Source organism: Amphiprion ocellaris, chromosome 14 (assembly GCF_022539595.1).
Source record: "Amphiprion ocellaris isolate individual 3 ecotype Okinawa chromosome 14, ASM2253959v1, whole genome shotgun sequence".
Taxonomy (NCBI): Eukaryota; Metazoa; Chordata; class Actinopteri; family Pomacentridae; genus Amphiprion; species Amphiprion ocellaris.
This window is the reverse complement of record NC_072779.1, coordinates 34,779,516-34,882,319: the sequence shown is the minus strand read 5'-3', so window position 1 is coordinate 34,882,319 and position 102,804 is coordinate 34,779,516. Positions and strand designations below refer to the sequence as shown.

At 39.0% G+C, this 102,804-nt stretch overlaps 8 protein-coding genes and 1 pseudogene across 9 annotated transcripts in view; 2 read left to right on the top strand and 7 right to left on the bottom strand.

Annotated features, from left to right (window-relative positions):
• Positions 1-2,250, bottom strand: part of LOC111586251 (hepatitis A virus cellular receptor 1 homolog) — a 5,133-nt gene extending 2,883 nt beyond the window's left edge. Inside the window, exons 1-2 of the mRNA XM_023295951.3 lie at positions 796-2,250; positions 1-150 (exon numbers count right to left, since the gene is read on the bottom strand). The exon at positions 1-150 is cut by the window's left edge and continues 43 nt beyond it. Coding sequence (XP_023151719.1) covers positions 1-150; positions 796-838 — 193 coding nt within the window. The 5' untranslated portion in view covers positions 839-2,250. The remainder of the gene's footprint in view (positions 151-795) is intronic.
• Positions 2,251-27,796: 25,546 nt separating this feature from the next.
• Positions 27,797-49,723, top strand: LOC111586250 (alpha-1A adrenergic receptor-like). Its single transcript, XM_055016970.1, has 5 exons — positions 27,797-28,417; positions 33,438-33,689; positions 35,921-36,314; positions 45,150-45,271; positions 46,992-49,723. The coding sequence occupies exons 1-5, from the start codon at positions 28,109-28,111 to the stop codon at positions 47,262-47,264; spliced, it is 1,350 nt and encodes a 449-aa protein (XP_054872945.1). The 5' UTR covers positions 27,797-28,108; the 3' UTR covers positions 47,265-49,723.
• A 710-nt stretch (positions 49,724-50,433) lies between these two features.
• LOC111580791 (histone H4-like) lies at positions 50,434-51,490 on the bottom strand (the record flags this gene model as incomplete). Its single annotated transcript, XM_023288689.3, has 1 exon — positions 50,434-51,490. A coding segment is annotated over one exon (210 nt), but the record flags the coding sequence as incomplete, so codon positions are not given.
• A 330-nt stretch (positions 51,491-51,820) lies between these two features.
• On the bottom strand, positions 51,821-53,274 carry LOC111580800 (histone H2B 1/2-like). Its single transcript, XM_023288701.3, has one exon. The coding sequence runs from the start codon at positions 53,227-53,229 to the stop codon at positions 52,858-52,860; it is 372 nt and encodes a 123-aa protein (XP_023144469.1). The 5' UTR covers positions 53,230-53,274; the 3' UTR covers positions 51,821-52,857.
• A 2,007-nt stretch (positions 53,275-55,281) lies between these two features.
• On the bottom strand, positions 55,282-57,092 carry LOC129350545 (histone H2B 1/2-like). 2 transcript variants are annotated; one of them, XM_055017417.1, is made up of 2 exons: positions 56,679-57,091; positions 55,282-55,450 (listed from the first exon to the last, which is right to left on the bottom strand). In XM_055017417.1, the coding sequence occupies exons 1-2, from the start codon at positions 57,044-57,046 to the stop codon at positions 55,435-55,437; spliced, it is 384 nt and encodes a 127-aa protein (XP_054873392.1). In that variant the 5' UTR covers positions 57,047-57,091; the 3' UTR covers positions 55,282-55,434. The 2 variants fall into 2 exon arrangements, with proteins under 2 accessions (XP_054873392.1, XP_054873391.1); XM_055017416.1 differs by lacking the exon at positions 55,282-55,450 and adding an exon at positions 55,732-56,089 and having other exon boundaries at positions 56,679-57,092.
• A 3,738-nt stretch (positions 57,093-60,830) lies between these two features.
• On the bottom strand, positions 60,831-61,777 carry LOC111586235 (histone H2B-like). Its single transcript, XM_023295933.3, has one exon. The coding sequence runs from the start codon at positions 61,609-61,611 to the stop codon at positions 61,237-61,239; it is 375 nt and encodes a 124-aa protein (XP_023151701.1). The 5' UTR covers positions 61,612-61,777; the 3' UTR covers positions 60,831-61,236.
• Positions 61,778-62,586: 809 nt separating this feature from the next.
• LOC111586233 (histone H2A-like) lies at positions 62,587-64,305 on the bottom strand. The gene has a single exon (XM_023295931.3). The coding sequence runs from the start codon at positions 64,149-64,151 to the stop codon at positions 63,759-63,761; it is 393 nt and encodes a 130-aa protein (XP_023151699.1). The 5' UTR covers positions 64,152-64,305; the 3' UTR covers positions 62,587-63,758.
• A 467-nt stretch (positions 64,306-64,772) lies between these two features.
• Positions 64,773-65,781, bottom strand: LOC111586234 (histone H3-like; annotated as a pseudogene).
• A 10,519-nt stretch (positions 65,782-76,300) lies between these two features.
• On the top strand, positions 76,301-88,529 carry LOC111586236 (homeobox protein CHOX-CAD-like). The gene is made up of 3 exons (XM_023295934.3): positions 76,301-76,933; positions 85,018-85,166; positions 85,803-88,529. The coding sequence occupies exons 1-3, from the start codon at positions 76,309-76,311 to the stop codon at positions 86,028-86,030; spliced, it is 1,002 nt and encodes a 333-aa protein (XP_023151702.3). The 5' UTR covers positions 76,301-76,308; the 3' UTR covers positions 86,031-88,529.
• Positions 88,530-102,804: the final 14,275 nt, after the last annotated feature.

Genomic DNA, 102,804 nt, shown 5'->3' with positions numbered 1-102,804 from the left:
TCACAGCATTGTGGCAATTGAACAGTGACGGCTCACCCCGCCCCCAGCACACCTCCACTCCTTTCTGATTGGCTGCCTCAGAGCGACATGGCAGCATCACCGTCTGCCCTGCCACGCCCACGACCGTCTCCGTGGTAACCGCAAACACACCTGTAAAACAAGAGGGTTAATGGCAACATCCGTTTCTGTGGAGCTACTTCCTGCCATCTGGAGAAGAAACAATAAAGAGGATCAGTTTAACTCATCGACCAAGATTTTTTCATGCTAAACTCTGTATCTGTCACATTTTAGACTGAAATATTTAGAAACTCTGCCGGTCGACCCACTTCCAGCAGGTTTATTCTCTGTTTGAACAACAAGATCTGAGGAACTATTAAAGATAAAAACCTGAAAGTTTCTCTGTTATTTCTCATCATTGATCCAGAATCTGTAATATTAAACAGTCAATCAATAATCTATTTCAATAAACAACATTATGATTAATTGAATATTACAGTATTTGACCCACTTTGAGCTCAGATACACAGCAAACGAAAACAAACAAATCAACAAACAAAACCTATAAACCAATGAGCTGACAAACAAAAATAAGAAAACAATAAACAAACAGACAAAAACAAAATAATAAGTAAATAATCTGAAAACGGCAAAACAAACAAACTACACAGGCTGGGTGAACAGGTGGATGTCAACAAACAAACAGACTAACAGAACATGAATAAACTAACAAAAACCCCAAAACAAATCAATTTCATTTGGTCTGGTCTAACGACTACATGCCCAGGTGAGACTCACCTGAGAGGAGGCAGAGGCAGGTGAAGGCATGGAGCAGCAGCATGTTGGTGTGTCTCCTGCTGATGGATGGACGGACAGACGACGAATCAGACGGACAGACAGTGAATCAGATGGACAAATGGACAAATGCTGACTCAATGCTCAGACTTCCCTTTTCCATCCAGCCTGATATTTTTAGCCTCCTGCTGCTGGTTAATCAGATGTTTCTCCATAAACCTCCACTGGTTAAAGCCAGCTGAGGCTGAATCCTCCAGATGTTCTGATTCATCTGATCCCATCAAACTCTGGATCAGAAACACAAACTTCTGCTGCCTTCCAGAACGTCTCATTTATTCAAAGTTTCCTCATCAAACAAACACCAGGAGACAGAAAGTTACAGCGTGACATCTGTTGGTTCCTCTTTATGTTTCCTCGAGTCGTTTTTCTGTCTGATCGTCTACATGATCAGATTTTAGCTCTGACGCCACCAAGAGACCTGATGGAGGAAGTTCAGCAGAACATCCTGGACTCTCCACCTGCCTGTGAAGATCATCCAGTCCAGCATCTCCTCAGTCGGACTGAACACATGCTGCTGTAGTTCTGGAGGATGGAAGCAGCTTTCCCTACTAGAATCACACAATATGGACTCGCCTGAGAGCTTTCTGCAGACCTCAAGGTTCTCCAGAACACGCTGAGGAGGTATTTGAGGTTCTTCTCATTCTTCATCAGCGTTATTCACCTCAGACACTGTAGTCAGTCTGAGGCGTCAGAACACCAGCAGGAGAAAACATCTGGAGAGGCTGGAGACATGGAAGCAGTTAAACATCTACAGGATGAGGAGAAACAACCACCATGAAGACAATGAAACAACACAAACAAGACAACCAACCACCTGCTAACCAGTCAACCAACCAACCAACCAACCAACCAACCACTTAGCAGCTCCTGGCCTGCTAATTCTAATGGTTTGTGTCCACTGGATCTGTCACTTCAACACTTTCCATTTGCTGTCTTTTTGTTGCCCTCTTGTTACCCACTTGTTGCCCTCTTGTTACCCACTTGTTGACGTCTTGTTACCCTCTTGTTGCCCACTCGCCCTCTTATTGCCCACTCGTTGCCCTCTTGTTGCCCTGTGTTTGCCCTCTTGTTGCCCTCTTGTTACCTTGTTGTTGCCCTCTTGTTACCCTCTTATTGCCCACTCGTTGCCCTCTTGTTGCCCTGTCTTTGCCCTCTTGTTCCCCTTTTGTTGGCCTCTTGTTGCCCTGTTTGCCCTCTTGTTGCCCTCTTGTTACCCTGTTGTTGCCCTCTTGTTGCCCTCTTGTTGCCCTGTCTTTGCCCTCTTGTTCCCCTTTTGTTGGCCTCTTGTTGCCCTGTTTGCCCTCTTGTTGCCCTATGTTTGCCCTCTTGTTGCCTCCTCCTCCTGTATCTGGAAATAAAAACTGCATGTCTGTTAAAGATGACGTCATTAGCAGGACGAGCATCTCCCAGCATGCATCAGTTTGTAGTTTTTCAGACTCAGACTCAGACACCATTTTCTAGAGAGGATTGAACAGACGGTGGATGTGTTGATGCAGTTGGAGGATGGTGTGACTATCAGAGTATTGATCGATCAGACTATTGATCGATCAGAGTATTGATCGATCAGAGTATTGATCGATCAGAGTATTGATCGATCAGAGTATTGATCAGGAGTAATCTAGTGTGACTGTTTTTATTGGTTGAACAGATGCAGTGTCAGCTGATTATCTAATGAAGCTGTGAAGAGGATTCATCAGCTGCAGCCTGTTCTCACTGTCTGATACAAGACAGACACACAACTAGACACACAACACAGACACACAACGGGACACACAACACAGACACACAACTGGACACACAACACAGACACACAACTAGACACAACACAGACCCACAACAAAACAGACACACAACACAGACACACACCTAGACACACAACAACACAGACACACAACTAGACACACAACACAGACACACAACTAGACACACAACAACACAGACACACAACTAGACACACAACACAGACACACAACTAGACACACAACAACACAGACACACAACTAGACACACAACTAGACACACAACACAGACACACAACAACACAGACATACAACTAGACACAGAACAACATAGACACACAACTAGACACAACACAGACACGCAACAACACTGACACACAACTAGACACACAAGACACACAACACAACACAGACACACAGCACAAACACACAACACAGACACACAACACAGACACACAACAACACAGACACAACACAGACACACAACACAAACACACAACACAGACACACAACACAAACACACAACACAGACACACAACACAGACACACAACACAAACACACAACACAAACACACAACACAGACACACAACAGAGCAGTAGATGGCTGCAGGTGGTAAACGGAGAGAAACGAGGCCGACCTCCAGTTTGCGTCCTGCTGGTGTCATCTGATTGCCCGTTGCCGTGACGACCCGGATGCTGCAGACAGTAAGTGGGAGGAAACAACATGAACCTGTAGCTTCCATCCAGAGACAACCAGCAGGAGGCGCTGTTCCTGCTGCCGTGAAACCAGAGAAGAGCTGCAGGAGAACATGGAACTATTCTCTCATTTATTCAGTGTTTTCTGGTGCGTAACTGTCACATCAGATTTATAGGAGGTTATTTTATTAGTTTAAATCAGATAAATGATGACAAAAATACATTTTAAATATTTAATCCACATCTTCAGGTTACAGGTGTAGATGTGTCTGCAGACCAGGAGGCTTAGATGGAAAGTAGTCAGAGTGAGAGGACAGAGAAGGAATCAAGGTTTATTCTGAATCTGTAGGCCCTAGGTCGTATTTTGGGTGGAACAAACCTTTAAAATTAGAAGTACTTGGAGAGAATGTAGTATTGTGGGTGGAACAAAAATTTTAAACTTTAACAATTTGACAAAAAGTAACATTTTAATTGCAAATCATTAAAAAAAATAAAAGAACTTGGACAGAATGTAGTATTTTCGGTGAAATAAACTTTTAAAACTTTAACTGCCTGGACAAAAAAAGAATATCTTAGGACGAAAAAAACTTTAAAAATATGAGTACTTGGACAGAATGTCATTTTTCAGGTGAATTAAATCTTTAGAGCTCCATTTATTTTAGGTGGAACAAACCTTTAGAGCCATTTTGAGAGGAGTAAATCTTTAGAACTCCATTTTTTAGTGGAGTAAACCTTTAGAACTCTATTTATTTTGGATGGAGTTAACCTTTAGAACTCCATTTATTTTGGGTGGAACAAACCTTTAGAACTCCCTTTATTTTTGAGTGGAGTAAACCTTTAGAACTCTATTTATTTTGAGTGGATTAAACCTTTAGAACTCAATTTATTTTGAGTAGATTAAACCTTTGAAACTCCATTTATTTTGAGTGGAACAAACCTTTAGTACTCCCTTTATTTTGAGTGGTTTAAACCTTTAGAACTCAATTTATTTTGGGTGGAGTAAACCTTTAGAACTCTGTGTTGGGTGGAACTAACCTTTAGAACTCCATTTTGGGTAGATTAAACCTTTAGAACTCGATTTATTTTAGGTGGAACAAACCTTTAGAACTCCATTTTGGGTGGAACAAATATTTAGAACTCCATTTATTTTGAGTGGATTAAACCTTTGGAACTCCATTTATTTTGGGTGTATTAAACCTTTAGAACTCCATTTTGGGTGTATTAAACCTTTAGAACTCCATTTTGAGTGGATTAAACCTTTAGAACTCCATTCTGGATAGATTAAACCTTTAGCACGCTATTTGTTTTGGATGGATTAAACCTTTAGAACTCCATTTAGAGTGTATCAGCCCTTTAGAACTCTGTTTATTTTGGGTGGATTAAAGCTTTAAATTGAGGCTGCTAGCTGTTAGCATGCTGCTAATTAGCTGCCAGCAGGATCCTCATTCATGTGGATGCTGGTTTCCACATTAGCATAGTGAGCAGCACTTCCAGCCTGACTGCTGTTAGCTGGACGCTAATGTGAGGATGGAGTGGACGGGACACGCTCAGCAGGATGTTTCTATGGCAACAGGCGTGAGGTGAAGAGTGTGTTCTTTATTACTGTAAGACCTGATCACTGTTTAGACCACCGGACCTGTGGACCCTGAAGCTGAACAAACAACTTAATATACAGACCAGAGCAGCTCTGAACGCCACCTCATAGTAATCAGATTACTTCTCCATGGAGCAGCAGAAACACTTTACAAAAATATACATTTAAAATCCAGGATCCAAAGCACAGAGTCAACACTAATCAGGAGTTCTAGAAGGAGTCATACTACCACTAATCAGGAGGTCTAGAAGGAGTCATAGTACCACTAATCAGGAGTTCTAGAAGGAGTCATAGTACCACTAATCAGGAGGTCTAGAAGGAGTCATACTACCACTAATCAGGAGGTATAGAAGGAGTCATAGTACCACTAATCAGGAGGTATAGAAGGAGCCATACTACCACTAATCAGGAGGTATAGAAGGAGTCATAGTACCACTAATCAGGAGTTCTAGAAGGAGTCATAGCACCACTAATCAGGAGGTCTAGAAGGAGTCATACTACTACTAATCAGGAGGTATAGAAGGAGCCATACTACCACTAATCAGGAGGTATAGAAGGAGTCATAGTACCACTAATCAGGAGGTCTAGAAGGAGTCATACTACTACTAATCAGGAGGTATAGAAGGAGTCATAGTACCACTAATCAAGAGGTCTAGAAGGAGTCATAGTACCACTAATCAGAGCTCCTAAAATGACTCCACAGACAGTGGACTACTTTCTCCATCCAGCTGTAAAAACAGACGGCAGCTGCTTCAGACTTGGCTCAGGGGTTCTCCATGGAAACCAGAGTTAGTGTGAAGCTCAGACAGTGTGAAGGAACCTTCAGAACATCAACCTCTATGGATGGAGGACCAGAACTAAACCTGGTTGGTGCTCAGAACTAAACTTCCAGATGACGAACATGAGAAGAAGCCTGATGGATGCTGGAGAACATTCTTTGGTCAGCTGAAGATCAGTGAGTTGGGCTCAGATGGAGTCCAGATGTTTGGTGAGAACCTGACCAGGACTACCACACTGGATGCATAGTCCCGACAGTGAAGCATGGAGGTGGAAGTATGATGATATGAGGTTACATGAGGTCTAAAGGTGTTGGGGAGATAACATTTATAAAAACAAATGGCCTGATATTTGTCCAGAATCACATAAAATTGTCCAAAACAACAAAAATGTCCAAAATGACATAAAAGTTGCCGAATGAGCTCCAAGAAGTGTTGGTTTCAGATGAGACAGAGCAGGGTGTACTCCAGAGTTCCTGCTGGTGGTTGAGGGTTTAATGAAGTAAAGTCTGACAGCAGAATGAGACTGACGGCTGTGACGGTTTTAAAGCTGCAGCTCTTTGATGTGGAGAGCTGCTCAGTATTCATGAATTCGGCTCTCAGGCTTCCTGCTGCCGAGCACTCCGAGTGTTTACGAGTCGGACAGCAGATCAAATGCCTGAATCCTTTTAGACGGGGCTCAGGATTAAACACTGGAGCTGCTCCTCATGTTGTTTTACCTCTCCAGGCTCTTAAAGGGCACAAATGGAAAGACTCAGGAGGCTTTAAATGCTGCCTTCAAGTGCATTCTGGACTTTAGAAACTCTTATTCTGGTGTTTCACAGGTTTAGTGTCTACGGCAGGAAATGAGATGCTGGTCATTCAAGCACACTTCATTTAAATATAGCTATTAGTGCTGTCATGTGTCTGTCTTTGTGGTTGTTTTGTGTCTCTTTGTGATCATTTTGTGTGTATTTGTGGTTTTTTTGTGTATTTTTTGGTAGCTTTGTGAGTCCTTCTCATTGCATTGTGTCTTTGTGGTTGTTTTGTGTTGCTTTGTTGTTGTTTTGAGTCTTTGTGGTCGATTCGTGTCTCGTTGTGGTTGTTTTGTGTGTCTTTGTGTTTGTTTTGTGAGTATTTGTGGTTGTTTTGTGTCTATTTGTGGTTGTTTTTGAGTCTTTGTGGTGTTTCTGTGTGTCTTTGTGATTGTTTTGTGTGTATTTGTGGTTGTTTTGTGAGTCTTTGTGTTTGTTTTGTGAGTCTTTGTGGTTGTTTTGTTGGTCAGAACCTCTCAGACCTTCATGTTCTTCCTGCTTCCAGCTGACCTGCTATGACAGGAACCAGATAATTGATGTTCTTCACTGTTAATCTTCTTTGTGTTGATGGTTCTCTGTTGGTGAGCTGTTGTAAAACCATAAAAACACTCAGCAGCAGCTCAGGTTCCTCGTAATGTTTTACAGATTCAGGTTCTGTTCTAACTCAACATGTAGAAATGTGAGATGAAGCTTCATTCTGACAGACACAGATAAAAGAGATTTATTCCTCCACTTTGCTGTGTGATGGAGACGTTCAACATGTCCACTGCTTTTCCTTTAGAACGATGACTTGTAGATTAGACCTCCACATCGGTTCTCCTGCAGAACTTTAAAGAAACAGATCGACACTCAACGCTTTGATGGATCAAACTCAGGTCTGAACGGTAGAAGATCAACCCTGTGAGCTCTCAAGGTCTCAGATACGAGGATGGTCTTGTTGGAACATGAGAAAGGTCTCTTTAAAACTAAAAATGATCTCATCACAACAGTGAAAACATCAGGGCCTCGATCAAAAGGTTCCTGTTGAATGTAAGGAATGTAAGGCAGAGCCTACAGAATGTGAAGCAGAACTCAGGAGAATGAGAAATGGATCTGAAAGAACGTGAAAATTATCTCAGTAGAACACGATGAGAATCTTTATAAGACATAAGACATCTTTTCTTCAAGCATAGACAGGATCCGGATAGAACGTGAAAACGATGTAAGAACGTGAGAAGGATTCTGATAGAACACTAAATGGACTTCAATGAAACATGAAACGGTTCCTGTTGAAATGTTTCAGTTATCTTGTTAGAATGTGAAACTGATCTAATTAGAACGAGAAATGGAAAATGATCTTGTTAGAACATGAAAAATGTCTTATTAGAACAGAAAAAGGGTCTTCTTAGAGTATAAAAGAATCTTGTTAGAACACAAAAAGATCTCATTAGAAAATAAAAGGATGTTGTTAAAACATAAAATGATCTCATTAGAACATTAAATGATCTGTTAGAATATAAAATGATCTTGTTAGAACATTAAAAGATCTTGTTAGAACATAAAAAGATCTCGTTAGAACACAAAAGGATCTTATTAGAACATTAAAGGATCTTGATAGAGCACAAAAGAATCTTATTAGAATATTAAAGGATCTTGTTAGTAGAACATTAAAGGATCTTGTTACAACATTTAAGGACTTTGTTAGAACACAAAGGGATCTTGTTAGAACATTAAAGGATTTTGTTAGAACATTAAAGGATCTCTTTAGAACAGAACCACCAGAACAGGACAGAACCGGACAGAACCTGACAGAACCAGACAGAACCGGACAGAACCGGACAGACCCACCAGAACCGGACAGAACCAAACAGAACCAGACAGAATCAGACAGAACCAGACAGAACCAGACGGAACCAACAGAACTGGACAGAACTACCAGAACAGGACAGAATCACCAAAACCAGAGAGAACCGCCAGAACCAGACAGACCCACCAGAACCGGACAGAACCAGACAAACCGACCAGAACCGGACAGAACCTGACATAACCAGACAGAACAGGACAGAACCAGACAGAACCAGACAAAACCACCAGAACCAGACAGAACCACCAGAAAAGGACAGAACCGGACAGAACCTGACAGAACCAGACAGAAGTGGACAAAACCTGACAGAACCAGACAGAACCAACAGAATTGGACAGAACTACCTGAACCGGACAGAACCACCAGAACCAGAGAGAACCGCCAGAACCAGACAGACCCACCAGAACCGGACAGAACCAGACAAACCGACCAGAACCGGACAGAACCTGACATAACCAGACAGAACCGGACAGAACCAGACAGAACCAGACAAAACCACCAGAACCAGACAGAACCACCAGAAAAGGACAGAACCGGACAGAACCTGACAGAACCAGACGGAACCAACAGAACTGGACAGAACTACCAGAACCGGACAGAATCACCAAAACCAGAGAGAACCGCCAGAACCAGACAGACCCACCAGAACCGGACAGAACCAGACAAACCGACCAGAACCGGACAGAACCTGACATAACCAGACAGAACCGGACAGAACCAGACAGAACCAGACAAAACCACCAGAACCAGACAGAACCACCAGAAAAGGACAGAACCGGACAGAACCAGACAGAACCAGACAGAAGTGGACAAAACCTGACAGAACCAGACAGAACCAACAGAATTGGACAGAACTACCTGAACCAGACAGAACCACCAGAACCAGATAGAACCGGACAGAACCTGACAGAACCTGACAGAACTGGACAGAACCACCTGAACCCGGTTCTGAAGGAGTGTGTGTGAGACGTGGAGCTCCACCTCTGTGAGGACCAGACACCAGTAAACACTGGTCCTCACAGAGACACAAAGACCCACAGCGTCTCTTTTTAAGTAGAAAAGAGTTTGACAAAGAATTCAGACTCCAGCTGGACCTCATCTTCATCATCTCCATCATCCTCCTCTTCCTCCTCCTCTTCATCCTGACCTCCACCTGCTGCTCAGCTCCATCCTCATCCTCACTGAGCTGCTCTTCCTCTGAATCACACTCTTATATAAGCACACAATCTGCTGCTATCTATCTATCTATCTATCTATCTATCTATCTATCTATCTATCTATCTATCTATCTATCTATCTATCTATCTATCTATCTATCTACCTACCTATCTATCTATCTATCTATCTATCTATCTATCTATCTATCTATCTATCTATCTATCTATCTATCTATCTATCTATCTATCTATCTATCTATCTATCTATCTATCTGCATGGTGAAAAGTCTTTCTACAGCAGAGTAGACAGGAAGTCTGGAGAGGAAACATAGAGATGAGGATTTAGGATGAGGAGACATCAGTTCTGGAGTTTAACATCTGAGTAAACATGAAGGTTCCAGGATTTTAACAATACTGTAAAATAAACCTAAAGATGTAAAACAACCAAATGTAACAAGATCACCACAAAAAGATATAAAATGGCCAAATTGTGACACAAAATGACCAGAAAACCACAGAAAAAAGTCAAAATATGACAGAAAACCATCAATGAAAGATATGATGTGGCCAAAATGTGACACAAACCAACACAGAAACACATGAAATCATCAAACTGTGATGTAAAATGACCTCAAAACATGTTAAACAGCAAAAATGTGACATAAAAAATGCCACAAAAAGATATGAAATCCCCCAGAAGTGATGCAATGTGATCAAGATTGTAGAAAATGGTTTGCTTTTATGTTTGTTTTTGTTGGTTGATGTTGGTTGACTTTGGTTGTTGTTGATTGATGTTGGTTGTTGTTGGTTGATGCTCGTTGTTGTTGATTGTTGTTGTTAGTTGTTGGTTGTTTTTTGGTTGCTGTTGGCCCATGTTGGTTGTTGCTGGTTGTCGTTTGTTTTTGTTGATTGTTGTTGGTTGATGTTGCTAGTTGCTGTTGGTTGTTGTTGGTTGCTGTATGTTGTTGTTGGTTGTCGATTGTTGTTGGTTGTTGGGATTTTTGTTGGTTGTTGGCTGCTATTGGCTGTTTTTGGTTGTTGCTGATTCTTGTTAGTTGCTTTTGGTTGATGTTGATCATTTTTTGTTGTTGATTGATATTGTTTGTTGTTGATGTTGTTGGTTGTTTTTATTGTTTGTCTTTTCTTGTTGTTGATATTGTTGGTTGTTGTTATTGTTTGTTTGTTGTTGGCTGATGGCTGTTGCTCGCTGTTGTTGGTTGTTTTTGCTTAATGTTGGTTGTTGCTGGTTTTTGTTGGTTGTAGATGGTTGTTGTTTGATATTTGTTGTTGATGTTTTTGTTGTTGTTATTATTTATTGTTGGTTGATGTTGCTTGTTGTTGATGTTGTTTGTTATTGTTGTTGGTTGTTGTTATTGTTTGTTGGTTGGTTGTTTTTATTGTTTGCTTGTTGTTGGTTGTTGTTCTTGTTTGCAGTTGTTTGTTGTGTTTCCGTAGAGCTTCATCCTGCAGTCAACTATGAACCTCAGTGAAGACAGGTGAGACTGAAGCAGAAAACCTCCAGGACTGTTGCTGTTTTATGAAACTACCTGCAGGAACAACCATGAAGTTTTGAATTTCTCTAAAAGCTGCAGTTTTGCTGCAGATAAATTCTATTTTTGTTCGTCCCGATTCTTCCTCCCACCAGCCGAGCCGAGCTGCCAGATCTGAGGAGGAGGAGGAAAACGACAAACTGAATCCTGAAGCTTCTTCATGAGAACACCTCAAACCAAACAGCTGATTTTAATCCAGCAGAACCAAAGTTCTGATTTCTGAAGATCAATAAAAACGTACAGCTCAGAGACAGAAGATAGAAGATGTAAATATGCAGCAGCTGAAACAGAGAAATCTTTGAGAGAATCTGTGGAAGTCTCCAGTCGTCTGCTGAAAGCTGTTTGGCTGCTGTAAGTGAAAAACAGCGACTGGACGGAAAACAAAAAAATACCATAAATATCCCTAAAATAAGCGCAGCACTGAAACATGCTATTTAAAAGCTGCTGCTGAGGGAGACGAAGAGGAATAAAAGCTCATATTTCAGGTTTTACCAGCAACAAACACTTTTATTTCCAACCAGTAAAACTGTTCAACCGTTAGAAAAAGTTTCATTAGTTTGTTTAGAAACAGCAAACAAATAAAAGTTTAGAGAGTTCATGTTTCAATTAAACACAAAGAAATTTAAAAACTGAAAGTAAACAACTGGAGTAGAAACAAAACAACTCAGGAAGTAGAAGAACACAAATGTATGGGGTTGTGTTGTTGTGTGTAGTTGTCGTTGTTTTGTGTTATTGTGTGTATTCTTGCTGTTGTATTGTTGTTATTCTGTTGTTGGTATGTGTTGTTCTTGTTGTCTTGTGCTGTTGTGTGTATTGTTGTATTACTGTTGTTGCATACTGTTGTGTTGTTATATATTTGTGATGTTGTTGTTGTGTTGTTCTGCTGTTGTGTTATACTGTTGTTTCTGCGTTGTTGTATTGTTGTATTATTGTTGTTGTATTGTTGTATTATTGTTGTATTGTTGTGGTGTTGTATAACTTTTGTATATTTTCTTGTTGTTGCATTGTTGTATCGTGTATTTTTTTATTGTGGTACTGTTGTGTATTGTTGTATTGTCTTGTGTTGTACTGTTGTGCTGATGTTGTGTATTGTGTTGTTGTTTTTGCATTGTTTTGGTGCTGTTTTGTTGTGTTGTAATTGTATTGTTGCTGTGTATTATGTTGTTGCATTGTTGTATTATGTTGTTGTCTATTGTTGTACTGTTCTGTATTTTTGTATTGTGTTGTGTTTTTGCTGTATTATTGTCGTTGTATTGTGTTGTGTTATCTTTGTGTTGTGCTGCTGTATTTGTCCGGTAATCTGCTGCCGATCTCAAATTGTTGTTATATTATTGTGTTATGGTTGTGTTGTTATATTGTTGTGTTATTGTGTTGTTGTTGTGTTATTGTTGTGTTTTTATATTATTGTGTTATTGTGTTGTGTTGCTGTATCTGACCGTCCGTCTGCTGCTGATCTCAGATTATTATTGTTGTGTAGTTGTTTTGTAGTTGTGTTGCTGTATCTGACCGTCCGTCTGCTGCTGATCTCAGATTATTATTGTTGTGTAGTTGTTTTGTAGTTGTGTTGCTGTATCTGACCGTCCGTCTGCTGCTGATCTCAGATTATTATTGTTGTGTAGTTGTGTTGTAGTTGTGTTGCTGTATCTGACTGTCCGTCTGCTGCAGATCTCAGATTGTTGTTGTATTTTTATATTGTTGTTGTATTATTGTTATATTGTTATTATATTGTTGTGTTATTGTTGTATTGGTTGTGGTGCTGTGTTATTGTTTTGTTGTAGTTGTGTAGTTGTGTTGCTGTATCTGACCGTCCCTCTGCTGCTGATCTCAGATTGTTGTATTATTGTGTTGTAGTTGTGTAGTTGTTTGGTAGTTGTGTTGCTGTATCTGACCGTCCCTCTGCTGCTGATCTCAGGTTGTTGTTGTATTATTGTGTTGTAGTTGTGTAGTTGTGTGGTAGTTGTGTTGCTGTATCTGACCGTCCCTCTGCTGCTGATCTCAGGTTGTTGTTGTTGTAGTATTATTGTGTTGTAGTTGTGTAGTTGTTTTGTAGTTGTGTTGCTGTATCTGACCGTCCCTCTGCTGCTGATCTCAGATTATTATTGTTGTGTAGTTGTGTTGTAGTTGTGTTGCTGTATCTGACTGTCCGTCTGCTGCAGATCTCAGATTGTTGTTGTATTTTTATATTGTTGTTGTATTATTGTTATATTGTTATTATATTGTTGTGTTTTTGTTGTATTGGTTGTGGTGCTGTGTTATTGTTTTGTTGTAGTTGTGTAGTGGTGTAGTTGTGTTGCTGTATCTGACCGTCCCTCTGCTGCTGATCTCAGGTTGTTGTTGTATTATTGTGTTGTAGTTGTGTAGTTGTGTGGTAGTTGTGTTGCTGTATCTGACCGTCCCTCTGCTGCTGATCTCAGATTGTTGTATTATTGTGTTGTAGTTGTGTGGTAGTTGTGTTGCTGTATCTGACCGTCCCTCTGCTGCTGATCTCAGATTGTTGTATTATTGTGTTGTAGTTGTGTAGTTGTGTGGTAGTTGTGTTGCTGTATCTGACCGTCCCTCCGCTGCTGATCTCAGGTTGTTGTTGTATTATTGTGTTGTAGTTGTGTAGTTGTGTGGTAGTTGTGTTGCTGTATCTGACCGTCCCTCCGCTGCTGATCTCAGGTTGTTGTTGTATTATTGTGTTGTAGTTGTGTAGTTGTGTGGTAGTTGTGTTGCTGTATCTGACCGTCCCTCCGCTGCTGATCTCAGGTTGTTGTTGTATTATTGTGTTGTAGTTGTGTAGTTGTGTGGTAGTTGTGTTGCTGTATCTGACCGTCCCTCTGCTGCTGATCTCAGGTTGTTGTTGTTGTAGTATTATTGTGTTGTAGTTGTGTAGTTGTGTGGTAGTTGTGTTGCTGTATCTGACCGTCCCTCTGCTGCTGATCTCAGGAATGTTCTCTTAAAGGGACGTTCTGCTGTTTTTAGGTCTGCAGTCGATAATTCAGCTGCTGACGGCTGAAGGTTTAAATCAGACGTGATCTTCCTCACAGCTGCTCCTTCTATGGAAACATCTGCTGCTTCATTTAAAGTCCTGCTGAGGAACCAGGAGGAGGAGATTCTCAGATACGAAACCACCGAAAAAACTCTTTTCACACAAATATTGAAACAGCTCGAAGCAACATTTTTAACACTTCACAGTTTGATGCTTTTATGTTTCTGTGGAGGTTTCGTTTCACGTTCTGGTAGTTTTCTGTGATTCCTGTGGTTGTTTGTCACACATTTGGATCATTTTACATTTTTACGTCTATTTTACAGGAATATAAACAACCTGGAACCATCATGTTCCCTCACATGTTGAACTCTGAACTGATGTCGTCTCCTCATCCTGTAGATGTTCTTCTATCTTCTATCTGCATGATTCACCAGGCTGGAGGGATCTCCAACCACTAAATCCTCTACTACAAACCAACCACAAGGAGACACAAAATGACCACAAAGAGACACAAAACGACCACAAAGACACAAAACAACCACAAAGAATGATACAAAATAACCATAAAGACACAAAACAACTACAAAGAGACACAAAATGACCACAAAGAGACACAAAACGACCACAAAGACACAAAACAACTACAAAGACAGACACAAAACAACCATAAAGACACAAAACAACTACAAAGAGACACAAAACAACCACAAAGAGACACAAAACGACCACAGAGACACAACGACCACAGAGACACAAAACGACCACAAAGAGACACAAAACAACCACAAAGACACAAAACAACCACAAATAGACACAAAACAACCACAAAGAGACACAAAACAACCACAATGACACAAAACAACTACAAAGAGACACAAAACTACCACAGAGACACAAAACGACCACAAAGAGACACAAAACAACACAAAACAGTCACAAAGAGACACAAAACAACACAAAACAATCACAAAGAGACACAAAACAACCACAAAGAGATACAAAACGACCACAAAGAGACGCAAAACGAAAGCAAAGTGGCACAAAACAACCACAAAGAGACACAAAACGACCACAGAGACACAAAACGACCACAAAGAGACGGAAAATGATCACAAACAGACATAAAGCGGTCACAAAGAGACACAAAACGACCACAAAGAGACACAAAACGACCACAAAGACACAAAACAACCACAAAGACACAAACCAACCACAAAGAGACACAAAACGACCACAAAGAGACACAAAGCAACCACAAAGACACAAAACAACTACAAAGACAGACACAAAACAACCATAAAGACACAAAGCAACTACAGAGACACAAAACTACCACAGAGACACAAAACGACCACAGAGACACAATGACCACAGAGACACAAAACAACCACAAAGACACAAAACAACCAAAAAGAGACACAAAACAACCACAAAGAGACACAAAACGACCACAAAGAGACACAAAATGACCACAAAGACACAAAACAACCACAAAGACACAAACCAACCACAAAGAGGCAAAAAACAACCACAAAGAGACACAAAACAACCACAAAGACACAAACCAACTACAAAGACAGACACAAAACAACCATAAAGACACAAAACGACCACAAAGAGACACAAAACAACCACAAAGACACAAAACAACCACAAAGAGACACAAAACAACCACAATGACACAAAACAACTACAAAGAGACACAAAACTACCACAGAGACACAAAATGACCACAAAGAGACACAAAACAACACAAAACAGTCACAAAGAGACACAAAACAACACAAAGCAATCACAAAGAGACACAAAACAACCACAAAGAGACACAAAACGACCACAAAGAGACGCAAAACGAAAGCAAAGAGGCACAAAACAACCACAAAGAGACACAAAACGACCACAGAGACACAAAATGACCACAAAGAGACGGAAAATGACCACAAAGAGACGTAAAGCGGTCACAAAGAGACACAAAACGATCACAAAGAGACACAAAATGACCACAGACTCAAAACGACCACAAAGAGACACAAAACGATCAAAGAGAGACACAAAACAACCACAGAGACACAAAACGACCACAAAGAGATGCAAAACAACACAAAACAGTCACAAAGAGACAGAAAACAACACAAAACAATCACAAAGAGACACAAAACCACCACAAATAGACACAAAACAACCAGAATTCTGGAAATATTTTCATTTCGATTTTTGTAAATTGAAAAACAAATAAAGAAGTTGTGTGTTTGTTTACTTTGGTCTCTTTTACCACAGTGTGACTTTAAAGTCAGACTCATGGAGTCTAGTTTCAGTCAGTGATGTCAGAATGATGTCATTTCTGATCATTTTTACATCATATAACTGATAAATGTTGTGTTTCTCTTCTTATATTTAGTTTCCATTGAGGTTAAAGCTGTGACTTTGTGCAGATCAGACCAGATAAAGAGCAGCTGACTGATGCTTCCTGCACCTCTGAATCAACACAATCACACAAAGAAAACACAACCACACAAAGAAAACACAACTCAGCAGCACCAACGGACTGCCCTACATTTCCCACGAGCCTCTGCTGCTGATTCACGACTCAGGTTTTATGATCAGTGTCAGAAAAAAATGGAAAAACAGGCTTTTAGAGGCTGAAAGAGTCAGAAATAACACAAGTTCAGCAGCAAAATATCACAGAGACACACAAAGAGACACACAAAGAGACATACAAAGAAACACACAAAGACACACACAAAGAGACACACAAAGACACACACACATTGTCTCTGCAAACAACACAACACCTGCACTGTTTGGATCCAGAGACACAAAACTACCACAAAGCAAACACAAAGAGACACAAAACAACACAAAACAACCACAAAGAGACAAAACAACCACAAAGACACACAAAACAACCACAAAGAGACACAAAACCACCACAAAGAGACCTCACTGTTTTATGTTATGTAGTGTGTAATGTTGTCTAGTGTTATGTAGTGTAGTGTTGTGTTGTGTTGTGTGTTGTAGTGTTGTGTTGTGTAGTGTTGTGTTGTGTTGTGTTGTGTGTTGTAGTGTTGTGAGGTGTAGTGTTGTGTTGTGTTGTGTAGTGTTGTGTTGTGTTGTGTTGTGTAGTGTCGTGTTGTGTTGCTGTGAGGATGAGTTGTGTCTGGTCCCCTCCCTCCATGTATACATTCCTGTGTTCTGAGCATGCTCAGTGGAGCCTCTGCTGGGAGTTGAGATATTCTGGTTTACAAGACGAAGAGTTCTCACAGAACCAGGACCAGGACCAAGATCAGGACCAGGACCAGGACCAAGATCAGGACCAGGACCAGGACCAAGATCAGGACCAGGACCAGGACCAAGATCAGGACCAGGACCAGGACCAGGACCAGGACCAGGACCAGGACCAAGATCAGGACCAGGACCAGGACCAAGATCAGGACCAGGACCAGGACCAGGACCAGGACCAGGACCAAGATCAGGACCAGGACCAGGACCAAGATCAGGACCAGGACCAGGACCAAGATCAGGACCAGGACCAGGACCAGGACCAGGACCAGGACCAGGACCAGGACCAGGACCAAGATCAGGACCAGGACCAGGACCAAGACCAGGACCAAGATCAGGACCAGGACCAGGACCAAGATCAGGACCAGGACCAGGACCAGGACCAGGACCAGGACCAGGACCAGGACCAGGACCAGGACCAGGACCAGGACCAAGATCAGGACCAGGACCAGGACCAGGACCAAGATCAGGACCAGGACCAGGACCAAGATCAGGACCAGGACCAGGACCAGGAACAGACGATCAGCTGAGTCCAAAAATACAACAGAACATTTTACTGCAGAGAATTTATTAATAAAAACACTGAGATCCTCTGGATACACACAGACACACAACCTACACACAGACACACAAACTACACACAGACACACAATCTACACACAGACACACAACCTACACACAGACACACAACCTACACACAGACACACAACCTGCACACAGACACACAATCTACACACAACCAACACAACCTACACACAGACACACAACCTACACACAGGCACACAATCTGCACAAAAAGACACCAAAATTGTCAATGACACACAAAAGCTACATCAGTGCCAATAAAGACACAACTCTCAATAAGGAGACACAAAATCATCATAAAAAGACAGACAAAATACCAGAAAGATACAAAACCACCTGGAAAAAACACAAATAAATCCCCCGACAATGCGTAACAAAACACACAAACACACAAACCGGCAGAAAGAAAGACATGTAGTGATATGTAATGTTGTCTAGTGTTATGTAGTGTAGTGTTGTGTTGTGTTGTGTGTTGTAGTGTTGTGTTGTGTAGTGTTGTGTTGTGTTGTGTGTTGTAGTGTTGTGAGGTGTAGTGTTGTGTTGTGTTGTGTAGTGTTGTGTTGTGTTGTGTTGTGTAGTGTCGTGTTGTGTTGCTGTGAGGATGAGTTGTGTCTGGTCCCCTCCCTCCATGTATACATTCCTGTGTTCTGAGCATGCTCAGTGGAGCCTCTGCTGGGAGTTGAGATATTCTGGTTTACAAGACGAAGAGTTCTCACAGAACCAGGACCAGGACCAAGATCAGGACCAGGACCAGGACCAAGATCAGGACCAGGACCAGGACCAAGATCAGGACCAGGACCAGGACCAAGATCAGGACCAGGACCAGGACCAGGACCAGGACCAGGACCAAGATCAGGACCAGGACCAGGACCAAGATCAGGACCAGGACCAGGACCAGGACCAGGACCAGGACCAAGATCAGGACCAGGACCAGGACCAAGATCAGGACCAGGACCAGGACCAAGATCAGGACCAGGACCAGGACCAAGATCAGGACCAGGACCAGGACCAGGACCAGGACCAGGACCAGGACCAGGACCAAGATCAGGACCAGGACCAGGACCAAGACCAGGACCAAGATCAGGACCAGGACCAGGACCAAGATCAGGACCAGGACCAGGACCAGGACCAGGACCAGGACCAGGACCAGGACCAGGACCAGGACCAAGATCAGGACCAGGACCAGGACCAGGACCAAGATCAGGACCAGGACCAGGACCAAGATCAGGACCAGGACCAGGACCAGGAACAGACGATCAGCTGAGTCCAAAAATACAACAGAACATTTTACTGCAGAGAATTTATTAATAAAAACACTGAGATCCTCTGGATACACACAGACACACAACCTACACACAGACACACAAACTACACACAGACACACAATCTACACACAGACACACAACCTACACACAGACACACAACCTACACACAGACACACAACCTGCACACAGACACACAATCTACACACAACCAACACAACCTACACACAGACACACAACCTACACACAGGCACACAATCTGCACAAAAAGACACCAAAATTGTCAATGACACACAAAAGCTACATCAGTGCCAATAAAGACACAACTCTCAATAAGGAGACACAAAATCATCATAAAAAGACAGACAAAATACCAGAAAGATACAAAACCACCTGGAAAAAACACAAATAAATCCCCCGACAATGCGTAACAAAACACACAAACACACAAACCGGCAGAAAGAAAGACATGTAGTGATATGTAATGTTGTCTAGTGTTATGTAGTGTAGTGTTGTGTTGTGTTGTGTGTTGTAGTGTTGTGTTGTGTAGTGTTGTGTTGTGTTGTGTGTTGTAGTGTTGTGAGGTGTAGTGTTGTGTTGTGTTGTGTAGTGTTGTGTTGTGTTGTGTTGTGTAGTGTCGTGTTGTGTTGCTGTGAGGATGAGTTGTGTCTGGTCCCCTCCCTCCATGTATACATTCCTGTGTTCTGAGCATGCTCAGTGGAGCCTCTGCTGGGAGTTGAGATATTCTGGTTTACAAGACGAAGAGTTCTCACAGAACCAGGACCAGGACCAAGATCAGGACCAGGACCAGGACCAAGATCAGGACCAGGACCAGGACCAAGATCAGGACCAGGACCAGGACCAAGATCAGGACCAGGACCAGGACCAGGACCAGGACCAGGACCAAGATCAGGACCAGGACCAGGACCAAGATCAGGACCAGGACCAGGACCAGGACCAGGACCAGGACCAAGATCAGGACCAGGACCAGGACCAAGATCAGGACCAGGACCAGGACCAAGATCAGGACCAGGACCAGGACCAAGATCAGGACCAGGACCAGGACCAGGACCAGGACCAGGACCAGGACCAGGACCAAGATCAGGACCAGGACCAGGACCAAGACCAGGACCAAGATCAGGACCAGGACCAGGACCAAGATCAGGACCAGGACCAGGACCAGGACCAGGACCAGGACCAGGACCAGGACCAGGACCAGGACCAAGATCAGGACCAGGACCAGGACCAGGACCAAGATCAGGACCAGGACCAGGACCAAGATCAGGACCAGGACCAGGACCAGGAACAGACGATCAGCTGAGTCCAAAAATACAACAGAACATTTTACTGCAGAGAATTTATTAATAAAAACACTGAGATCCTCTGGATACACACAGACACACAACCTACACACAGACACACAAACTACACACAGACACACAATCTACACACAGACACACAACCTACACACAGACACACAACCTACACACAGACACACAACCTGCACACAGACACACAATCTACACACAACCAACACAACCTACACACAGACACACAACCTACACACAGGCACACAATCTGCACAAAAAGACACCAAAATTGTCAATGACACACAAAAGCTACATCAGTGCCAATAAAGACACAACTCTCAATAAGGAGACACAAAATCATCATAAAAAGACAGACAAAATACCAGAAAGATACAAAACCACCTGGAAAAAACACAAATAAATCCCCCGACAATGCGTAACAAAACACACAAACACACAAACCGGCAGAAAGAAAGACATGTAGTGATATGTAATGTTGTCTAGTGTTATGTAGTGTAGTGTTGTGTTGTGTTGTGTGTTGTAGTGTTGTGTTGTGTAGTGTTGTGTTGTGTTGTGTTGTGTGTTGTAGTGTTGTGAGGTGTAGTGTTGTGTTGTGTTGTGTAGTGTTGTGTTGTGTTGTGTTGTGTAGTGTCGTGTTGTGTTGCTGTGAGGATGAGTTGTGTCTGGTCCCCTCCCTCCATGTATACATTCCTGTGTTCTGAGCATGCTCAGTGGAGCCTCTGCTGGGAGTTGAGATATTCTGGTTTACAAGACGAAGAGTTCTCACAGAACCAGGACCAGGACCAAGATCAGGACCAGGACCAGGACCAAGATCAGGACCAGGACCAGGACCAAGATCAGGACCAGGACCAGGACCAAGATCAGGACCAGGACCAGGACCAGGACCAGGACCAGGACCAAGATCAGGACCAGGACCAGGACCAAGATCAGGACCAGGACCAGGACCAGGACCAGGACCAGGACCAAGATCAGGACCAGGACCAGGACCAAGATCAGGACCAGGACCAGGACCAAGATCAGGACCAGGACCAGGACCAAGATCAGGACCAGGACCAGGACCAGGACCAGGACCAGGACCAGGACCAGGACCAAGATCAGGACCAGGACCAGGACCAAGACCAGGACCAAGATCAGGACCAGGACCAGGACCAAGATCAGGACCAGGACCAGGACCAGGACCAGGAACAGACGATCAGCTGAGTCCAAAAATACAACAGAACATTTTACTGCAGAGAATTTATTAATAAAAACACTGAGATCCTCTGGATACACACAGACACACAACCTACACACAGACACACAAACTACACACAGACACACAATCTACACACAGACACACAACCTACACACAGACACACAACCTACACACAGACACACAACCTGCACACAGACACACAATCTACACACAACCAACACAACCTACACACAGACACACAACCTACACACAGGCACACAATCTGCACAAAAAGACACCAAAATTGTCAATGACACACAAAAGCTACATCAGTGCCAATAAAGACACAACTCTCAATAAGGAGACACAAAATCATCATAAAAAGACAGACAAAATACCAGAAAGATACAAAACCACCTGGAAAAAACACAAATAAATCCCCCGACAATGCGTAACAAAACACACAAACACACAAACCGGCAGAAAGAAAGACACAAAACTACCTTTAACAAATAAATAAATGACAAAAGACACAAACACCACAAAAATGCCTAAAATGGACAAAGAAACAAACACAACAACAAAGAGACACACATTGAACACAAAAAGACTCGCAAAAAATGAAATGGCACAGCATCACAAAAGCTGCAAAACAAGCACAAAGACACACTAAACAACAACAAAAAAACACAAAACAACAACAAAGAGACACAAAACTACCACAGAGTCACAAAACAGCCACAAAGACACACTAAACAACAACAAAAAACACAAAACAACCATAAAGAGACACAAAACAACACCAAAAAGACACAAAACAACAATAAAAAAAAGACAAAACAACAACAAAAAGACAAGGAAAAAAAAGCACAAAGAGACCAGAGAATTGTCAGTAGTCAGAACTGTGTAGTTGTGTGTTTGTGGTGAACATACTGACAGGTTTAACGGGGTCGCTACACAGTTGTGTGTCACGCTCTGACAAAACGCTGCAGGTTGTGTGTCTGTGAGAGTAAGTGTGCGACCTCCAGGTCCTGGGAAGAAGCTGCTGCTGGATTCCTCCACAAGCCTCCTAATCTGACGGATTACAGAGAAACAACAACGTGTGTGTGTCTGTGTGCGACGACAGCAGTGTGTGTCTGTGTGCGACGACAGCAGTGTGTGTCTGTGTGCGACGACAGCAGTGTGTGTCTGTGTGCGACGACAGCAGTGTGTGTCTGTGTGCGACGACAGCAGTGCGTGTCTGTGTGCGACGACAGCAGTGCGTGTCTGTGTGCGACGACAGCAGTGTGTTACCGTGTGTGATGACAGTAGTGTGTCGCCTGCGGTTGAGTGATGAGCAGCAACACACATTAATGAAGTATAGTGGAGACACACACAGACACACACAGACACACTGAGTTTCCTCTTTGATGTTTATTCGAGCTGCAGCTTATGAAAACCTCCCAGTGAAAACACTCAGCAAACAGCTCAACAACACAACACAAAGCAACGCAACACAACACAACACAACACAGTGCAAGGCAACACAGTGCAAGGCAACACAACACAACACAATGCAATGCAACGCAACGCAACGAACGCAACACAACGCTACATAATACAATGCAATGCAACACAATACAACACAATGCAACACAATGCAACACAATGCAACACAACACAACACAATTGTGTGTTTGTGAAGATGTTCAGTGTTTGGTGTCCATCAAACATATCATCTAGTCTGATGGACATAAAGCTCCATCCTGGTGTCCTCAGACCAAAGAACCTTCTTCCAGGTGTCTTCAGAGTGTCCACATGTCTTCTGGTGAACTCTAGTCCAGATTTAATTGGAGCTTTTTCCATCAGAGTCTTTCTCTTTGTGTCCATGAAGCTTTGACTGGTGAAGAACAGACAACAGTTGTTGGATGAACAGTCTCTCCAGATGAGTCATAGTTGTCTTGGTGGCCTCCCTGTCTAGTCTCTTTCTCCTTCAGAGGAGTCATAGGAGTCTTGGTGGCCTCCCTCTCTAGTCTCTTTCTCCTTCAGAGGAGTCATAGGAGTCTTGGTGGCCTCCCTCTCTAGTCTCTTTCTCCTTCAGAGGAGTCATAGGAGTCTTGGTGGCCTCCCTCTCTAGTCTCTCAGGTCTTGAGGACGTCCTGCTCTAGTCAGATTTATTCATGTTCCATCTTCCTTCCATTTCTTAATGATGGATTTAACTGGACTCCAGGAGATCTTCAGGAACTTTAAATGTTCTGGTATCATCCTTACTGATTCTTTTCAACAATCTTTTCTCAGAGTTTCTTGGTTCTTCAGTCTTCATGGTGTAGTTCTATCCAGGAGTTCTGATCCACCAGAGACTGGACCTTCAGATCCAGGAGTCTTTATCCTCCAATCACTGACCTCAGATCATCCATGAAGGACTTCTAGAACCAGCTGGCTGCAGCTCAGTTCTATCAGAGTCTTTAAAGAGGTCAATGCTGATGAATCATTTGTTTTATGTTTGATTTTACTGTTTTACTTTTCTGGTAAATTCCATCCAACACCATGATTCCCGATTAGAAAGCTGTAGACCTGCACTATAGGACCTGAATGTGGATCTTCTCCAGATGAGAGGAGGTGAACCTGTGTGGAGGCTGCAGGACTTTATTTTTACTCATCTCTCTGTAAATCTTTCTCCAGGTTTATAGCGTGTAATGACTCAGAGCAGCAGGAGAAGAAGCAGAACATCCATTAGAGCAGCAGAGGAGCTGTAATTTGGGATGTTGGGCTCCATGAGTTGGACTCTGAGGAGACCTGCTGTGTCGCCGTGACTCCGACATCAGTCCAGCGCTCACCTGAGGACCTGCGCTGTGATTGGCTGTCGCTCCTTCACCACCAACTTATTGTTGTTGTGCTGCCAACAGCATGATGCAGGTCCAGGAATAGATGGAAACACACACATAACACACACATAGATACATATATAGACACACACACACACACACACACACACACACACACTCATAGACACACACACATATACATACAATCATGGATAAAATGATCAGTTCATCCTTGTTTTCTTCAGTTTCTTGTTCATTTTAATGCCTGGTGCCACGAAATGTCCATTTGTTTGGGCAAATATAATGATAGAGTTTAATTTCAGAGCTGATATCAGACATTTTCTGTGGTTTTCTGGATAATAAGTTCTTCCGTCAATAGCTATGGCATTGCACTGCCAGAAACAGCTTTTAGGCATTCCATGTTTTCTTTTCTCTGTTTTAGTCAAAAAATTTGAAAAATGAGGCACAAAACAACAAAAACAAGACACAAAATGACAAAAATGAGACAAAAAATAACAAAAATGAGACACAAAACGACAAAAACGAGACACAAAACAACAAAAACGAGACACAAAACAACAAAAATGAGACACAAAATGACAAAAACAAGACACAAATTGACAAAAACATGACACAAAATGACAAAAACGAGACAAAAAATGACAAAAATGAGAAACAAAATTACACACACACACACACATATATATATATATATATATATATATATATATATATATATATATATATATATATATATATATATATATATATATATATATATATATATATATATATATATATATATATATATACATATAATACAATCCATAGAAATTCAGACAAATGTACTTTTCCTCATCTTTTGTTGTTTTAGGTGCTTTTTTAAAAAAAAACATTGTTAAACAGATTCAGTAGATTTCCATTCTGGATCCTAAATATTAAATAAATTCTTATTTTTCTGTTTTTTGTCTGCAGGTCGCTGCTCAACATTTAAAAGAAGGAAATGTGATTTACAGACAGCTACAGCTGATGTTCATTAAAGGTTCAGAAACCAGCCGGCTGACTAATGGAATGATTTCCTGTTTTCATATTTAATGGATTCAGCAGCTTCTTAAACAGCCTGGAGAAAACTATTTAATGAGTAAACCTCCAGGAATAACAATATTGGTGTTTTTCACTCTGAGAAAACGTCTTATTAGACTGTCTGCCTGAAAAATTAATTAACTATGAAAGGAAATAATTTCCACACACACTAATAGTGAAAATAATCGCTGCCTGTAGCCTCTGAGGACACAGGGAGTAATTAAATTAATTTGGTAAAAAAAAAAAACAACTTTACAACAAATTAAATGAAAGAAAACAGGTCTCAAAACTAGTTTAAAAATGAATCCATCATAAAGACTAGATCTAAAATCCAGTATCCAAAGTAGAACCAACCCGAGTCCAGCTGTGATTCCAGTTAGTCTAACTGATGAACATGGTTCTAAATGAGCTGAGAACAGCAGAACGTTCTCAGTCCTGGACCTATGGACTGGGTCTATCTATGTCTGCATCATGGTTCCACATGGAAAACAACTGAACAGAGAAAGAGAAACATCTGACTGAGAGACTCGACAAAGATGGAAAAAGATCCAGGAAGATCAGTGAGACACTAAAAACCAGTGAAGCACAGAGTCAGCAGGAATCAGGAGGTCTAGAATGAGTCATAGTTCCACTAATCAGGAGGTCTAGAAGGAGTCATAGTACCACTAATCAGGAGGTATAGAAGGAGTCATAGAACCACGAATCAGGAGGTCTAGAAGGAGTCATAGAACCACTAATCAGGAGGTCTAGAAGGAGTCATAGTTCCACTAATCAGGAGGTCTAGAAGGAGTCATAGAACCACTAATCAGGAGGTCTAGAAGGAGTCATAGTTCCACTAATCAGGAGGTCTAGAAGGAGTCATAGTACCACTAATCAGGAGGTATAGAAGGAGTCATAGAACCACTAATCAGGAGGTCTAGAAGGAGTCATAGAACCACTAATCAGGAGGTCTAGAAGGAGTCATAGTACCACTAATCAGGAGGTATAGAAGGAGTCATAGAACCACTAATCAGGAGGTCTAGAAGGAGTCATAGTTCCACTAATCAGGAGGTCTAGAAGGAGTCATAGTACCACTAATCAGGAGGTATAGAAGGAGTCATAGAACCACTAATCAGGAGGTCTAGAAGGAGTCATAGAACCACTAATCAGGAGGTCTAGAAGGAGTCATAGTTCCACTAATCAGGAGGTCTAGAAGGAGTCATAGTACCACTAATCAGGAGGTATAGAAGGAGTCATAGAACCACTAATCAGGAGGTCTAGAAGGAGTCATAGAACCACTAATCAGGAGGTCTAGAAGGAGTCATAGTACCACTAATCAGGAGGTATAGAAGGAGTCATACAACCACTAATCAGGAGGTCTAGAAGGAGTCATAGAACCACTAATCAGGAGGTCTAGAAGGAGTCATAGTACCTCTAATCAGGAGGTCTAGAAGGAGTCATAGTACCACTAATCAGGAGGTCTAGAAGGAGTCATAGAACCACTAATCAGGAGGTCTAGAAGGAGTCATAGTACCACTAATCAGGAGGTCTAGAAGGAGTCATAGTACCTCTAATCTGGAGGTCTAGAAGGAGTCATAGTACCTCTAATCAGGAGGTCTAGAAGGAGTCATAGTACCACTAATCAGGAGGTCTAGAAGGAGTCATAGTACCACTAATCAGGAGGTCTAGAAGGAGTCATAGTACCTCTAATCAGGAGGTCTAGAAGGAGTCATAGTACCACTAATCAGGAGGTCTAGGAGGAGTCATAGTACCACTAATCAGGAGGTCTAGAAGGAGTCATAGTACCACTAATCAGGAGGTCTAGAAGGAGTCATAGTACCACTAATCAGGAGGTCTAGAAGGAGTCATAGTACCACTAATCAGGAGGTCTAGAAGGAGTCATAGTACCACTAATCAGGAGGTCTAGAAGGAGTCATAGTACCACTAATCAGGAGGTCTAGAAGGAGTCATAGTACCACTCATGGTTTCAGACTGGTTTTACATTGGTTTCAGATTGTTTTTAAATTGGTGTCAGACTGGTTTTAAACTGGTTTCAGACTGGTTTTAAACTGGTTTTAGACTGGTTTTAAACTGGTTTTAGACTGGTTTCAGACTGGTTTTATACTCTTCTGAAGGACTGAAGGAAGTGAAGAATCTCAGGAATGAAGCTGGATTCACCAGTTTAGTTCCTGCTGTGGATTCTGATTTTGATATAAATCAGTAGAGTAGTTTGTAATCTGATACCAGGGACTGTACTCTGCTGCTAGGAGTAATCTGATTACTGTGAGGTGTGACGTCAGAGCTGAGTGACAGATGAGGGGAGGATGCAGCTCTTCCTGTCTTTTCCTTTTTTTCCGGCTTCACTCGGAACTTTCCCACATGAGACACTTGGACCATAAAAGGACACAGAGACCCGAGAACCAGGAACCCGAGGAGGAGCTCCGGGGAGCCCGAACCGAACCGAACCGAGCCGAGCCGAGCCGAGCGGAGCCGAGCCTCCACCTGCTGCCGCTCCGCGCACCTCTCCGGTGAAACGGAGCCTTATCGGACACTTTGAGCAGTTTCCACCGGCCAGAACCAAACCGCTTCCGAACCAGAACCCTTCAAAGTGAGCGAAAGTCCCGGTCCGTGACCCGCCATGAGTCTGTGGACTAACGGCTCCTCCGCGGATCTCTACGACGGGACCGAGGCACCGCTGCAGGACTCTAACTCCTCTTCCAACCGCTCCGGTGTTCCGGGCGCCCCGCTGAACTTGCGCCGGGCGGTGCCGGTCGGGATGGTCCTGGCGTCCTTCATCAGCTTCGCCATCGTGGGGAACATCCTGGTGATCCTGTCTGTGGTCTGCAACCGGCACCTGAGGATTCCCACCAACTACTTTATCATCAACCTGGCCATAGCAGACCTGCTGCTCAGCACCACCGTGCTGCCGGTGTCCGCCACGCTGGAGGTCCGTACCGCTCACCGATCACCTATCAATCACTTATCATTTATCCATCACCTATCCATCACGTATCACCTATCCATCATCTATCCATCACTTATCATGTATCCATCATCTATCCATCACTTATCATTTATCCATCATCTATCCATCACATCATTTATCCATCACCTATCCATCACTTATAGATCACTCATCAGCTGATCAGGGATGAATAATGAAGGAGATCAGAGAGAAGGAAAGAAACCTTTAATCAGCCAGGAAACGCTTTGTGACAGTTATTAATATATTTAATTTATATTGTTTATTCATACATTTAATTTATATCATTTATTAATATATGTAATATGTATTATTTGTTTGACATTGACATGCATTATTTATTTATTTATTTTATACAATTTATGAATTATTAAATTTACATCAGTTAATATATTTAATTTATATTTATTAACATATTTAATTCATGTTAGTTATTTATATATTTAATTTATATAATTTGTTAATATATTAAATTATATGAGTTATTAATGTATTTAATATTTATGATTTATTAATATATTTAATTTATATTATCTATTAATGTATTTATTTATTTATTCATTTATTATATATTAAATTTATATGATTTATTAATATATTACATTTATGTCAGTTATTAATATATTTAATTTAAATTACCTATAGATTTAATTTATGTAATTCCTTAATATGTTTAATATGTAGTATTTTTTATATATATTTTATTTATGTAAGTTATTAATATATTTAATTTATATCAGTTTTTTTTATATATTTATATTATTTATTTATATATTTCATTTATTCCAGTTATTTATATAATGTAATTCTATCAGTTATTTGTAGAATGTAATTATTTTGGTTATTTATAGAGTTTATTTATATCTTTCTTTTCTCAGGGGATTATGTTGAATATTCCCTGCCTCCAGTTTCTCCTGTGAGTCAGATTCAGTGGTTTTCTTTGTGCGGTCGAAGACAACCTGTTTAAAGATTTAAGTTCTGACCTTACAACAATAATAACATGAATAATAATATTAATAATAATATAAATAATCTGTTAGATGAAAGCAGGAACACAGAGAATATAGGCAGGTTGGAAGAAAAGAGGAGATAATGATGATGTAAAATAGTTCCAACAGGTTTTTTCCAGCTTGCTTCAGTAATTCGGAAGTTTTTTATGGCTTATTCTGCAGATCTGGATGTTTACCAGATCTATCAGAAGCAAAAAAAGATAAAAATAAAGATGAAGGAGGAGATCAGGCAACAGAAAGAGAGAAAGAAATGAAGAACAAATCATTAACAAACTGTTTGTCTCATTTTTCAGGACAGAATGTTGAATATTTATTGTCTCCAGTCGCTTATCTAAGTCACATTTTGGATTTTCTTTCTTTTAAATGACAGTAAACTGAATAAATCTGAACTGAAAACAGTTTAAATTAATACTAATGATGTGACAGATGGACGGTAGAGCTGTTAAACAGGAGCTGTTTCCACTGAGTCATTTCTGGGAGAAAAACAGTCTAAATTCTGTGATTTCAGCTCCTTAGATGTGAATATCTTCTGCTTTCTTTCCTCTGTAACGGTAAACTGAACATCTCTGGACTAAACCAGACATCTGAGGAAACTCTGATCCATATTTTTAAACATTTTCCTGCCTTTCAGAGACTGACCAGCTGAAGGATTCATGCAGAACGTAAATCAATCATGGGAATAGCCGTTAGCTGCAGCTCTGCCTGGAATGAAGGAAACAAATATGGGAGCAAAAAGGAGCTGAAAATAGACAGAAGTCAAGAAAATGAAAGAAATATCCTCTTCAGTTTGTTTAAATAATTTTCAAGCAGCATATCTGTTACCCTCCAGCTAATTCAGTCTGCTAAAAATACATTTTCTCCTTTAGAAGATCCAGATGGAGAAATGTCCTTTAACATGATTTATCTGAAAACATGTTTGTCTGCTGCTGAACGTAACATTACCGTTGGTTTTAGGACTCTGCCATCGATGTTTTCACCATCCTGGGACATTTTAGAGACAAAACAATACTAATTAAAGCTGCAAGCAGTGTTGAACGGGCCTTCGCATCCTGGCTGATCAGAAAATAAATGCATGTCCACCAGGTGGCGCTGCAACTGAGAATGTATTTCGGACTATGGATGTAATGAGGACTGGATTCTTAGCACACATGTAAAGTTTGAGACAGATTGGAGCATGTACAGGCTAGTTATGCGGGACTTCCTGTCCATCCACCAGGTTGCACTATCACTGTGAATGTATATTGGTGTATGGAATCCATCAGGGCAGGACTCTGATCACACATGTAAAGACTGAGGCAGAGTGGAGCATGTATAGGCTAGTTAGACAGCACTTCCTGTTCCACGGGGAGACATCCAGAATACTGGAGGTCCTCGGTTTACAACGTCCTCGACCTATGGTGTTTCATCGTTACGTCAGAACTGGTGACGTGGAACTAGTTTGTGAGTGGAGTGGATGAATACATCGTCACGTGGCGCTATCAGACGGCTTTGTTTCCATTCTCCGGTTGTACGCCACCTTGGTGAAGAGGGAGCTAAACCTCAAGGAGAAGCTCTCAGTTTACCATCCATCTACGTTCCAACCCTCACCTATGGTCATGAGCTCTGGATAGTGAGCCAAAGAATGAGATCGTGGATCCAAGCAGCTGAAATGAGCTTCCTCTGTAGGGTGGCTGGGCTCAGCCTTAGAGATAGGGGGAGAAGCTCAGACATCTGGAGGGAGCTCGGAGTATAGCTGCTGATCCTTCACCTCTAAAGGAACCAGTTGAGGTGGTTTGGACATCTGATTCAGATCCTCCAGGGAGACTTCCTTTGGAGGTTTTCTGAACATGTCCTCCTGGGAGGAGACCCTGGGGTAGACCCAGAATCCTCTGGAGGGATTATATATCTCATCTGGCCTGGGAACACCTCAGGATCCTCCAGGAAGAGCTGGAAAGTGTTGCTGGGAGGAGGAACGTCTGGAATGACCTGCTTCATCTGCTGACTCCACGACCCGACCCCAGATAAGAGGAAGAACATGGATGGATTTTCCTACTGAGTTGTGTTTCAGTGTGAGCTAATGACTGTTTTCATTAACCCTCTACCCCTCCACCTCTCTTTCTCTTCTGTCCCTCTCAACCCGCCCGGCCAGCAGCAGATGGTTCCCCCACATTAGAGCCGGGTGCTGCTCGAGGGTTTTTTCCCTGTTAAAAGGGTGTTTTCTTGCCACTGTCTCCTTAGGGCTGCTCTGGGGGGTCAGGCATATGGGTTCTGTAAAGCGTCTCGAGACAATTTGACTGTAATTGGCGCTATATAAATAAAATTGAATTGAAAATTGAAAAAAATTACTGTAGTTGTACAAAAATGTAAACTGATCAATATCATGATGAACGTAATGGCTTTGTTGACATTTTTGTCGGAGTTCCGACTTACGGCGAAAATGGACTTACATCACACCATAGGAACAGAACTCCGCCATAAGTCAAGGACCTCCTGTATATATCGATCAATGGGGTCACCCTGTTTGAGTTCATAGCTTTTGAAAATGTCCAAAGAAAATCCATCCATCCATCCATTATCTATACACCACTTAATCCTCACTAGGGTCATGGGGGGGCTGGAGTCTATCCCAGCTGACTCAGGTGAAGGCAGGGGACACCCTAGACAGGTCACCAGTCTGTCACAGGGCTACATACAGAGACAAACAATCACTCTCATATTCACACCTACGAGCAATTTAGAATGATCAATTAACCTCAGCATATTTTTGGACTGTGGGAGGAAGCCGGAGTACCCGGAGAGATCCCACGCATGCACAGGGAGAACATGCAAACTCCATGCAGAAAGAAAGCCGGGACGCGAACCAGGGATCTTCTAGCTGCAAGGTGAAAGTGCTAACCACTACGCCACTGTGCAGCCCCCAAAAAAAATCCTAATTCAAATTGGCAGACTTCCTGTTTGGCTTTGGGTATTTGTGCAAGTGGCTTTTTTGTGTGTCCTGATGAGTTACACTTACCGAATTTCATAGTTGTAGGTGAAATGTGGTTCAGGGACTGGATTTTTATAACATCGCAAGAGGCGCTATTGAGCCACACATGGGTGGAATTCCCCTAAAATATCAATTTTTTCACTGGTCCTGGTGTGTATGTAAATTTTCATGTGTTTACGAGTATGTTTAGGGTCTCAGAAATGTGTTTCTTTTGTCATTCTTTCATTCCAACAAGGTTCTAACCACTGTGTGGCGCTCAAACCCTAATGACCAGAGCAATAATCAGAATAATGAAAATGCTGATTAAAATGTTGGTTTTAGTCCTAAAATCAGCCAAAAATAGAGATTTAAATTGTAGTTTCTGTCAAACAATCCACACCTGGACTGATTCATGATTAGTTTTACTGTTTATTATTCTGAATCTGTGGATTATTTTCTGGATTAACCATCAGCAGTTTGATTAATGTGGATCAGAGCTTCATCATGTTTAGTCCAAAGAGCTTCAGTTTACTGTCACAGAGGAAAGAAACCAGAAAATATTCACTGAAGAAGCTGAAATCAGAGAATTTGACTTTTTTTCTTGATCAGTTTGAACAACTGATTATAAAAATGATTGGTTTCTAATTCAGTGGATGGCAGCTAAATACTTCTCTGTAGAAAACCATCAAACTTGCGTCCTTTTTCCTGGTAAGAAACTCTAAAACAGAAATAGTTGACAGATTTTCACCTTTCCGACGATCCCTAAATGCATCACGTGACGTCCAGTTGGTTGGTTTGGTCTCTGGAAGGTCAGAAAATGGTGAAAAGTTTGGATCCGTTTCCTCAAATGTCTTGTTCCATCCAAAGATTTTCAGTTTACTGTCACAGAAACCAGAAAATAATCTACAAGCAGAGAATCTTCACTGAATTTCAACAGTTTTTATTTCTTCTTGTTGAAGTGAAGCGAATTGAGTCGTCGACAAACAGCGGATCACAGTCCGATCAGCTCAGGTGTGCCATGTCTTTTCAGGTGTTGGACTACTGGGTGTTCGGTCGCATCTTCTGCGACATCTGGGCTGCGGTGGACGTCCTGTGCTGCACCGCCTCCATCATGTCGCTGTGCGTCATCTCCATCGACCGCTACATCGGCGTCCGCTACCCGCTGCAGTACCCCATGATCGTCACCGAGAAGAGGGCGCTGCTCGCCATGCTGGGCGTCTGGATCCTCTCCATCGTCATCTCCATCGGCCCGCTGCTGGGCTGGAAGGAGCCGCCGTCACAGGTACCAATACCCAGCATGCACCTGTACCCGGCATGCACCTGTACCCGACATGCACCTGTACCCGGCATGCACCTGTACCCAGCATGCACCTGTACCCCGCAGGTACCAATACCCAGCATGCACCAGTACCCGGCATGCACCTGTACCCGACATGCACCTGTACCCGGCATGCACCTGTACCCAGCAAGCACCTGTACCCCGCAGGTACCAATACCCAGCATGCACCTGTACCCCGCAGGTACCAATACCCAGCATGCACCTGTACCTGGAATGCACCTGTACCCGGCATGCACCTATACCCAGCATGCACCTATACCCAGCATGCACCTGTACCCTGCAGGTGCCAGTACCCAACAGGTACCAGTACCCAGCATGCACCTGTACCCAGCATGCACCAGTACCCGGCATGCACCTATACCCAGCATGCACCTGTACCCAGCATGCACCAGTACCCAGCATGCACCTGTACCCAGCATGCACCAGTACCCAGCAGGCAGCAGTACCCGACATGCCCCTGTACCAAGCATGCACCTGTACCCGGCATGCACCTGTACCCGGCATGCACCTATACCCAGCATGCACCTGTACCCGGCATGCACCTGTACCCGGCATGCACCTATACCCAGCATGCACCTGTACCTGGCATGCACCTGTACCCAGCATGCACCTGTACCCGGCAGGTACCAGTACCCAGCATGCACCTGTACCCGGCAGGTACCAGTACCCGGCATGCACCTGTACCCGGCATGCACCTGTACCAAGCATGCACCTGTACCCGGCATGCACCTGTACCCGGCATGCACCTATACCCAGCATGCACCTGTACCCGGCATGCACCTGTACCCGGCATGCACCTATACCCAGCATGCACCTGTACCTGGCATGCACCTGTACCCAGCATGCACCTGTACCCGGCAGGTACCAGTACCCAGCATGCACCTGTACCCGGCAGGTACCAGTACCCGGCATGCACCTGTACCCGGCATGCACCTGTACCCGACATGCACTTGTACCCGACATGCACCTGTGTCGTTTGTCCATTTTTTTGTCACTTTGTAACTTTTTTGTCAAATTTTTTGTCTCTTCTTTTGTTCTGTTTCTTGCTTTTGTAATATTTTGTCCAGCTTTTGTTGTATTTTTTCTTTTTTTGGTTTTTTTTGGGGTTTGTCTCATGTTTTTGTCGTTTTGTTTCTCATTTTGTTGTTTCGTGCATTTTTTTGTCTTGCATATGTTGTCTATTTTTTGTTGTTTGGTTTCTTGCTTTTGTCATTTTTTGTCTCATTTGTAACGTTTGTCCATTTTTTGTAGCTTTGTAGCTTTCTTGTCAAATTTTCTTGTCTCTTTTTTGCTTTGTTTCTGGCTTTTGTAATATTTTCTCTTGTTTCTGTTGTTTTTTTGTCTTTTTTGTCTGACTGTTGTCTCATGTTTTTGTTGTTTTGTGGTTTTTTTTGTCTCTAGTTGTCTATTTCTTGTTGTTTCATTTCTCACTTTTGCCATTTTTAGTCTAATTTTTGGTCATTTGCCCATTTTTTTTTAGTTTGTAACTTTTCTGTCTAATTTTTTGTCTCTTTTGTTTTGTTTTGAGAGTTGTTTGTCGTTTTGCTTCTCGCTTTTGTAATATTTAGTCTTGTTTTTATTGTTTTTTGCCTTTTTTTGTCTGACTTTTGTCATTTGTCTCATGTTCTTGTCGTTTTGTTTGTCATTTTTGGTTCGTGTTTTTTGTCTCTCTTGTCTGTTTTTTGTTGTTTCGTTTCTCGCTTTTGTCATTTTTTGTCTCATTTGTGTCATTTGTCCATTTTTTTGTTGTTTGTAACTTTTTGTCTAATTTTTTGTCTCTTTTTTGTTTTGTTTCTCGTTTTTTGTCGTTGTTCCTCGCTTTTGTAATATTTAGTCTTGTTTTTGTTGCTTTTTGTCTTTTTTTGTCTGACTTTTGTCATTTGTCTCATGTTCTTGTCGTTTTGTTTCTCGTTTTTGTCATTTTGTGTTTTTTTTGTCTCGCTTGTGTTGTTTGTCTATTTTTTGTTGTCATTTGTCCACTTTTATCAAAATTTTTTGTCTCTTTTTTGTTTAGTTTCAGTTTGACACCGCTGCTGTAGATGTTGATCTGTTTCCATGTTTCAGCCTCGACAGACTTCATGAATTCCCCCTTAAATTCTAAGAGCTGAACAAATGAGTGGATCCTTCCTGACACTGACCGATGGGTTTGGATCTTCTTGTTGATGTTTCTGCAGGATGACACCGTCTGTCTGATCACTGAGGAACCTTTCTACGCCCTCTTCTCGTCACTGGGCTCCTTCTACATCCCCCTGGCCGTCATCCTGGCCATGTACTGCCGGGTCTACGTGGTGGCCAAACGCACCACCAAAAACCTGGAGGCCGGTGTGATGAAGGAGCGGGCCGAGGGCTCCGGAGAGCTGACGCTGAGGATCCACTGCAAGAACCAGCAGGTCCAGGAGCTGTGCCCCGCCTCCAAGGCCGGAGGGGGCGGGGCCTCGGCCGCTCGCAGCACGCTAACCGTCAAGCTGCTCAAGTTCTCCAGGGAGAAGAAGGCGGCCAAGACGCTAGGCGTGGTGGTGGGAATGTTCATCCTGTGCTGGCTGCCCTTCTTCCTGGCTCTGCCCATCGGTAGGTTCACTCCACAGAACAGGAAGCAGCTAACCCACAAACCTCCATCTGAACCACTGAGCTGGTTAATGTGCTAAATGACTATTGTAGCTGGAAACAGCTGATTTTTAACGGAATATCTCCATAGGGGTACAGAGGAACATTTCCAGCAACCATCACTCCTGTGTTCTAATGCTACATTGTGTTAGCTAATGGTGTTGGTCATTGATGATTAATTATGTTAGAACATGGATAAAAGTGGAACTTTTTATGGAAAATTTTTAAATGGTAGTGTATATTTATATCAGGGTCCTTCCAGAGCTGGAGGATGTTTAGGCTTCTAAATTTTTGAAAAACAAACCTTCTGTTTTCCAGTTTTCTGCTCCATATTGATCAGTAATAGGTAATAAGCTATCAAAGGCTTGATTGGGTTAGCTTACACCTCAGTGGTAGCATTTTTATTCCATGTTCTGTTTGTTATACACACAAAATGACAAAAACGAAACACAAAATGACAAATATGAGACAAAAAATGACAAAATGGGGCACTAAATGACAAAATGAGACAAAAAATGACAAAAATGAGGCACAAAACAATGAAAATGCAACACAAAGCAACAGAAATGGGACACAAAATGACCAAATGAGACCTAAAATGACAAAAACGAGACCTAAAATGACAAAAACAAGACACAACATGACAAAAACGAGGCACAAATGAACCAAAATGAGACACAAAGCAACAAAAACGAGATACAAAATTACAAAAATGAGACGCAAAATGACAAAAATGAGACACAAAATGACAAAAATGAGACAAAAAACAAAAACAAGACACAGAATGACAAAAATGAGACACAAAATGACAAAAATGAGACACAAATTAACCAAAACAAGACACAAAATGAGAAAAACGAGACAAAAATAACACAAACAAGAAACAAAATGACGCAAACAAGACCTAAAACGACAAAACTGAGACACAAACTAACAAAAACGTCATCAACAGGTTATGCTAATATGTTGTGGGACACGTTCCCACAATTACAAGAGACATGAATAAAAAATTCAACCAGAAAAAGAAGATTTAGATTTCATTTTAACTGTTTTATTAGAGATTCAGTTTGGTCTTCGGGGGGGTGGGACAACAGAAAAATGGCATTTTAGGGGAACTTTTCATGGAAAACATGAAGTTGTCTTTGGAAGGGTGGTGTAGAAGAGAATGAAGTGAAAGTTACAATCAACAAAATGACCTAAAAGCTCCTAAAATGAGTTTATTATCAACAGAACAGAAGGTCTTTGTTGTCCCCGTAGTTTGTGTTGGATTGGTCCATCTTTGTTCCGTCATGGTAAATAAATAAACCGGATAATTAGTACTAACGAAGTACTACTATCTGTTTGAGGATCGTTCTTCTGATTCCACCATTAAGAAGCAGTTTGGATCTTCTGTGAGCGGTGAGTCGTTGTCCTGTAGATGTTCTGAAGATTCTGCATTAGCTTCCAGATGTTTCTCCTCAGGTTGACTCTATAGGAGCTGCTCCAGACCTGGAGGAGGTGTAGGACCAGGGTTTGATTGGTGGTGATTGGGAAACATCTGGATGTGTTTGTCCACACAATTCTGTCTGAGTCCAGCTGATGTCTCCTCCAAGTCCTGATTCTTAAAGATGTTCCAGCTGTAGGAAGCTTCAGGTCATGTTTTTACCTCTGAGGGCCTCCAGCTGGGGTTACAGGTGTGTTCAGGTGACCATAGTGTGGAGAAACAAGAAAAAAACCATAATAAGACACAAAACAACCATAAAAACACATAAGAGAATCATAATAAGACAAAACAAGGATAGTGTGACATAAAACGACCACAAAAAGACATAAAACAACCACAAAAAGACACAAAACAACCACAAAAAGACATAAAACAACCACAATAAGACACAAAAGTACAATAGAAAGTCATAAAAGGGTTTGATTGGTGGTGATTGGAAACATCTAGATCTTGAAGATGTTCCAGCAGTAGGAAGCTTCAGGTGATGTCTGTACCTGTGAGGGCCTCCTGGTAGCTCCAGGTGTGTCCAGGTGACCCCAGTGTGGAGGTGTTGTTGGTTGAAGCCTCTCCAGAGGAACAGCTGATGTGTTGGTGTAGTTTGGGGTCAAACCGTCCTTAAGTCCACGGCTAACGCTCTGATCTCCTCTGGATATGGAGGTCATGGTGCTGTGCTAGGGCTATGCTAACATTAGCATCCGCTGGAATGGAAACAGCCGTTGCTATAGCAAAAGTAGATGTTCCTGCATTTAACTGGTTCTCCACGTCAGCAGAACAGCGTTTGTCTCCATGACAACGTGAGGGACAAACAGATTACAGCCGTCATGAGAGAGTTTGATCACCGACGTTTGTAGTTTCAGTTTGTTAGTCATGTTGGTGACGGATCCTCCTGATTCTGAGACACCTGATTACAACCAACCTACAGCCTGAAGATGAAGTTTACGTCTTTTTATGGTTGTTTACGTCTTTATGGTTGTTTATCATTTTATGGTTGTTTTATGACTCATTGTTGTTTTGTGTTTTTTCATGGTTGTTTTTCTGTCTTTTTATGGCTGTTTCCTGTCTTTTTATGTTGTTTTCTGTCTTTTTATGGTTGTTTTCTGACTTTATGGTTGTTTTCTGTCTTTTTATGGCTGTTTTCTCTCTTTTTATGGTTGTTTTCTGTCTTTTTATGGCTGTTTTCTGTCTTTTTATGGTTGTTTTCTGTCTTTTTATGGTTGTTTTGTGTCTTTATGGTTGTTTTGTGTCTTTATGGCTGTTTTCTGTCTTTTTATGATTGTTTTCTGTCTTTTTATGACTGTTTTGTGTCTTTTTATGGCTGTTTTCTGTCTTTTTATGTTGTTTTCTGTCTTTTTATGGCTGTTTTCTGTCTTTTTATGTTGTTTTCTGTCTTTTTATGGTTGTTTTCTGTCTTTCTATGGGTGTTTTCTGTCTTTATGGTTGTTTTCTGTCTTTTTATGGCTGTTTTCTGTCTTTTTATGGCTGTTTTCTGTATTTTTATGGTTATTTTCTGTTTTTTTATGGTTGTTTTATGTCTTTATGGTTGTTTTATGTCTTTTTATGGCTGTTTTATGTCTTTTTATGGTTGTTTTCTTTCTTTTTATGGGTGTTTTCTGTCTTTATGGTTGTTTTCTGTCTTTTTATGTTGTTTTCTGTCTTTTAATGGTTGTTTTCTTTCTTTTTATGGGTGTTTTCTGTCTTTATGGTTGTTTTCTGTCTTTTTATGTTGTTTTCTGTCTTTTTATGGTTGTTTTCTGTCTTTTTATGGTTGTTTTCTGTCTTTTTATGTTGTTTTCTGTCTTTTTATGGTTGTTTTCTTTCTTTTTATGGGTGTTTTCTGTCTTTATGGTTGTTTTCTGTCTTTTTAAGGTTGTTTTGTGTCTTTTTATGGTTGTTTTCTGTCTTTTTATGTTGTTTTGTGTCTTTTTATGTTTTTTTCTGTCTTTATGGTGTTTTCTGTCTTTTTAAGGTTGTTTTGTGTCTTTTTTGGTTGCTTTATGTGTTTTTATGGTTGTGTTGTGTATTTTTTGGTTGTTTTATGTGACACTGGGAGTTGATTTCCGTCCTCCAACGAAACGTTCAGGTTTAACCACGAAGTGACCGGCAGGTTAGAAATATTCTCAGATGTTTGAATGGGATCGTCCAAATCAACAGTGGAATCACTGAAAACCAGCAGCAGAGAATCAAATCCAACCCAGAGTCTGGTGGTCATTTAAATAGACGTCTTCACACTTTTATTGTCTCTCCCTGTTTTACATTGAAGTGCTGAACAAATGTTGTTTGTTCAGATGAAACTCTGACACCTAAAATGAGTCATGAATGTGAGGAGAGTTTTCAGATTAATGTCTTTCCACTTTTTTTAAAGCAGCTGAGACCTGAAGCTGCTGAGCAGGACGGAGTTTAAAGCTTTAAAATCTGAACTTCTAACGTCCTTCAGCTGGAGTTCTCATGCAGTTTGGTTTTCATGTGTTTCTGTTGAGTTTTAATCTAATTTTTCCATTCTTTGCACAAACTTTATCTGTCTTTTCTTCTTTATTTCATTTTAATACAGCTTCATTTCTAAACTAAAGTTTGGTAAAGATTTTTCCCAGCAGCAGTCAAACACTTTATCAATCTAACACTGAGCTGTCACTGTTTCTGTGGAATTTTTATTAGCTTCTTCTGCAGCTTTTATGGATATCTTTTAAACTAAACTTCTTTTTTAGTGCTAAGTTACAGTTTTAGTAGTGTAAATCCCAATTACAGCTGACAGCATCTTCAGGCTGTAGGTGGATTTTAATTAATAAGACAAAACAAACTTAAATAAGACACAAAACAACCATAAAAAGACATAAAACAACCATCAAAAGACAGAAAACAATCATAAAAAGACAGAAAACAACCATAAAAAGACAAAACAACCATCAAAAGACAGAAAACAACCATAAAAAGATAATAAAACAACCATCAAAAGACAGAAAACAACCATAAAAAGACATAAAACAACCATAAAAAGACATAAAACAACCATAAAAAGACAAAACAACCATCAAAATACAGAAAACAACCACAAAAAGACATAAAACAACCATAAAAAGACAGAAAACAACCATAAAAAGACAAAATAACCATCAAAAGACAGAAAACAACCACAAAAAGACATAAAACAACCATAAAAAGACAGAAAACAACCATAAAAAGACAAAACAACCATCAAAAGACAGAAAACAACCATAAAAAGACAGAAAACAACCATAAAAAGACAGAAAACAACCATAAAAAGACAAAACAACCATCAAAAGACAGAAAACCATAAAAAGACAGAAAACAACCATAAAAAGACAAAACAACCATCAAAATACAGAAAACAACCATCAAAAGACAGAAAACAACCTCAGCGACCAATCAGCAGCTTCCCGCTCAACGACCAATCAGCAGCTTCCCGCTCAACGACCAGTCAGCAGCTTCCCGCTCAACGACCAGTCAGCAGCTTCCCGCTCAGCGACCAATCAGCAGCTTCCCGCTCAGCGACCAATCAGCAGCTTCCTGTTCTTTCTCTACTTTCTGCTGCGATGGATCAGAGCCCAGAGGAGAACCTGGAGCTGATGGAGCTCACAGGAAGAGAAAAGTGAAGCTGGACGTCCTCTAACTTCACGCTCACTAACTGCTGAGTCGTCCTCCATGCAGCTTAGTGCTGAGTCATGACCTGTCCTCTGAGTCAGCAGAACGACCTGCTGCTGGTCATTCAGTCCATTTAACAAAGTCTGAGAATTTAAGTGGTTTAGGACCGTTTTCAGATCATTTGTACACATTTTAGAGACATTACCATCTCTTTTCTATCATTTTTTTGTCTCGTTTCTCATTTTGTGTCTTTTTCTTGTCATTTTGTGTTGTATTTTTATAATTTTGTGTTTCGTTTTTGTCATTTTGTGTCTCGTTTTTGTCATTTTGTGTCTCGCTTTTGTCGTATTGTGTCTCGGTTTTGTCATTTTGTGTTTCGTTTTTGTTGTTTTGTGTCTTATCTTTGTCATTTTGTGTCTTGTTTTTGTTGTTTTATGTCTCATTTTTGTCATTTTGTGTCTCGTTTTTGTCGTTTTGTGTTTAGTTTTTGTCATTTTGTGTCTCGGTTTTCTTGTTTTGTGTCTCATTTTTAAAATTTTTTGTCTTGCTTTTGTCGTTTTGTGTCTCGTGATTTTCTGTCTTATTTTGGTCATTTTGTGTGTCATTTTTGCTGTTTTGTGTCTCGTTTTTGTCATTTTGTTCCTCGTTTTTGTCATTTTTTTGTCTAGTTGTTGTCGCCTTGTGTCTTGTCCTTATCATTTTGTGTTTCGTTCTTGTCGTTTTGTATCAGTGTTTTACATCTTGTTGGTGTTTTGTGTCATATTTTAGTTGTTCTATGCCTTTATGGGGTTGTTTTATGCAGCATCATGGTCGTTTCATATCTTTTGTAGTCCTTTTGCATCACATTCTGGTCATTTTATGTCTTTTTGCGGTTGTTATTTTGGTACACTTCCTGCAGTTGAACCTGAAAACTCTCTGAATGTTTCCCTGTTGGTCTCAGCTGAGTCGGTCCTGGAGAAGAAACACACAATATTACCAAACGTCTACAAAAAACGACCACACAACCCCTCAAACAACCAGCATGTGACACAAACAACCATAAAAAATGTAAATCAACCACAAGGTGACACCAAACCAGCATTAGAACACATTAAACAACCAGCATGAGACACCAGATCTGTCAGGACTGGTGTTCTCTTTGAGGTTCTTGGGAGGTGAAACTTCCTCTGAAACAGAAACGTGGGTCTTTTTTCCTGAAGCTCTGATGGAAACTGTCCCATTAAAGGAGCAGAAGGTTTTCCTGGTGCTTCAGGTGTTTCTGCTGGTTTCTGGGTGGATTTATGGAGGTTTGTTTCTCTAAATGGAAACTCATGAAGACTCTGAAGACGTGTTCGTCATGTGGACACGAGAGCAGCGTTAATTCCACCAACGAAGAAGAAGAAGAGCACTACTTCATGTCTGACATCCAGAACTCTGGGAGACAAGAATAGCTTCTTCCAAGTTTGGAGCGAGGTGTTCCACCAGGAGGTTCTTCATATATAGTGCTGGTCTGCAGCCTCAGGCCTTACAAGTCCATGTTCAGGGGGAAATAATCCACCTGCTCTGATCCTCCCAAATCCTTAGAAATCCTCTGACATGCTGCAGATGAGCCGAGCAAACAGAACCTGGATCTAATAAAACCACCTGAACCTGGAGATTAACCTCCGTCCACCTCTGAAGGAGTACTCTGAGCCTGTACTGCAGTAGAAGTACCAACATGCAGTAAAAATCCTTCAGCAGCTGAATGTAATTTACAGGAAACGTTCAGTTTGCTCCTGCAGGTGGCGCTCCTTTACTATAGATTTGTGGGACCTTTATTTTTAAAATCATGTCCAGTACTTTGTTATTAAATTACATTTTTTATGAATTTTTTTCTGGCATTTTTCCTCACATTTTATTAAACCATTTGCTTATTTTTTTATTTAATATTTTTGAGATTTTATTTTATTTTATTTTTTTATAATATTGTTCAAACTTGGTGGCACTTTTTTTTTTTTTTTTAACTTTTTCAGAGACGTGAGAAATGGGAGCCGATGCCAAAAATCTGAATGTTTTAATGAATCTAAAAATAGCAAAACTATAGAAAGAAAAATACATATTTCAAAATAAAAAACAACTTTGAAAATGTTTGAAAAACAAAAAAATAGCAAAAACATATTCAAGAAATAAAAAATATATTTAAAATATTTTTGTAAATATAAAAAATACTTAAAAAATATTTTTGAAACTAACAAAAACACAAGAAAGAAAATATTTAAAACACTTTAACAATTCAAAAATATCACATTTTATCAAAATAAATTAAAAAAAACATCTAAAGTATTTTTTTATAACTAGCAAAAACATATTTAAGAAATAAAAAAACATGAAAAATATCTTAACAATTCAAAAACATCAGAATTTCAGAAATGGGAAATTTTAAAATTTCCCATTTCTCAAAACATAAAAGGACATTGAAAAACATTTTTAAAAATTAGCAAAACAAAATGTTAAAAATATTTTAACAATTCAAAAATATCACATTTTATCAAAATAAATTAAAAAAAAACATCTAAAGTATTTTTTTATAACTAGCAAAAACATATTTAAGAAATAAAAAAACATGAAAAATATCTTAACAATTCAAAAACATCAGAATTTCAGAAATGGGAAATTTTAAAATTTCCCATTTCTCAAAACATAAAAGGACATTGAAAAACATTTTTAAAAATTAGCAAAACAAAATGTTAAAAATATTTTAACAGTTCAAAAACATCACATTTTATCAAATTAAAATAAAAAAACACCTTAAAATATTTTTAAAAACAAGCAAAAACTTATAAGAAATAAAATATATCAAAACATTTTAATAATTCAAAAATATTAAATCTTTTTAAAATATAAAAAACAATTGAAAAATATTTTTAAAAACTAACAACAGCATGTTTAAGAAATAAAAAATTATTAAAATATTTTATCAATTCAAAGATGTCCCAGTTTTTCAAAATATGAAAAAAAAATTGAAAATATTTTTTAAAATTTGTCAACAACATATTAAAGAAACACAAAATATTTTAAATATTATAAATATTTAAAAATATTCAATTTTTCAAAATAAAATGAATCATTAAAAATATGTTTAAAAACCAGCAAAAAACAAATTTTGAAAATAAAAATATATGAAAATATTTTAACAATTTAGCACTAGCAGATTTTTCTCAAAACAAACACTTAAAATGTTTTTTAAAAACTAAAAAAAACATAATTACGAAGCACAAAATATTTGAAATATTTTAACAATTCAAAAACATTTAAAAATATTTCTTAAAACTTACAAAATCCTAATTAAAAAACAGAAAATATTTAAAATATATTAACTATTTTGAGGTATTTAGTAACTTAAAAAACATTTAAAGAATAAAAATACATGAGAAATATTTCATTAGTTCAAAAATATCAAAAACATTTAAAAATACTTAAAAAGAATTATAAATGACTTTTTAAAAACACTAATAATGGCATCGTTTTATGGAAATATTTTAAAATATCGAAACATGTTGTACTAATCTGTACCTAAGTACTGCATTTTAAAGATGAATGTAGTAAAGGATGGGAATATAAGTATAAGTACCTCAAACTGTACCTGAGTACACCGGTTTTATGTAGTAGTACATGAAGGATTCCTGTTTGAGTCCTCGTGTTGATTTGATGCCTCAAAGTAAAGCTTTTGTTCTGTTTGTTTGTTTTGTTTGTGTCTGCAGGTTCCTTCAACAGCAGCCTTCGTCCTCCTGAGACTTTCTTTAAAGTTATTTTCTGGTTGGGATACTTCAACAGCTGCCTGAACCCCGTGATCTACCCCTGTTACAGCCGCGAGTTCAAACAGGTACTAGTACTACAAATACTGCTAATAATACTACAACCCCATCATCTACAGCCACAAGTTCAAACAGGTACTAGTACTACAAATACTACTAATAATACTACAACCCCATCATCTACAGCCACAAGTTCAAACAGGTACTAGTACTACAAACAGTACTACTAATAATACTACAACCCCATCATCTACAGCCACAAGTTCAAACAGGTACTAGTACTACAAATACTACTAATAATACTACAACCCCATCATCTACAGCCACAAGTTCAAACAGGTACTAGTACTACAAACAGTACTACTAATAATACTACAACCCCATCATCTACAGCCACAAGTTCAAACAGGTACTAGTACTACAAATACTACTAATAATACTACAACCCCATCATCTACAGCCGCGAGTTCAAACAGGTACTAGTACTACTAACAGTACTACTAATAATACTACAACCCCATCATCTACAGTCACAAGTTCAAACAGGTACTAGTACTACAAATACTACTAATAATACTACAACCCCATCATCTACAGCCACAAGTTCAAACAGGTACTAGTACTACAAACAGTACTACTAATAATACTACAACCCCATCATCTACAGCCACAAGTTCAAACAGGTACTAGTACTACAAATACTACTAATAATACTACAACCCCATCATCTACAGCCACAAGTTCAAACAGGTACTAGTACTACAAACAGTACTACTAATAATACTACAACCCCATCATCTACAGCCACAAGTTCAAACAGGTACTAGTACTACAAATACTACTAATAATACTACAACCCCATCATCTACAGCCACAAGTTCAAACAGGTACTAGTACTACAAACAGTACTACTAATAATACTACAACCCCATCATCTACAGCCACAAGTTCAAACAGGTACTAGTACTACAAACAGTACTACTAATAATACTACAACCCCATCATCTACAGCCACAAGTTCAAACAGGTACTAGTACTACAAATACTACTAATAATACTACAACCCCATCATCTACAGCCACAAGTTCAAACAGGTACTAGTACTACAAACAGTACTACTAATAATACTACAACCCCATCATCTACAGCCACAAGTTCAAACAGGTACTAGTACTACAAATACTGCTAATAATACTACAACCCCATCATCTACAGCCACAAGTTCAAACAGGTACTAGTACTACAAACAGTACTACTAATACTCTAGGTTTTTTGCGATTTTGTGTGTTTTCTGTGTTTGTTTATTTTTATGCTCTTTGTGTATTTTCTCTGTGTACTGCTGACTGTCCTTGTGTATTTTTGTGTATTTTATCTTAATTTTACCTGTGTATTTTATGTGTATTACTTTGTATTTCTGTATTTTCCTGTGTATCCCAGTTTATTTTATCTGTGTATTTTTGTGTATTTTTTCTGTGTATTCCTGTGTGTATTACTATCTATTTCTGTGTATTTTTTCTGTATATTTCTGTGTTTTTATTGTGTTTTCATGTATTTTAGCTGTGTATTTCTGTGTATTCTGTGTATTTGATCTGTGTACTCCTGTGTATTCTCTGTGTGTACTGTGTACTCTCTGTGTGTACTCTCTGTGTGTACTCCTGTGTACTCCTGTGTACTCCCTGTGTGTACTCCTGTGTACCCTCTATGTGTACTCTGTATACTCTCTGTGTTTACTCCTGTGTACTCTGTGTATTCTCTGTGTTTACTCCTGTGTACTCTGTGTACCTCCAGGCCTTCATCCGGATCCTCCGCTGCCGCTGGAGGAGGAGGCGTCCCGGCTTCCAGACCAACTACAACCACCGAAGCCACCAGAGTTCCAACACCTCCTCCTTCCTGAACGGCAGCCAGCAGACGCTGTCCTCCGTCACGCCCAGCCCCCGTTGCGTCACCTCCAAACCCCGCCCCCCGCCCTGGAGCTCCGCCCCTTCCAGCAGTGAGCTCCTCCCCGGTTCGGCGGCGGGAGGACGGCCGAGCATGCGCTCTCCGCCCGCTGGCAGGAACTGACTCAGCTGGAGGTCACGTGACTGTACCTGTCCTCCTCGGCGGCTCCCCGGGAAACAAGGCGGAGCTAGCGAAGGTTCCGGAATGACCTTAAAGAAAAACAACTTTACGGAGCTGAAACCTGAAACACGGTTTAAAAGAGGATTTAATGCAGGAAATGGCTCAAAATTCTAATTAAATGTTATTATTTTTATTAAATGTCTCTAAAATAACAAACATTAAATCAGTCAGGAAAACGTCAAACTAAAACCTGAGATGCAAAATAAACTTAAAGTCACGTTCAGAAATATTTTATTTATCAGCAAATTTTTACGTCTATTTTGGTAAAAAAAAAAAAAAAAAAAGTTGAAGCTCAAACATAAAATGAAATTTAATCCAATAAATCAACAAACTCTCTGATAATAGTTTTTAAAATTTAAACATTTCCAGTCAACAAGAAATTAAACTAAAAAAAAAAAAAAGACTTAACCTACTGTTTTTCTGAACTATGGTGATGATGATTTAGCTTGTTTTGTTTATTTTCTGTTGTATTATTTAATTTTATTTATTTGGCTTCAGAGTTTCAGAGTTTTGTGGCGCCTCCAGCTGATCGCCAGAGGAACTGCAGCTTCAGAGGGTGGAAATATGAAGCAGGTTCAACCAAACCAGACTCTCTTCATGGTAACTGGATCAACAAAACTCCAAACTGCAGTCAGAGAACATTTTAACAATCAGAGAAAAACACGTTTTCAAGAGACGGAATTTCTCTGCTGACGCTGTAGCGCCACCTTCAGTCAGAGAGGAAAGTTGTTCTGATGCAGAATTAAAGGAAGTTTCTGAGAATCAGTCCAGAGAGGGATGCAGCACCGGTTACCATGGTGATCTGGCTACCCAACGTCGGTTACCATGGTGATCTGACTGTGCTACGTTGGTTACCATGGTGATCCGACTACCCGACATCAGTTACCATGGCGATCCGACTACCTGACATCAGTTACCATGGTGATCCGACTACCCAACATCAGTTACCATGGCGACCTGACTGAGCAGCATTGGTTACCATGGTGATCCGGCTACCCAACATTGGTTACCATGGTGATCTGACTGTGTGGCATCAGTTACCACGGTGGTCTGACATCCCAACATCGGCTACCATGGTGATCTAGCTGCGTGGCATCGGTTACCATGGTGATCTGTCTACCCAACATCAGTTACCATGGTGATCCGACTACCCAACATTGGTTACCATGGTGATCGGACTGCGTGGCGTTGGTTACCAATGGTGATCTGACAACCCAACATCGGTTACCATGGTGATCCGTCTGCGCAGCATCGTTACCATGGTGATCTAGCTGCGTGGCATCGGTTACCATGGTGATCTAGCTGCGTGGCATTGGTTACCATGGCGATCTAGCAGGTTAAAACAGAAACATTTGTGACATTGAAAATTCTGATTTTAAGATCAACACACTTGCAAACACTCAGATCTCGCTTCATAACTCAGCCCTCAGATGTGTGTGTGTGTGTGGGTATGTGTGTGTGTGTGTGTGTGTGTGTGTGTGTGTGTGTGTGTGTGTGTGTGTGTGTGTGTGTGTGTGTGTGTGTGTGTGTGTGTGTGTGTGTGTGTGCGCGCACTAACAGTTTCCCTCTGCTTCCAGTGTTTGTGCTAAGCTAGGCTAACCTTGGCCTTGATGAAATGAAGAAATGAAGCAGATTTCACGTCACGTTTCTCTCTGCTGGTTTGAAGTGTTGCACCTGCAGATGATGATTCAACGGGTTTTAATGAAACACTTTTTACAGATTCTGATCCGTGACCGGCATGAAACACGTATGTTCAGATTCAGAGAGGCCAAGGCACGACATCATCGTCTCTGAAACCCACCAGAATTCAGCTTCAGAAATCCAACATTCTGCTGATGTTTTTTCCTTTAGTTCATCTGTAAACATTTTTTTTAAAAGTGGGAAACATTCATCAGGTTCCAGAGTGACATCCTCAGTCTGCTGTGTTTAAACACATTTTAAGTATTTTTACACTATAAAATAAATGTGTAGTTATTTAATCCTGTACAGAATCAGAATTTATCCACAGCTGCCGTGTCTCCAGGTGGATTGTGGTCCAGCTTTTATTTTTTTATTTCCATTAACTTTTATCGCTGTGATGCTGATTTGAGCTCCTTTAAACAGACGTTCTGTACAGATGGAGATTCAGGTGTGGAAGATGAAAGGATTGCTTAATTACATGTAGAAAAAAAAAAGAAAGTGATGTGTAAATGACACAAATATTGCTTGTATACATATTTATGAAAAGTGAAATTATGAAATCTATGAAGAAAGATTTTTGATCACAAAATAGATGAATAAATGTTTTTTTCTCCACAGTTTCTCCTGTTTCAGCTGTTATTTAAATCTGATTTTCTATATTTTTGCTTTTGTCTCCTATTTCTTACAGTAATGAATTAGCTTCACCTCAAATTGAATAAAACTCATTTATCAGAAACGTTTCTGACTAATTACTGGTTTTATTTTGTGCATTTACTCATCATTTTTCTGTTTATATGAGCTTTTATTTATTTTTCATTGCAGAGAGGTTATTTCTTAATGTCACTTTATTCCTCTTTAATCTGATTATTCTTATTTTTGTCGACACAAGAAATATATTCATCCTTAAAAATTTCTGATAGATTTCCTTTAAATAATCCATAAAACCTCAGCTATATAGTAAGATTAATTTAATAAAGAAGTAGTTCGACTTTCATTGTTATTTAAAAGACATTTTAAACTTAATTTTAGGCATTTTAAAATACATCAGTTCCAAATTAATCATATTTCAATCATTTTTTTTAATGTAAACAGGAGGCAGAACGGGGAATGTACAGATATATGTAAATGTATTTCTGCTCAGTCGTAACTTGATGGTCTGATTATTGAACATTTTTTTCTTCCATTACTGAGGCCAAATTAGAATTTGTTTGGATTTTCTTTCCATGTCGTGTTAGGAAGGTCAACAACAGCACATTTTCAAGGCTTCATTGTTATTTCAAACTTGTGAAGCTCTAAACAGAACAACACATGGGTTAATAAGAAATCTGTTTCATTCCAGTCAAGTTAAGAAGCTGCTCAGTGGGAAGAGTGGGAAGGTACAATTTAAACCTAAAAGACTTCAAACAGACAGATCCAACACCAACAGTCCACACAGGATTCAAATTTTATTCACTGCAGATGGAGACTTTTTATAAAACACCAAATATGCATTTATGTTGGAAGACATGAAGATATTTGAAGACATGAACATTTAACTGGTGAATATGAGAAGACAACATTCAAAAGAAAGTTCAGCTTCTAAATCTTCCTTCTACAAAACATAAAAATAAACATTTTATTCATGGACAAATAATCATTTAGTGGAATTTTATGGATGTGAGTTCTAAAACAACCAACCACTGCCCCCCAAAAACTGTAAATATCTGAACACACTAAAGCTCAGTTTACAGCCACAACAAACAACATCAGTCATAAAACACATGAATTAACTGTAATTTATGATCCGGATTATAGAAACTGAAGTCGGAGGTCTCCTGTCTTCTTCCTGCTTCTGCTGATCTACGCGCCAACGGCAGAGCTGCTCAGCCAATCACAGGCGGGGAACTGCGCAGTCATATTTACATGCGGAAATCAGTAACATGTAGATGAATGAACGGAGAAGTCAGTAAATACTACCTTAATGAATAAAAAAATAATATCAATCAAGTGATAAATTACATCATTTGGCAACATCTTGATGGGACTGTTAACAGTCTGCAGGTTTTTATTTTTCTCTACTTCCTGCTGCCACTTTATAGTCAAAATTATTCATATATGTATTGGTGATCAAAGCTTAAGTGAAGACAGAAGCTTTCTAACCATAGACAGTATTTCTTTCAATAACTTTAAAAAATGTAGTCCTAGTCCCTACTGGGTGATTATAAAAACCAGGACTGAGCTCTTTCTCAGAGGTGTGTGGTCCTGAAAAGGACCATTGTTTTGCTGCATCATCGCTGACTTTAACCTCCGAAGCCGTACAGAGTGCGGCCCTGCCTCTTCAGAGCGTACACCACATCCATGGCGGTCACCGCCTTCCTCTTGGCGTGCTCGGTGTAGGTGACGGCATCACGCATCACGTTCTCCGGGAACACCTTCAACACACCGCGGGTCTCCTCGTAGATCAGACCGGAGATCCGCTTCACTCCGCCGCGGCGAGCCAGACGGCGATTTATTTATGCCTTTAATAATAATGTTGACTATTTGAAAGGAGCAGGACTGACTTCTTTATCTGTGGAGGTTGTTCCATATTTATGTGTTCATTTATTGAGTTGGGTTTTAATGTATAATGTGTTTCATAACTTCAAGAAACCTGCTCAATGTTTGGTCTCATCACTGATATTAATACACATTTATTAATGATACAGTGGCACTAATGGAATTAGCAATTTTCCTGTTTGTTAATGAATAACATTATTATTATATATTATTATATTTATCTAATTTTAAACATTTCTTTATAAACAAGGGGCAGTTTACAGTCCAGACATAATTTTCAACTGTTGATTCATGAGACTATTTAATAGCATCAGTTCAGTAACAGAAAACTGACATTCAGAGTGGGCAGTTTCCAACTTTTCCCTCCTTCTTGCTACTGTGTCACTCAACCCTCTTTTCGACCGGGGTGGAGCCCGTTCGGAGTTGGAGCCGGCGCCCGACTTGGCGCCGGTTTTTTGTGTTTCGACCACCGGAGCTGCGGCTCCGGGCTCCAAAAACTGGGGCCGTTTCGGGCACCAACTCGTTGCTGGGCCAGACTTGGCCAGAGTTGAGAGCCGAGCATGTCACGGGCAGAGGGCGGGGTGACATCTAAAAACATCTAAAAAGATAAACATAGATATGATCATCAACTTATTGCGCGTGTTTAACCGCTAAGTAATCAATGCAAGCGTAGTCGAAGCTAAGTAGCTAAGCTAACGCTAGCACGTTTACTGTTAAGTATCCAAACATCTTTGATAATTACCTTTCTTCTCAAACGTGATCGCCGGGCATTGGAACGGCGACGCCGATGGGTAACCCCTAACAGAAGGTTTTGCTGCTCAACGATGGCGAGACACACTAGCAAAGCCATGTACACCACTCCAATGAAGTCCTCCATTGTTGTTGTGTGGGTTTCCGTACAGCGTGAACGCTGTTGAACGGCTACGTACGCAGTACGTACACACGTTTTGTGGTGGCGCAATGACGCAGCTCCAACTTTGCTCCTTCCGAATGGAAACACAAACCCGTTCTGGGGCGGCACGAGATTTGAACCAAAAAAGCACTGGCTCTTAACTTTGAACCAACCTAGCACCTGGTGCTCTTTGGTCGAAAGCCCCTATTAGTCTTTATTTCTCTAACATTATAGTTTTGTCATCTGGTACTAAAATACTCCATTTAGGAACATCTTTACACACCATTAAACATCAGTGTTTTGATGAAGTAATTGTGAGTTAAACTCCATGAACTTGTCACAGCTTAGATGAAACGTGGAGCAGCAGCTCTGCAGAGGAAGTGTGTGGCTCTTAAAAGAGCCGTTGTGTTGCTGTTTGTGAGTGCAGCTTTACTTGGAGCTGGTGTACTTGGTGACGGCCTTGGTGCCCTCGGACACGGCGTGCTTGGCCAGCTCACCGGGCAGCAGCAGCCTGACGGCGGTCTGGATCTCCCTGGAGGTGATGGTGGAGCGCTTGTTGTAGAGAGCCAGGCGGGAGGCCTCGCCGGCGATCCGCTCGAAGATGTCGGTGACGAACGAGTTCATGATGCTCATGGCCTTGGAGGAGATGCCGGTGTCGGGATGGACCTGCTTCAGCACCTTGTACACGTAGATGGCGTAGCTCTGCTTCCTGGTTCTCTTCCTCTTCCTGCCGCTCTTGCTGGCTTTGGACGCCGCCTTCTTCGAGCCCTTCTTGGGCGCTGCCTTGGTTTGTTCCGGCATTCTGCTTTAACTTGGGTTCAAACTCTAACTTCCTGCTGGTCTCAACTCTTCTTATAGGCGGCTCATGCAAACCTCACTGCGCTGTTGCTCGACCATAATTGGCTGATCTGCGGTAGTGGAACTGCGCATGCGCCCTAGAAAGAAGCCGCCCTCAAACGGAAGCGTCTCTGATCAGACTCCTGCGCTGCTGAAGGATTTAACATCTAAACACTGAATAAAAACTGAAATAGTCACCATGAACAGGATTTGAAGAAGCGCTTCAACGTTTAACACAGTTCTTTAAATCACATTCATTTTAAACATGGATTTTTGTCAAAATTCGGATTAATAAATGTCGACAGAAGCTGCACACACAGAATGTGACTCCGTTTTAATGAGGCCGGAATCCGCGTGTGAAGGAGCCGGAGAGGAGCCGCTCAGTGCGGCCTGAGCTCAGCCGGACAGCCGCTGGAGAACCGCTCCGACTGTCGGTGCTCTGGTTCTGTTGTTGGAGGTTCAGGAGCTCCCAGACTGAAGCACATTTATCACCATGATTCCACACGAAGCCCGCTGCTCTTCTGATCCACATCTTTGTTGCAGGATGGAGAAAGGTCTCAGAAAGTTACTTCAGATTAGAAATACTCCATTACAGTGCTGCGTTCAAAGTCTGACGGTTCCGTTGTTCTGATCTCAGATTGTTCTTGTGAAACTCCAGAAGTGGGTTTACTGGACCAGACTATCCACAACTATTTGGGTTTTTATGATACCACTTGGTACTCAGATCTGGAAGTTCAGTTGAAATCATCTTTTTATTGCAGTTTGTTACTGTTGGGATTTATTTTTTAAGGTACTGCTAGCTGAACACTAAAACTGATATTATATATGAGTGTTATAATATTGATAATAACCATTTAATGTACAATGAATTCATGAGTTGTGTTGACCTTTAAAAGGGAAGATGGAGCTAAGCCCTAACTCAAAGCTGTGAAGGACACACACAGGTTAGGTTAGAAAGATACACCTGCTTAAAAAAAAGCTTTTTCTGCACGTACACATTATTAAAGATAGAGCTTTGGCCTTGATACACAAAACATTCCTGCCTTCTTATAATGTAGCAATTCATTTTACTGGAACTGCTAGCTCAAGGTTGTTTATAATGATCCCTGAGGAACACCTGCAACCCCCTACAAGATACCACTAATGGCTGCATCACATCTTAACTAACAATGGAATAATGCAAACTGGTAGAAAGCAGGAAAAAGTTTGCAGGAGGTTTTCTTACAGGGAGCGGCTCCAGGAGACTGGATGAATCATGTGCCAGACATATGGACATGTCTGTGCACCAACTAATGGGAGAACTGAGTCTAAACCATGGTCTATCCCCACCTTTAGCCAATCACATTTCAATATTTGAATTCTATGTTTGTGTTCTATAACCAATCACATTTCACCATGCTGTATAAAATGTTCTGTTCATATCAGACTTTATCTTTTTCTGGGAAGCTGTTCCAGACAGAAAAACGTCCTTGTACAAGATTCTTTTGAGACACTGATATTAGAAAATAAACAGCTTAATTGGAGAGAAGTAGTTTGTCTTCTATCTCAAAAAACAAAAACGTTCAACATGTCTCTGCTGCTCCTTCCATCAGGTTTTAATTAGACTCAGTCCATTTGTTTGTCTTTCACATTAAAAAGGTTGAATGTTGAAATAACGCGTCACAATCAGCCTGTAAAATGTGCTCTTATTGTGAAACTCTACCTGCTGCTTCCTCATAGGTGGAGTCCTGACTGGTTCCAGTAAACAGATCATCTGTCTGAGTGTCCAGGAGTGAACTGGAAACTTTCTTCTTCTTCTTCAGCGCTTTGAATAAAGTGTAAGTTTGCTTTGTTTGCTGCTTTAACTTCAGTAATGTTGCTGTTTGTTTCTGCTCTGTGATGTTTCTACATGTTTACTTCTTATTTCAGCACAAGCTCTGGATCACTGCTGTTTAAACATGGATCAATATGATTATTAGGTTATTGATTGACTGCAATCAGTCAATATTTATATTAGACTATTGATTAACTTCAGTTTGATCTGCTGCTGATGTTTCTTTGTTTCTTCAGAATATAAACTGCTTCATGTCTTTTTTTACTTCCAGTTTCTCGGTGAGTCTCTGCAGCTCCATGACTCCATCTGCTGGACTGATAGTAGAAGTGCAGCAGCTGATCTTTGCTCTTTGTGTCTCAGAGTGACGGCAGCCTGCAGACACAGAGGAGGATTTTCTCTCAGACCTGGTCCAGACAGCAGAGAGCTGCAGAGGGAAGAAGCTGAGGAAGTGGAACTTTGATTCTCTTTAAGATGGAAAATTATTCAACCTGAAGGAAATTCTTGTTCAGAAAACAAAACGACATGACAGTAAAGCTGAAGTTCCCTCCATGAGCTCAGATCCTGCTTGGTAGTCCAGACCTCAGAGCTGTTTTCATGCTTCAGCTTCCATTTGACATCAAGTCTCATAGAAATCAGCATCAGTTTGCTGCTGCTGCGTAGAAATCAGCTGATCAGTTTAATAATGTGCTGGTAGTAAAATTACATACAATATACATACATACAATACATACAAAGTAGCAGCTAACATGTAAACTGATTCATAGTTTCCTGCTATGGTGTATGGCTCTGGCATAAATATACTACATATATAGCTGGTGGTAAATTCAAAAATATGTAGACGAGCAAATCAAGTATAGTGAGGGTGATGCAGAGTAGATTGATGGAAATGGGCAGCTGGAAGCAGTGGGCTGGAGGAAGGTCAGCAGCAGCAGCATGCCACAGATGGAGATTAGGCCAGTTGGTGGGAGAACCACCACAGATCTGAAGCATCCAGCTCTGGGATCAGGGACACTCGGAGAAAGGACTCAGGGAGAAACAGAGTGAGTGTAATGCAATAATGGTATATATATATTAAATATAATGGTAGATAGAGAAGGGCTCAGTGCATCCAGAGAGGTCCTCCAGCAGCCTAGGCCTGTAGCAGCAGAACTAGGGGCAGAACTAAGGGACGTCCAAGAGGAAGACTCCAGCTGACCCCCTCAGGGTCCCCCAGTCAGTCCTAACTATAAGCTTAGTCAAAAAGGAAGGTTTTAAGCCTGGTCTTAAAATTAGAGAAAGTGTCTGCCTCCAGAACCCAAACTGGGAGCTGGTTCCACAGGAGAGGAGCTGATAACTGAAGGCTCTGCCTCACATTCTACTTTTAGAGATTCTAGGAACAACAAGTAAGGCTGCAGTCTGAGTCTTTGTCATCTGGTACTAAAATACTCCATTTAGGAACATCTTTACACACCATTAAACATCAGTGTTTTGATGAAGTAATTGTGAGTTAAACTCCATGAACTTGTCACAGCTTAGATGAAACGTGGAGCAGCAGCTCTGCAGAGGAAGTGTGTGGCTCTTAAAAGAGCCGTTGTGTTGCTGTTTGTGAGTGCAGCTTTACTTGGAGCTGGTGTACTTGGTGACGGCCTTGGTGCCCTCGGACACGGCGTGCTTGGCCAGCTCACCGGGCAGCAGCAGCCTGACGGCGGTCTGGATCTCCCTGGAGGTGATGGTGGAGCGCTTGTTGTAGAGAGCCAGGCGGGAGGCCTCGCCGGCGATCCGCTCGAAGATGTCGGTGACGAACGAGTTCATGATGCTCATGGCCTTGGAGGAGATGCCGGTGTCGGGATGGACCTGCTTCAGCACCTTGTACACGTAGATGGCGTAGCTCTGCTTCCTGGTTCTCTTCCTCTTCCTGCCGCTCTTGCTGGCTTTGGACGCCGCCTTCTTCGAGCCCTTCTTGGGCGCTGCCTTGGTTTGTTCCGGCATTCTGCTTTAACTTGGGTTCAAACTCTAACTTCCTGCTGGTCTCAACTCTTCTTATAGGCGGCTCATGCAAACCTCACTGCGCTGTTGCTCGACCATAATTGGCTGATCTGCGGTAGTGGAACTGCGCATGCGCCCTAGAAAGAAGCCGCCCTCAAACGGAAGCGTCTCTGATCAGACTCCTGCGCTGCTGAAGGATTTAACATCTAAACACTGAATAAAAACTGAAATAGTCACCATGAACAGGATTTGAAGAAGCGCTTCAACGTTTAACACAGTTCTTTAAATCACATTCATTTTAAACATGGATTTTATAAAAACTCGGAATCTGAGATATTGTCAGAGGCTGCACACAAACAATCTGACTCAGGTTGCCAAAGTACTGACAAACATGAATCAATAAACAAACAAAAACAATGAGATTAAGGATGAATGTATTTCTATTATGCCGCTGCCTGTGTGATGTGATTTGCTGACATCAATACAACAAAAATATTGATGCTGAAATTTGGGCTCAGGGAAACAAAATCCAAAAATAAATATGAAATAAATAAATAATTGAAAGTAAGTACAGAGATAAAAAGGTCCACACATACAGAGTTTTTCCAAAATGATTTACTGAGCCATGAAGATAATTATGTCTATTGAATAAGAAATTCCTAAAAATGAAATGAATCCACACCAACAGTCCTGTCCTGATTCCTTGAGTTGTGAATAATTAGTCCGACTGACAAACTTGTTCTGGTGGTTGAATTTCCACCTGGACTAAAGGTTTAATCCGCAGGACTTAGTAAATGAATCAGGATGAAATGAAGTATTACTGCAGAGGGCTTTAAAGTGTGCTGCTAGAATACATCCTCAGTGACAGAACCTGGAGTCATGGGGTGTTTGGGCTCTTCACACGTCCTCGACCAGACCACCCAACCAGGACTGATGGGTTCCCAGTCTGTGTCCAAGAAGCTTCTGTCCTCAGCTTGTCCTTTCTGATTCACAGCCATCTGGAGACTTTATCTGCTGCCTCTGAAGCTCCAGTGGTGGCTTTAGAAGCCTCCTGGATATTCATTAGTGCAGCTAATGTTAACATGGTGACTGGAGGCCTCAGCCGGGATCATTTCTCCTGAATCTCTGAGGGCAGATGGTGTCTGAGCGCTGCGAACACTCACACATTTACTAGCTGTTACTGGTATGGCAAAGGAAATGACTAAAGGGCAGATAAAAACAGCTGTCCCATGGACAGAGAACAACAGACGTAGGTAGTGTGGTCTGTGGAAACCTCCATCCATCCATCCATCCATCCATCCATCCATCCATCCATCCATCCATCCATCCATCCATTATCTATACACCGCTTAATCCTCACTAGGGTCATGGGGGGGCTGGAGTCTATCCCAGCTGACTCAGGTGAAGGCAGGGGACACCCTAGACAGGTCACCAGTCTGTCACAGGGCTACATACAGAGACAAACAATCACTCTCACATTCACACCTACGGGCAATTTAGAATGATCAATTAACCTCAGCATATTTTTGGACTGTGGGAGGAAGCCGGAGTACCCGGAGAAAACCCACGCATGCACAGGGAGAACATGCAAACTCCATGCAGAAAGATCCCGGGAAAGCCGGGACGCGAACCAGGGATCTTCTAGCTGCAAGGCGAAAGTGCTAACCACTACACCACTGTGCAGCCCCTGGGGAAACCTGTTTTTGTAAATATTCTAATATGTTGACATGTCAGATTAGCATGACCTATAGTCATTAAAATGTACACAAAAACAGGCTTGAAATATTTTACTTTCCATCTAATGAAAACAGAATATATTAAAATGTGCCATTTTATAAATCCAGTTAGTAAATTAATGAACTCTTCACAATGCTATTATTTATTGAGATGAACTAGTAGATTTTTAACCCACTTGAGATACAAATATCTTTTGGATCAGTTGGTTCTTTGCATTGAAATCCGTTTTGATGTTTTTGTTGCTTCTTCAGAAGACCTTTGGACCAGAAAAGTTCAACCCAGAAGCTCTGTGTCAACATCAGGTACAGCATTTTCAACCTTTAAGTAAATCCACCAGGTTAGAGGTTAATGCAGAACATGGTTTTTGTGTCAAACTGTAATTTACACACAGATTTAAGGTGTTCGTTTGTCTCCTCACCTCCTTATACTGATGGACAGTCAGGTTTTAAAGCTTCACAGGAAAACACATTCAATCATTGTCAGCATTCTCCTAAACAGTTCCTACACAGTGGGACGTTTGTTCAAACCTACACCCACAGTAATACCTCTCTTTATTTTGTTCTGTGGCAGATGGGATGGCCCTGTAAATTATAGCATGAAGTACACGATGGCCAGAACATTCAGCTCCAGAAGAATGGAAGTGTTTGGAAGGTGGTCGGCCCTCTGGAACATTCCAGGTGAATGCAGTGTTCCTGAAGCCACATTTATTCAGAAACAATAATGATGACTGCATGAAACTCAAAGGCTGTGTTTACATCTCCTGAAAGTCCCAAACACCTGCCGTCTTTCAGATCAATGAGGAGTTTGGGTTCACTGCACTTCCAGTAGAGCCAACGTTGACGTCCAGCTGGATGGGATGGACGGATGTTTGATCAGCTGCAGGTGAGAATTTCTACTCTGTAAATTGTTGAAATGTTCTAAGATGAATCTTAAAATCCAAAAAGTTGTCATCATGTCCTTGGGTGTATTTAAATTTGCTAACAGCACTCAGATGTTCAGTTCAGAGCTTTAAGATCCAGTCACACGTTACTTTGATCTATTTTAGCTTTGAAAAGAAAATTCTATGTAAATGTGACAGGGTTAAAAATTCATTTTTATTAATTATTATTTTCAATTCATGTTAGTTGTTATGTTGAGTATTTTGAATTTTATCTCAATGAGGTATTTTTATTTGCCATTATTTTATTGATTTTGTAAATGTGAATTGCTTTTCTGCACTCTGCTCTGTTTGTGCCTCCTGAGCTTCTGTAGCTCCTCTCGGGCTTCCGTAGCTTCTCCCGTATATCCCACACAGTAGTTGTTTACCTGCTGCAGATAAGTCGTGGGATAATTTGCTGCTGTGATGCCATGTTGTTTTCTTTTTAGATTTAGTGTTTTATGTTGTAGTCTTTGGTGTATATTATTTATCATCGTGCATTATTTTGATGTCGAGCTGTGTTGTGTTGTTTTAACTGTTAATAGAGGTTTTATGGATGTTTTTATGGTTACGCTTTTTGGCGCGAGTTGTCAGTAAAGGCGCGCGCCCTGTGCATATTCACGCAGCTCGGGTGTTCATTGTCCTTGTTTATATGTTTAGGAGCAGAGTGCAGAAGGAGAAGAACATTCAGCAGAAGAATTTATGTGTATTCATTTCTTCTGCAGAATAAAGGCTGAAGGAAATACAACTGGGCTGTCTTCTTTGATGTCCTGATCATACATGTACACGTCCGTTACATAAACAGTTAAGAGTTGTGCAGAAAATGCTTATGACGAATAAAGGTTGGACACAAATACAGATTTTATCAATTATGTCATAGTGATTCAGACTTTCAAAAGATGCAAAAGAATTTTCATTTAAAATCAATAACATTGAGTGCATGAATTCATCCAAATCAATTTCTTAAATATACAGAGAAATTTTACATTAAGTATGATCTGTTAGCTGTTTAAGTTAGTTAAACTTTTTGGGGGGGGCTTTTTCTTCAAGGCTATTCTCAAATTTGTAACACAGTAAAAGACATTTTTGAGTTTTCCTAAATAAAAACAGGAAGCTCATGTATTTACTACAAAGTGGTTAGAAAATGTCTCGTTTATTATTATTACTACTATTATTATTGAGTGGGATCTAAGCAACAGTTTTTACATCTACATTCATGCTGTTGCTTTATTTTTATCATTTCTTACCGTTACACCATAATTTAGACAAAATATCAAAAGGAAAATGAATTTTGAACTGCTGTGCTCATCTATGGATCAATGTAAAAGAATTAATAGTGAAGCTGAGTTTCTGTCCCATGTTTCCATGAAGTTTGGTTCCAATACAGGGATTACAGAGGTTCAGTGAATGAGTTCCTCCAGTGACTGTACGTCAGTAAGAATGAAGCCTTTTGACACAGATGAAACGTGGAGCAGCAGCTCTGCAGAGGAAGTGTGTGGCTCTTAAAAGAGCCGTTGTGTTGCTGTTTGTGAGTGCAGCTTTACTTGGAGCTGGTGTACTTGGTGACGGCCTTGGTGCCCTCGGACACGGCGTGCTTGGCCAGCTCACCGGGCAGCAGCAGCCTGACGGCGGTCTGGATCTCCCTGGAGGTGATGGTGGAGCGCTTGTTGTAGAGAGCCAGGCGGGAGGCCTCGCCGGCGATCCGCTCGAAGATGTCGGTGACGAACGAGTTCATGATGCTCATGGCCTTGGAGGAGATGCCGGTGTCGGGATGGACCTGCTTCAGCACCTTGTACACGTAGATGCCGTAGCTCTCCCTCCTGCTCCTTCTCCTCCTCTTGCCGGGCTTCCCAGCGCTCTTTGACGCCGCTTTCTTGGAGCCCTTCTTGGCCGCTGTCTTGGACTGTTCAGGCATTTTGATCCGTCACTGCAGTAACGACTGAAGCTGAAACCACAGAGCGACTCCTTTTATACGGGCCGCATGTAAATACAACTGCGCACTTCCCCGCCTGTGATTGGCTGAGCAGCTCCGCTGTTGGCGCGTAGATCAGCAGAAGCAGGAAGAAGACAGGAGACCTCTGACTTCAGCCTGGAGAATCTGGACCATAAATTACAGTTAATAAACGTGTCTCATTATTTATGTTATGGGGGGTTGGGGGCTGTTTTAGAACTCTAATACACATCCATAAAATCCCACTAAGTGATCATTTGACCATGAATAAAACACGTTTATTTTTATGTTTTGTAGAAGCAAGATCTAGAAGCTGCACTTTGTTTTCAATGTTATCTCCTCAGATTTATCTGGTAAATGTTCATGTCTTCTGTGGAATTTATTGAGTATGAGACTGAAATCATCGTTATTTCTTCTCAGGTTACAGTTAAACATTTCTTGAACCTTACAACACAGTGCTTGTTCTGGCAGTGTATTTATATTTATGTGGCAACCTGGAACAAGTATCTTCATGTCTTCCTGCATAAACAGCAGCATGGATTTGCTGTTTTATACAAATGTGATAAAATGTGTTGTATTAATATAAGAACGACTTATTAAAAGAATAAAATAAAAAAAACAGATATCTGAAGAAAGGTATAAATTCAGCATAAATAGAGTCCAGTGACAATCTGAGGGCACAAAGTTAGACTTTCTGTCTCAACTGAGGACCTAAGAGAGGACAGTTGTAGACAGTTATTCTGTACAAGGTATCAGTTAAAGATTCCCCGAGTGACTCAACACAAACAGCTTATGAGTCACCCTAATGTGGTACATGACATATAAACTGCACAAAGCTAATTTTTTATCTTCTGCAGATAATTTATATGTCTTAGCGGACTTGAAATATTAACCTTAATGATTAGAGCTCCTTTAACTCTCTCCATGTGACCAGAGATAATATTACTGTGACTCTGTAAGTCAGATGGGCAGTTCCTAAGCTAGCAGGCCTGTCAACCAGGAAAAGGCTTCACATGTTTAACAGCATTTCTGAGTATTCACACGTGCTCTTTTCAATACCACAGGACAAAGAAGTGGATGTTCACTTTTGTCTGGCTAAGATGAAGGAGTTTTGAGACCACTGAGCAAGAGAGAAGCTGACAGAGCAACTCTATGAGGTCCCTGAACGCACCGCGCGCTACCACCAACTGCACTATACTATTATTATACACACACACCAGGTTCAAGACCACGAAAAACCGAGGTTTGTCAGCGATTTTCCTAAATAATATTGCATTTTTACGAGGCTTGTGCACCCCAGGTTTGTTTCTTCAGTAAAGACATTTATTGTAGCTACATGTGCGACTCAACGGCTGCATTTCTGCATAATAAGATGGTTTTTATAGCCATAAATTAGTTATTATGGGGTGGATTGATTCAGACTACTGAAGGCCTGGGTGTGAAATGCACAACCCCACTGGTTTTCATTATTTTCTACATTGTAGATTAATACTGAAGACATTAAAACTACGAAAGAACACCTTCGGAATTATGCAGTAAACAAAAATGTTAAACCAGAATGTTTTATATTTTATTCTTTGAAATCGCCTGTTTTGCTTTGACAGCTTTACACACTAATCTTCTCAGTCTTTAACACCTTGTTGGGAAAAAAATGAATAGAAATACTACATTCTATAACTAAAACTCACATCCTTTACCTCCCTTTCCTCTGCCAGACATCCTGATCCAGATTCTTTCAATGCTCAGAGTTCAATGACAGACTGAGAAGCACAAAGTCAGACTTTATGTCTCAACTGAGGACGTAAGAGAGGACAGGTGGAGACAGTCATCACTAACGTTCTTGTAATTGTTACTATGTAAAGGGACCTTATCACTCTTACATCAAGGTAATTTCACTAGAACACCACTACAATGAACCAACACACACTGTTTCAATCACCTTCATTTACTACACCAGAAACTGCACCAAACTACTTTTTTTGCGTCCTGCAAATGACTGCGGTTTGTTTTAGCGGAGTTAATAGTAACTTTAAGTCATTATGAGACAGATGCTCAGTGAGAGTGTGTGGCTCTGAAAAGAGCCGTTGGTTTATTTCCAGGACGTGGATCCTTTACTTGGCCTTGGCGATCTTCTCGCTCTTCTTGGGCAGCAGCACCGCCTGGATGTTGGGCAGCACGCCGCCCTGAGCGATAGTCACTCCGCCCAGCAGCTTGTTGAGCTCCTCGTCGTTGCGGACAGCCAGCTGCAGGTGACGGGGGATGATGCGGGTCTTCTTGTTGTCTCTGGCGGCGTTTCCAGCCAGCTCCAGGATCTCAGCGGTCAGGTACTCCAGCACCGCCGCCAGGTAGACGGGGGCTCCGGCACCCACACGCTCCGCATAGTGGCCCTTCCTCAGCAGCCTGTGGACACGACCCACCGGGAACTGGAGTCCTGCCCGGGAGGAGCGAGTCTTGGGCTTCGCTTTGGCTTTACCGCCGCCGATACCTTTTCCACGTCCAGACATGCTGCAGCCACAAAGCTTCTTACCGACAAAACAAACGGATGCGTCTCCTGCTCAGCAAACTGCAGCTTTATAGAGCAACACGGCTGCTCTCTGATTGGTCAGAGTCAGCGTTCATGTGATCGTCCAATCAGAGGAGAGCTCCTGAAATACGATTCAATGGAGTGTCTGTTATTGAACTAACATGAAAACAAAGACCAGATTCAGCCTGAACTAAACAACAAACTACACTAGACTAGATTCAGCTTTACTCTCATTGAACACAGTACAAGTAGTGAGACACTGAAATGTAGTTTAGCATCAAATCAGAAGTGAAGAAGCAGCAGTAAAGTGCATTATATACACAATAAACAGTCTGGACAGAGTGCAATGAACACAGGAAGGACATGAATATATAGATGTGGATAAAAATAGAAACATATTGGATGTAAATGCACAGATAAATAGTGCTATAAACAGTGTAAACAGCATTAATGCAGTGAGAAATATGGAGAATATCCACAGGATGCACAACAACAATGTAGACAGTGGAAATGGGATGAGATGGCAGATACATGCAGTTTATACACAGAATGAAGTTCAGGGTCAACATGGCTGATGGTGGAAGGTAAGGATTAAAATAAATACACAAAGATTCACATTTAATTCAGAGTACCACATCTCTGTTATCACACTAGAAGAGTGAAAAACTGTTGCATGGTGTTGTAGCATAGAAAGAACAGAAGAATAAACGCTGAAAACCCCCAAAAAGACACTACACTGTCATAATGTTATGAATACTAGGTCACACACACACAGTTATCTTTGAGTTTTAGGTACAGACTTCAAAATCCCCCAGATGTCAGTCCAATCCAGCATGTGTAGGATGTGCTGGACAGACAAGTTTGATCCATGGAGGCTCCACCTCACAACTTCCAGGACAATTTAGCATTTCACAGCCAAACCACTCAATGAGTAGAAGAGGTTTAGTGGAAAACAAGTCTGATGTTAACTGGAGTTAAAGTACCCACATTCCAGCTGTGGAAACAGCTGTACTGATGCATAATTTGTCCTGTATAAATTCCTACACATCTCTGACAGTAGATAAAGCCTTGTTATTATTCTTATTATTGTGCTATTATGCTCCTCAGGTCAACATGTGTGGCTCTTAAAAGAGTCGTGGTGTTTGGGCTAAAGTGCGTGTTCTGAGTCTAAGCTCTCTCTCCACGGATGCGGTGGGCCAGCTGGATGTCTTTGGGCATGATGGTGACCCTCTTGGCGTGGATGGCGCACAGGTTGGTGTCCTCGAAGAGTCCGACCAGGTAAGCCTCGCTGGCCTCCTGCAGAGCCATGACGGCGGAGCTCTGGAAGCGCAGGTCGGTCTTGAAGTCCTGAGGATCTCTCTGACGAGGCGCTGGAAGGGCAGCTTACGGATCAGCAGCTCCGTGGATTTCTGGTAGCGGCGGATCTCCCGCAGAGCCACGGTACCGGGCCGGTAACGGTGAGGCTTCTTGACGCCGCCGGTGGCCGGGGCGCTCTTCCGGGCGGCCTTGGTGGCCAGCTGCTTCCTGGGAGCTTTTCCTCCGGTGGATTTCCGGGCGGTCTGCTTGGTTCTGGCCATCCTGCTTCCTCTGTCTTCACTGGTCCGACGGTAAAATAAAAGTGGAGGCTGAGCGGCAACAGCAGCGGGGCAACGGCGGAGAGCGCTGATTGGTCCACAGCGGAGAGCGCTGATTGGTCCACAGCGGAGAGCGCTGATTGGTCCACAGCGGTGTCGCGCGCTACCTGACTTTGAATTTCTTCAACTGTTGCTTTTTTACCGCCCAACTTCCTGCTGCTGAAACGTGTTTTGTAGAAGAACAAGCAGAATTGCAGTGAAGAAATAGTTCCACATAAAACATTACACAATAGACCAGCACATCAGATGCTTGGAGCTGTGAATTAATTTATCACAATTTAGCTTCAGATATTCAAAAACAGAAAACAAGATTACAAAGTGAGAATGAATCAACAAGTAAAAGCAGCTTCAGAATCATGATTTATTGACTACAGGATTATGAACCAGGACTGAGCTTTCTGGAGGATCGTAGTTTAGGTCAGGAGAGTCAAAGTCATTTTAGTTCAGGTTCCACATTCAGGCCAGTTTGATCCCAGATGGACTGGACTAGTAAAATCACAGCATAATAACCTATAAATATATTGCATTTTACTTTTACAAAAAGGATAAAAAAAAAACAAAACCTAGACAAAATGTTCCAAAAATGAGACACAACGACAAAAGCGAGAAACAAAATGACAAATTATGAGACAAACAACACCAAACAAAACAAAAAGAGACAAAAAAAATGAGACAAACGACACAAAACTAAACAAAACAACACAAAAAATTGGACAAAGAAGTTACAAAGTGACAAAAAAAATGGACAAACGCCACAAAACAAAAAATGACAAAAATGAGAAACAAAACGACAAAAATGACACAAAACAATGAATAAAGCAAAACACAAAATGACAAAAATGAGACAAGAAACACGAGCGAGACAAAAAGACACAAAATGACAAAAATATGAGACAAAGGACAAAAGTCAGACAAAAAAAGACAAAAAAAAACCAAAATATTCGACAAAATATTATAAAAATGAGACACAAAACAACAAAAGAACAATGAACAATCTAATATTTTACTTTCTGATCCAAACAACTTGTCATGGTCTAGAAATGATTTTAAATTTATAGTTTTACTAATTTACAGTCTGCAGTTAATGTCTTCTCTGGAATTTTTACACTTTGAGGGCCGGATTGGACCCTCTGGAGCAGACCTGGGCATCCTCCGGCCCGCGGGCCACATCCGGCCCGCCGGATGACCCTGACTGGCGCGTATGAGGTCACTGGAAAATATTAAAAGTCAGTGCAAATATATATCAGCACAATGTATGCAAGCGATACGCCTGCACTGCTTTTACTTTGAAAGATCTGCTAAGTTACCGTTTTTTTTCGTACAAACATTTGACTGAAGCAGAGCGGGAGAAAGTTTGCTGCTAAACTGCTAATGCAGCAAGGATTTTTTACCAAAGCTCACACATAAAGGGATGTCAGTAAGCCATTCTCTGATGGAGAGTTTATAAAAGAATGTCTGGTGGACTCTGCAGCGTTTATATGCCCGGAGAAGAAAGGAGCGTTCGTTAATGTGGCCCTTTGGAGGCGAACCGTAACGAGGCGGGTGGAGAGCAGCGCCGAAAATCTGGAGCTTCAGCTGCACAACAAAGTGGACGATTTTGACGTTTTCTCCTTGGCTCTGGACGAGAGCTGTGATGTCCGTGACACAGCCCAGTTACTCATCTTTGTACGTGGACTAACAAAAACCTTTCAGATGACGGAGGAGCTGGCAGCTGTGCAGCAAATGAAGGGAACCACGACAGTTTACTGAGGTAAATACATGCATGAACAAGCTGGGAATAAAATGGGAGAATTTGGTTGGTGTTACAACTGATGACTGTCCAAATTTGACAGGGAAAAATGTTGGACTTTTGAAACGGATGCAAGATAAAGTGACTGAAATAAACCCAGAACAGAGACTGATATTTTTGCATTGTATTATACATCAGGAAGTTCTGTGTAAGTCAGTGCTAAAAATCAACCATGTGACTGATGTTGTAGCTAAAGTAGTTAACTTCATCAGGGCAAGAGCATTGAATTACAGACAGTTTGTTGTCTTTGTGGAGGAGATGATAGTGAACATGGTAACCTTGGTTACCAGACAGCTGTCAGATGGATCAGCCTGGACAAGGTGCTTAAACGAGTTTGGGATCTGAGAGCAGAGATTCAAGAGTTTAGTGAGAAGGAAGGCAGGACATCACTGAGCTCTCAGATGCAGACTGGATGGTAGACCTTGCTTTTGCTGTTGATGTGACTGCACTAATGAATGGATTAAATACCAAGCTGCAAGGCAAAGGCCTCTTTGCACATGAAATGTACAGCCTGGTGACTGCTTTAATGAGAAAGCTCAAGTTTCTCTCAAGCCAACATTCTCATCCACATGTCCACACTGACGGAAGTCACACCACCAAAAATATCACAACTCAACAACAACTCAATAGGCAGCAATCATAGTTTAAATGAAAAAACAAAATCTTTCATTCAATAGTTGTGTTCTGTGTTCCACATATTCGTTGTATCATTGTAATGTTTCATTTACTGTTTTTATTGAGATATATATTGAGCAGAGCTTTTAAATATACTGGTCCGGCCCTTAACAACCGTCAAAGTTTCTCATGTGGCCCCGTATGAAAATTAATTGCCCACCCCTGGTCTGGAGGATCGGACCCTCTGGAGGACCGGATCGGACCCTCTGGAGGACCGCTTTTGGCCCGCGGGCCGAATGTTGGACACCCCTGGTTTAGGTTGTTTATCTGTCTTTTTGTTTATTTATCTTTTAATATGATCAGATATTGTTGCACGTTCATGTAAATAAATATTCCAAGAAGACATATACCTTCAACCTACATCCTTTACAGCACCTGCACTTAAATTCTTCAGAGCTTCTCCTTCTGCATTTGTCCAGTTATATTTTACTTCATGTTCAAAATAACTGTCTGTTCTCTGGTTCTGATGCAGGAACTTCTGTTTAAGCGGTTTCTCTGAAGGGTCCAGCAGCAGATGACGTTGTGACGTAAACTAACCAGACGGTGGCACTCAAACACTAAAACTCTGCATGAACAAAAACAAACAAACACTTAAATGAACACTAAAAAAAGAATTTATCTCCTAGAAAAGGTTGTGAAATCATAATTGAGAGGGATTGTTGTCTAAAGAGTGATTTTAATCTTCCTTTATTAGTGCAGGACATTCATGCTGTTGTGATTTTGGGATTCTTTACAACCAATTATGTGGAAAATGTCATCAGATTTAGTTTCAGAAGACGTGCAAGAAGATTTATAAAGGATTTCTATGAATAGGTGCGATTGGACCGAACAGTATAAAGTTGTTTTATAGTTTTATTCTGATGCTGTTAAAAAGACTCACAACAAACTGATCTGGATTTGAAGTGGAATTAATTCTGGTTTTACCATAAACTACCGTTCAGAAGTTTGGAGTCACTTAGAAATGTCCTTATTGTTGAAAGCAAAGCAGTTTGTTTCAGTGAAGATAACATTAAATGAATGATAAATCCAGTGTAGACATTGTTAATGTGGTAAATGACTATTGTAGCTGGAAGCGACTGATTTTTAATGGAATATCTCCATACAGCATTTAAGGATCACACATCCATGTCATCCTGCGGGTCAAAATTGACCCGTTTTAAAGTTCCCACACTGAAACTTCTGATGTCCATATTTTCAACATTTTTGGGAAATTTTTGAACATTTTTTGGTGGAAAAAAAGAAATGTTAAAAATATTTCTTAAGAACATTCACATAAAAATCAACCAAAATCCAGCAAAATTCGCTGGATTTTGGTTGATTTTTATGTGAATGTTCTTAAAGAAAATATTAGAAGTTTTACTGATATATATGGAATCATTTTAGATATTTTTAGGAGTTTGTTGGAAAATTTTTACTCATTTTTTAAAAAATTATTTACAGGAATTTTCATGCCAAATTTGGGGGATTTTCTTTTTTGAATAAAACTTTTAAGGGAAACTTTTAAGGAATTATTGGAATTTTCTTCCTGAAGGTTTGACAAGTTTTCAGAAATTTGGGGGATTTTTTTTTTTTTGCTGATTTTTGTGATTTTTTTCAGACTTGAAAACAATATTTTTTGATGCCCATAAATGAAGACAACAGGAGGGTTGAATAACACTTGAAATATCTATTTACCCTTTTTAATTTTTAATAATACCTCTGACTTTTCACATTTGTTTTTCCCACTTTAACCATTATTGTCAGTATTTATTGTTGTTTACAGAATGTATTTCCTCATATATGAAAAATATTTTTCCTTTTTTTGAACTTTATTATTCCACTCAGGAAAATGGTGGTCGAGTCAGAGGAGAAAAATAACGGGAGAAATAAAACCGATAAATGGTTCAGACACCAGACAAAATGAATAAATAAAAGATTCCCTTCAACTTGTTTGATTTATTTTATTATTAATGTGATTATTGATCAGTTTTAGTAAAAATTACTTCTACATTTTATTTATGAATGTGTAAACAACATTTTTTTTGTTGACCAAACCTGCTGCAGCTTCACGTGAAACTCTAAAGGCTCTTATTGTGAAGGGTTCGATAGAGCAGGGAGGAGGTCGGGGTGGATTGGCGGGTCAGTAAAACACCAGATTTTATCAACAGAAACCCGTTTGAGTCTTGTTTCAGATTGATAATCACTTTATTTTTTCCTAATCTTTACTGTAAAATGCCACCAGTAGGAGGCGCTGATCTAGACCTCAGATAAAGTCGAAGTTAATCAGGTTTGAGGCTGAAATTTCTCTAAACTTATCCATATAATGACTTCTAACAGTTATTAGATGTTTGTTGTTTAGATTTTCCTTTTTGTTGTTGTTGTCCTCGTGATTTTGTGTTAATATTGTATTTTTAAATCAAAATGTGATTTAAAACAGGAAACAGGTGGAAGTTAGCCGTTAGCAACACACGCTATCACCCATGATGGTCAGTATGCCACAAGAAAGTAAATGGACACATTTGGGAGTGATAAAGCTTATGGTCTTTACATTTAGAGGCACTGGAATCCCAATAAATGAATGAATGAATGAATGAATGTTTGAATGAATGAATGAATGAATGAGGCTCTATAGGGAGGAGGTCGGGGTTGATGGAGGGCGTTCTCTTGGTTCGGTCAGATATTTTAATAAACAAAAACACATTTTCTAAATATACGTGAATGTTTTTTCTAAAATGATGAATGAAATGATGAATATTTTCAGTCTGATGGTTAATCATCTGTGGCCTGGATTCTTTTTCCTTCTAAAAATAGTTTAATTTAACACGAACCGAAAAAGGTTTTGACAATAAAATATAGATTTGTTTTTAATCTTCAATTGAACGTGATCCACATTCTAATTTCTGATAATTATTACATGTTTGTTTTTGCTTTGCAGTTGCTTATATTTTCCTTTTTGTTGTTGTTTCTTAATGATTTAGGGATTAAATTGATTAAATGTTGACTTTTAAGTCCATATTGACTCAGTTTGGGTTTGATAAAAACTGTCTAAATTCTGATTTCAGCTGCTTCAATGTCAATATTTTCTGGGGTTTTCCTCTCTGACAGTAGACTGAAGATCTTTGGACTAAACCAGACGTCTGAGGAAACTCTGATCCACATTTTTTATAATTTTAGGAACAAACAGCTGAAAGATTTGTCCAGAAAACATTCAACGGTGGAAATAATCAGGAGACCGACGGCAGTTTGACGTCCAACTTTTTGGGATTTCAAACTCGTCTCGTTTTTTTTTTTTCATGCAAACAGAGTCGAGGTGAGCGTCGAGGCCGTAAAAGGCTCCAGTGTTTACAAGCTGCCAGCCGCCATCATCAAACTTTCCATAAAGGGGAGTTTTATGAGGGGCTGGTTAATGCGTCACAAGCTGGACGCCGTCCTCAGGAGGAAACTAAGATCTGAACTCAGACAAAAACCAGGAAATCAATCACTGAGAGCTTACTGCTAAATTAATCAAGTTTTTCTTCGTCTTTTTTGCCTTCAGTTCATTTTCTTTTCATTAATACGTTTTAACTTGCATCTGTCGTCTTTATTATTATTATTATTTTTTTAATTATTATTATTATTATTATTAATCAAAAATATAATAATAATCCTGAATAAAATTCCAGGAAAGAAGAACATTTATTTTGGTTTCACTGGACAAAATAATATGAGTCATTATTATGATTAAACTCTGGTCAAATGTTTTTTATATTTATATTTTATTCTGATGTGCGTTAAACAAAACTATCACTAGTGACTGTTATAAACCACGGTTTATCCATCCATCCATCCATCCATTATCTATACACCACTTAATCCTCACTAGGGTCATGGGGGGCTGGAGTCTATCCCAGCTGACTCAGGTGAAGGCAGGGGACACCCTAGACAGGTCACCAGTCTGTCACAGGGCTACATACAGAGACAAACAATCACTCTCACATTCACACCTACGGGCAATTTAGAATGATCAATTAACCTCAGCATATTTTTGGACTGTGGGAGGAAGCCGGAGTACCCGGAGAAAACCCACGCATGCACAGGGAGAACATGCAAACTCCATGCAGAAAGATCCTGGGAAAGCCGGGACGTGAACCAGGGATCTTCTAGCTGCAAGGTGAAAGTGCTAACCACTACACCACTATGCAGCCCACCATGGTTTATATGAAACAAATAAAATATAGATAGATACGTTAATAATCCTTTACAGGAAATGACAGACAAAACTTCACACATTTCCTCAAATAACTTACATGCTTAATAAGTTTTTTTAAAAGAAAAAAATTAAGAAAAAGAAAACAAGCAAGAAAAAAGAAAGAAAAAGAAAAGAAAGAACAAAGAAAAAGAAAGAAATTAAACCAAAACAAAAAGAAAAAAAAGAAACAATTAAAAGAAAAAAGAGAAGAAAAAAGAAAACAGAAGAAAAATAAAGAAAAAAGAAGAGAAACAAAAAAGAAAAACAAAAATGAAAAAATGAAAACAGAAAAATAAAAGAAAATCACATTAAAATGAAACACTGAAAGCACAAACAGCAAATAAAACAAACAAAATTGTGCTTTAAATAAAGAATCTAAAATAACTAAATTCTTAGAAATCAGATTCAATTTCCATATAAAAAATGATCTAAAATTTTTTCCTGTCTGTATTTTAACTGTGATGTTGGAATATTTGAATCTTTACTTGTTTTATTGGTTCCACATGATAAAATGTGATTAATAATATTAATATTTATAAATGTGCATTAGTGTGTTTATTAAAAATGACCCCATGAATATAAATAATTTAATCTGAACATAAAAAGCTAAACAATATTCAGGACAGTAATTATTTTTGCTGCTTTGGGTCATTTTAAATTATTAGGAAATAAAATAAATAATAAATAAATGCTTCATTTGTGGGTTTCTGCTGCCATTAATCATGTTTTATTGTTTTATCTCTGCTTAAATTAAAATATTCTGGTTACCAAGACTGTAAAGGTGGATAATTACTTCTAATATTGAATTATTAATTTTCTTTATGTTCAAAATTTTGGTTTGGTTTGAAAATATGTTATTGTAACATAAATAATAAAATAAAAATATGTAAATACTATGTTTATCATATTTTTTCAATGTTTAAATATATATTTATTTAATATTTAGATAACACAATTCTTATTAAAAAATATTATATTAAATTAAAATACTGTTAAAATGATTATTGAAAAATATTTGCAAAATATTTTTTTTGAAAAAAAATGCATTTTCATCACTAAGCGGGGAAAAAACAGCACATTTCATTTTAAAAAGTAATTTAATTTGATTAAATTACATTAAAATATTGTGGTTTTGTTCAGTGAAACACATTTTAAAGGTCTAGTTGTAAAGTTGTGGAACTATGGCCCAAAATCTGAATTTTATTTTGGAAAACGTCATAAAACATTTTTTCACTTCAACACGTCGACCGTCAAACACTAAACAGTCGTAGAGAATTATTGTGGCTTTTTACTTTTTTACTGCAGCAGACTAAACTAAATACTCATCAGTGTAAAACAATAAATCTCCCATAAACCCATAAAGACGCAGATAATTCCTCTCCAGACGGGAAATTTTCTGCTCCTCATTTTAAATCCTGCTTCAGGAAAACGTTCTGGATCCTAAAGAGAAGATTCTCGGAGTTTTGGGAGAAAATCCACAAAACTTTTAAATTTGGAAAAATTCACGAAGAGAAAAAGTTTCAAGGTGTTGAGAACCGAAGCATCACATTAAACTCTAAAGGCTCTTATTGTGAAGGGTCTGATAGAGCAGGCAGGAGGTCGGGGTGGATGGACGGGTCACTAAAACACCAGATTTCATCACCAGAAACCTGTTGGATTCTTGTTTCAGATTGATAATAGTTTTTAATTTTCCCTAAAGTTACCCAAACATATGTAAAATGTCCCCAGTAGGGGGCGCTGATCTAGACCTCAGATCATTTCTAACAATTATTACATGTTTATTGTTTATATTTTCCTTCTTGTTGTTGTTGTCTTTATGGTTTTGTGTTAGTCATATTTTTAAATCACATCGTTGTGATTTAAAACAGGAAACAGGTGGAAGCTAGCCATTAGCAACACATGCTATCAACCATGATGTTAATTGCGCTATGAGAAAAATAAATGGACACATTTGGGAGTGATTTAGTTTCTGGTTTTACATTTAGAGGCACTGGAATCCCAATAAATGAATGAATGAATCAATGAATCAATGAATGAATCAATGAATCAATGAATGAATGAGGCTCTATGGGGAGGAGGTCTGGGTTGATGGAGGGTGTTCACTTTGGACCTGTCAGATAATTTAGCAAACAAAAACATGTTTTCTACATATGAGTGCTTTTTGACAATAATATATATTTATGTTAAATTGAACATGCTATCTTGTTTGTACTTTAATGAAAATTGTGTTATTTTTATTTATAAATTCAACATTAACAGAAAAAAATGCTCAATGCGCATTAATGAATCCAAAGCAGCAGTTTTAATGGTAAATGATGAAGTCAATATTATCAATAGGTAAGGTTTTTACTTAGAAAATTCACATTTTTCTGACCCATTGTGAGATTTTATGATTTTATTCATCCAGTGTTGGATTAATTCTGATTTACTGCACATTTATTCCTCTCAAATCTTCCTATAATCAACAAAATATGAACGATTTTTTAAAAACTACATCATTTCACTTCTGTAGTTTAAATTTTAAAGACATAAAAACTCACTGTGGATTTTTTCAGTATTAATTTAGAGTTTATAAAAGTTTAAGTGAACCCAGAGGAGAAGTTTATAAAACTGAAACCATGAGGTTAAATAAACAATAATCAGATAATTATTCATTTCTCTCTGCAGCTTCATTAATCAACATTTAAATCTGCTTTTTAGTTTTAGTTTCAGTTCTTTCGCTTCATTAATAATTAAAGGTTTCTTTATTTCTTTAATTTTTCTCTCGAGCTACATTTATTATTATTATTATTATTATTATTATTATTATTATTATTATTATTATTATTATTATTATTATTATTATTATTATTATTATTATTATTATTATTATTATTATTAGGTTTGGGAGATTTTTTTTATTATAAAGGAAATACAGTAGATGAATTTGCATTTACTTAGTAATTTTTTTTTTATTTTATTCATTGTGGGGTTTTTTTGTTATTTCAACTGTAATTGAAGCACCTGGATAAAAACAATCCCTATTATTTGTGTTTTCTGTGGGTTTTTATTTTTAACATCAGAAATAAAAGCTACGTTTAAAATATAACTGTTCAATAATAATAATAATAATAATAATGTGCAATAAAACGCTTCTTTTTACACTGAGTATTGTTCTTTACTTTCTTAGGAAAGGCACATTTTATATTTATATTTATACTTTTTGCTCATATTGTGTTTATCTACATATTTCTATTGTTTATATATAAACTCTATTTACTGTAACAGAAATAATCAGCCCTCTGGGATTAATAGAATATTTCTGGTTCTGATTAACTAACCTATTTTTAAAAAACAAATCTTCAGTGGTAAAAATACAGATGTTTTGTTTTATTTTTTTATTTTCTCTCTGAAAAAAATTACTTGACATTATGTGATATTTATTTAAGAAAACTGTGGAAATCTGTCAAATAATATTTTATTTTTTAAATAAATCATTTTAAATCGTAGTTTTCCCTCCAGATGAAGGTCTGAACCTGCTCCGTCTGATGGAGGCCTTTGAAGAGTAGCAGCGACTGAAGGAGCTTGAGGCCGGGGGAGGACCGGGGGGAGAACCGGGGAGAGGACCGGGGGGAGAACCGGGGAGAGGACCGGGGGGAGGACCGGGGAGAGGACCGGGGGCGAGGACCAGTCAGCGTGGCAAACCTGCAGCCTCTAACTTTAGTTTTATCTGTGAGGATGTCCGTGGAATGAAGCGGAGGGTGAGGAGGGTGAGGCGGGTGAGGAGGAGGGAGGGAGGAAGGAGATAAGGCCGTTAACGGGCCATGTGACAGGCGGTTTTAACGGGCAGCTGATGGACAAACCGCAGAGAGAGCAGCAGCAGCAGCAGCAGCAGCAGCGGCAGCAGCAGGTGTGTCCAGGTGAAGCTCACTCTACCTGCAGACCAGGTGAGAGGCTGGATTCTGCTGAGGGAGACCCCTCACCTGGAAACATGTACGTCAGCTACCTGCAGCTGGACAAGGACCCCGCCATGTACCAGAACCCGGTGTCCCGCCACCCGGGCCTCAGCCTCAGCCCGCAGAACTTCCCCGCCCCGCCGCAGTACTCGGACTTCGCCGGCTACCACCACCACCACCACGGCCTCGGCAACGACCCGCACCCGGGCCAGCAGGCCGGGCCGGGCGGCGGCGGCTGGAGCCCGGCCTACCCGCCTCCTCCTCCGCCCTCTCGGGACGACTGGTCGTCGCATCACTACGCGGCGGCGGCGGCAGCGGCGGCGGCCGGCGGACCTCCGGCCTCCACCGTCCCCGGAGCCGTGGGTCCCTCTCTGGGCTTCAGCCCCCCGGAGTTCCCCGGACAGCCGCCCGCGCTGCTGCCCGCCTCCCTGAACGCGTCTGGTGGGCAGCTGTCCCCCGGATCCCCGCGGAGGAGGAACCCGTACGACTGGATCCGAACCTCGGCTCCGACCAACAACCCAAGTAGGAACCAGAACCACTCAGAAAGCATTTTAATTATATTAATTATTATAGAAATCTACAAGACACAGATGTTAAATTAATACTGAATTTATTTCTAAAGGCTCCATTCATTATTATTATTATTATTATTATTATTATTATTATTATTATTATTATTATTATTATTATTATTATTATTATTATTAATAATAATAATTATTATTATATCTGAAAAGTTTTCATGAGTCTCACTTCAGACCTTTTCTGATTACATTAATTAGAGGAAATAGTTTCCATCTGCATTCAAATATATATTTTATATTTAAATCTAAAGCTGCTTTATTTAAAAGGTGTTTTATGTCATTAATTAGAATAATTATAGAACTTTTTTTAAAGGTGAAAACATTTCTTAAATGAAATCGTCGCGATTAGTTTGTATTTCCATAGTTTTTAGGTTTTAAATGTCTTTCTTCATCTGTAGTTTTCATTTTAAATATAATTCAACTAAAACTCGTTGGTAACTAAGTTTTTATCGTAATTATTTCAAACTGCAGTTTAGCAATTCAACAACAGTAATTAAATGAAAGCTCAGATTCCCCTGCGAATAATACATTAAATAAATAAATACGAGGAGTCCCTCCATAAACACAACAATAATTTATTTCACCAGAATCCATCAGAACAACCTTTAAGGTTTTTTTCACTCAGTAAATCCGATTTATTTTTTATTTCTATCAAACTCCTTCCAGCTCGTTAATTCTGCGTTTGAAAAGCTTAAATGTGTTTTTATTTTGTTCCCACAAGTTAAATAATCTAATAATTGATCAGGAGAATAATCTGATCTGCAGCTGCTTTTATTTCAGATCAAACCTTAGAGAGGAAAAATCAGTCTATTGATATTTTATTGATAAAGTCTGTCGGATTAATAAATCTTATAATCGTTATAATGACGATTTAAATTCTGGTTTCTTTTCCTGTTTCTGTACGTTTTTAATAAACATTTTCATGTTTATTAGTTTTAAATCTTTAATTGATTCCAGACATCGGTTATTGATCTATTTTAGTTCATTTTTCCCGGTAGACCGTCGGTGGTTAATTCTGAGTCTCCATCGATCCCTGATCGATTGATCGGTGATTGGCTCCAGCTGTCATTATTGATCCTCTTTGAAATTATTTTAATTTTTCCTCTCAGGCGATGAAGAGTCAATATTAGTTCAATCGATTAGTGGCTCCACGTTAATAAAAATATATTCTGTGACATTTTAAAACCCCAATATTGCATTATTATTATTATTATTATTATTATTATTATTAATAATAATAATAATAATAATAATAATAATAATAATAATAATAATAATAATAATAATAATAATAATAATAATAATAATAATAATAATAAACGAAATAAAAATCATTTTATTTTCAAATGTTTATGACATTTTGATTATTAAGTTCAATAACTGTAATTATAAAATTACTGATATTTAAATTTGTGACATAGAAATGTCAAAGAACAAATCAACAATGATGTTTAGCAAACATTAACAAAGAATTCAAGCTCGCTGGCTAATGCAACAGCAAGCTAATTTAACATAAAACCAGCTAATTAGCTCTCTTGTTAATGTCATTAGTTTAACATAAAGTCAGCTTGTTTGATAGCTAGTGCTAAAGCAAGATAATCTAGCATAACATAGCTTAACATAACATCAGCTAGTTAGTTCTCATTTGCTACAGCAAGCCATATTAAGCTAATAACATATCACAATGTTATTAGCTTAGTACAAAACCAACTAGTTAGATAGCTAGTGCTACAGTAAACTAATATAGCATAGCATTATTAGCTTAAAATAAAACCAACTTATTAGCTCTCTAGTGATACAGAAATCTCATAACATTACTAGCTTGACATAAAATCAGTTAGTTAGCTCTTTTGTGCTATAGCAAGCCAGTATATTACAGTGTTATTAGCTTAACATAAAACCAACTTATTAGCTCTCCTGTTAATGTTACAAGTTTAATATGAAGTCAGCTAGTTTGATAGCTAGTGCAACAGCAAGCTAATCTAGCATAACATTACTAGCTTACAACAACCTGATATGTTATAGCGCTATTAGTCTAATATATATTTAACCAGTTTAATAGCAAGTGCTGCAGCAAGCTGATGTAGCATAGCATTATTAGCATAAAATAAGTCAGCTAGTTAGCTCTCGTGCTACAGCAAGTCAAAATATCATAATTTTATTAGCTTAATATAAAACCAGCTACTTTGAAAGCTAGCACTATAGCAAGCTATTGTAGCAGAACGTTAGTAATGCAAAGTAATTGCAATCATTAACTTACTTGTGCTACAGCAAACTAATATAGCATTACGTTATTAGCTTAACATAAAGTCTGCTAGTTAGATAGTTCATGCTATAGCAAATATAGCATAGCATTATTAGCTTACCATAAGTCAACTAGTTAGCTCACTAGTGCTACAGCAAGCTAATCGATAAACATACAGTCAGCTTGTTTAAAAGGTCGTGCTACAGCAAACTAATAAAACATAACGTTATTAGCTCAAAACAAGTAAACTAGTTAGCCTCTTGTGCTACAGACAGCTAATATATTAGTGTTACTAGCTTAACATGAAGCTAGCTAGTTAGCCTTTCATGTGGAGAATGATACTGTCGTTTTTCTTTTGTTGTTGGTTAAAATTAATTTAACTTCAAAATTTCAGTAACTTAAATATTTATCAGATATTTAAGCTACAGGATTAAAAACTGTGACGTCCACCTCTGACATTTTCACATATCACAGAAAAACTATTTGTTATTGTTCAAACTAAAGGATAATCCTCCACATGAACTCCATATTAACTAAAGAAAAGCATGAATCTGAATATTAAATGTGTCTTAATGTGAAAAACTGGAGCTCAGCAGGTTGCTGGACAGATTCCAGCTGCAGTGTTTGTTACTATAAATGCATCTCAAACTGAATTATTTCAGGCTAACAGACCTCCAACCTAAATAAACAATAACTGTTGTTTCACCAGAACATCATAACAGAACCAAAAGAATCACATGTCAGATGTTCTGATTAAAAGTTTGGTGACTTTCCCCAGAATAAGTTCTAAAAAGCCCCACAGGTTAAACTTTGACCACTTTTATGATGCTTCGTTAAGCGCAGCGACCTGATTGGCTGGACACTTCTTGGTTCACCTGTTAGGAAGCAGGTGATTGGTCGGTCATGTGTCGTCCGACGATGAACTTTGGCTGAATTTGCTCTTAGATTTTTATTCAGGCTTCTTCAGGTGCAAAGTCTCTTCGTTACATCAGAACGAACCATCAGAGGCGTGGAAATAGTTTTTATTTCCTGTTGATTCCAGGAGTCTTTGGAAAGTAAAGGCTGACATGATGTACGTGGTCTTCGCAAAGACAGGGGAAATCTTTAAAATAAGATGTGAAAAACTACACCAAAGACATAAAACTACCACAGAGATGCATGGAACAGCTATAAAGACACAAAACAACTGCAAAAATGTAAATAAATAACCACAAAGAGACACAAAATGACCCTAAAGTGATCCTAAATTATGATAACATCACACAAAATCACCATAAACTGATGAAAAAGTACAATAAAGACACACAAAATTACTACAGTGGTGCAAAGAAAAGCTATAGGAACACAAAACATGTAAAAGTGACACAAAACAACTGCAAAGGGATGAAAAATGACAACAAAGAAACACAAAATGACTATTAAGTCACACAAAAAGGCCATAAAGAGATCAAATGCACTACAAAGACACAAAAAACTACCAAACTTGCCCAGAAAGTCACACAAAATAATTATCACCGTACTTTAAATAACCACAGAGACCACAAAGAGACACAACATTATTACAAAGTCCGACAAAAAAGCCATAAAGTCACATAAAAGGACCACAAAAAGAATCAACGTGAACACAAAGAGACAAAAAAATGGAAATGAGTCACAGAAAAAGGCCACATCATCACAAAATGAACACAAAGACAGAAGAAAGAATTTGCCCAGAAAGTCAGACAAAATAATCATCAGTGTACTCAAAATAAGTACAGAGGCTACAAAGAGACACAAAATAATCATAAAGATGCTAGAAATGACCACAAAGATTCAAAAAACAAATGCTACAAAGATACAAAACATGATCATAAAGTCTTGCAAAAAGGCCATAAAGTCACACAAAAGGACCACAACAAGAATCAGCATGAACACAAAGAGACAAAAAAAATGAAAATGAGTCACAGAAAAAGGCCACATCATCACAAAATCACAGAAGTACACAAGAAAATACTACAAATGACCACAAACACACAAAAAACCACCACTAAGACACAGAAAAGGATCATAAATGGACAACTGCAGAGACTGGACTGTCCAGCAGGTATTTAACGTCCTGAACCTGAAGAACAGCTGATTGGTTCCCGTCTCGGCTTTCTTTCTGCCCAATCAAACTGTTGGTTTTTACTTTCTGACAAGTGAAGCAGAAGCTCAACAGTTCAGACAGATGTTCCCCCAAACTAAAATGTTTGAGTTTGAATTTGTCTGGATGAGCGACTGGCGGACAGACGGCGGCTGTTTGAAGAAGACACTCATTGAACGGTTGTGTGTTTAGTGTTAATGTTGAATCAGAGCATCTTAACGAGCTGAAGGCCTTTAGATTCACTTCAACACAACCACCAGGACAAGACCAGCTGCTGAGGATCTCGTGTCTCCAGTTAATTACAGTTTATATTCTACTAATTCCACTAATCTACCACTAATAGGGGCTTCTCTATGAAGTGATTTGATAATTTATGTTCAAAAGTCACTTAACTCATTAAAAGGAGACCAAACAACCTAATATATGTCATATAAATAAACACAAAACGACCACAGACATGCGCAGAATTACCACATGCCATAAAAGAACATGAAATAACTGTCCAAGATTAAAGGTTACCCAAAAATAAGACTCAAATTGACCACAAAGAAACTAAAAATTACCACTAACAGACTCAAAATGATGACAAAGAGACAAAATGAGCCCCAAGAGACGATAATGAATACCCAAAATAACCTTAAAAATACAGAAAATGACCACAAATATACACTAAATGACCAAAAAGAGACAAAAAATGATTAAAAAAGACATTAAATGACCATAGAATGAGCACAAAATGAATACATTCACACAAACAGCCATAAAAGAACTGCAAAGAGAATAAAAGTCACCCCAAAGAGACACAAAATGACTACAGAGAAATTTAAAATTACCACAAAAAGACACAAAATGATGTTAGAGAGACATTAAATGATCACAAATATACACTAAATGACCAAAAAGAGACAAAAAATTATCAAAAAAGACATTAAATGACCACAGAATGAACACAAAGATGCACAAAATGAATAAATGCACACAAAACAGGCATACAAGAACTGCAAAGAGAATAAAAGTTACCCCAAAGAGACACAAAATGACATGAAAGAGACATTAAATAACCAAAAAGACACACCAAATGACCTTGAAAATATGGAAAATGACCACAAAATGGACACAAAATGAATGCAGAGATGCACAGAATTCTTATATCCACGCAAAACAGTAATAAAAGAACTGCAAAGAGAATAAAAGTTACCCCAAAGAGACACAAAGAGACCTCAAAAATATGGAAAATGATCACATACATACACTAAATGACCACAAAGTGACACAACATGATCCCAAAATGACCTTAAAATGACCACAACGATGCACTACATTACTGTATTCACACAAAACAGCAATAAAAGAACCACAAAGAGAATAAAAGTCACCCTAAGAGACCCAAAGCAACCTCATTAATATAGAAAATGACAACAAATTTGCATTAAATGACCACAGAGTGACATAAAATGGCCACAAACATACACTAAATGACCTCATAAATATGGAAAATAACCACAAACATACACTAAATGACCGCAAAGTGACATAAAATTATCACAATAATGCACAAAATTCCTATATGCACAGAAACAGCCATAAAAAGAACATGAAACAACTGCAAAGAGATTAAAAGTTACCAAAAAGAGAAAAAATGACCTCAAAAATATGGAAAATGACCACAAATGTACAGTAAATGACCACCAAGTGACATAAAATGGCCTTAAAATGACCACAGAGATGCACAAAATTCCTCTATGTACTTAAAACAGCAATAAAAGAACATGAAACAACAGCAAAGAGGATAAAAGCTACGTAAAAGAGACGTGAAACTACTTCAAAAATATGGAAAAGGACAACAAATATACACTAAATGACCACAGAGACATAACATGATCCCAAAATGACCTTAAAATGACCAAAACAATGCACAAAATTATTGTATCCACACAAAACAGCAATAAATGAACATGAAATGACTGCAGAGAGACTAAAAGTTACACCGAAGAGACACAAAATGCCTCAAAAATACAGAAAATGACCACAAACATGTATTAAATGACCACAAAGTGACAAAACCTGATCCCAAAAAGACACAAACTGGCCATAAATTGACAAAAAATGACCACAATGATGCACTGAATTCCTCTATTCACACAAAACAGCCATAAAAGAACACAAACAACAGCAAAGGGATTAAAAGAGACACAAAATGACCTCACAAATATGGAAAATGACAACATATATGCACTAAATGACCACAGTACCACAAGTCACAAAATGGCTATAAGAAGACATAAAATGACCACAAAGAGACACTAAAGAGACAAAAGTTATCACAGTTTCACCCTTAATTTAATAATGCTGGACAGTGTGCTCCATTAAACATGAAACCTTTGAAGTAAGTTGGTTTCAGGAGCTGATTTTAGAATTTGTTGGACTTAAAGTGGCTCTTATTGTTGGCGGAGGGAAAGTTTTGACTAGAATCGATTCTAAAGTTTGTTCTGCTGTACGTACGGAGCCGAGTTTCAACAGTAAATGAATAAAATCAGATAGAAGTCAGTTCATGCAAATGCAGCCGCAGCAGGTGAAGGATTTGAATACAGACCTGAAGCTACTTTCTCAGCTGAACAAACTCCACATTAAACGAGTCCATTCACACACTGACGGATGGAGTGATTTTATGTTTCTGTGCACTGAAGCCTCGTTTATCTGCTGTTTATGCTGTTTATGTATCACTCTGAGCCAACATTTATGTCTTCATCTTCACTTTTAGTGAATTATTTATTACTGCTAATGAGATAACTCTATTGTTTAGCTAGCTAATACTCGTAGCTAATCATTTAATGCATCTTCTGAGCTGTTACTGACATTTAGCAAATCTTTTCATCCATTTCCTTATGTTATTTCTTACTTTTAATGAACCATTTAATCCATTATTTAAGCTAACTATTATTTTAGCTAACTGTTATTGTAGCTAACTGTTATTTTACCCATTATTATAGGTAACTATTACACTTAGCAAACTATTTTTCCAATCATTTAATCCATTATTGCCGTTAACTGCGTTTAGCTAATCATCCAATCCGTTATTTTAGCTAACTAGTTATAGCTGTTTGTTATTTTTAGCCATCCATTAAATCCATTATTTTAACAGTTTATTGCATTTAGTAAACCCTTAAATCTGTCATTTTGGCTAACTGACACTTTTAGAGGAGCTTTCTTAAATTATTATTTTGCTTTTTTTTCCTAGCCAATCCTCTAATTTATCACATTTAGCCAGTTCTATTTTTAGCTAGCATTACTACATAATTATTACTTTGTTTAACCTTTTAAAATTGTGTCCATCAGTTAAACAGATTATGTTGCGTGTTAATTTCAGCTGCATCTTGTATTTATTGCTAATATTGACATAGCCAGGCTAATTGTTTTCACACTGTGACCAAGATTTATGCTAAGCTAAGATAAGTAGCTGCATCTACCTCTTTGCATCCTTGGAGTTCTGCACATTTAGCTTGTAAAGCAAACCACGTCGACATCTCTGTCTAAACCTGTTTACATCTGAAAGTGAAATGTTCCTTTCCACCTGCAGGGGGCAGCGTCCCAACCGACAGGTTTAAACATCTTACATGTTTTTTTTTTAACCTGATTCTGTTTCGCTGTTTTGCAGATGGAAAGACGCGAACTAAGGACAAGTACCGGGTGGTTTATACCGACCACCAGCGGCTGGAGCTGGAGAAGGAGTTCCACTACAGTAAATACATCACCATCCGGAGGAAGGCGGAGCTCGCCTCAGCGCTCAGCCTATCAGAGAGACAGGTACGCACCTGGAGAGACGTCCTGCTGCTGTTACTGGGCCTGTATGAAGCTAACTGCTAACAGCTAGCTGGTCGTTGGGCTGATAGTCGCTTAGTTTGGTTCAGGATGAGTTTCAGTAACTTCCTGTCGCATCCAGCTCAAGTTTGTGTTTACTGCCGATCAGAAATAGTTTTTTAATCCCGGTATCCTCGACTCTTCTTCTTCTATGGCGGGTTATTGCTGCTAACTGAGCGCTAGCGCCACCCGCTGGTCATCTCAAGCCCCGACACAATTTGAACAATTTCAGTGCACAAAATTTGAACTTAATTTGATTTTTCTGTTGTGGATTTTTTTTTTTAAAGTTTGGCTAGAATTTCTTCATTTGAAAAGTTCTAATCCTTTCCTGTGAACGTCGGATCGTTAGTTTTAGTGAGTCAAGATGGTGGATAAAGTCGGCTTCAGTCTCCTATTTTAACATCGACTCTGCTCAAACCAACATTTAACTGATGATTTCTTATCTTTACATATGTTAAATGTGGACATAACTGTTTTTAAAATACACAAATAGTTGTAAACAAATATAAAAGGGCACAACACTACTAAGAAGAGATGGAGACTTCAAGATAGAGACACAAAATGTCTCTTGTCTCTTCTCAGGTGAAGATCTGGTTCCAGAACCGGCGGGCGAAGGAGCGAAAGATCAACAAGAAGAAGCTCCAGCAGCCGGCCTCCTCCACCACCACGCCCACCCCTCCCACCGGCAGCGGCGGCGGTGGTCTCCATGGAAACGGCGGCAGCAGCGTCGCCATGGTGACGAGCAGCAGCGGCGGCAGCAACGGTCTGGTGTCTCCGTCTCTGGCTCTGAACATCAAAGAGGAATACTGAGGACGACGGCGGGAAATTAGTCTAAAAATTCTCCCCAATGAGCCGAATCCACCTTCTGCTCGGCTAAAGCTAAGAGAAAATTTGAGAAAATGTCGACGGACGGTGACCCAGCAGCTGCTCTTCTCCATCCTGTCAGACTTTTGTTGCAGAAAACTCTTATTGGACTCTCAGCCAATGTGAAATCAGGCTGTCACTGAAGCTCGGCCGGTTTGAAAGACTTCGTAAACAGGAAGATCCATCGATCCAAACACCAAAAACGTCTGGCTGAAGTGTTTAAAAGGAAGCAACTGAATGTAGAATATTTCCATTTGATGGAGTCTTTGGTTTGAATATTTTACTAAATATTAGCTGCAATGAAAAAACTGCCACAAGTAGAAAATGCTGTAGAGGGCACTGTCAGACAGGCTCGTTTCAACCTCTAAAGTGACTTAAAAAGGGACATTTTCAGGGTAAATTCAGTTTGTTTATAGCTTGAAGATAATTGTGTTTCTTTAAATTCTCTCCACATGTCTAGAAATCCTCTTATTTGACTTTAAACGTGTTGCAGCTGCAGAAAAAGAGGCTGAAATGACCAAAAACATTGCATAAATGTAGTTTCTTATCCGGTTTCCCCTCAATGTTACTGATCATAGAAACACCAGAAACTCGAATGTTGATTTTCTCAGCAGCAGTTTGAAGGATTTCAACTCAGAAACCTGTTTTTTTCTGTCAGCTCTAAACACTACAACACCCATGATGCTCTGCTGCCAGTGAAGCCGGTCAGGAGTAAATCTGAGCACGTTTTGAATTCAAGGAATAAATGTATTCGTCCAGAACTGACCAGAAGTGAATGAAGTTACAGATTATAAAAAACCAACAGAGTCGTGTTTGGTTTGAACATCAGGACCTTTAATGCTGTGTTTGAGTCACGTTGGGTTGGAAATTTCCATGAAAACGTCATGTTTAGTCAAGTTTTCAAGCAGCTCAGTTGGAGGTTTCCTGTAGAAATGTGCTTCAGGTTTTAAATGAACTGTTCCTAAGATGTTTTACGTCCACACACCTTCGACTTTATCAAAATTCAGACAGTTACTGACAGTCTTTAATATTTTGGAGTGAAGGACTTCTACGACTTCACAAAAACTGACAGATGTTTGGTTGGTGGTTCGGTTGTTCTGGTTTCACTCGACACAAACAGACAGAGTTTCAAACACACTTGGAACCAAGGATTGGTCAAACATTATGTTGTTTTCATCAGAAAATCAGGAATAATCCATTATTTTTAAACAACAGCAGGAACAGACCACATGTGAGCACTCGAGTTTTAACAAATGTGAACTGGTTCAAAAAATCAGACTTATTTACCAACATTTATTTAAAACAAAACACCAAAACAGTACCAAAAAACAGCCAGTAGGAGACACAAAACAACCAGAAAGAGACACGAAACAACCACAAAGAGACACGAAACAACCACAAAGCCACACAAAACACCCACAAAGAGACATAAAACAACCAGAAAGAGACACAAAACAACCACAAAGACACACAAAAATTTGCCAAATTTTGGGGATTTTTTTTTTTTTAAATAAAGCTTTAAGGGAAATGTTTAAGGAATTATTGGAATTTTCTTCCTGAGGGTTTTGCAAATTTTCTGAAATTTGGGGATTTTTTTTGCTTAATTTTTGGATTTTTTTTCAGACAAAGAAACTCTATTTTTGGTGCCAGTAAATGAAGATAACAGGAGGGTTAAAAAGATGTAAATACGATGCAGGTGTGTTTGGTTTGTGGGAAATTGTGGCACAAATCCTGCAGGAAACAAACTGAAAACCCCAGAACGGCTTCATTGAGCTGCTTTAGGTCACATTTTAAAGCTTTGCCGTCTTCAGCAGAGATAACAGTAACCGGGTCAGTCCGTTCTGAGCTGCTTCATCAGATAAAAGGTGTGAAAATGTTTCCTGTAACCGAGGCTGTAAAATATGATCTCAGTCGTAGATTTTTCCTCAAAAAATACAAAATCTGAGCTCAGATATCACTAAAATGAAAGGGATCACTTCACATTGAATACATCCAACTAAAACCAAAGCAACTCCTGGAAGTCGGGTCATTTTTAACTAAAATACTGATGATTTTCTCAAGACAACATAGAAATAATGTCTGTTTTTAAACGTTGGTTCATAACAGCCAGAAGATATTCAGTTCAACATCATGTACAACAAGAAAAACATCAAATTCTAGAAACTGGAACCATTAAATTTAACTCTAAACACAAAGGATCATCTGAATAGCTGCTGATTAATAATCTGTTGATCAACTAATCATTTCCTAAACTTCAAGTTACAAGAGATGTAAACACAGAGACGCTTTCAGTTCGTCCACAGTAAATCACTTTACAGCCAAACGTTTCTCTTCTCTGCTCCTCAAATGTCCTGTAAATGTTCATGATTTCACCATCACACTTTATCACTTGTATATTTAAAATGTAATTTGTATTAAAAAGAAAAAAAAGGTTTTATTTTAAAACTGGCTGCTGATCTTTTCATTACATTCACAACATGATGTTAGAAAAATTACGTTTTTACACCAAGTTCTGTTTCAGAGACTGTTGGATTAATGTGTTTTATAAGTTTTAATATTTCAGTGTTTACAGTTCATTTGAATGAGTATTTTCAACGTGACCGACTTTAAATGGCAGAAATGCTGCATTTTTATATTTATTTCACAGCTTAGGCTCCTATTTTCTTCACAGATTTTGATGTCAAACATAAAAGACTCGACAAGCGACACAAGTGAGAGTTTATAAAATAGTTTAAAACTGGAATTAAAAAACTCTATAACACTAAGATAACAACACAGCACTGACACTGACAATGAAAGCATAAATATACACTACTGTTGAAAAGTTCAACATACAGTAAAAAATATACAGTAAAAATATAGTTTAAAAAAAGTAAAATATATAGAAAAAATATAGTAAAACTTCAGTGAAAAAATACAGTACAAATGCAGTAAAAATATAGTAAAATGCAGGAAAAAATACAGCAAAATTTTAGTAAAAATACAGTTAAAATATAGTAAAAGTATAATAAAAAAAAGTTAAAATATAGTAAAATACAGTAAAAATATAGCAAAAATTTACCAAAAATACAGTTAAAATATAGGAAAAATCCAGCAAAAATATAGTAAAAATACCAATAAAAATATAATAAAAATACAGTTAAAATATAGCAAAATACAGTAAAAATATAGTAAACATACAGTAAAAAATAATAAATATGCAGTAAAAATCTAGAAAAAATACAGTAAAAATACAGCAAAAATACAGCAAAAATATAGCAAAAATACAGTAAAAATATATGCTTATAGGGGCTGCACAGTGGTGTAGTGGTTAGCACTTTCACCTTGCAGCTAGAAGATCCCTGGTTCACGTCCCAGCTTTCCCGGGATCTTTCTGCATGGAGTTTGCATGTTCTCCCTGTGCATGCGTGGGTTTTCTCCGGGTACTCCGGCTTCCTCCCACAGTCCAAAAATATGCTGAGGTTAATTGATCATTCTAAATTGCCCGTAGGTGTGAATGTGAGAGTGATTGTTTGTCTCTGTATGTAGCCCTGTGACAGACTGGTGACCTGTCTAGGGTGTCCCCTGCCTTCACCTGAGTCAGCTGGGATAGACTCCAGCACCCCCCCCCCATGACCCTAGTGAGGATTAAGTGGTGTATAGATAATGGATGGATGGATGGATGGATGGATGGATGGATGAATATATGCTTATATGCTACTGTTGAAAAGCTTGGACTCGCCCAGACAATTCCATGTTTTCCATGAAAACTCACACTTTTATCCATGTGCTAACATAACTGCACAAGGGTTTTCTAATCATCAATGAGCCTTTCAACACCATTAGCTAACACAATGTAGCATTAGAACACAGGAGTGATGCTGGAAATGTTCCTCTGTACCTCTATGGAGATATTCCATTAAAAATCAGCTGTTTCCAGCTACAATAGTCATTTACCACATTAACAATGTCTACACTGGATTTATCATTCATTAAATGTGATCTTTATTGAAAAAATGCTTTTCTTTCAAAAAGAAGGACATTTCTAAGTGACCCCAAACTTTTGAACAGTAGTGTAGATATTAAAATTTGCTGATAAATACCTGCAGATCTGCACCATTAGAAAGATCCATAGACTCATCCATCAGTAGGTTTTTGTTTTAATAAACGAAGCTACATGTCAGTGTGAATATGTTCCATTTCCAACAGTTTGTACCTCACTATTTTATCAGAAGAGCTGGTAAAATACAGTAAAAGGACAACAAACACAGTTTTAAATACAGCTTAGCTTGCAGCAGCTAGTTTGAATCTTCGCTGAGTCGAACATCTCTGAATAAATTCTGTGGACGTTACTTAAACCCTCCATGAATAATCTGAGATGATCATTCCACTATTTCACCAACCTCTGGGGTCACGTATAAACTCAAGCCACACACAGAAATGTGTATTTACTTGCTGAGAGATGAGCGGTTGAGGTGTGGTGTCCAAAGGTTGGAGAGGAACGCTGTTCAAACAGAGCAGGATCCTGCTATCTGCTGCAGTGTGTCCACATCCAGACCTTTGCCTCCAGCAGCAGTATCTCAGCGCTGATAGATTATCAGTGACTCAGGCCATCAGTGACGGGGAAACAGACGCCTCTTGAACTTGAGGCCCTGAGCCATTTAAAAGCAAATTAAATGTTGAAAAAGTGCATCTTCCACCTTCACACCTGCATCACAGCTGCTGTTTCAGGGGATTCTGTTATTAAAATCTGCTAAATTTGACTAAAACGAAGCTCAGGCAGGGATGTGTCACCTGACCTGTTCTCCTTTACAGTAAAAACATCATGAGGAAAATACAAGGATTAGAGGGAGCATCCATCAGAGGTTATAACATAAATATCACACGTTATGCAGACGACACAGTGCTGTTAGCCAACAGTTAAGAAAACTTTCAGACCATAATATCTACAATTAATGCAGAGAGACAATAACTTGGTGTGTCTTTGAACAAAAAGAAAACAGAAATAAAAGCCATCATCCCAACCTGTAACATAGAATTAGACCCAGAAACACTGAAGCAGGTTCATCAGTTCACATATCTGGTTCATGACGACATCAGATGGGAGGAGTGGAACACAATCAGATGTAGAGCAGCAATGAACGCAAGAACAAAAACACAAACACACACGAAACGGAACAAAATGACAAGAAAAACAAACACAACGACACAAAATGACAACAAAAACAAACACAACAACACAAAAGGACAACTAAAGCACATGAAACTGCACAAAATGACAAGAAAAAGACACAAAATAACAATAAAAACAACCACAACACAAAAGGACAACAAAAATACACAAATGACAACACAAGGAACAAAATGACAATATAAACAAACATAACGGCACAAAATTACAACAAAAAGGCAAGAAAAATAAACAGAAAAATACCAAAGGACAACAAAAACATACAAATGACAACAAAAACACACAAATGACAACAAAAGGGACAAAATGACAAGAAAAACATTTTTCGACTTTCAAGTTAATTTTCTGAGTGAAGTCTCGAGAAAATATTCTAATCTTTAATGTCCGGCTCCCAAAATTCCTGACAAAGGAAGACAAAATAAATAAATGAACTCACCTGCAGACGTTCAGGTTTGTTCTGTCTGGTAGTTTGACTTCATTTATGGTCAGATTTCACCACATATAAAGATCATGAGTGTCGTTGTCCACATGGGACCATTAAAGCTGGACTATGTAAACCCTAGTCCTGTTTATAACGTTAAAATGTGGCGTTTAGTCTTCAGTGTGACTGAATTAAACTCAGGAATTAGCTTTGGACAGACATTTTACTAAAGTGATCTGCATCTGATGACAGTTGATGACATCTGACGACAGCAGAACGCTAACGAGGAGGAGGTGGATGATTCTGCAAATTCGTCCACCTCCTCCTCGTTATCGTTTTGCTGTTGGGAGGGAAATGTTCTTTCTTGTTTTAGTTCTTTAAAACCAATCACAATGTATTTAGCTGAGCTTAGCGAAGGATGCAGCTCAGGAACAGGTGCAGGGAGGCAAGAACCATCAATAAAATAAACAATTTAGTAGAAGAAATACTAGCAGAGCTGCCATACTGCATCATACAAACCCTCATATTGTAACCTGGACTTCTGCAGATAGTGGAGGGGTGGAGAAAGCTGCCAAAATGATTAAAACACGTGTCAAAAATGACTTCAAACTTGTCAGTAATGATGGAAAATATGTCCAAAATTACTTACAGTTTGCCTAGAATTATTTAAATGTTGTCTAAGAAAATTCAAAGCAGTCCAAATGACGCAAAGTTGTGCAAAATGATTTAAAACCTGCCCAAGATGGCTGAACATTTGTCCAAAATATGAAAAAAAAAAGTCTACAGTTACTCAGAATCTGTCAAAAAGAATCAAGAGTTGTCCTCAGTGATTCTCAATGTTTATCATAATGGTGAAGGACTTGTCCAAAATGAATTTAAACCTGTTTACTATGACAAAACAATGACAAACAAAAATACACAAATACACAAAATGGCACAAAACAACACAATTCGACAACAAAAACAAAAATACACGAAATGAAAACGAAAATACACGAAATGAAAACAAAATACACAAAATGACAACAAAAATACACAACTGACAACAAAAACAAAAATACACCAAATGAAAACAAAAATACACAAAATGACAACAAAAATATACAAATGACAACAAAATGGACAAATTGACAATAAAAACAAATATAACGGCACAAAATGACAACAAAAATACTCAAAATGACAACAATACACAAAATGACAACAAAATGACACAAAATGACAAAAAAATACTCAAAATGACAACAAAATGACACAAAATGGCAACAAAAATACAAAAAATGACAACAAAATTACACAAAATGACAACAAAAATACACTAAATGACAACAAAAATACACAAATGACAACAAAAGGGACAAAATGACAATAAAAACAAGCATAACGTCACAAAAAAGACAACAAGTTTACACAAAATGACAACAAAAGACACAAAATGACAATAAAAATACAGAAAATGATAACAAAAATACACAAAAGGACAACAAAAATACACAAAATGACAACAAAAGGGACAAAATGACAATAAAAATACAGAAAATGATAACAAAAGGGAGAAAATGACAATAAAAATACAGAAAATGATAACAAAAATACACAAAATGACAACAAAAATGCACAAAATGATAACAAAAATACACAAAATGACAATAAAAGGGACAAAATGACAATAAAAATACAGAAAATGATAACAAAAATGCACAAAATGACAACAAAAATACACAAATGACAACAAAAATACACAAAATGACAACAAAAGGAACAAAGTGACAATAATAACAAACACAGCGGCACAAATGACAACAAAAATACACAAAATTACAGCAAAAAGGGACCTAATGAAAGACGCATTGAACAGTTGTGTGTCTTTTCACTGTATTTTCAGTGAAATCCGACGGGAAACACAGATTTTATTTCCACGTTGTCAGTAGCAACAGCTGTGCTCGCGTCTCATTTTTGGGTAAACAGTCGGTAATGAGAGCCGAGCTGCCCGGCCGCTGCCTCTTCACCGCCATAAACTTTATTAGGGCTGGACGCAGTAAAAACGCTTCACCACAGAGACGCAGAAATGTTTGTTGAGGAGGCGTGATGAGCTCTGATAGCAGCCGGAGGACCCACCGTTTGGACGTCCGACTACCAGCCACGGAAATGTTTTAACTCCACTAAAAAACACATTCAGAGTGTTCAGATTTAAGGGATTAAACTGGTGCAGTGAACTTTAAAACAACTTTAAAGCAAAACAAAATGGGTTTAGACAGCAGAGATGACAATTTAAAGCTGAGAAATTACTTCACAATATTGAGCTTTTTATTAGAACTTGTATTTTAATGTGACAGCTATCATAATAATTGCCTTACTCTAACATTATTAAATACACAGATGCAATATTATATGTTATGTTATATGTTATGTGATATGTATATGTTAGAAATGTACGCAGTTTGGTTATAATTAGCACACAAACACAAATTTTATTTAAATTTTAATCAGAAATTTATGTTACAGTGTAGTTTATTTGAAATCTATAACTAGACGTTGACTCACTTAGCGGTTAACAAATTAGCACTTAGCAATCGTACATTTATACATTTTCGTAGCCACTGTCTTGATTGTTTTAAACCCAAAACCAACTCATGTCCATCTCTGGTTCTGTAGGATTTATTTTAGCGGTGCTGTGCTAATTTTTTAACAAAGAAAAACAGCTTAACAGCTAGTAATAGCCAACGACAACATGCTAACATTGATGTTAGCTTAATAAGGGTTAGCCACTGATGCTAAAGTCCCTTTAAGTAGTGAATTTTTTGTTGTCTCAGTAATTCATTGATGTAATACAACGTATACCCGCACAAGACAACAAGGTAACACTACTATCAGCATCACTGTTAGCTAACTGTGAATGTTAGCTAGCTGCTGTTCTATTTATCTTACATTCTTATGTTCACATAATAATTATTTTACTGTTTTTGTTTCTCTTTAACTAAATCTCATGGCCAACTTCTGTTCTTATTTCAGTGGTGATGTGCTAATGTGACAAAAGCAATATTTTAGCTGCTGATAACAGAAAAAGACAACAAGCTAATCTTGATGTTAGCTTATTTATGGGTTAGCCACTGATGCTAAAAGTCACTTTGAATGGTAAAATTATGAAGCTCTGAATAATTTACAGATATTTTTAAAATCATAATGTTTTCATGGTGTTATTTGAGATTTACACCATAGTTTCCAACATAACAATGACTGCTCTGCTAGCCGCTATGGTTAGCTAGCTGCTTTCACGATTATCTTACATTCTTTACATTCATGTAGCTTTTTGTTTTCTAATCTCTTTTTTAATTACATATCCGTCTCCTGTTAGACTTATTTAAGTGGTGCTGTGGACTATTTTAACAAAAACTAAAATTTAGTCACTAATAGCTGCAAAAGAAAACAAGCTATCACTGATTTTAGCTTACCTATGAGTTAGCCACTGATGCTAAATTCCATCTAGTGACATTAGCTGCTATTATTTACAGATATTTTAAAGTAAGTGTTTTCATGATGTTATCTGAGATTTACACTGCAGCTAACACCACAATTTGATAGTTTATTACCTATTATTGATGAATATGGAGCAGAAACAACAAGCTAATAGCTGATGTTAGCTTACTTATGAGTTAGCCACTGAAGCTAAAGTCCCTCGAGTGCCATTAGCTCCTATTAATGTACAGAAATTTGAAAGTAATTGTGATTTCATGGTTTCATCTGAAATTTACACTGCAGTTAATGCCACAGTTAGCAACAAGGATTGCTCTGCTAGCTGCTATTGTTGGCTAGCTGCTGTTCTGATTATCTTACATTCTTTACATTCATGTAGCTTTTGTCCATCTCCTGTTATGTCACCATTATTTCAGTGGTGTTGCATTAATATTTTCATTTAGCTACTAATAACAGCAAATGACAACAAGCTAATAACTGCTATTAGCTTACTTAAGGGTTAGCCATTGATGCTAAAGTCCCTGTAGTGACATTAGCTCCTATTAATATAAAGATATTTGAAAGTAATAGTGGTTTCATGGTGTTTTCTGAGATTTACACTGCAGTTAACACCACAATTAGGTAGTTTTTTTTTTTAATCTATTATTGATGAATATGGAACAGAAACAACAAGCTAACAGCTGATGTTAGCTTACTGAAATTGGAAGCAGTGATTATGCTGGTAGAATACATGTATTTATGCACACATAAATGTAATATCAACATTGTAAATGTATGGGAGTTGGTTATAATTGACACACTGGAATGTAAATTACATGCATTTTTTTAAACTCAGTTTGGCCAAACAAAGCCAGACGTTTAATTCCTACTTCTATGTTAGTGGACTCACAGATCTAATTTACAGTTTATGTTTTCACTCAGAGAGTTTAAAGGATGGTACTAAAATTACAGAAGCCAAAGACTAAAGGTTTATGACTACATCTCTGTATGAAAGAAGATTTAGCGCCACAGGAAGCTAAAACACTTCATTAGCTGCTAGCTGTACTAGATCCTCTTCTTTCAGCTGCTATTTTCTCCAGAACCAGAGTAAAGCCGCTCGGTGGGAAGTGTTTTTATGGCGGCTATCTACTGTCGCGTTAATGAGGAACAACATCCTCGTCTGTTATCTCTGAGGTCAAATGTTCAGCTGGCAGCCGGTCGGAGGCCCAAACAGGATGTAAAACGGATCGACTGATTACCGCTGAACTTATACAGCCTCAATTTTTAAATGTAAACTTTCCTCTTTGTTTGTGGACGTAAACAGGCGTTATTAATTCCTGCTACTATCAGTCCTGGAAACTCGCGATCAAACAGCAGAGGCGTCTACGGTGGGGCGGCGGCCATTTCAGGACACGTCTCCTGACACAAAATGGCCGCCACGCTGTTGAACGAGTCGCCGATTTACGCCGGAGAGAATCTCAGTAACCGCCTTTACCTCTAATTCCCCTTCACTTTACACGGCTTTAAAATGTCGGTTTATTTGCCGCATCATCTCTGTCAATAGACACAATAATTAGTGCAAATAAAAGGAAAAGACAACAAGGAGAGCAAATAAACTCTCACCGACATCCATAAAGGGAATCGGCAGCTCGTCCACACTTATACAGCCGCCTGTTTATGGGCCATTTTACCATAAACTTTCATTTACAATATACTTACTGCCCCTAATACGCCCCTGTATTGGCCACATTGATTGTGGATAAACAGTGGAGTTGTAAAGGAGCAGTGTTGGAACGGTAGGACGCTGTAAAGGCCAGATAATAGCGGAGTACTACTGGTATTCCCCCAAAACACACTGTGAACCAGGCCTACATATGTACGGTAATCCAGCTCAATGTGTGAGTAAATACTGAAAAACACACAAACTGAAAAGAGTAAACACAAAACTGTCAGTTTATAATGAAAAATAATTTAGGACAAACAAAATGAAGCAAATTCAGAATGAGATATTTAATCAGGAAAAAAATAAAGTAATGTTTCTAAATAAATACCATCTCAATAAATTAGAATTCAAACAGAGACACAGAGAGAAAAAATAAAATGAGATGATTAAACATAAATAAGATACTCAGATTTCAAACTCAATTAATTCTATAACATTTATAGAAAAAAATACTGGAGAAGTAAATAAATTTAATAATAAATAAAATAAATAAAAATGTGTGCTAACTAACACTAAATAGAGTCTGAAAGAATATTTAAAATGCTAAATTAAGCGTAATTTCAAAGAGAAAAATAATTGACAAGATGCAACAGATTTTAATTTGCTTTAGTGTCTGTCACTGCTTCTATATATTCAGAAAATTTCAAAATAAACAATTGAAAGATTCACAATTGATTAAAAAAAAACAATACAATTTGTAGTGAAAAATAATCAGAAAATAAATATGAAATAATTTTTAAAAAATAATCAGATTTCAAATTTCAAACAAAAACTAATTATATAGCATTAATAGAAAAAATACTGGAGACGTAAATGCAATAAAAACACTAAATACAGAATCTGAATTAATATTTAAAATACTAAACTAAGTGTAATTTCAAGCTGAAAAATAAATGACAAATAAAATGTGACAGATTTTAATTTGATTCAGTCTCTGTCACTGCTTCTGTACATTCAGAAAGATTCAAATTAGATGATTAAAAGATTAGAAGATTCACAATTGATTAAAAAAATAGAATTTATAGTGAAAAATAATAAGAATAATTATTAAAAAATAATAATTCTGAATAAATTTAGTCAAATTGAAATCAGACAATTAAATGATAAAATAACCAGACTCCAAATTTCAAACACAAACTAATTCCACAATATTAAAAAATAAATAAATACTGAATGAGTTAATTAAATTCATGAGATTTGGGATGAAGCTTGGTCTGTATTACTGATTTTTAAAATGATTTTTCATCAGAAGTGGTGAATAAATTTGGGGAAAAAATGCAAAACGAGGATGAAATGATTCAGATTTTAAATTTTAAAATAAAAAGGCAGATTCTTAATTAACTAAAGTATAACTTTTTACCTTAGATTGTAATCTAAATATTAGAATATCATTTAAAAACCATGTTCTGTTTTTATTCTGGAGTTAAAATGTGAATTTATGGGCCGTTTGTGCTGCAGCATCTTCAGGTGAAACGAGGACTTTTATGAACAAGATTAGAGTCTATCAGCCAGACGAGTTATTGTCTCCAATTACAGCTCATCATATAGTAAACGGCTGCAGCTCCATTAACCTACATGACACTCACACACACACACACACACACACACACACACACACACACACACGTCTCCTTTATCAGCTCCTCTCTTTCCATTAAAGTCCAGTTTATTCCATGGTGGTGTCTACACGTCTTATTATTTTACTGCTTTTAATTATAATTTTACGGCCTTATTGCACGTTTCTCTTTGTTTACAATCTTATTCCTGTCGTCTTATAAAAACCCAATCAATAATGAATTAGACTTTAAAGTAAATAAACATGTAAAACATTAACTCAGCTGCTCAAACTGCTTCAAATAAATGTGAAAAAATCAGATTACACCCCGGCGGTGATTGAAAATGTGAAACCTTTGTGTCTAATCAGGACATAATAAAATGTAAACGTTACGTAAGATAATATTTCATGTGCCGAAATAATAAAACACAAAAATAACAGGTTAAAATAAAAATAAATTGCAAATAATCCTTGAAAAGAGAACAACATAAATATATTTTATGTCTGTTTTAAATTCATATGTATTTATTTACCTCAGACTAACTGAATTAAGGTTTTGCAAATGTTTAACTTGTGTTTGCAGGATTTATGGTGACATTATCGTCCTCGTGTGACTTCCTCTAAAACACGATCGTATTTAATAAATGTTTTTTCATCTCTAACGGTCTGATTAAACGTTCCTCTGGTTCAACGTCTTACTCAGCTGAAACCCAACATTTTGCCTTTTTTTCTTCCAGAACTGCAGCTTTCTTTTATTTACTTTGAGCCTCTGAGACTTCAGGCTCATGAAAACTCCCACAATGCAGTTCTGCTTTATTTGCTTAATTATCAGCTGCTGAGAGAAAAAGAAGAAGTTTGTGTGAGATGGTTGCTGAACGTAGGGCCATAAATATTACAGCAGTGAATAAACAGCTCCACTGACAAAACACAGAAACTATCTTCATGTTCTTCTACAAAAACTACGATTTTATTTGAAATCTTATGGAAATAAAGATTTATCGTTAATTAATATTATATAACTCTATTATATATAACTATATATAACTATATTCAGTAATGTGAGCGGATTCTTTGTGTTTGTTTGGGTGCATCCAGAAAGTGTCTGTGGGGTTGCTAGGAGGCCATAGGTGGCTGTTATGCTGCCCAAGGTGGTTGCTATGGTGCTGTAGGTGGTTGCTATGGTGCCGTAGGTAGTTGCTATGGTGCTGTTAGTGGTTGCTATGGTGCTGTAGGTGGTTGCTATGGTGCCGTAAGTGGTTGCTATGGTGCTGTAGGTGGTTGCTATGGTGCCGTAGGTGATTGCTATGGTGCCGTAGGTGGTTGCTATGGTGCTGTAGGTGGTTGCTATGGTGCCGTAGGTAATTGCTATGGTGCCGTAAGTGGTTGCTATGGTGCTGTAGGTGGTTGCTATGGTGCCGTAGGTGATTGCTATGGTGCCGTAGGTGGTTACTATGGTGCCGTAGGTGATTGCTATGGTGCCGTAGGTGGTTGCTATGGTGCTGTAAGTGGTTGCTATGCTGCTGTAGGTGTCTGTTATGGTGCTATCGGTAGTTGCTATGCTGCTGTAGGTGGTTGTTGTGGTGCTATCGGTAGTTGCTATGGTGCTGTAGGTGGTTGCTATGGTGCTGTAGATGGTTGCTACAATGCTATAGGCGGTTGCTATGGTTCTGTAGGTGGCTGCTATGGTGCTGTAGGTGGTTGCTATGCTGCTGTAGGTGGTTGCTATGCTGCTGTAGGTGGTTGTTGTGGTGCTATCGGTAGTTGCTATGGTGCTGTAGGTGGTTGCTATGGTGCTGTAGATGGTTGCTACAATGCTATAGGCGGTTGCTATGGTTCTGTAGGTGGCTGTTATGGTGCTGTAGGTGGTTGCTATGGTGCCATAGGTAGTTGCTGTAGTGCTGTAAGTGGTTGCTATGGTTCTGTAGGTGGTTGTTATGGTGCTATCGGCAGTTGCTATGCTGCTGTAGGTGGTTGCTATGGTGCTGTAGATGGTTGCTACAATGCTATAGGCGGTTGCTATGGTTCTGTAGGTGGCTGTTATGGTGTTGTAGGTAGTTGCTATGGTTCTGTAGGTAGTTGCTATGGTGCTGTAGGTAGTTGTTATGCTGCTGTAGGTGGTTGCTATGCTGCTGTAGGTGGTTGCTATGGTGCTGTAGGTGGTTGTTATGGTGCTCTAGGTAGTTGCTATGGTGCTGTAGGTGGTTGCTATGCTGCTGTAGGTGGTTGCTATGCTGCTGTAGGTGGTTGCTATGGTGCTGTAGGTGGTTGCTATGGGAATTTTTTTGCTGAATTTTTGATTTTTTTTTCAGACAAAAAAACAATATTTTTTGGTTGTCCTCATGGACAACAGGAGGGTTAACAATCAGGTAAATATTTTACAGTCTCACCCATTAAAACTAGCATTTAAAGGTAGTTCCACCCGAAAGTTTGAACTCTTTGTCATCAGTAAATTTCACTTCTATTCCTTCAAAGAGGGAAAACCTGATGGAGGAACGTTTGGTCAGATGGACTCACTGGGACCAGAATGAATCATATTTTCCTGCTTTAGTCTGTGACTGTGAGCAGCTTTTATCTCGGTTTATTAAAGCTTCTCTGCCGCCTCACCTTTCCCCCTCATTAACCTTCGTCCTGCTGATAAAGACGATGGTTTCGACACGACGGTGCAGAATTCCAAGTTCATGTTTGGCAACAGATGAAGAAACGCAGACAGACTTCTTCTTCTTCTTCTTCTTCTTCTGCAGCTCGTCTCACTGATGTTACTTGCAAACTATTTCTGCTTCCAGCTTCAGTCAGTGTCAACATCTGATGCTTGAACTGTTGAGTGGGAAAAAAGTGACATTTAAGGATCATTTTAACTTTTAATTCCATGATTTTACCTTTTTATCTTTGTATTTGTCTCTTAACGTAAACTTTATGTCTCAAAATTTGGACTTTTTGTTTCATACTTTTAACTTTTTAACTCACAAGTTCAGCTTTTATCTCATTACTTGACATTGATATTTTAACATTTAATTATATTGTTTTGGATTTTTTAGCTCATAAATGCATCTTCTTACCTTGAAATTATTTTAACTTTTTCATTTTAGATAAACTTTTAGCTTTGTATCTTGTAAATACAACTTTCTCATTAGTATTTTTAACATCTTTTTTTTTCAAATTTGTGATTTTATCTCATGATTTAATAATTTTCTTAGATGATTATAACATTTTATCCAATTGTTTTATCTTAGCATCTCTTTCTTTTTTGTTGTTGTTTGTTTAACATTCATAAATAATAAAATCTGTTCAGCTTTCTCTGAGTTATAAAACAAGTTAGAATCAGCAGCTTGTCATGTGACCCAGTTTTTATTTGAGCTTGATCAGAATAATTTCTCTTCTGGGTGTTTCAGCTCTACGTGGCTGTTAAACGCCGTCAATAGTTAACCAACGAAAATTAAAAAGAAGTCCAGCTCCAGAGTTCACCACCTGGGTTATGGCTTTATTGGGCGTTGGTGTCCTCGTCGTTACCTTGGCCTGTTCTGGATTTTTACCGACGGAAAGCAACAGATTCAGTTTCTGCAGCTTCGTCTAGGTTTGACTTTATGATGCAGAAACACCGAATCAGTTAAGTTTGTTTAGAGTTTGAGGCCAAAGTTGATGTTGAATCACTTTAGCTGCAGATTCTGGGTGTTTTTTAAACTCCTGGAATCAACTCGTCCATCACTGTCCAAGTATCTACAGCGACCGATACTGAATCCGTGGCTTCTCTGTTGCACAAAGGAACTCAGAATTTTTATTTTTTACAGAATGGAATTAGAAGAAATTATTTATTTTCAGCAAATTTTTAAATGAAGAGATTCTGATTAAATCTCATAATTTTAATCTTAAACACCGACGATTAGTTCAAGTTCTTTCTGCCCAGTGTATGATAAATGGTGTCATGTTGGAGATTTTTAAAAGAAAACGTGGTTTTAAGAGGCCTGTTCTAGGGTTCAGATTGAAAAAGTTTACTTTGTGTAGCATGATACTACCACCACCATGCTGGATGGTAGGTTTGGTGTTCTTGGGGTTAAAGAAAGACAGTCCAAAACCAGTCCTAAAGAAGTCTAAAACCAGTACAAAACCGGGACCAAAACCAAACCTAAACTACTCCTACAAAAAGTCCAAGACCCGCCTAAGACAGTCTGAAACCAGTCCTCAAAAATTCTAAAACCAGGACCAAAATCAAACCTAAACCTGCCCAAAAAATGTCCGGAACCAGTCAGAAAACAGTCTGAAATCAGTCCTAAAGAAAAAGTCTAAAACTAGAACAAAATCGGGACCAAACCAAACCTGAACTACTATTTTTAACAAGTCCAAGACCTGCCCAAGACAGTCTGAAACCAGTCCTAAAAAAATCTGAAACCAGGACCAAAATCA

Bases quoted from the DNA above. Each gene is read 5' to 3' on its own strand.
- LOC111586250 (XM_055016970.1), top strand. From the start codon at position 28,109: ATGAGTCTGTGGACTAACGGCTCCTCCGCGGATCTCTACGACGGGACC. The intron at 28,418-33,437 runs GTCCGTACCGCT...ATGTCTTTTCAG, and splicing joins CGGTGTCCGCCACGCTGGAG to GTGTTGGACTACTGGGTGTT. The intron at 45,272-46,991 runs GTACTAGTACTA...GTGTACCTCCAG, and splicing joins ACAGCCGCGAGTTCAAACAG to GCCTTCATCCGGATCCTCCG.
- LOC111580800 (XM_023288701.3), bottom strand. From the start codon at position 53,229: ATGCCGGAACAAACCAAGGCAGCGCCCAAGAAGGGCTCGAAGAAGGCG.
- LOC129350545 (XM_055017416.1), bottom strand. From the start codon at position 57,046: ATGCCGGAACAAACCAAGGCAGCGCCCAAGAAGGGCTCGAAGAAGGCG. The intron at 56,090-56,678 runs GTAAAGCTGCAC...CCTTTCTCCGAG, and splicing joins ACCAAGTACACCAGCTCCAA to TGTCCCTGATCCCAGAGCTG.
- LOC111586235 (XM_023295933.3), bottom strand. From the start codon at position 61,611: ATGCCTGAACAGTCCAAGACAGCGGCCAAGAAGGGCTCCAAGAAAGCG.
- LOC111586233 (XM_023295931.3), bottom strand. From the start codon at position 64,151: ATGTCTGGACGTGGAAAAGGTATCGGCGGCGGTAAAGCCAAAGCGAAG.
- LOC111586236 (XM_023295934.3), top strand. From the start codon at position 76,309: ATGGACAAACCGCAGAGAGAGCAGCAGCAGCAGCAGCAGCAGCAGCGG. The intron at 76,934-85,017 runs GTAGGAACCAGA...GCTGTTTTGCAG, and splicing joins GGCTCCGACCAACAACCCAA to ATGGAAAGACGCGAACTAAG. The intron at 85,167-85,802 runs GTACGCACCTGG...GTCTCTTCTCAG, and splicing joins TCAGCCTATCAGAGAGACAG to GTGAAGATCTGGTTCCAGAA.